We start from the raw sequence: 120,092 nt of genomic DNA on the forward strand, positions 1-120,092 counted from the left end.
GTGTAATAACCTGGATTCAAATCTACCTTCTGTATTGTACACCATGATGACTTCATCCCAGTTTATACTTCCTGCGAATGTGAATGCAGATCTTAACCTTCAAATTCGGAAGAGCTCTTGCAAAACATTCACAGGGAAAACAGAGTTGTGACGTCAAATTTGCTTTTTACAAAGCTTTTGCAGGGAGTATGAACCAGGGGCCAATTTCATAAAGCTGCTTAAGCAAATAATTTGCTTAAGCATGAAAATAGCTCGCTTATTTTTCATATGTTACTGGCAAAAATGTCATGCCATATACATTGCTTGTGACTGGTAATCAGCTGTTGTTTACCTTAGCATAACAATTGAGTGGAGTCTTGGCTGGTAATCTGATTTTACTAGGGAAGGATTTTTTTGCTTAAGTGAAACTTTGTGCTTAAACAGCTCTATGAAATTGGATCCAAGGTTTATCGCGATTCAGAAATGCAATGCATTGTGGGAACGGAATATGGCGCAATTTCTACGCAGTTTCTACGACTCGCACACGCAACGCCTATACCTTTGTGTGGGTTCAACAGTGCCCTCTCTTGATATTTTGCTATTCGCGATAAACCTCGTGAACTTGAGGCAGATAAACTAAACACCATCAAGCCATGACATTATGTTACATTAAGTTCACATGATTACTTAGTAAGGACAAATGACGTAAAAGCCTTTGTAAAGTTGTTCACTTATATATAAAAGTTGAAAACGGTCAAGTTAGATGTGAAAGTTAGAAGAAATAGTATCCAAATGGTTGAGAAAAGTTAAGAGAAAGATCTCAAAAAGATATACATGAAGTACAAATTCTTGAGGTATATATTTTTTGTTTAGTATTAAAATGATACTAATATGTGGTGATTGTGTTTTTCTATCAACGAATCAACAACATAACTTTTTACATTGACCATGTTGACATGCAGAGTTTCATGAAAAAAGAAGCTCCTAGTCTTTATCGTAATTCATGATTCTATGAGTTGTGAGAAGGAAGGAGATTAAAGACTACATCGGCTAAAAAACTGCTGCAGCAAAGTTTGACAACAGTTCCAGTCTAAAAGTGCGTTATTTGGAGCAATTATTTCTCCCAATCATAAAGCACACCAGTAATTCAATGTACAGCTTTGCCAACTAAAACCCCTAATTATATTCTTTATCCCTGATGCAAACAACCTTAACATTAAGTTAAAGGAACACGTTGGATCGGACGAGTTGGTCTTTGAAAAACGTTTGTAAACATTTGTTATAAAATGCATATGAAGAGAAAGATATTTTAAAAGTAGAATATAATGATCCACACAATTATCACTCAAAATTGCAAGGTTTTCCTTTTACCTCGTCGACTAAACACTCGGTCGACCATTTATGGGAGTAAGATTTTTGACTCCCATAAATGGCCGACCGTGTAAGTTTGCAAAGTAAAAGGAAAACCGCGCAATTTCTAAGCAAATTTGTGTGGATCATTGTATTCTACTTATAAAACATCTTTCTAACCATATGCATTTTATAACAAACGGTTACTAACGCTTTCACAGACCAACTCGACCGATCCAAGGCAACGTGTTCCTTTAAATTATTGCAGTGCCCACTGCTTAGGATTCCAACTGCCACCGGACTAGCTCAGTGGCCTAGTGGTAAGACATCTGCTTAAACAATGCAAAGGTCGTGGGTCCAATCCCACCCGAGTGATTTGCCTGTGGATTGTTTTTCAAATACCTCGGGAAAGTACTGTGTATACAGTGCTTAATACACACTGGTGTGAGGGTAAAAAGAAATAATTATAACCCATGCGCATGTACTCTTGATTCGGTCACGACACGCCACTTAAAGGGAAGGTACACTCTTGGTAATTGTCAAAGACCAGTCTTCTCACTTGGTGTATCTCAACATATGCATAAAATAACAAACCTGTGAAAATTTGAGCTCAATTGGTCATCGGAGTTGGGAGAAAATGATGAAAGAAAAAACACCCTTGTTGGGCGAGTCTGTGTGCTTTCAGATAAGAATAAAAGACTTCTAGCTAGAACGAAGTCTTTTATTATTTCAGTGAGAAATTACCTCTATTTCAAAATCTATGCTACTCTAGAGGGAGCCGTTTCTCACACTGTTTGATGCTATCAACAGCTCTCCAATGTTCGTTACCAAGTCAGTTTTTAAGTTAATATTTGTTTTGAGTAATTACCAAACATGTACCTTCCCTTTAATCTTGATTCACAGGGTAGTAAAATTAATTCTTTTTTATGCGGCTGGAAACATTATCTCTCGAGCATAAAGGCTAGGGAAGATTTATGTAGGGAAATTTAAAAAAAAAAATTCTGACAAATCAGGAGAGTTTAAGATTTTGGCCTTTTGATAAAGACCTTAATTGCGCCGTTGAAATCCCCACACACAAGTACTTCTCCCTGGTCCAAGAACCTCTTGAGTGAGCTCTTCTTCTCCGCTTTGGTTTCCGTCTTGCCGTGGATCATCTCGCGCTTTGCCTTTGTGATTGGACTGTGCTTGCTCTCCGTGCTGGACGGGGCTGTGTCTAACGGGGTAGGAGGAGTGGGGTCGGTCTGCTTAATCACCAGGGAGGGTTGAGGAGAGAACACGGCTGTGGTGACGACGGCGTCATTAGCTGAAACAATGGAAATTAAGATTTTGTTATTTGTGTCAAATAAAAAATGGCTTTGTTTTTGTCAACGCTCATACACTTGGGTGACTAGAAACCTGTATAACAAGTCAGCCTATATTTGTATAGACGAAATGACCTATGACATCGCATGTTTAGAGCCACTTCAAACCTGGACCGAGCCTGCAGGCACAATTTGTACACAGCTCAATGGAAGAAAACATGATATCTTATATTTTTTGGAGAAGCGGGGTGTATCAAAGCGCTCAGTAAGTTTTCCTTCAATGTGGAACTTCGTTTATGAGACCGGTATGAGACCTATTCCTTTATAGCACCATGTGATGGTTTACAAGGTGCTGTAGCGCAATATGCTGCAGATCAAAACAGCAACACCAGGGGTGCGTTCCACTCGCGCAAACGTTGCCAACAGTTGCGCACGTTCGCCAACAATTTCAAGTGGAACGAGTTGTTCGCCGCCACCGTTGGCGAACGTTGGCAACTTTAGGCGAACATACTTCTGAGGTGTTGACGAGTGATTTTTTAAATGGCGGACAAGCATACGGTATTATTTCTTTGTCACAAACATAATTACACTGTATTTTCGGTGGATGATAGTGCAGATTTGGAATAACAAAGTCAATTAGTTGATGTAATGATGTCAAAAAGAGGACTATTGCAGCAAAATAAAGTTTTAAAAAAACTACGTATGGTGCGCGCCATCTTCATTTCAGGGCGCCTCCATATTGACATCGCGTATGCGCACCAATCGTTCAAAAAATAAAAAACGTTTGCGCGAACAGTTGCGAGTCGTTTGCGCGAGTGGAACGCACCCCTGGGCCAATAACATACCTTTAATGGACTCCCAGAAGTCGTTACGATCTTTCCGCACTGAAGTGAACTTGGCAAAATCATAACAAGTCTTCCATATGTAGATACAATGATCTTCAGAACCGCATACAATATACCTGAAGTTATGACTGTGGAAGAGAATACAATAATGGTTGATAAATATTTTTTTTAAATCAATTGATTTGATGAAAGAAACCGTTGATGACAAAATTACTTCACAAATCGAGTATGAACCACATTTTCTTTCGGCCTACAGTAAGAATGAATTCCATGTAGGGTCTTGTCAAAAATTACTCCAGGACAGGTAGTCGTATAACAAGTCTCATATGTCAAAATTTTGTTGGATTTCCGTCAGACTGTATTTCTATGAGAGACATACATGTACATGTATTGTAGTTTTACTCACTGAAAGACGCACAGTTCTCCAATGCTCTTAAGGTATGCCCTGCGCCAATGCATCCGCTGAGCGCACTGCTGTTTGACTGGTTGAGTAAATGAAGTGTACAAACTTGTGGTTTTAAAGCTGATCTGGAATTTTTTTTTCAATTATTGATGTGCATGGTGGTTTTCTATAGTGAGACTTTTCTTTTCTGGAAAGAGACCCCCAACTTGTTTCCCAGCAGGTAAAAACCTAAGTCTCTGCAGTTTTCTTTACCCCAGGCACTAATGTTTTTTGCACAACACCCAATTTCAAACAAGGTGAAATATTTCGGCGGGTATAAAAAAATCCCACAATACAATTTCTTACTTATGTAAGGATTTATTGATTAGCGCTCCGATCTTTGGGGCACTATATAAGTGCCTTTTATATTGTATATATTGAAATAAACTTTACCTGAAAGATGCTCTTATTTGACTGCTAACGTTGGTGCAACCTTTGTACTTGCAGGTCAATGAAAGGTCACGAAGGTCATACAGCCTCAGTCGAGAATCATTAGATGTCACAAGAATCTACATAGGGACATGGAACAAAATGTTTTTTAGCTTTTTTTTAGCATATCAACCAAACTTTAATATCTTCATAATAATTATTTCCAAAATATGTCCTCTACTACCCATAGCTTTAAACAAATGTGGTTGATAACCAAGTCACGATTAATAATATAATTTAAAAAAAAGACATTTGTAAAGCTCCTAAAATGCAGAAGCCTATAAGTGCATAAAGAAAACAGTAAAACGGGAGGCCGGGCAGCATGTGCAATTTCTAGGCATCGATCGTTGTGTAGAGTTCGCGAAAGATCGCTATAGCAGGCGGTCACAGTCACAAAGGGTCAAATTCTTGGCACATTGATCGGCCGGTGTCCGGCAGGCATTCATCCAATGTCCTACCTATGTCATGTATGTGTGATAAACAATGTGTAAACTTGTAAACGCCCGATGTGTGCGGTGCCCTGCCAAATTCTTTGCGTTCAATTAAGGATGCGAGACACCGCACAAGGATATAAGTTAAAAGTAACCCGATGCTCGCCCAGTCTCAAAAATGACCCGGCAGCCACAAGGAGTCCTGTGGTGCCCTGGCCGAAAATGCCTAGAAATCCATCGCAAGCTACTCATAAACCCATCGCAAGCTATTGTGACTCGGGTATAAAGAAAAATAATGAAGTCAGGAGATCAGACTATTCCCACTTACCTTATCCTGTCCAGGAAGAGGTTCAATGGCTGTGACCTTCCGTCCAACAGCGTTACGCCCTCGGGTGGATCGTACATGAATCTGACTGTAGTACTTCAAGTGCTGGGAAAGATAAAAATCTTCACAATAACTGCACCAATTTAAAGGGGAAAATTAAAAGTCCGGCCTTTAGTGGCACAAACAAAGGCATTTAAAGCCCTTTTCACACTACTCTAAAACCTGGGGGCAACCCCAGGAAGACACGGCAAGCCCTTTCACACCTGGAGCGCTTTACCCCTGATCTACCCCAGCAAATGGGCATACCCCGGGACATAGCTACCCCTGCTCTGGAGTAGGGGTTAGTGGTAAAAACCCTTTGGTATTCTTGAAAAGTGCAACCGAAAACCTTGTGAAATAGGGACCTAGGTGGGGACAGTGTTAGAGTTCATCGGGGTAACAATGGGTAAAACAAAACCTGTCTCCCCGGGGCTTCCCCATGGCTGAATTCCACGGGAAAAGAGATACAGTGTGACAAGGGCAATTCAGACCGAACAAAGAAATAACAAAATTTCACCTCTGTGTCGTAAAAAATGCATCTGCCATCGTACGTCCCCACCACAGCAAAGCGGCCATTTTGTATAAAGTTGGCTGCCGTGATGAGCTTGGTAGGTCCATCCACCTCATTCCACAGAGCCACTTTCTTGTCCGGGATGTTCCACAGTCGGAGTTTACCATCCAGTGAACCACTCAGAAAATATCTGTCGTCCTGTAAGAAAAATTTATCTTAGAATCTAATAAAGTTCTAAAACAAAGCCGTGTATTACTGTTCCTATTTAATTTCACCTGAGTATAACGCAGCAAAAAACAACAAGATTAGCAACTTCTGGAGGTATGGTGATGGTTAAACAGTAACCAATGGTCTTTAAAGAAAGTATTGTTTGAAGCTTTGCAAGGTGTGGCGAAATAGGGAGAAACTATAAATTAATAGTAAACTTGCGGGTATAACCATTTGTAAATCTCTTAGGGTGAGTGTTGGCTCTGAAAAGAGCCGGTTCGGTCTCGACGTCTGAACAGTATACTCTGCTCATTGTCAGGAGGGTTCAAGGGTTAAAGAGAGAACGGGAAGGGAACCTGATGCGAAAATGTGAATCAACAGAGGACAGACGACTCATCTAAAGGTTAATCACATAATTTTCGTGAAGTAGTCTCATGAAAGATGCTGAAAAAATAACTCACCCTCGGATGGAAAGCAATGGCTGTCACAAAGTCAATGTGTTGAAAGCAGCACAGGCATTCATTCCTTGAGATATGCCATAATCGGACTGTCTTATCCATTGACGACGAAAGAATGAAGTAGTTCTGAAAAAAGCACAATCATGAACTATGAAGATCATTCTTGACTTATTGGTAAAAGAAGCTTGTGTTACAATATAAAGTAACTATGTTATTTAGTTTTACCCTGAAACCGATGTGAATTAAGCACTGTACACTCACTATAAACACTATATACCCAGAGAGCTAGCATCATTAGTCAGACATTTTTTGAGGAAAAAAAGTGAAAATCTCAGTGAAAATTTTCAGGAGAGTCGTATTAATCCGTTAGACATGCTTTAACAAATTTCATCTCACCAAGACAGAAACTTATACTTGTGAAATTATTTCACTAATTTCTCCAAAGCTACAGCACCTCAGCAAGTAATATTTTAAAGAGAAGCTTTCTACCATCATTATCTTAAAAAAAAAACAATTAAGTTTAATGTAAACCTGTGGACGCTTGCTTTTTGTCTTAGAAAATTACCCAAACCCTTTAAAGTGACTACCCGTCTAGTATGTGAGTTCTCAAACCGAGTCCCAGTCATTCAACATCGATGAGTACCCTTGGTACATTTGTTTAATTACCTTGGACCATGACACATCAAGAACGTCCGCCGTGTGCCCGGAGTACTCAAAGAACGGTGTACGCGCAAACACTGCCATCTCATCGTCCAGGGCGCTTTCCCGGAGTGGTGTATCGGCAAGCTCTGGCTGCGCTTCTTCTTCTGGTTGTACTGCCGTCTCCTTCTTCTCAGCCTCTTGATCGTCTTCGTCTTCCGGTCTCTCTTCGATCACTTCCTGGGATCCGCGCCGCTCCCTCTCAAGACTGGAGGCACGGTCCTGTACGAATGCAAAAATAACTGGTTAAAATCCTGGGAAAGTCTGTCTGAACACGAATACCTTCCAGTAAGTGTGGGGACTTCCTCCTTTCCGATTCAGAGGGGAACAGCCACATTTGATGTAAACCAAACAAAAAGAAATCCCAGAACATTTGGGAGATTATTTGTCTTACTTTCTTAAGTCATGGTTTCATTCCTATTCATTCCTAAAATTATTCCTGCATGTGAACAGACTTTTTGTTCTTGAGAACTCCTGGCGGTAAGGATGATAATGGGTGCGTTCGTTTAGCTTCCCAGGGTTTATCCCTTGACAAGAGCTAAACGAACGACCACTCACCGCTCTCGGAGGGACATCGTTTACCTGGGGCCAGCCCCCAAGTGACCCACTCCACAAGCAGGGCACTGGGGGCTGACCTGGGTGAGCTCCTGGAATGACGTCAAAAGCTATTCCAACGCACCGGGGCAGACCGGGATGACCCAGGGAAGCTAAACGAATGCAACCAATACCTAGTTTTCATTTTAGCGCATTTCACAATAACATATCAATCTGCTTTCCATTAGTAATAATAATCATAAAAATAATAATAACTGTATTTACATGTATAACGCTCCGTTTCCAAAGAATACAAAGTGCCATGGTCATTGGGCTAGTAACATTCCAGTAATATTTCTAACAGCTCCTGGGCTGCCGCGGTGCTCCGAAGGCTTTTTCATACACATTATCAACCTTTACCCTAACATACCCAATTATTCCCATGGGTGAGGAGAAGCAACTATAGTGAAGTGTCTTGCTCAAGGTCACAAGTGTCACGACCAGGATTCCAACCTACACCTAGACTTGACTCTAGTCCCAATCCCACGAGAGCCCTTTTATTTTCAGTCCCATCGCCAAACATCAGAAAACTTTTGCGCTGCTGGCATCCCCCAATGTTGGACCCCAATAGCTTCATCTTGATGCCCCAATAAAAGCTTAGGAACCACGAAGGCTCTCACACGAACAGGACTTGAGCCAGGTGTAAACTAAAGCCAATGACCCAACCACTAGGACTTGAGTCTGGTAGACCCCTCTGCCATGACATGCTACACTAGCAATTTATGGTGAAGTTTCCTACTCAATATGTACATACCTGTTCTCTTGACTCGTTACTGTATCGTTGCCGCATGTCATCAAAGTACTTGTAATGATCTTTCAAAACCCAGACACGCAGCATTCTGTCCTGACCGGCTGTGGCCTGCAAAGTAACAAAGTTGAAATATTGTATTAAACATGCCGTACACTGCCATCACCATGAAGTGTACTCGAGCCGAACAAATATTCAATCTGCCAAAAGTCCACCAGTCTAACCATTGGAATTAGCCAACAATACTTATTCTAGTCAATGTGACTTCAGCAGTTAGCTTGGTAGTATTCGATTTCAAGTCCTACAGTCTAAAAAATGGGAACTAGACGACAATACTTATTGTAGTCATTGTGAAATCAGCAGTTAGCTTGGCAGGATTCGAACCAACAACCTTGTTATTGCAAGTTCTCCAGTGTAACCACTGGAACACTTACCAGTAGTCGTCCACATGGTGAGAACTTCATGGTCCAGACAGCTCCAGCATGTTCTCGCCCTAGGTCCTGAGCTAGCCTCAACTGATCAAAGTCATATGGGCCTTTGTTACTGTTGGCTGCCTTGATCTGTTAAAAAAAAAAATTGAAACGTTTTTTGTTTAAATAACTAGCTTGTAGGAGAATTTAGGCCTGTAATTTTTTGTTTTTCTTGTAGTGCTTTTCAGTTTGCTGTAAGCGCTTTGAGGAATGCCAATTCATATTGCGCTATATAAATACTGTTTTATATTATTATTATTAGCTGGCAAAGAGTTTATTATTATTATTATTAGCTGGCAAAGAGGACAGGGCCCAAGTTCATGGCTCTGCCTACCGTAAGCAAAGAATCGGCACTTATGAAAAAAGGAAACTCAGCGCTTGCTTCAGGGTTTCGTACCTTCATTGTTCTTGAATCTGGCAGAGATTCTTCATCGCTCGACTCTTGCTCCTCGTGTCTGAACGCCTCGTCCGCTGCATTCTTGATCTTAGACAAGATCTTCTTGAACTTTAATCTAATGGCAGAATCGGATCAAAATCATTACTTTTCCTCCAGTCATACAATGTAGCGTATTGGGCACCTTCTCAAAAACTATTCCAGGATAAGTTGCGGGAAAAGTGTACACTCAAAGTGTAAATTACTGAAGATACATGTAAGTTTAAGGACTGATTTGGTTCAGGTTTAGACACTTTCCCTGTAGATAGCTAACTTCTGCAAGTGTGTTAACAGCCTACAGAGCAGTATGTGTTTTTGGCCAACTGCGTGATCAGATCTCAAAGCTCTAAACCTGGCAAATGTTTGCATGTAATTTTAACAAAAGGCGTTAATTTTATCACCTCCGGCATTTCTTGAGACAAATCTTGTGAGTCTGAAAAGACCTTGACAAACATTTTTGTGGGAACTAAAGGAGACAATTGTGCATTAGCAAGAGTGTATTTCATCAAGTCGAATTGAAAGCTACGTAAATGAATTTGCGTTGTTGCATGACCTCATATGTCTGCTCACAAGAACTGTCAGCCTGTGGTCCAGTGTTAATGATTTTAAAGCCAGTGGACACTATTGGTTAATGTCAAAGACCAGTCTTCTCACTTGCTGTATCTCAACATATAACAAAACTGTGAAAACTTGTGCTTGATTGGTTGTCGGAGTTGCGAGATAACTATGAAAGAAAAGAACACCCTTGTCACACGAAGTTGTGTGCTTTCAGATGCTTGATTTCGAGACCTCAAAGTCTAATCTTGAGATCTCGAATTTGTGGAAAATTACTTCTTTCTCGAAAACTACTCCACTTCAGAGGGAGCTGTTTCTCACAATGTTTTATACTACCAACCTCTCTCATTACTCGTTACCAAGTAAGGTTTTATGCTAATAATTATTTTCAGTAATTACATGTACCAATAGTGTCCAATGCCTTTAATCCTGACACTGTCCAAACATCTGCTCACAGTCTTTGGGAAAATGGGCCCAGGATACAAAATCTACCTACTTTTTAGATTTAGACTTTTTGGCTCCGGCAGCAGTCGACTTTGTTTTCTCTCCGTCACTTGCTCCTTCTTTGTCAAGGCTGGAATTACTGCAAAGGAAAGACAAAAAAAAAACATAAACTCGAAAACATCAGAAAGAGAAAACAGAAAAAGGGAGAAATTTACACAAATATATATTTTTTTTCAATTTAAATAAAGGCTTAAAATATCTTATTTTAAACCCCTTTTGTCTGAGTTTTATTCTCTCAAATCTCTTGTGTTTCTACTTTCACAACTTTTGAACCAACGGCGGTACCAACATGGGATTTAAACAGGATTCAAGCTCTTTTCAAATGTATCAATTTTTATTTTTTTTTAACTCGTCCGACAAACGACTCATTTTGCTTGATTGCACCCCCATTCTGAAACAATTACATCTTCAAGCTGATGCTCATTGTCCACAAAGCACTAAAATGGCAAGGCTCCCCACTATATTTCTGAACTTCTTCAAGTTTACACTCCATTAAGAAATCTTCGATCAAGTTCCATGCTTCTTCTCATTGAACCCAAAACTCGACACTCATGGGGTGACAGGTCTTTTTCTTCAGCTGCGTCACGCATCTGGAACTCTCGTGTCTTTGTACCACAACATTCAAATATCTTCTCAAAACGTATCTTATGTCACAGGTTTTCAAGGATTAATTTTGTTGTGTCTGTTTTTCTTTGTTTTGTTTTGTTTGTTTTGTTTGTTTTGGGGTTTTTACTGCGCCTTGAACACCAAGCAGGGTGGATACGTGCGCATTACAAGTCTTATTATTATTATCATTATTTTTATCATTATGTAAAGGGGAACAGTCTTGAATTGACTGATAAACTCTACCTTGGATATTCTGAGGTGATTCTCATGATGTGTAGAGCTAGTGGATTAATGCATTGTGGTAACTGTTCCTCGGCTAGAAGCAGCGGTATTGCCTCCCCCGTGTCTAAATTCCTAACAATAACTTGTGACAGTACTTCCTGCAGTTGGAGAAAAAAATCATGAATCCATTCTTAACCTGCCTAAAGAGATTGTAATTTTTTTTTTTATTTAATTTTTAATGAGATGTTGCCTAACATCACAAGTCCACGGACGGCCACCTTAAAGGCAGTGGACACTATTGGTAATTACTCAAAATAATTATTAGCGTAAAACCTTTCTTGGTGATGAGTAATAGGGAGAGGTTGATGGTATAAAACATTGTGCGAAACGGCTCCCTCTGAAGCGCCTTAGTTTTTGAGAAAGAAGTAATATTCCACGAATTTGATATCGAGACCTCAGATTTAGATTTTGAGGCCTCGAAATCGAAATCAACCATCTAAACGCACACAACTCCGTGTGACAAGGGTGTTTTTTGTTTTTTTCATTATAACTTGCAACTTCGATGACCGATTGAGCTCACATTTGTACAGGTTAGTTATTTTATGCATATATGTTGAGATACACCATCTGTGAAGGCTAGTCTTTGACATTTACCAATAGTGTCCAATGCCTTTAAGGTGAGGGCTACACTTAACCGATTTCACCCAAGTGAACTGTTATCCGGGACACATTGCCATCTACTCCTGGGGCTGAAACAGGGTTAGCCCCTTCACAGTCCGTAAGGATCTAGGCATGTATATTCGACTGGTACAGGGGTCAATTTCACAAAGAGTTAGGACTCGTCTTATCTCAAGGGACGAGTAACTCGTCTTAACTTAGGATTAATCATAAGGTCCGCATGCTACAGTGCAGGGTTTGGACTCATCCCAAGTCCTAAGATTAGTCTTAAGTTAGGAAGAGTTTTGTGAAATCGACGGCTGGTCTTACAAATCAAAATATTGCTTAACCATTTTCTTCTAAGAAAAATGAGCAGGATACCAGTATAAACAGATGGTACATGTGGAATGGTATTTTGGCTGGTAACTTTTTTTCTGATCAGCATAAACTTGTTGTGCTCATCAGCTAATTAATTAGGCTTAAAGGCACTGGACACGTACTCTCACTTGGTGTATCCCAACAAATCTGTGAAAATTTGGGCTCATTTGGTCATCGAAGTTGCACAAAAATAATGAAAGAAAAGCACCCTTGTTGCACAATGCAATCAGCAGCCTGAGAAGAGCTTTGGGTATTCCTTGGATTGAAACATTTGTGAGAAATGACCTCTTTCTCAAAAACTACTTCAAAGGGAGTCGTTTCTCAGTTTTGTTATACTATCAGCAGCTCTCCGTTGCTCATTAATACGTTTTTTTTGCCAAATATGTATTTTAAGTAACTACCAGAACATGTCCAGTGCCTTAAAGCAACTCCCTTAATTAAACCCCCTGCTCTGGGGTGGGTCCACTAAGCTGACTACCTGTGTGCCTTTGATGGCCCCTTTTCAACCCCCTTTTTTTCCCCTTTTTTTTTCTTTTTCTTTTTTTATGTCAAACCCATTGTTACTCTGTCTGTAACTGTAATGTTAAACTGTAAATTTTGTAAATTCAAGTGTAAGTAATATCGCCAATGCCAACCAAATTGAAAGTTTTTAATAAACCATGATCAATAATTATAATTCTGACTTACTTCATCTGTTAACATCTCTCCCTTAGTGGACTGCCCTTTCATCAGAGCATAATACTGAGCAAGCGTGTCCGTGTCTGGTGTATTTCCTTTACTCTTACTACCCCCGTTACCGCTCTTGGCGTCACTGGAACCGCTTTGACCTCTTGGGGGCTTCGGAGGGGGCGGGTTCTTCAAAGCTTCCAGGACTTCCGCTCGAGATTCACCTTTGATGCTTTGTGTTTCCTGCAGGATTGTCGAAGATATTTCTTGTGATTAGGGACTTGAACCGAAGACCTCAGGATTACGTTGCCAGCACTCTTCCAACTGAGCTATCAAGCCCTATACTGGCGGTCTCTCCATAAACTCTGTCAAAATAGCTCTTGCTAACCTGTCAATCCCGAGGTCAAAGGTCCAAATCCCGCTCAAAATTTAACAGTCAATTGCCCTTGTGGTTTATGATTAGATATTATGTTGTCAAATCTTAGCAGTCACAAAAGTAAAAGTTGCAAAAATGAATTAATGGCCTGATGATTTGATCCTAGCAGAGTCTTTCTCGAAGGCTAAAGTAAATGGCAACACAACATACAGGAAAAGGTATCTTGAAGGTAACATAAGCAGTAAGTGGAACTACATGAATAGTCGCAGCAAAAAGCAAAGGGTATAATAATAGTAATAATATTTATTTTTTATATAGCGCTTTTTACACCATGTTTCAAAGCACTTCCAACATTATTACCCTGATCACTGGGCCATTTCATTCCTTAAGCCATCTCAGCTCCCTTTGGAGTATACAGCCTGTGCCGCCAAATATGTAGCGCACTAAGCTAACCAACCACATTGACAAGAACCATCTCTGCCCTCACAGGTACCCATTCATCCCTGGGTGGAGAGAAGCAATTATAGTAAAGTTTCTTGCTCAGGGACACAAGTGTCACAACCGGGATTCGAACCCACACTCTGCTGAACAGAAACACCAGAGCTTGAGTTGGGTGCTCTTATCCGATCGGGCACGACACCCACAGATACTGGGTAGGCTATACAACAATAGGGAGAAAAGGAGGGAATAGTATACAAATATTGACTGCTTCGAGTGCTATGTTTAAAACTATGACTCCCAATGCCCTAGGTGATCCCCGAAGCGTTATATTTTCCCGAGGCGCAGCCGATGGAAAATGGAACGGTCCAGAGATCACCGAGGGAGTCAGAGTTTTAATCATAGCACGAGTCAAAGCAGTCAATATTTGTTTTATAACACCCCAACAGACTACAATGTATTTATCATCCTTGACACGTAAAGTTCATACGCTCATTTCAGATACACATATACACAACTGATTGGGTTCGAGGTGGTTAAAAAATACGTCTAGGAACTGCCTGCCGTGTAATAGTTGTTGGACTATCACACAGCAAACAATGCACTATCACATGGCCGCCGTTTCTAGTAAAACTAAGACATATCATGTGACGCGCTCTAAACCAATGAAAAGGCAGAATTTTTGTAAGGGGTGTTATAATGACAGTTAGTTACTTACCATATGTAGGACTATGTTATCACTGGTAGCACTGGCAAGATCCAGGGAGTGTTCAAGCTCTTTGGTAATGGACTCAATGGTCGTAGTGGGGGTGAGCAGGCCGCTTAACGGCCTCCCAGTGTCTCCAGACTCTGGTGGAAGACCAACAGTCGTCTTCTCATCACCTACCGGTGTGTCAGACTGAAAACAAAATTTAAAAAAAAACAAAAAGGTAAGGCCCAGGGGGAGTAAAAATCTGTTTAAATCCTGGTTCATATGTTCTGTGAACGCGAATCAGAGCAAATTTTTGGCTACGCAGAGATGTTTAGCAAGTACATTTCAACTGTTGCATTGTCAAAAATCATATCGCATTCACATTCGCAGGAAGTATGAATCAGGCTTTATTCTTTCATTTAATTGTTTGTTGCATTAAAGAAAAACTACAAAGTTTTTTTAAGATAAAATTTAAGAAAACCCAGGAAGTGTATTAACAAGGTGTTATTCAACATCAAGTCGTTATTCAACGTCAAGTGACTTCAGATCACGCATTACATGTATCTTTGGCCTTGTGTGTAAAATTACCAGTTCTTTAATCATGGCTTTAATCCCTGGTGTTTGCGTCTCAAAAGACTTTGGTTTTTTCCATTTTGCGGGGCGGGGCAGGAAGTGGATTAACAAGTGCTTCACATGTACAAATTACACATTATCTAAATGTATGGCCTTGTGTGTACTTACCAATTCTTTAATCACGGCTTTTATCTCTGGCGTTGGCGTCTCAAAAGACTTGGGTTTCTTCTTTTTGCGGGGCGGGGCTACGGGAGGAGGAATATCGTCCTGTTTGTCCATCCCAAGGACTAATGCTGAGGGTCTTTCCTTAATACTGGCGATAACATCTGGTTGGACATTTCTATTGGCCAATCCCGGCTCCCGAATGGCGACGTCGTTAGGAGCGCCCTCTTGCTGTCCCCCGCTATTCCCAGCTGGATCCCGCGAAGGTTGTTGGGAATCTGCACTTGGCTCTGAGTCTTCGGAAGATGGAGTTTTGGTTTTGGCGGCTCCGTCTTCGTGGAGTCGCATCTGCTCTAAGCGTTTGCGTCGCTTTTCTGCCTCGATCCTCCGCTGTTCGGCCTCCTGAGTGTGGGATAATGACAAATTTAAGCCATTTTATGAAAACCTATTTCGGTACTTAGTTCATCGAATCCATGCAGTGGTGTAACTGAGTCTTTTTTGCTAAAGTCAAGTCAAGTCACTTGTACGTCACATTTTTGCAACTCAAGTCAAGTCACACAATGACCAGATTTAAGCCAACTCCCACAAATGCAATAAAAAAAAACTGTTCAAAGTTTAGTTAGTAAATTCAATCCATTGCTCATGCACCCACATGTCTGTGTATCTGTGCAGATTGTGTATCTGTGCAGATTTAATGTTCTCCCTTATTACAAGAGCACTCAAAAACAATGCAATAGTAGCAGCAAAATCATTGCCGAAGACTTGATTATGCCACATTTACTTCGAACAATAATTGCATTGTCGAAACATCAAATGTTTTCAAGTCAATTCTCAAGTAAATTTTCCCTCAAATAAAGTCACAAGTAATTTTCTCCTGAGTCAAGTCAAGTCACAAGTCAATTGATTGGCAACTTGAGTCAGGTTCAAGTCCAAGTCAATGACTTGAGTCAACAATACTGAACAAAAGTACAACCAGCTTAATTAGGGGACAGATTTCTTTAAGAAGTTGGTCTTGTCAGAATCAAAAGTGACATGAACTCTGACCTGCTGTTCCAGTTGCCGCTCTTCCTCCTCATGTTTTCGTCTTTCGTCTTCTTCTCGTTGCTTCTCTTTCTTCCGCTGTTCCTCCAAGATACGCTATGGAATCAAAAAGTTTGCACATTACAATACAAATGGTCACCTTGAAGAGGTTGTTTCTCAGGCCAAGTAGAACAAATAACAAGTTTCTACTCCCCGCCCACTCCGATTTTGGACACGACACCGATTTTCTTGTTGATACTCTTGCTGTTTCTCAAAATATATGCGTTGGAATGAGTCCAGAAAATGAAAATTTGTGTACATTACAAACAATAGCCATCTGTTCTAGATTTAACAAAGTCCATTGCAAATGAGCATGACTGGTGACTTTTACAAAGCATTTTTATATTGGCCAAGGTTCTGTTGCTTACATAAAAGTTGCAAATTGAGGCACACACATGTGCTTAAAAATATTAAAAGCTGTGCCGCAATATGGTGCATATCAAACCAGGAACACCTGGGCGAACACCTTCTCTTTTCGATAAGTGCACTATTACACAGCGCACAGAGATAACCCTCTTTGCACATTATGTCTAGTTTTCACCTGTCTTTCTTTTTCTTCTTCTTCTTCTTTCTTGGCTTCAATCTCCTCGATCTTTCTCTGGAGAGCTTCTTCTTCCTGCTTCCTCCTTTCCTCGGCATTGCGTCTCTCTGTTGCTAAGCGATGGAGCTCCTCCTCAAACTCAGATATTGCTACTGGCTTCTGAGTCTCCTTGACAGCTCTTCTGTGAAGGTTGAATGAGTAAGTCAAATCTTATAATCTATCACTAAAAAAACAAAAATTCAATTACTAATTTAAGCTAGAATTCCTTATTTTTTTATTTTGCCTGAAGGTTCCGTTGGTTAATAATGATAACAATGATTATTTAGACATTTGTAAACTAAACAGTAAAGGGCCTAATGCGAAATGGCCTATAAGCGCAATAAAAACATACAATGAGAGACAGAACAAAATTACAAATAAGCAGATTACAAAAAAGCTGCTTTAAACCAATGAGTTTTCAACAGGGACTTATAAATAAGTATGACTCAACAACTACATTGTAGCCTCTCACGCCCCAAAAAGTTGTCCTATCCCCTCTTTCCCTGTATTCTTTGATTTGGAGTGGATTGGACCATGGAAGCAGAACTAACTCTTTCTTCATGGTTGGACCAATTTATTTGCAGGGGCTAAAAAAATCAATCAATTCAAACAATTACAAAGTCAGATTGTTTCCAAATGTTAGTTTTAAATGAGTTAAGCATGAAAGATTGGCTGTAACTAATTAACGGCTACTGTACTATGATTAACAACAAGGTGGGCTAATACACTTATGATCACCCGTCCCAAGTGTAAAGGTCGAGCTGGCACATTGTACGAAACTCGGATTGAAAAAGCTTACCTGGGCGGACTCGCGCCGTATCCCCTTGCGGCTGCAAGCTCCTCATCCTCGGCGTCATAAAACTCATCTGAATCGCTTTCAGACGACATGGTCGCCTCTTTCCTTGTGTAAAACTACCAGCACATGAAATCAAATAATACTTTGTACTGCCAACTGTTCTTATACGTTAGATCCTAATAAAGAACGGAAAGTATGAACAAGAACCCGACACTGTGACAGATCGTAGAAGAAGGTTGCACTATTTTCATCATGTTTACTTTTTCACTATATACTTTACGTGTACGATGTATTGAACGTCTGGTTCCATTATAGTTTGCAAACGTATTACCAACAGCGTTCGGACGGGAACTAGACTGTCAATTCGCTCAAAATCATGCCGTTGGTGGCGCTATATAGGGAGACCGTTATTATTTTGGAGGGGTATCACCAAAACGGTACTACCCGATGGCCTACATGTCCGCGTGTGTTACCTACGGCCCGTGTCAGATGCAATTGTGTCCGCCATGCAATACTGTCCGTTCCGAACACTTTTGCATATGCAATCGTGTCCGGGGCTATGAAAAAACCGTCCGGTGGACCATGGAGGATGCATGGCTGCTGTGAGCGCGCCAGCGAGCGTGCATGCACTGATGAACCATCCTACGTATTATATTACGTATGGCGTTTAATTTACTGCAAGGACGGTTTTGCACGGTGGCGGACACAACTGCACATGCAAATGTGTCCGGGTGGACACAATTGCATTATGCAGCAGCGTCCGGGCGGACCCGATTGCATATGCAAAACCGTCCGGCGGACGTTATTGCATATGCAAAACCGTCCGGCGAACGTTATTGCATATGCAATAATGTCCTCCGAATAGCATAGGACACAACATAATTGCATGCGACACCCACCCCCCAGCCCGGCGAATAATCCGATTGAAATGGAGTGTGGTTCAAATAATGGCTTAAAGTCGGGTCTCGCAGCCTGTTTTCCGAATAATAGTATGCAAAAACTTCAAATGTCTTTGGTATAATTATTTCATAGAGAAAGGACATGTTTTATGCAGGCTAGGAGGAGTGAAGTCGTCCATGTACAGGATGTAGGGCCTGTTCCATAAAAGTCGGGAGAGGGAAGTTTACTGATGACGACATCGTGCGCGTGACACACCGAGAAGTTTCTGTGGATTTTTGTTAAAGCTAAGTTAACTGTCGGATGTACTCCCTCTGTTTTCTTCATTGCTGTTAAAAATGTGGTGATTGAAACCCGACGATTGCTGCATATACACCCTTATATGGTATGATTATAAACGTAAAATCATAAAGTTAATATCTACCGCCATGGTGAAATGATCAAATAAATATTTTTCGCAGTGGGATGAAAGAAGTCATAGAAGCATGCATGAAGAGAACCAAATCAATTAGACAGGTTGTGAAATACAAGATTCAGAGGGAGTAAGTTGTATCGAATACATTTCCTTGAATCACATGACGGCTGCTCGTTCCAGCTAGCTAGCTATAGCTGGTTACCAGACACCGTTTCAATGGAACGTTACGCATAATGTTGGCCAATGCTGGATACCATGCACGTGTGTAGTTGCAACATTTCTGACTGAAATTGTGTGAAATTATTGCTGAAAGAACTTCTAAAACCATCGTTTCAGGATTTTTGTGCACAAAGGAACTCCACACTTTTTGGCAACATGAAGATACTTATCCCAATATGCGTCGTCTTGCTTGTGACACTTGGTAAGTACTTAAGGGGGAAATACCTTTAGATTTTAGTTTGCTTTTGACACAATTCGGGTAAGTCATGAAGTCGACAAAAGGTTCCCACCCCCATTAAACATACACAACTCAGTTAGCTGAGTGCTGAGTATAGTGTATTTTTGGTGCAGGTTTGTTTCCTCCCTGCATTGCATGGCTGAATGAACACTGGCTGTGTGGCACATGACTGGCCTCGCTTCTCGACCCAATCCCAACCACCATGGGATCTAACTTCAACATGTTCAAAGTCAATTCAGACTCAGACTCAGAGACATCATGACGGCAGCACTGTGAAATTCATTCATTCATCATTATGATCAAGCCCATTCATGGCATTTGTCTGAGAACTGACAGTGACTGGAACTTGGATTTGGAAGTGGAACATAATTTACATTTTATTTAACAAACTCATTTGGTGCATGTCATTTTCATAAACAAAAAGCTTTACTTATTGATATTAAACTTAAAACAAATATACATGCAAGTTAAATTAAAACATAACAATAAAGTAATTCATTACTTTATGTCATTGGGATTGTCAGTTTCAAATTGGATGTAAGTTAAAACATGGTTAAGTTAAGTCAAGTTACGACTAAACTCCTAAAGAATTACCAGGGATGGAAATCCTTAGTTTTGAGTAGTACACTGTCTGTGCACAGGTCAGTCTTGGCAATACACAGTTTTTGTTACTTTCTACGGAAAGATTTCCGTATCCTGCCCTTTACAACTTTTTGCCAAAGAAAAAGAATATTTCACTGGGTAAGATTAAGAAAGATGCTAATTTATTTCATTCATATTGAAAATAAAGTGGTGGTGGGATATGGAAATGTTTTCACCTTTCCAATCTGGTTACATTTGTCAAAAATGAGTTTGTAACCTCGCACAGCGTGATCTTTGGACCTTGGTTTTTAAAATTTTAAAAAGAATTGTGGCCATTTTTGAAAAACTACAATACAAGTACAAACCCCCTCCTGCTTGAACAATGCAGTTTCAAGCATCTTTCTTTTGACACTTTGTTTCAAGTTTAAATACTAAACCGTAGTTAACCAAGGCTAGCTGTGCTGTCAAGTCAAGGTTCATTGTGCCATGATCCAGCCCTGATACTTCACGACGGCAACGACGGCAATTGCCGTCGTTGCCCCTACCGATTGCCGCAATGCCCTTCAAAAACCCAATTTTTCACGGCAATGATTGCCGTGCCCTTTTCTCATCACTGCCGCGGATTATGATTGCCGTGATGCCCTTCCAAATTTTTGAAAATTGCCTTGGTGCCCTAAATTTTTACAAAAAGTCAAGGCAAAACTGCCATGCCCCTTAAAAGCCGAAGTATCAGGGCTGATGATCACACACTTGCCGGGCCAGTATCAGTTCCACGCTGCTTTTGCTACATGTATTTTTTGTTGGGAAAATTACAAACACAAAACCGGGAACTACCCACTGTGGTCGGTTCCAGAAAACCTGCTTGACACTCGGGATTCCCCAACCACCACTGGAACTTGGAAGATCTTACTCTGTTTCCGACCACCACACATCTGCCAACATTTGTAAATTACACTTGCGATGTCCTTTTAAAGGTTTTAAAACAAAAACATTTCTGCTGGAACCAAGGCTTGCCTTAATGCATCATAAAGGAATCAAGTTTCAGGCTAGTGATTGCTTCAAACAGAGTTCTCCCCGCGAACAGCTACATTAGTGTGTTAGACTGATCACGCGCAAATTTCAATCGATACCACGACAATAATAGTAGTTACTAATTTTACAAAAAACATAAAGATAAAAACCATTTATAATGCTTGAGAATGCACATTAGGGCATTTAAAACCACAATTTTGAACACCAAGAACCACAACTCAGAAGACCTTAAATTGAGTGCCCATTGGCAAAAAATTAAACATTTGAGACCAGAATGAAATCCTGGAAAACTTATGACAATACCTACATGCCCCGGATGCAGTACCACTGTAAATTTGCCTGCAATCGGAACGTTAACTAATGACACAGGAAACAGATGAAGGAAGACATTTTACAAGCGTAGGAAGGCATTTCCTTCTTTACCCAATCACTGATCATTCATGATTAAAATTGAAGGGCAGTCATAAGAATGAAGTTAATTTGACTGAGAAAAAAACAGCATTCTCCACTACATAGTAAATAAATCTACAATGTACATTGTATACATGTATACGTACACAAAATGTACAAAGAAATCAATTACAATTTTGCAAATACAACATTTATAAATGCTTTACACCTACAATACATGTAGACAAAAAGTATAGGCGTCACAATGGCTTTTTTGCGTTCAGGCTGGCCGCATTCTTCCGCAAAAAAAGGGCCTTCTCTTTCATTAAAAGTTGGGGGGGGGGATTACAAAAAAGTGTGCATTCAGATTGAGTTGGTGTTCTGTAGCACTACATTCACGGCGTACAACAGAAAGATTTGTTTTTGTTCTGTTTTAAGTTTTATCTGGCCTATATGTCTGCTGTTTTCATTTGACCCTGTTTTGTTTTACTGTGCATTGCTGACCATACATGTGTAGGGCAGGCCTTGAATTTCTCTCTCGGAGGGGCACAGCAATTTCCTTCATACGCAAGAGATATGAGCACAACTGGACCGCTGCAAAATATTCTTGCGAATTTGTGACGAAGTATGAATCAGGCTTTACTCTTTGGTTTTTATGACCCTAGACTACCAATAGAAGTGCCTTTTGAAAAAATGAAAATGGCCTTCTATTTTCAAAGATCAATTTTCAGTGAAAGTAGCAACATGAATTTCTCCCTGTGCAAATATTTCAGGTCTAATGAGAGTTTTTGAGCAACGAGACCAGTGGCTGTGTGCATGCCTTTTTGAAATTTGAGACAAGTATTTATACAGTTGTGCGCGATAGTTTTTAACAAGTGCTGTAAGTTGTTACGTTTTGACTACTTTGAAGAAAAATACTTTACTACTTGGAGAAAAATTAGCCTGCATACGGTCTTCAGGCCATTGCTTCGTTTTTGAAAGGGCAAGCACACTTAACATACATTATTTATTATACAGTAACATACATTATTTGACAATACACTATATTTTTTTTCCCTTAGCCAATGGTGAACCAACACCCATGTCAGCAACTACAATACCAACCACACCCCCAACAACAACTGCTGCTAAAACAACTGCTGCTAAAACAACAACTGTCCCTACAACGGCTGCCCATACAACAACAGCCCATACAACAACGGCTGCCACTACAACAGCAGCAACTACAACAGCAGCAACTACAACAGCAGCAACTACAACAGCAGCAACTACAACAGCAGCAACTACAACAGCAGCAACTACAACGGCTACCCCTGTAGTCCCACTGGCTAAATGGATCGTGAAAGATAGCAAGGGCAAGCCGTGCATCTTGGCTGACTTCAACACTGTCTTTAGTGGCTTCTATACGACAGTCAACAAAACAGAAGTACGCACAAATTCTTTCTCCATTGTACTACATACATCAATCCTTTTTTAATGTTGCTGTCATTTTTTTTAATCTTGTTAAAGTGAAACAAACCTCTTTCCTCTCTTTTTTTTTTTTATTTAATCAAACTTTACAATAATGTTCAGAGTACTTATTTTTTGTAAATTCTGAAAAGATATAGTGAGACTTTTATTGTTTTACATTGGCCTGTAGGCGGCAGCCGTCAATTTCACCAAACTCTTCTTAACTTCGGATTAATCTTAGGACTTAGGACGAGTTCAGTTCCTTATCCAAAGACGTACATGTAGGACGCATTCAACCCTTCCTCAGTTTAAGACGGGTTTTTACTCGTCCTATCTCGAGATAGGATTAATCCTAGGGTTTCGTGAAATCTGCTGCATGGATCTTGCATTTTTTTCCCATCTATGGTGCTATCAGAATTAGGTCTAATAATCCAATCTCATAATCCAAACATAGTCCCACATCTCGCAGGAAATACTGTATGTTACAGCGCCAGGAGCATCACTGGGTGACGGACACGTGCGCTATATAAGAAGCCACGATTATTGTTATTATTAGCTTAGCCTTTTCTCAAGACCTTCGTGGCTTGGACTTTGGTGAGCCGTGGTTCCAAGCGACTGGAACGGGAGACCACACAGGCCAGTGGCAAAGCCACCAGGGCCCAATTTCATAGCGCTGCTTAACGGTAAGCAAGTTTGCTTGCTTACTATAGCAGAACAATTTGCTTTTAAGCCTTAACGTATTTCACAGGTTAGCAGCAAAATTGGGCAGCCGTATTGCTTGTTTACCGTTGATTTCCATTGTGATGTCATTTATTTTCGTTCAGTAAGCACTGGAAGGTTAGCATGCCTTTTTGTGTACTTACGGTTAGCAGCACTATGAAATAGAAAATGCACAGTAAGCACAAAATCGGCCCCTAAGCAGCGCTATAAAATTGGGCCCAGGGCCTTTTCCAACTTGTTTGCTGTTTCTTATGTGTTTCTTTAAATCTCGTTTTTTGCTACCCAAAAGGGTAGCAAAAGTTTAAACCAACCAGAAAATAGTGTGCTAAAGTATAGGAACATGGGGTCACCCTCTGCTCCCATTATATCAAGAATCTACTAAAACAAAGCTTCCAACTGAACTTTATCGTGACCATTCAGTGTTTCTAACTACCAATAGGCACCATTCAGTTTTGTGCTGCCTCCTAGTTCAACTGTCGATGCCGCCCGCAGCAAGTGCGGAACTCCAGGGTCTAAATACGCTGTCTTGGTGTTGACCTTCGATGATGGGGATTCCTTCACTCAGGAATTCAAAGCTGACACCTCGTCCAAGACATTTGTCCTGTACTCTGCCTCCGCCAACCTGACGCACGATAAGGCTCATTTTAATGGCAGTAGCGATGAAGGTGAGCGAAAAACCCAAGGGTTTATTTTTGTATTAGTTTTGCTTTTACCCTTATCAATGTTAAATTTACATTGGGATTTATAAGGAATTTTGATTTGGGTTTACCCTTAAGGCCGGGTTTATAGTCAATCGTGTGATGGTCGCACATTGGAAATCTTGTGCGCAATCCTAAGACTGCGGCCTAAAAACTGCTAAAAAGCATGCTCTATGTTCCTCTGACCCGTTTATCCAGCTATGGGGACAGGGCAATCAGTAACGTTTCACCCCACCTCTGGAACTCTCTGACTCAACATCTCAAGCACACACATGACATCTCTCGATTCCAACATTCTCTCAAAACCCATCTCTTCAGATTAGCCTATGCAGATACTGAGTGAAATTTTCTTCTTGTTCTTTGACCAGCGCCTTTGGATGTTCTACAGATTCAGTGCGCTTTAAAAATGCTGCATGACACCATTATTATTATTATTATTATTATTATTATTATTATTATTATTATTATTATTATTATTATTATTATTATTATTATTATTATTATTATTATTATTATTATTATTATTATTATTATTATTATTATTATTATTATTATTATTATTATTATTATTATTATTATTATTATTATTATTATTATTATTATTATTATTATTATTATTATTATTATTATTATTATTGTTATTATTGTTATAATTAAAAACTGTGTCTTTTTATGATCGCGCGTCAGGATTTCCATCACTGAACTCGAGAAAGTTTTGTTCTTAATTTTATCTCACAAAGAAATGACCTGCAATGATCAGACCCAAAATACATTGTCCTCTTCCTTGTTTATTTGTTTTCAGGTAAGGTCATTACATATGGTGGACTCTTGCCAACTGCAGCATTCGAGACCAGCCTGGGAAGTTACTACAGATGCGCTGCCAAGGAGAAAGTGGAGTTCACCAAGCAGAAGTTTGCAATCTCCTACACCAATCTGACAATCCAGCCATTTGATGTCAAAGACAAATTTGGAAAAGGTACGTTTAGGTCTTTTTTTTGGGGGGTGATATCTGGAAGGAAAGGTAGTTATTAAAGGGTACTTCTACATGTATAACACGTGTAACGTCTCGGAATAATTCTTCAATTCGGAGGTGGTTTCGTTTGTTTTGGGTTTTTTACAAATTTTATTCAGCCTTCAAATTTGCTTGGAAGAAATAACGTGGTCGTCAGTGGGAGAGAGAAATAGTTCACATCATGTCCAAACCTGTTTTGTATTATTGGTGATGCACAGAGTCTGTAAGCCTCCTGAAATGTAATGACTTTGAGATTGCCAGTACTAGAAGAAATAGGGAACCAACCCATATAAGCAAATCTCAACCTTATAAATTTCAACGTTTCCGTCACAAAAGGCACCAGGGCAAGTTAGGGCGAGTAATTACCAATACTGTCCACTGCTTTTAAGCAAGACACTTAACCATGATTGCTTTATCTTTTGGATAATATATTAATAAAGCTGTTGGTCCTGTGTGTTTTGTAATGCACATAAAAAAGAACCAAGGGGTTTGCCCCAGTGTTCCTGACTTTGATTGGTTGCATGTTCTGCCACAGCACTTTGTAAACCATTATATGCTGTTATGTGAAAAGAGGTCTCACATTGTGGCCCCAAATACCGAAATACTGAATGTATTGTTGAAGCACCTTGAGCGTCACTGAGTGACGTGTATGAGCACTATATAAGAAGCCAAAACTTATTATTATAAAAAAAAAAAATTGTAATGGTTTCATGTTCAGCTGGGTACCAATCCTTTTGTCTAATTGATGTAATTGTTTTGGTTCGCTTTAGTGAGTGCGTGCCCAGCCGACACCCCAACCGTCAAGCCGGACACCCCACCAGTCGGTAGCTGGAACGTTACCCAGGATAAGAAGCTCTGTATGAGGATGTCCTTTGCTGCTGATCTCTTCATTAACTACACCATGAAGAATGGAACGGTAAGGAGTTTAGAAAACGTCTCTTAATAAAAAATAATAATAAGCAGTGCTCATGATAAAAATATGGATTCATAATGCGCACTTCTCCAGAAAACTGATCGAGGTTTCTACACAAGTGAAAATGAATGAAGAAATAGTGCTATTCGAAAAGAACCATGATCATAGCACTTTACAAAATGAAATCCTCACCCAAAAACATACACACAAATTTTGGAAACAAATAAAAGCAAAGGAATCATCTAAACATCATTAGCTATAAAGTTGTGTCTTCAACTGGCATTTGAAAGTTGTGATGTTTTGGCAAGACCGTATGACTGGTGAAGGGATGGGGCTGGTTTGAGCACAAGAAGATGGAGACACAAATGACTATATCAAGGGGTTTGAAGAAAAATGGAATTGATTAGTGATTGAGGCAGGCTAAAAAGGGGGACATCTTTGGGGAAAAAGGAGAAGGCAAAACAAGAGGTTGATTAGTCATTTCCTTCTTGTTCATATTTTACGCAGATGAGCACAGCTGGTATTTACCTCCCCGTGAAGACCCTCTATACGAACGATTCTACCTGCATCAACGATACGGCTCTTTTCGTGATGAAGTTTGCGGCTAAGCCGCAGTTTCTCAAGTTTGATGACTGGAAGATCACCATGACCTTCAAGATGAACAAGACTGATAAGAACTATGCCATGTCCAACTTCGCTGTTGAGTATAATACCATGGACAAAACTATCTTCCCTGACGTGAACGTAACGGCAACAGGTACGGGTACTTAAACAGTTAATAATCATCCCCCCCCCCCCACCCTGCCCCCATTTGAATATTCTGTGAGAATTTTGTATTGATTGTGCTTGGTACATTCTACTGTAGTGCTGAAACCATCAAAAGGCCTTATTGGCCCTTTTTTTCTTGGTTTCAGGTGTGTTTTTTTAACGATTTTTAATCATATTTTTCATTTTCTTACCGTTTTAACTATATTGCTAATTACTGGTTGTAAATCACATCCAATTTGGCCTGTGGGCCATGAATATAATTAGTTTACAAAAATTAAGTGAGAAGAAATGAAAACAGTTCCTTTGTTAAACTAAATAATATCTATCATATTATTAAATTTCGTTTTTACCCATACACCGTTGTGTGTTAGCACTGTATACTTTATCCCCAATGGAAATTTAACATCTCTTATATCTATCATATTGTTCTCCATTCCTCAGTGAACTCGGTAAACAAGACAAAGCGCTTCCAAACAGGGCAGGGAAACTACTATCTGTGTGACGCAGACACCTCAGTGACAGCAAGCCTGTTCAGGGCTGAGTTTTCTCATCTGAAGCTACAGCCGTTTGCCGAAGACATTAAGGATGGTAGTTACGGAACTGGTAAGTTGTCTCTTGTTCTGGAACCTTATTGAAAGGATTCTGTTACTTTTTTTTTAATGTCCACTGATTCACATTAAACTTACACAGGGTTTGAAGATAAGAACAGTAGAAAGCTTCCCTATAAATATTATTTGCTAAGGTGCTGTAGATTTTGAGAACTGAGCACAACAACTCACAAAATGATGTTCGTCTCAGTGAGCAGAAAATTGTTTTAGCATGTAAAAGTTGTATTAACTTGATAATATACTATAACATACCATAACTGGTTTGAAACGTTTTTACATGGTAAAACTTAGGCAAAAATTATTTTTGTGACATTGTTTTGCTCATTTCTCAAAAACTACAGTAAGTAATATTTTAAGGGGAAGCTTTCTACTATCATTATCTTCGAACTGTGTAAGTTTAATGTAAATCCGTGGACCTTGAGTTTTGTGTTGGGAAAAAAGTAATAGACCCTTTAACTGATCATCAATACAAATTGCTATAATTTGGTTTTCATATCATCAGTTTGGTTTTTGTATCAAGTAAATTAAATGAACGCCATGCAAATTCGTACTTCCAAGGGCAAATTTCATGAAAAAAAGGTGGAAAAAGTTGCTAAGCAAAGAAACATTTTGCCTTGCCAAGCAGAAATTGGGTAACCAGCCAAAATACCTTTAAACGAACACTATTCAGGACTGGGTCCCTACTATTTATTGCTTACCAAATAAAGTTTGCTCAGAATGTTAAACAGCCTTTTATTTATTTTTTTGCTGCTAGAGCATTTCTGCTCAATCAAAATTTTCACAAACAAGTATGCTTGTCAGAATAAGCCAGAATAAACCTTGTCGAATAATCTCTTTGTTGTTATGCAAGTTACCATATTGTTGGGCAGACGGTATGCGCATCTAAACACGTACATCATTGAAGCATGCAGGGTTCCTGGTTTGATTTCGATGGCAAACGCACACACACACACGCACATGCTCACAGACGCCATGTTGTAGGGCAGATATTTGAATTATAATAATAATAATGAATGTATTTATAACGCGCCTTTTTCCAAAAGAAACAAAGCGCCAATTATTTATTTTTTACTGCAAGGTGAGTGGGACGAAGATTTTGAAATTGAGATCTAATCCTTAGCACACCATGTAATGATTTCACAAGGTGCTATGGCGCATACAGCAGCCACAGCCAAGAACACTGGGGCGAACCCCTTCTCTTTTCGATAAGTGCATGCAATGGGTCCTTTTACATGCGTTGCACAACACATGGGACCAACGGCTTTATGCCCATCTGAAGGACGAAGCAAGTGTCTTGCTTAAGGACTGGGGATTCAAACCCACACTCTACTGATCAGAAACACCAAAGTTTGAATGGTGACAATTCAATACGGTCCATACTGCTGTTGAGAACACCTTCTTGTTTGTGAACAAAATGATTTGCAAGCAGACTTTACCACTTTGTTTCTTTCCTTTTTCGTTTTCCCTTCAACAGCGTCAGATTGTGCTGCAGACAACACTATCAGCAACATCGTGCCAATTGCCGTTGGTTGCGCCCTCGCTGGCCTCGTCATCATTGTACTTATTGCGTACCTCATCGGCAGGAGTCGCACCAACAGGTCAGGGTACCAGTCAGTCTGAGATCAGTCTGCATCTTAAAAGGTGTACATTCTTACTCTTGTGTCTTTTCCCTGTGCTTTTTTCCTTTTTTCCCCTCATTTTTTTTTCTCTCGATGCGATTAAATTTGACAAAATGATTGAGCTAAGAATCCTAGATTGATTTACCCTTGCATTGAATGTTCATTCAATAATAATAAAAATAATAATCGTGTCTACTAACTATATATAGTGCGCACAACCGTCACTCAGTGGCGCTCCTGGCGCTGTAACATGCTGCCAATCAGACCAGGAACCCCTTCTTTTGATATCATTCTAAGATGTTTTTCTTCTGGCCAAATTTCTCCACCAGTTGATGGATGGTGTCAACAATTTAGATGTTTGTGGGTTATGAAAATTGGTTTTAAAAGTGTTCGCGTTTCGTCACTGACAATCAATTCTTGCTCAATCATTTTGAAGAGTGCTTTTATCAAAATCTTTGTTAAAAAAACGTTGTTTAATTGTGATAAAGAATGACTTTTTTTTTTCCCCTGGAATATGAATCCAATTGGAATAAACATCTTTAAATGTTATAGGAGTCATTTTGAGGATTGAACATGTTCAGCTAATTAAGTGGGAGTCTGCACACCATTTAAATCCAGGAATATTTTATTGGTATGCAGCAGACGTGTTTATAAATATTTTGATTTACTCCAGATGTTTGGGTCAGATTTGACGCATCGTTAGCTCATAGTACCGTTCTCTATAGTGTTCTGCTATTACATGTATCTGCTTTTATAAACCAGGGTAAATCTGCGCACACAGAATACCAGAGGATCTAAGCTAATAATTTCAGTAGTTAATAGTGTAAGTGGTGAAGTTCTACAGTGATCTTTAATTTTGGATTTTTGTGGACTTTTTATTGTAAGTGTTTTTTGGTTTTTTTTTTTCTTTTTCGGGAGGGGAGAGGGGGTGCGGGCGTTCGATCTAGATGTACATGTAGTGTCAAATATATCAAAAAGATGTTCGGATAGTTTGACATGGAGTTGGAATCCAGATTTGAGTCAAGTTTTTGGATGAACGCTTTATAAATATGCAAGCTGGCTTGAACATAATTATGTTCGTACCTATTACTTGTTGTGTATGAATTTGGATACAGCCCAAGGCTATCATTATAATGCAGGTTAGGGTGCCCTCTTTAGAATGGCACCCTGTCTGTGTTGTTTGTATTTGGATGACTCGAGGGTAGGGGCACCATACTAGGATGACTGCCTAGCATGATCTGATTTGTATATGAACATAATCTTATATTAAAGCAAAAACTTTACCTATATATATATAAAAAAAAAAAAAAAATTCTTGGAGTAATTTTTGTTCTTTTGTCAATTTTAAGTGTTTCTTTTCTGTAAACCAGTCTAGTACATGTATACTTATTTCTTCACAAGGGCAGCACGGAATGTGATTTTAGGTTTTAATATTAGTTTTGATGCAAATATTAGAAATAATGTTGGGGTCGGTGGGTTATATATCAAAATAATTGTGATAAATTATGCAATGGGTACTAAGGCAATTGTATTATGCAGGGATGTGCCGAAAAACAATGTCGTCTCACGGAGGAATTTAGGATCACATATAAAAATTCTGTATTTATAAGGAGATTTGGTAAAAATTTAAGAAGAAAAAAAATTTGATTGATTGTAGTGTAACACATGACCATCGACATGTATAAATCGAGTTTAATGCCTAAAAATATTACTTAATGTTTAAAATAATGCCACATTTGTTATTGTTATTACTGATACTTTTCAACATGTTCTAAAATAAAGTATAATCATTTACTTTTGAAAAAAGTAAGTTTATTATAAATAATCAGTATACTTTTTTAATGTTGCAAGTTTAATTATCTGTTTTGTTTTTTGTTTTTTTGTTTTTTTCGGTTAATTTTTATGTTATTTCAGCTTCAGTAGTTGTCACGTCAGAGAAGTGTGGATTTTTTGCGGTGTCAGTAATAGCCTTTTTTCCTACCACATTACTAGACAATACCACCTACATGGTTTTGAATTAATAACTTCTAATGTGGTATCACATCGATAAAGGCATGCATCTAAAGTACACAGTACACACACAGACACACACACAGAGCTGTGTTTATGGTGCAGACCGAGGACTTCTCTTTGTTCTCCCATTGTTTGGACATAGTTTATATTTCAGCTCTCTTTTATAAGGAAAAACATAAATTTGTATTGGATTTTTGCAATGGGAGCCACAGCAAAACCACATGCGCCACGGTATTGCTGTGAGTCAATTTAAGACCTGGTGCAATGACACTAGTGAGATGGACATCTTCATCAACTGCAAAATCCCCTACTGCTCTGATGTGACGTAGTGTTCCGTAGGCGTTTAGGAACTTCAACATTTTTACAACTTCTAAACTGAAGAGAGCATGTATATAACTGAATGCAAATAACTGTTTATCACTAGTAAACAGTTTTCATTGTGATTGTATGGTACAGCATTTGCAACCTATTAAAAATAGGTCAAATCATAAAGTGAAACTAAGAAATGTTGTAGATGTCTCTGAATTTGATTGAAATATCGTTTCAAATTATAGGAAAGAGAATTTTTGGAATCACTTGTTTGGGGCGTGGGAAATAAAAAATACAGTTTTGTTAATTCGTAAGTTGGATAGAAAAAGTGCATGTAACTTGAATTCTAAGAATCAAGGTTGTCATGTCAAACTACAAATAATTATCACACGTACAAATGCTATACCTTTAAGAATTAAGTAATAATGCGGTTATCAAAGTTTGTTTTATATGGAAAAAAGAATAAGAGGAATAAATATAGTTGGTTGTGGGAAATTTTTGAAATTTGTTGTCAACATTTTAAGCACAAGTAGAAGTTATTTATAAGGTAAAAAAATAAATTGAACTCTGCCCAAACAAATTCACCCAAATTATTGTATGGCCCACTTTCATGGCGCTGCATCATCACAAAAAACTAGCTAAGCACGATACAATTCTGCTAACCAGAATAAGGTTACCAACCAAAGTACCATCCTCATTCACTGTTTTTTTGCTGGTCTGATTGTGTTTGTGATTGATATTTTGCTTAGCAGAATATTGTGAAACATTGTCCTCTGCTTATTAAAGAAACATGTTGCCTTGGATCGGTCGAGTTGGTCTTTTAAAAGCGTTCTGTAACCGTTTGTTATAAAATGCATATGGGTAGAAAGATGTTGTAAAAGTAGAATACAATGATCTACACAAATATGCCTCGAAATTTACTTGGTCGACTAACACGGTCGGCCATTTATGGGAGTCAAATTTTTGATAAAAAAATAGAATTGAAATATACAAAAAATTGAGTGATTCCAAAAAACACAAGGAGCCAAGTAAGATTTATTTAATTTTTTTGTTTTGAATGAAGTTAAGGGTTGGTACCGGTACATCATTTTAATCTCAATACACAGATGTTTGAATAAGAAAATTTGAATAATGGTAGATAATAATAATAATAATAATAATAAGACTTGTAATGCGCACATATCCACCCTGCTGGGTGTTCAAGGCGCAGTAAAACCAAAACAAAAACAAAACACAACGAAAAACAGACACAACAAAATTAGTCATTGAAAACCTGTGACATAAGATAAGTTTTGAGAAGAGACTTGAATTTTGCGGTACAAACACAAGATCGAAGATTAAGTGGTAGAGAGTTCCAGATGCGTGGCGCGGCTGAAGAAAAAGACCTGTCACCCCATGAGTGTCGAGACTTGGGTTCAATGAGGAGAAGCATGGAACTTGATCGAAGATTCCTTGATGGAGTGTAAACTTGAAGCAGTTCAGAAATATAGTGGGGAGCCTTGCCATTTAGAGCTTTGTGGACAATGAGCATCAGCTTGAAGATGATTCGTTGAGAGATAGGGAGCCAGTGTAGTTGTTTCAGAATGGGGGTGATAGAACAGGATTTTCTAGACAGTGTCACAATGCGGGCAGCAGTATTTTGGAGCCGTTGAAGTCGGGAAATCTGGTTGTTAGGTAGACTGTATAGAAGAGCATTGCCGTTGTCAAGACGAGAAGTAACAAATGCGTGAATGACCTTTTCAGTGGCACTTTTATCCAAGTACTTGCGAATCTTACCTATATTCCTGATGTGATATGATGATAAACGAACAATATTGTTGATGTGTGGCTGAAGTGTCATCGATGAATCAAAAATAACCCCCAAGTTCCGAGCTTTTAGCGAGGGAGCTATCCGAGCATCACCGATGGAGATGTATGGCACTGAAACCTTAGTTAACTGTTGACGTGACCCAAATAAAAGGAACTCTGTCTTATCATCATTTAACTTCAGGAAGTTTTGTTGTGTCCAACGTCGAATCTCTTGGATGCATTTCTCAAGTCTTGCAATAGATGCATTGGCGTTTTCTTGAAAAGATTTAAACGTGATGTATAGCTGAGTGTCGTCTGCGTACACATGGTAATTCAGATTAAATTTGAGGATGATGTCACGAATCGGTAAAGTGTACAGCGTAAACCACTGCGGGCCGAGTACCGACCCCTGTGGCACAGAGTAGTTCAAAACAACAGGGTCGGATATCGCAGTGCCAATACATACATGCTGAGTTCTATTGTGGAGATACGATTTGCACCATGCTAGGGCTGTGTCCTCTATGCCAAGGTGATTCTGCAGCCGAGAGAGAAGGATGTTATGATCAACAGTGTCAAAAGCAGCACTCAGGTCTAGCAGGACTAGTGCTGTAAGGTTACCATTGTCCATAGAAGAGAGAATATCGTTGCTCACACGGACTAGTGCAGCCTCGGTCCCATGGAAAGGCTTGTATGCTGACTGGAACACGTCGGACAGGTTGAAAGTATGAATGTGATCAGAAATACGTGATGACACTACTCGTTCGATGACTTTTCCAAGATATTTTAAGTTTGCAACCGGTCTGTAGTTTTTAAATATCTCCTTGTCCAGGTTTGGTTTCTTGATGAGCGGCCTGATGTAGGAAACTTTGAGGCTATCGGGGAAACAACCGGAACTGAGAGATTCGTTTACAAGCTTAGTGATGTAGGGTACAAATATATCAATGTTTTGCTTTATCATGGATGTTGATACTGGATCCAGCTCACAGGATTTTGAAGGAGATTTCATAATAACCCTTTGAATCTCAGCAACAGTGGCAGGCTCAAACACAGATAGTCTACACTCTGGTTGAAGATGTGGCAATGTCTGCGGCACGTTGTAAGGGACTGATGAAAATGATGAGCGGATGTCTGAAATCTTGGTGACAAAGAATTTCTGGAACTCGTTTGCTAAGTCCTGGTTATTGTAGGTGGATGGAAGGACAGGGGTTTTGGGTTTGAGCAACAACTTACCAATTATCTTAAAGAGCTTCTTTTGATCTCCTGAGGATTCTTGTACTTGAGATGAATAATGGATGATCTTTGCCTGGTTGATCAAATTCCTAACTACTTTACATTGGTTGCGATATTCTTGTCGTTGTGTTGCCAATTTGCCATTTTTCCGCCACTTCCGCTCCAGTTGACGACAGATCTTTCTCGCTGTACGAATATCATCATTGAACCAGGAGACTTCAGTTCGGACCTTGACTGATCTCGTTTTCCAAGGTGCGTATTTATCCAAGATGTCACTGACTGTACTCTCATATTGGCTGACATAGGAATCCAAGCAGTCATGATCAACTTCTAGATTTGCTAAATGAGTGCCTATGTCGTGGAACACTTCGGGAGAATTCACATGTTTCCATTGTCGGCTCTTTATAGTGACGATTGGGACTTTGGGCTTGCACAGACTCAAGTTACACATGACTGCATAATGGTCAGATAATCCAGGTAGAATAATAAAGTTTGAGGCAATTGGTGGGGAGATTTCACGAGTTATGACAAGATCCAAGCAATGACCGAGACGATGAGTTGGCTCCTTGATATGCTGGGTAAGACCAAAAGCTTGAAGTAGATGCTTAAACTGGTTTGCATTGGTGTTGTGGACGTCATCAACATGAATGTTAAAGTCGCCGGTGATAATGATTTCCGATGGATGAAGCAGATATTCCAAAATCAAATTCTCAAACTCCCTTAGAAAACTTGAGAAAGTCACATGTTGGCCGTATGAATCCCTTTCAGGTCTGTATACAATGACAAGTCGAACAGATTTAGAGTTTCCGGAAACTTCAGCATGAAGAGATTCAAAAGTTGTGTACTGGACGTCATTACTTTTCACAGAGACAGATAAAGTAGATCTGTACAGTATTGCAACTCCTCCACCAGTCTTGTGAGGTCTTGGGATGTGATGAAAGTAGTAGCCAGCAGGCGTACATTGACGACATGTTAAGTTGTCGTCTGGTCTCAGCCATGTTTCTGAAACGGCAACAAGGTCCAGATCTTTTTGCAGAACAAAATCAGCAAAATCGTCATACTTGTTACAGATGGACTGTGTGTTTAGAACACAAAGGCTGAGTTGAGATTTGGCTGTAGTCACTGGTACTGGAACAGAAGGGAGTGTAACTTCGGGTACGGGGGGTTTATGAACAGTTCTACGGCGACCAGCTTTTTTACCACGATGTGTAGGTCGGTAAACAGTGCTGGGATTTACAAAAAGGCCAAGGTTCTGTAATGAAAATATACAGGAAGGCAGCAGAGTTGTAGCACGTGTGGATGGGGCATAGCGGAGACTTAGAAGCTTGTTCCGCGAGTAGGAATTTGCAGAGTTTGGACTAGCTTCTGCTGAGTTTGAGTTATTTACACCTTCAGGGCCGGGATTTACAGCAATGTCACCAAAAATCACAATTTCCAAATGAAAAGTGGCTGGGGAGTTGTCATAGTAAGAAACAGGGCATTTCAGATATCTTCGATGGTGGATGAGGCCTAGATGTGTCTTTGGCAGGATGCAAGCACCAGACACAATTGAGGCTGATGGAACAAAGCTGACCACAGATGAGTCAGTACAGTACAATGGTCTAGCAAGCAGAGAAAGAATGAAAAGGATACTTACCTCCATTGTCCCCAGATGGGCGAACAATGTCCATGGACTAGGTGGATGACTGCACAGGATGCAGCCACCTAAGTGTGTGTAAGCTTTATACACCAGAATTCTCAGCTGAGACAGTGAAAATTTCCAACAGAAAAACACTATTTTCACAATTCAGATGACTCCAGGATACACAGAAAAAGTCCTGTAGATTCCAGGTGTAGTAACAAATCCAGTTGTATAAGAATAAAAACACAAATTGAGCAATATACTAAGAAATTAGCAAACAAACACAGAGCTGATTTGAGTGGCTGCTGTCAGGCGCTCAGTCAAACACTGCAGATAGACATGTACATGTACTTAAACTATAAGAATCAAAAGATAAGTTGTGAATGTTTGCCAAACTGCTAAGTGTGATGCTTAGTTGTGTAACAACTACATGTATCACTTAAAGAGGCTGTGTCGGTCTTGTGTATCAGCAGGCCTGTGCATGTGTCTAGAAATATGAACTCGCACCCAGTTACTGCAAGCACACATCTTCCATCTATATCGTAGTTATGTGGAAGTGTCGTGGCCGAGCAGTTGTTTCCAATCAGAAGAATGTGGGTTAGAGCCCCAGTACTGACACTTGTGTCCTTACGCAAGACACTAACCATTGCTCCGACCTTCGGATGGGACGTAAAACCACTGTGTGTTGTGCACGTAAAAAAACAAAACAATGCTCTTATCGAAAAGAGAAGGGCTTCGCCCAAGTGTTCCTGGCTGCGGCTGCTCTTTAAACTGCTTGAAAACCATTACATTACATGGTGCTAATAAGGATTAGGTCTCATAATTCACAAACTTTGTCCAACTCACTTTGCAGAAAAAATACTTGGTGCTTCGTATCCTTTGAAAAAGCCGCGTTATACAGTTATTATTATTATCTATAGAGATCGCGCTCGCAAGACTGGGTACTGTTTGAGTTCATAATTTCATGTACATGTATGGCCTACTCATGATGACACAGCACCTTTAACCAAAGTCTGTGACTGTTTAAAAAAAAACTTGAAATGTATCATCAACAAAACATAAATCTCTAGGTGCCATAAGAAACCTTGACTCAATTTTATTAAGCTGTTCAAGCAGAACAAGTTGCGTTTTCTTTGCAAGATTTTTCTTTGCTAAGCGATTTGTTGTGCTCACAAGCTTCATGAAATTTGGCCCTCCGCACTGAACAACTCGGCGAAAACAACCTCAATGGCTGTACTGCGGATGGTTGACCCTGGAGGTCTTACCTTCACAGTTTGATCTTGACCTTATTTTGAAAGGTCAGAGTGAAGGTTATGATTTGCAATTCCAACTACCATTAATCTCATGTTGTTTACAAAAAAAAAGCTTTTTGTTTACACAAACAGAAGAAGTAGAAAAAAGTCCCTCGATAGTTTCTCTGCTAGTTTTACGATCAGCAAATCGACCAATATCTTAGATGGTCGGGAAACTAAACAAAATATAGTTGGAAAGTTGCAATGTCGCTGGGCCCAATTACATGGCTCTTTCCATTGAATTCTGCCCTTTCGATCACCACTTACTTATAGTAAACAAGCGGCGAAGCAGAAATGATCCATGTACATGCAACTTGTTAAATAAGCTGGACATTAGTGCAGAATGCCTTGCTCACAAAATTTTCCCCTGGGGCTGTCTTTCACCGGGGTACTATCCCTTTTTGTATTTTAATGTACATAATGATATGGAATATCATTTAGGGTGTAAAGAATAATTATATAGAATTTAGCTTTATTTGCAATAATAACATTTTATAAGTTGTTTAGCTTAAAATTGAAATCTTGTAATTGTATACCCAATCGTATACCCAAGCTTAAAGTCAGTACGCATTTGTTTATCCATATACAGACTTTTTTCATTCTTAATCTTTCGAACAAGCAGGACCAAATTTCATAGAGCTGCTTAGCACAAAAATTTGCTGAGCATGAAATTTCTTCCTTGATAAAAACAGGATTGGGCCTACCAACCAAATTTTCATGAGATTTTCAGGATAAGCAAACAACAGCTGAATACAAGCAACAAGCAATTATAGGCAACAAATGGAAGTTTGGTTGGTAATCCTGTTTTTATCAAGACATTTCATGCTAAGCAAATGTTTGTGCTTAGCAGCTCTTTGAAACTGGGCCCTGATTAAAATCCTTCACTTTTTAAACTTTAAAATAAAATAGACATCATCATAAGACTGCATGGCTTTGTAAACTTGCAGGTACAACCATGTGTAAAATCCCGGCTTTTTTGTAGGAGTAAGCTCTAAAAAAAGCGGGTGTTGTCTCGACATTTCAAACAATGTACAATGCTTTGCTCGTTTTCGGGAGATATTGTTTGAAACGTCAAGATCACACCGTCTTTTCCAGGTCCACCGTCTTTTCTTATCTTGTTCATCTATCTCGATTGAAGACATAATTAAACTCAAACGAGACTTCATCAGGTTACAGTGTTTTTGTATTTGCTACCTTATGGAAACTGGAGACAACAGGAACAAAAGGTCTCCACTGGGGAATTCCAAAGAGAGGTACACATGTATGTTCCTCAAGAAATGTTGTACAAAGTCTATGGGCAATGGGAGGTTTTTAACTACAGTGTGACTAAGGAAAGAACAAAAGAAGGCTCCACAGGGATGCAATATTGTTTTATTTGATAAAATACTTTATTCATATACACCTAAAACAAAACGACATGAAACAGGAAGATAAAAATGGTAATACAGGCACAGCTCAACGACCTTCCATTGTCACAATATAGGCATAGTTCCTTTTTAATAATAACAACTAGCATTTCTTTCATTCTTTAAACGCTCAAAGCAATCAAAATCAACAATAGCTTATGACATCCTCATTCAAGATTAAGTTTCATGATTGCAAATATCTGCTGGTATTTCTTCTTTTTTTTTTTTGACTGGCGATCAAAATTCAATATACTACAACAGATTTTGATAAAAAATTAATATAAAACTCAAACCATTCATTAAGCACTTGCCTTGGGACAGAATAAATTTAAATACAATTGACTATGTATTTATGTAGGAATCTAATGTATTGCACAAACCCTTTGTGTCAGGGAAATTTATGTACATGGCATGACTAATCGTGGAAAGGGACTTAGTCTTTATGTATTAGACTAGTCAATGATTGGACACCTATTCCTTCTGAGAAATACTGCCATTTGTAGAAAACCAATAAGGCCTGTAGTACAAATTTCAACCTGTTTTTACTGATTCACAATTCAATTTTGGACCTGCAACTGTGAATCCGCATTAACAAATTGTTAACCTGTAATAACAAATTGAGAATCTGTAATGGCGGTTAGAATCAACAATAACAATGAAAAAATGTTGAATCTCTAAAAATGAATTATAACTTTGCAGTAAGTGGATAATAATCCATAGTGACAGATTTTGAATCTGTGACAGATCGAAAATTTACTTTTTGTTCAGGCACGAGTGGGCTTTCATAGAAAACTGTCCACAGACACTTGCATTCCCAAATTGACTTGGCAAGTTAAACACTTGCAGCACAAAATGATCGACACAAGTGTACAACATCTTTGTAAAGCATCAACTGTTACTCAGTGTTTACTGGAAAATATAACCCATACTGAATGAAAATTTCCGCAGGCCACAGGTGTATGGTGTTTTGTATTAAAAACAGGCGAATCCGCAGCAATAAAACAATGATGTGTATACTATGTCACTCTTTCAATGCCATATAAACACAGATGACTTGATGTATTTGCACAGCTCAAAGGTTAGTGTATACTGTGAGTTATCACCATTATATTTATTGCTATCAAAACCCTGGTGTCACGCTATCATAAATACCATCGGGGTTTGGTAACCCCCAGTATGTTCACCTTGTCTCTGCTGTTTACCTTTTGTTAACGCAATTCAGGCCAGTGATAACAGCATAAAGGTCATGACCCGGTCTGACCTATGTACTGTGAAGCACTAGCCTGCCATGTGTCACACTTTTGACCCTTCATTAGAAGCATCCATATTGTCACTCTCTTCACCAACGTCTTCTCACACTAGAAAGCCCCTGTGTTTGTTTTATGCAATTTTCCTTGGGGGGGGGGGATGGGGGGGGGGGGGGAATTATTACTTGGATGCTAACCACAGGGTTACAGTTCGCATAACTCTACTTCTAAGCAGGAATAGCCATTTCCCACAATTCCATGGAGTCTGCATCGGTGAGCATTTCAAGTGCACAAAATGGGAATCTGTAGAGTGAACAAGGACCAATTTCATAGCAAAAAAAATAATGCTTTTAACAATTTTCTGCAAAGCAGAAACAAGTAGGACATTACACACATTATGTTCCGACACCCTTCTGCTTTATAGATAAATAGATGTAGATGTATAGCCAACACTATTTTCTGACACCCATTATGTATTTTCCTAACCCAAACCCCACCCCTCCCTAGCGAGCAGTTTACCAGAGACTACAAGAACATAGGACAATGGAGCATAGAGTAGTCACCACATAGTGTAACGTGTAGGTTGGCTGGTGACCTTATTCTGGTTAGCATAATTTTGTTGTGCTCAGCTAATCTTTATGCTTAAGCAGCTCGACGAAATTGGGCCCTGGTAAAATGAGCCAAGTTGCCATATTGCCACCCTCTCAACACTGTATTTGAGCCACTGGCGGCCATGTTGCCACTCTTTTTCACAGATTTTTATTTCAAAAAAATATATATCAATTCCAATTCATTTGCTTCAACAAATCAGAATACTATACTGGTAGAAATGTTTTTTAAACAACTTTGCATGATAGGAGGAAAACTAACAGTTTCGAGACCAGTTTCATATTTTTCTACAGTACAATTAAAACCATATTTAAAGCTTACTTTACCTTAATTTACATGGCAACACTAACGAGTCGGCATATAACACTTTTCGTTTCAGACCAGAAAACAAAAAATGTCTCTGTTATTTTTCTGATACAAACCTTTACCCTTATAAATAAAGTGAGCAAAAAGGGGTATTTCCCAATGTTACTAGCAGTGGCCTTGGTGGCATAGGTTACCATCCAAAATTCCATACAATGTACCTTTCTTGAGTGACTGGTTCTCCGCTATATTTATCTCAGAAAATCAGTACATCAACCAATTTTTTTCTGTCCTATGAAATTTGCCCAAGATGGCAAACGAGATCGTAGACTTTCAGACTCTGGTGGCAGCAGCACAACATGCCTGGGCCCAATTTCATAGAGCTGCTAAGCACAGAAATTTGCTTAGCATGAAATTTCTTCCTTGATAAAAACAGGATTACCAACCAAATTTCAACGTGATTTTCAGGATAAGCAAACAGCTGAATACCAGTAACAAGGAATATGCAACAAATTGAAATTTGGTTGGTAATCCTCTTTTTACCAAGGAAGAAATTTCATGCTTAGCAAATATTTGTGCTTAGCAGCTCTATGAAATTGGGCCCTGGTGGTTTTGTCATTCTTTCAACCTAGCTCTAAAAACGCACATATTTGTGAGGACAGAGTCTATTGGTTAGACTGCATGACTTGCAATTACAAGGTTGTTGGTTCAAATCCTATATCAAGCTAACCGCTTAAAATCCCCTTGTGGGAGTTTGCAGAGTTTCCTTGATTGGGAAATCATCTAAACAAACAAACAAACAATTGTTTCACTCAGTAAAGCCCGGTTCATACCTCCTGCAAATGCGAATGCGAAGTGAATGTTGACGTCACAAAATTCGCAACGACTATTCGCAGCAGTTCAGCTCTGCTCAACTCACTTGCGAATATCGCTGCGAAAGGAGGTTGTGACGTCAAATTCATGTCAAATTCGCTTCGCATTCGCATTCGCAGGAAGTATGAACCGGGCTTAAGTCTGATTAAACCAGCTTGATGTCCCCCTTGCAGTATTTACAACAGTTGACGGTTAAATTCTCATACGTTGTATGTGGATGGAATCGTTGAGCTATGTTGGTTTTCGGTAGAGAATCTGCTGATAATGACATCGCTGAAGAGGGCAAGGCCTTAAGTTGTTCTAATTTCAGCGATGGCTGCCTGTTCAGTAGAATCTGAGAAGAACAGATGAGAGAAATTTGATGGTTAGTAATAGAATGCTGTGGTCGAAGGGGGTTGCCCTGTGTTTCTGGAAAAGTTGGCGGTAGATTGAGCCACACAAATGTAAATGGGTCTCATAATACAAGCATTCTTGTTCGTACATACTGTCACAAAAACAAAAGGGCATTTTTAGATGTACCACAAGATGTGATAAAGTTGCAGTTGTTACAACTACATGTAATTATTATCAACTTCTTGCATCGACCGCCATCTCATGTCAAATAGTGGAAACGTGGCAGGACTATCAGCCATTGATAGCTCTTCATTGTCCTCGATGTGGGGACTGTGCGAGGGCTTGTGACGTCATATACATGGGGTCTATTGTGAAAGGTCATAGACCATTCTATTGTGATATCACAGGCCCAAGTTCATGCAAACCGAGGTGTAGCGGCAGTGTAGAGCAGTGTAGAATAATGAATGACTCTACATCAAAAGCTCTGAATCCCTATAAATAGACATGTCACACACTCTTCAGTCTCCTGACGATGACTAGAGAACAGCCTAGTTGGAGGGTCGAGACCATTAGAGACTCACCTTGCAGCAGTGAAGTTAATAGCATGTTACAGTGTTTGAATAACCTTTCACAATTATAGTCAACAATTTTACTCAGTAGGCTATTAACTGTAAACTCAATACTTATTATTACACAACTATACTCACTTCCTTAGCGAGCATCTCCGCCGACGTCCACTCGACAAACTCAAACTGTGATGTGCTCTTCTGTTGCGAGTGTCCGACATCTCCCAGTAGGTGTTTGGATATCATGGAGGCCATTTGCTCATTGAGCAGCGCTAATGTTAGGACGTTACTCGAGGTTTTGGTGTCCTCTGAAAGACTGTGAGTTCTCTGTAGAGCATTGGAGAGGTAGTGGAGTAATCTGTAGACAAATGAACAAGTAGGATTTGAAATAAGAGATGTTAAATTTGCATCGGGGATAAAGAATATTATCATTATTATTTTTTTTTTTTACCCATACACCGATGTGTGTAAGCACTGTATACTCAGTACTTTCCCCGAGTCCTGTGAAAAAATATCACTGGCATGTTACTCGGGTGGGATTCGAACCCACGACCCTTGCAATTCTAGAGCAGTGTCTTACCAACTAGACTACCGAGGTTGCCCGATAGCTAGAGGCGTTTCGAATCCTATGTTTTGGCAGCGGGTACCGCATAGATATAAGAGAAGTTAAATTTACATCGTTGATAAAGAATATTAATTTTGTTATTTTTACCCATACACCGGTGTGTGTTAGCACTGTATACTCAGCACTTTCCCCGAGTCCTGTGAAAAAATATCACAGGCATGTTACTCGGGTGGGATTCGAACCCACGACCCATGCAATTCTAGAGCAGTGTCTTACTAACTGGACTACCGAGGTTGCCCGGTAGCTAGAGTCAGTTCAAATTCGGTTTTTTTTTATAAATAAAATTTAAAAAAATTCATAGGATTTGAAAGTTTGTATGGTGGGAGTATAATCAGGTGAGGTTTGCAGTAGAGAACCATTAGTTGACAACTCAATGTGTAGAACAGTATGCTCTGATTGAATACAGGAGGATGCTGGACTCTCCCAGTGGGTTTCAGTTTAGGTTTTAAGACCCAGCTTCTAAGCTGGGCTTTATACTGTTTATGTTCCTGCCTTCATAAACCTTATTCTGTGTGCTGAGCAACTTGTGGTTTTCTCTATGAAATTGACCATTCACCATTGTTCCAACATCAAGAAAAAACAGTCCTAAGATTGTTTTAGTTCACCGACCTTTGTGTTTGCATCATGTGTGTTCGTATTTCATCTCGTTCTTCTACAGTTTTCTTGAGGGCAAAGCAGGCTTCTTGAAGGGCCATATCAAGGCGAGTTCTGGATGTCACCGCTTCATCCACTTGCAATCTGTGCCAGATATAAATAATAATAAATAATATTAATAATTGTGGCCATTTAGAATGCACCAAGTCTGTATAGAAAACTCTCTCCTGGCGCAGAAGGGATGCAGAAGCTAGTGGGCCTACAATGAGTTACATACAAAGTTGAAGATTTCAGACCAAAAATAAGTTTTCAAATGGGTTTTGAAATTGGTTTAAAGACAGTGGACACTATTGGTAGTTGTTAAAGACCAGTCTTCTCACTTGGTGTATCTCAACATGTGCATAAAATAACAAACCTGTGAAAATTTGAGCTCAACTGGTCGTCGAAGTTGCGAGATAATAATGAAAGACAAAACACCCTTGTCACACGAAGTTGTGTGCGTTTAGATGGTTGATTTCGAGACCTCAAATTCTAAGCCTGAGGTCTCAAAATCAAATTCTTGGAAAATTACTTCTTTCTCGAAAACTATGTCACTTCAGAGGGAGCCATTTCTCACATTGATTTATACCATCAACCTCTCCCCATTGCTCGTCACCAAGTAAGGTTTAATTCTAATAATTATTTTGATTAATTACCAATAGTGTCCACTGCCTTTAAGAAGTTCCTTGTCAGAGATTTTTAATTTTTTTTTTTGTGGGGGGGGGATAGTTCATTCCATAGTGAACAATAAGAAATAATTTGGGAAGCTATTCATCCTTAATTGTAGCTGAGAAGCTGAATTGCGATTGATGGATGCAGCTACTTGTTCGGGCTGCCGGCATGCAAGGGTGCCTAGAGCAGCTGGCCACATCGAACCATATGGTTACGAAGCACTGCAAGAGATCAAAAGTGTTGGTTTTTTCTAGGAGGGATGGAAAGAAGTGCAACCAAGATACATTTGGGTCTTCCTTTTTAAACTTGAGAGGATTTCAACCTTTTATTCTTACCTACTGCCAAGGAATTTACTCCTCCACACGTCACACTGAATGTTGACTCGTTCCAACGTCTCTCGCTCCGTAGCCAGCGTCTTTATGGTATTCTCAAGATCTTGCGCCAACTGGGCACGCTCAGATGATAAATTCTCCAACTGGGCTTGAAGATCAGAACCCATCGAGGCTACAAGAAGCTTTTTCAGATCTCTGTTAACCTGCCAATGGGATAAATAAGTAAAGCTCTTTAAAGGCACAGTACAGGATTTTGCATACAGGGGTTGAAATTGCAACTAGCCCGCTAGCCCGGGACTACCAGACTTACAGCCGGGCTACTCATTTTTCCAATTTGATAGCTCAGCAGGCAAGTGGAAAGTAATGCACAAATCAACATCACAACAATAATGAAGTGTGCTGATGGTATTAATGAAACACTTTCGATGACCAGTGTGTGCCGTGACTCAAGAGGTAATGTGTTTATTTGGGCTACCAAAATCTCATCAGAGCTCCTACAAAATTATGGGTTACTCTAGCCCTGCCGGCTACCATGAAAATACACTTAATTTTTCCCTAAGGGTGTCATGGCCGAATGGTTTAGAGCTTCGGATTCAAATTCTGGTGGTTAAGTTATCGGAGTGTGGGATCAAATCTTGGTCATGACACATACATGTAGGTCCTTGAGGAAGATGCTTTACTATAATTGCTTCTCTTCACCTAGGGTTATAAATGGGTATCTGTCAGGGTAGAGATTGATATTGTGTTTGATCAAAAAGCCTTTGGAGAGCCATGGCATCCGAGGGCTGTATACATGTACTCCCCATGGACCTAAGAAAGATTAGAGGATTGTTATTGGCCCAATGACCAAGGCACTTAAGCGCACTAAGTCTTGTTAGAACAATTCTGTAATCATTTTGAGTAACAAGCTCTTAGTCTTGTGGATTTCCCAAAAAATTTGAGCCCTGGTAGACCCACCTGATTCTGGACAGCCATTTCAACACCCATCTCCATCTTCTCGTCTGTAACCGTCCTCAACTCTCTCGCCAACCCAGACAGTTTCTTTTCCAATTTATGCTTTTCTTTCCTAACCGCCTCCAGTTGAGAGTACACATCTTGCCCTCCATTGTCAAAAGTTACTTTGTGTTGAGAACTTGGTGCTGCCGTCACATCAAGCTGGTGCTTGCGCTCTTGCAGAGCCAAATCAGTCGAGTTTCTATTATTACTATCAAAGAACGCAGGCTGCTGAAAGCGGTGAGTTGCTGATCTCGTTCCAGGGGGTTCATTGGTGCTAGTCGTATTTTCTTTGCCGTCTCCGTCTGGCCTAGGAGTCACAGGGGATGTAGCATCTGCAGTTAGAGATATTATGAAGGAGGGAAAGGTTTCTGTTGATTATTGATTGTCACAAACTTTACTTCTGCTAGCACGACTAGCCTTTAAAATATTAGCTGTCCAAACATGCCAAAAGGGTTGACAGAGAGAACTCAGAGAGGCACAGGCAGTTTGTACAGTCTCTACAGTTGTACATATGTATATTCCGACACCCTAGACACAGTTCGACAGCGAAAGCCATTTTATGATTTTTCTGAAGAAAAAAAACATGTGAAACTTATTCAGAAAGGGAAGGGTTGGGGTTAGGGTTAACTTAAGATAAGGCTAGGAAAACACACAAACTGACAAGGTTGTCGGAATGTAGGAGTCAGAACTTTTTGTTCAAACTATTATTACTATCAGTAATACTAAAACTCTGATGCGATGCGGGTATCCGTTTTTATCCGAGTATAATATCCAGATAGTAAAAATTATTAGTATTCTATTAGAAAAGTGTCAAAATCATGAAAAATAACACTTTTTTATGGTGGTCTTGATCGGTTGACAAGGTTGCTTGCTACACTGTGTACACTGACTGTGCAGTGTGCATGCTACTTCAAATAATAATAATAATATTTTTTTATAATAGGCGGTCAGTAGGTGTAGTACTATTCTAGTAGTAAATGTAAATATAAATTTTTTATAAAATATTATTTATTATTACTTATTTATTATTATTGTATTTATTATTACAGTATCTATTAGGCCTAAAATATAATAATAAAAATAGCTAGAAGAATTCGGTAACCTGCCAAAATTTGTTCACTCATTTCTTTAACACAACAAACGTATTTTCTCATTTATCCTGGCCTACGGCCGTTTTGGTAATTAAGCCTATTCTATTCACATCGAATGAAAAAGTGGTGGCAGCAGTTGCAGGCACTGTGACTGTGGATCGATGGTGGACTTTTGAGAGGAGTCCGAGCGAGAGGATGGACAAATAAAATATAATATTTTTATAAAATTATTTCTTGCCTCTGTTTATGGATTGTCCGTGGGTAAAAACAATGTTCTCAAAATATCTTTGATCCATTCTGAGCGATGATCCTCACTGAGCAGATTTCCTTTTGTAACTTATTATACAATTCTTGAGAAACTACTTGAATTTTACATCCGCAAAAACGGAGTTGGTTCTTTTTTGATTACCACGGGCGCTGCCATCTTGGCCTGGACGACTACCGCCCTCTTGTGTTTCTTTGGCACGTCACGCTGGCTTGGCCCTATGGAACGCCGAAGAGGCAAAATTTCTATTCGGCACATCGATCGGTATTTGTAGCGAAAAATCAGTCATCCGTGTGCCCGGATATTAAACCCACCCACCATAATATACTCCCTCCCCCGGGGAATGCCTTGCATCATTGTCAAGTCGCTAGTCAGTACATCCCCAGGCCGCTATTTACCCCTCCCGCCCGCGCTGCACTAGCACAACAGTCTTTCTAGAAGGCTTATGACAACAAACCACACATGAACAGACAGGGTCCTGCCAATCTCATAGAGATAATGTCAGTATTTCCTGCATGGATGTCCTACATTCAAGACCTCAATGGCTGATCTTTTAAGACGACGAGCGTGTGCTCGTGAATTAAATGTTTATGAACAAAGAGGAAAACAGTGCAAGTACTAAAATTGAGAAAGCATAAGTTTATTTAAACAAAGTCCTAAATCCATGTGATATCGGACCCTCATTAACTTCCTTCAATAAAATTAAAACACACTGAAAACAGGTTAATTTAATAAACTTTTTATATTTTATTTAGAATAAGATTGACAAATCTTTCCAGCATTGACCATTTTAAATTAGATTTGTGCGACAAATTCCTTTAGAGGTTATAAAAACATTAGTACATGACATTTTGCAAGGTATGAACTAATTATTGCAGGTAAAAGAAATAACAAGTAATAAATTGCTGATGTCAATTGAGACAAGGGCCCAATTTCATAGCGCTGCTTAATGGCAAGCAAATTTGCGTGCTTACTGTAACAGAAACGTTTACGTAAGCCTTAGTGTATTTCACAGGTTAGCAGAAAAATTGTGTTTACCGTGGATTCGCATCGTGACGTCAGTTATTTTTGTGTGGTAAGCACTGGAAGGTTAGCATGCCTTTTCGTGTGCCTACAGTTTTAGCAGCGCTATGAAATAGATAGAAATTGCACTGTAAGCACAAAATCGGCCGCTAAGCAGAGCTATGAAATTGGGCTCCGACGTTAAACTATTGGTGCCATTCCTTTTACAGCAATCAATCAATCAATCAATCAATCATTGTGCATTTGTAGAGTGCAACCACTAGTCTCTTGCAGTAACACCAACAATCAATTATATTACTTTTCCAATTGTCGATATTGTGGATTCCTTTGAGTACTTCTGTTGGGTGCAAACTTGAAACCAGCTCAAGTTTAAAGCAGGTCCAATTTCATGGCTCTGCTTACCGCCGAATTCTGCGCTTACGATCGTGATTCCCCGCTTAGGTGCAAGTGCCAAATTTCTGCGCTAGCCTTGTAAGCGTAGAAAGCCTAGTAATGCGAAGTACGCACGCGCAGAACCCAAAATTCGCCACTTACCCGTGAAATACGCTTGCCATAAGCACACAATTCCCTGCTTCCGTAAGCAGTGATTCTGTGCATTCGGTAAGCAGAGCCATGAAATTCGGCCCAGGTAACTTCACTGTGCTCAATCAACCCTATCAACTTTTCACTTTTAGTTTTACAAACTCATTGTTTCTTTGGTTGTTTCGCAGTAAAAAACCAACATGTCATACTTCGAGTCGCAACTAAATTTCCCTCTATTTTTGTACAAAGAAAAATATACTAAAGTTGGACATGAACCAAGGGCCTTCAGGTTAACGTGTCCGCGCTCTACCAACAGAGCTATCTAGGCCTAAGCAGCCAGGGATCACACCCAAATTAAGACACAGTACAGCCTGGGAAGCGGCAGCCAGGGGATCACCTTTGAAGGAGATTCAACTTTTTGTTTCAGATGTTTACATTATACACCACAAAGGAAACTGACTGGGTAAATTTTGTAAATGATTTGGGGTGAATAAATAAAAATTTACTAGAGTGGGACTCGAACCAACAACCTCCGGATTAACATGCCGGTGCTCTACCAACTGAGCTATCTAGCCCTGTTGACGATCCCCTGGCTGCCCCTTCCCAGGTATCGTAACTTCGGTGTGATCCCTGGCTACGACGGCAGTCAATGGTTGCACGGCTTCTGACCAGCAACACCCGAACAAAGATATTGACAAAAAAGAGAAACAGGCAAAATAGGGTTAGATAGCTCAGTTGGTTGAGCGCCGGCGCGTTAATCTGGAAGTCATTGGTTTGAGTCCCATCTTATCCCAGTAAATATTTCTTTGTTCGAACCCCAAATCATTTGAACAGTTTACCCAGTCAGTTTCCCTTGTGGAGTATAGGGTAAAACTCACAAAGAGTCACTCTTTATAGCATTCATTACATGTTTGAGTTTAGCCAAGGCCACCAGCCTTCTATCTTGCCATTGTCGTCTCTCCTGTAGTTGATCAAAGTGAAATCTTGCAGCACTTTCTGCAAAACTTGCATCACTTTTTTCTACCTTGAAGGCTGGAGATGGTCCAAAATGATAAAAAAGTGACTCTGTTGATAGTGGCACCGTGACGTTCCATGTAGTTGGCTGTACCTGAACGAGTTAAACATTATCAGTGTCAGATTGTTAACCAGAAAGCCTTGATTTTTATTAAAGACTTATTGCATATCTTGTTCGACTTTCAATGTAACTAATAATATTATTGGATATCTGCCTGACGAGTGAGCGCAGCGCAGTGACTAGACGGTGTTTGCTTACCTTCCTTGCGATCAATTCTAGTTTGGGATTCCCTCGTGAAGAGATGGTAGTTTTTACCCACAGAAATGGCGAAAGTTCTGCCAAAAAAGTGAAGAAATTATGAACAAATTCAAAGTTCCAGAAGTGAAGTTGAGCTGATCTGCTAGCTTAGTGGTTTTCGTGTTGACATGCATGACACGTGGACTGTGTTTTTAATTATTGCACCAACACAAAAAAATGAGGGCGCTATGCTGGTTTAACGGTGGTATAGAACTTTTCGCAAATTATATGATTGGTCTGTTAAAGGTAGTCGCACAACAGACCAATCATAAAGCAGCAGTTGTTCAGACAAAATTAACGGTTGTGTTAAATACCGCCCTCTTACGTGTGGACAACTGCTGCTTTTTGATTGGTCTGTTGTGCGTAAGTTAGTAACCAAGCTTTATGATTGGTCTGTTAAGCGTAAGCTTACGTGCAACAGACCAATCACAAAGTACCAGTTGTTCGCACGTAAGAGGGCGGTATTTAACACAACCGTTAATTTTTCACCTGCAAACCGTAGAGCTCTATGCCTGCCTGCAAACAAAATACCACCGTTAAACCAGCATAGCGCCCTCATTTTTTAAATTAAAAACACAGTCCACATGTCATGCATGTCAACACGAAGACCACTCAGCTCGCAGCTCAGCTCAACTTCAGTTCTGGAACTTTTATTTAATTGTTCATAATTTCTTCACTTTTTTGGCAGAACTTTCACCATTTCTGTGGGTACAAACTACCATTTATTTTCTTCATGAGGGAATCCCAAACTAGAACTATCGCAAGGAAGGAAAGCAAACACTGTCACTGCGCTGCGCTCACTCGTCGGCAGGCAGAGATCCAATTACCTTGAATGAAGGTCGAACGAAGGTTCATCTTTTATCGCGATTATCGCGATAATAATGTGGGGTACAGTGTATGTGTTTTTGGACCATCTTAAAGTAATTCATCTCAACGCCGAGGGTAAGAACTATCAACAACAAAAACACAAGACATACTTTTTGGCCCTCCTCGTGAACAAGATATGCAAAAGTCTTTAAAAAAATCAAGGCTTTCTGGTTAACAATCTGACACTGATAAAAATTAATGTTTAACTCGTTCAGGTACAACCAACTACATGGAAGTGGAACGTCACGGTGCCACTATCAACAGAGTCACTTCATCATTTGGACCATCTCCAACCTTCAAGGTAGAAAAAAGTGATGCAAGTTTTGCAGAAAGTGCTGCAAGATTTCACTTTGATCAACTACAGGAGAGACGACAAATTGAAAGATAGAAGGCTGGTGGCCTCAGGCCTTGGCTAAACTCAAACATGTAATGAATGATATAAAGAGTGACTTGTTGTGAGTTTTACCCTATACTCCACAAGGGAAACTGACTGGGTAAACTGTTTAAATGATTTGGGGTTCGAACAAAGAAATATTCTTCCAGATTAACGCGCCGGCGCTCAACCAACTGAGCTATCTAACCCTATTTTGGCTGTTTCTCTATTTTGTCAATATCTTTGCTCGGGGGTTGCTGGTCAGAAGCCATGCAACCATCTGCCGTCGTGCAGCCAGGGATCACACCGAAGTTACGATACCTGGGAAGGGGCAGCCAGGGGATTGTCAACATAGGGCTAGATAGCTCAGTTGGTAGAGCGCCGGCATGTTAATACGGAGGTCGTTGGTTCGAGTCCCACTCTAGTAAATTTTTATTTGTTTAACACCATGACCCGCTTTAAACTTGAGCTGGTTTCAAGTTTGCACCCAACAGAAGTACTTTAAGGAATCCACGGTATCGACAATTGGAAAAGTAATATTGATTGTTGGTGTTACTGCAAGAGACTAGTGGTTGCACTCTACAAATGCACAATGATTGATTGATTGATTGATTGATTGCTGTAACAGGAATGGCACCAATAGTTTAACGTCAGGGCCCAATTTCATAGCTCTGCTTAGCGGCCGATTTTGTGCTTACTGTGCAATTTCTATTTCATAGCGCTGCTAACCGTAGGCACATGAAAAGGCATGCTAACCTTCCGGTGCTTACCACACAAAAATAAATGACGTCACAATGCAAATCCACGGTAAACACGTAATATGGCCGCCCAATTTTTCTGCTAACCTGTGAAATACACTAAAAGGCTTAAGCAAATGTTTCTGCTACAGTAAGCACAGAAATTTGCTTACCGTTAAGCAGCGCTATGAAATTGGGCCCTTGTCTCAAATGACATCAGTAATTTATTACTTGTTATTTCTTTTACCTGCAATAATTAGTTCATACCTTGCAAAATGCCATGTAAATGCTTTTACAAACTCTAAAAGAATTGTTCGCACAAATCTAATTTAAAAATGGTCAATGCTGGAAAGATTTATCAATCTTATTCTAAATAAATAAAAGGTTTATTAAATTAACCTGTTTTCAGTGTTTTTTTATTTTTTTTTAAAGGAAGTTCATTATGCTTAATGCTTTTAATGAGGGTCCGATATCACATGGATTTAGGACTTTGTTTAGATAAACGTATGCTTTCTCAATTTTAGTACTTGCACTGTTTTCCTCTTTGTTCACAAACATTTAATTCACGGGCACACGCTCGTCTTAAAAGATCAGCCATTGAGGTCTTGGATGAAGGACATCCATGCAATGCACAAGCTATAGTTGGCAGGAAAAACTGACATTATTTCGAGACTGATTTTAGTGCAGATGAGATTGGCAGGGCCCTGTCTGTTCATGTGTGGTTTGTTGTCATAAGCCTTCAAGAAAGACTGTACTTGTTGTGCTAGTGCTGCCGGTACCAACTAGAAATGTCATAATGTCATTTCTGTACATCAATTGATTTTCATGCAAACTTTATAACTTGCGTTATATGGTACGGTGGGTGGGGGAGGAGGCTAGGCATCGCACGCAGACGGGTCGAAAGCGACAGTGACCAACACGTCACTTAGGAGCAGACCAATCATAAAGCAGAAGTTGAAAGCCTACGTTGCTCCAATTTATCCACTGGTTTCATTTAGGCCTCGTACCCGGGTTGACTTGTGGGTACGAGTTGGCCCGTTTCGGTTACAATAATGTTTCAGCAACTTTCATATTTTTGGGTTCAAATTGGATAAAAATGTCGTTATTGCAGAGTGTTTTCTTAGTTTGCGGGTAACTTTTTTTTTTTAAACCCCTTGTGTTTTTTCAAAATTTTTGGTCCGAATTGGATAAAAATGCTTGACCTAGGCCTATTCCTTTTGATTGTTTAAAATGTTGAACCCCATTGGATAAACCATGGAGGTAGGATAAACTATGCGACCCCCGCACCTCCCCCCCCCCCTCCCCCCTGCCGATATACACGGACCAATCCCTCTCTATCTGCGCATGCGTGGCTTATATGAGAGTGCAGCTGGTGGCCGGCCCATCGTGGGTGCCCGTCGTACTTTTGTCACGTGTGTTTTATGCTTTTCTTGTAGCTCTCTGTGCAAAAGACGTAAGCGCACGCCACTCTTTTCATCTAAAGAAAAAGGACGATTGATTTTAAACGGCGTGTGAAGAAAGTAAGTATAGTCGAAAAGTCTGTTTTTATTGTTGAGCAGAACATAATGATGGCGGAAATATAGACAGTTATTACTGATATAAGTTATACCATCATTGTTTTTAGTTTACTTCATTTCAAGTGGTTATTTAAGGGTTTTGGGGTATTCATTTATTCAGGTCGCAGGACGTCCGTCTTTTTTTACACAAAGAAAGAAGTGGTTCACATTGGAATGGGTTTATTCACACTGTGTTACTGTGTTACGTCTAATTCCGACACTTTGTTTCTTGTGTGCATCTCCGACCTCTGAGCTTTCAATTTAAATAAAATGATAATAACATTTTAATAATATAATAAAATAAATAATAAAATCTGTAGATAGAACCATGGAGCAATAATTGCTCCATGATAGAACTAGACTAGAGAGTCCGAGAGTTCTATTTCTAATGATTAGTTTAATTTATTTTAACTTTAACTTTGTGTTTATAAATATTATAATTAAGTAGAAAATAATGGTGGTTTGATAGTGAAAGTTTGATTGATGGATAGGTTTTCCTAGTTGCGTAGTTGCGATATAACGTAAACGATTTGATAAGTCCAAAAATTTGGTAGAGAGGAAGAAAAACAAGTTTCAAGTGCCTCCATTTCTAGTTGCAATAACTAGCTGTGATTTTTTTCACAGGACTCCAGCCCTGATACTTCGGCTTTTAAGGGGCACGGCAGTTTTGCCTTGACTTTTTGTAAAAATTTAGGGCACCAAGGCAATTTTCAAAAATTTGGAAGGGCATCACGGCAATCATAAAAAGTTGCGAAGGGCACGACGGCAGTTTGAAAAAAAACCTCAATGTTGCCTGTTAAAAATAGTTCTTCCAATTTTTCCATTTTCTAACTGTTACCCAATGAAAAAAAGAAAGCATTCATCTAATTCAACAAAATAAAGAACAACTACTTACAATACACAATAAATAATTTTTGTTCATACGTAATCCTACTATTGGTCATGCACGTTGTGTAGTTTTTCATAGAGCACTAAAATTCCCACGTAACTGCTCCATTTTGACACGATGTTGACAGAATAAATGCATGCGGTGCGCGACGCCTATGCTGTACATGATGGTACATCACATGTACTAAGCATGGGGGAAACCACTATCCCAGCATGCAAAGACACGTCGAGTCTTTTTCTCAAGGCGTTTAGTGTTGGTTCGCGTAATTTTACCACTAGAGGGCGTTTAATCTCACGCTATCGCTCTGTTCCGAAACGCCCTCTAGCGTTCGATGTTTCGAGTATTTTTTTTGTCGCACGCAAAGAACAATGACTAACGGGCCTGAAATCTGCTGTTGTGCCTTTTGTGCGTGAAATTGGGGTATATTTCGTTGCGTGAAATTTACACAGACATCGGGACTTTTTGGCTTATTTTCGAACTTTGACAACGTTGAATATAATTTGTTTTCGGGACGAAGGGCACGGCGGCAATGATGAGAAAAGGGCACGGCAATCATTGCCGTGAAAAATTGTTTTTTTGAAGGGCATTGCGGCAATCGTGAAGTATCAGGGCTGGGACTCGGGGAAAGTACTGAGTATACAGTGCTACACACATCGGTGTATATGGGTAAAAACCAAAAATTAATATTCTTTAACCCGAAGCAAAATTTAACATCTATTTAAATAACTAGCTAGTTGCGATAACGTAACCCTACTCCCGACGGCCGCCAGGCCGGATGGTTACGAGATTCTTTTGATCGGCAAATGACAATCTGGTCCAACATGTATAATTTCGACAGCTAAGTCACCAGATTTGCCCCATTTTTAATTTACTTTCAAAACTCATGACACAAATTCTAAGGGCACGAACTTAATCCTCAATGTCTAATGAACACTCAAAACACCATTGAGAAAATATTTTTGAAGAAAAAGGACAAAAACTTGCCAGATCCCGGAGCGAATTCCCAGGTTTATATTTTGGCATTGCACGCCGTTCACTCATAAAAGCGCGCACGCACTGCAGCACTGCACCATTGTAACATTGTAACCCTCCTCACTGCGGCAAAGGTTAGTTTCAAATTGTTTCCTCAGTTCCAACAACCGTACCCAATTCATTCGCGTATGACATGGGTACGAGGTGACTTGTTGGGTACTAAGTGGCTTGGCTAAGAAGCGACTTGAGTACGAAGTGACTTGGGTACAAAGTGACTTGGGTACGAAGTGATCGACATTTGTCTCAATACCACTTAGTTAGTTGCGATAACGTAAACATTTGTGACCAGCCTCCAAATGTCCTCCGACTGGTGGCTGACTTGAATTCACAACGAATTGGGTGAATATAGGATTTGAGGGTGAAATTGAATTGGGTGAAATACTCAAACATGTACAATTTCAACAGCTAGTCAATTCAATAGATTTGCTCAAATTTTACCACTCTCGAAAATCATGACACAAATTTTAATTAATAAGAACACGAACTTGATCCTCAAATTCTCAGTGTCTATTAAAATGAATCCTGTCATAACACTCAAAACACCATTGAGGAAATATTAGGAAGGAAAAGAAAAACTTTTCAGATCCTACTCCTAGACTCTCCAGAGCGAAACAGTCACAAATTTCCCAAGTTGACATTTTGAACCTAAGTGGGTGGAGCTTCTGCTCTGTATCCCAAAGATCATAACGGCGCATTGTACAGCCTGGCAACTAGCATTGATCAGGGTGCTCCAACTAGCCAACCAGCAGTCACCAATCCAGTAAGCCCCGTCCACTGTAAATGTGCATAGTTGACTAGCTGTAGGTATTATACGTGTTTGACCATTTTGCTCTGTTCGTGTCGCGGCCATAACAATACTACATGTTTCCAATGCCAGAGGGCAGGTAGGTATACAAGTACATCTCCTTCTCCCAGCTGTGAATTGGGTACTTTGATCAGGCCAATCAGTCAGTTAATGTTTAGCACAGTCAGTTATGCATATGTTACTGTTCTCTTACAATTATACAGAAAACACTATCAAAATGCCTGCTGCCGAACCAGATATCCCGACTAAGATCTTTGTCGGCAACCTCTCACAGGACACTGATGAGAAAAAGCTGGGAACTTATTTTAGCAAGATGGGGAAGATAAGTGAAGGTAAGTCTCAAAGTATTGCAACACTGTTGTTGAAAACCTCAACAAACTGATCCCCACTCAACTAGGCCTGTGCAGCTTGTTTCATAGTTATCTGGTTGTGACTGTTGATTTCTTAGTCGAGTTGTGACCGCCGCTTTTCAACTACTCGATTAATCGTTCTGCCATGACTACTTCAGCAATAGTCGCGATTACCTGTTTGGTGAACCAATTGTGTCGCTCACAGCAGTTAACGACACTATGATTTACTTACAAAACACAATCAGACATCAGTGACACAATCCTTCAATTTTTTCCAGCTATAATGTTACTGTATTTAGCCCGCAGGAACATTGCCACAAATTGTGAGAATTAAAAATTAGTCATGACTAGTGTCGTAACCGCGACTACTTGAGGTGCAACCAGTGGAGTAGTAAATTTCACAAGTCATCCATATTTGGGTGATTAAAATTTACATACTTATACTAAATTTGATTTATTTAGCTTACTGTAGGTGGTTGTTAAATGTTTGTTGCGTGTTACAAGTACGTGCAAATATCCTTGGTCTGGAGATAAAGGGTTCTTGACTCGCACTCGAATCAAGGTACATGTAACCAAATCGAGGCTAGAAGGGCAAATAGTCTGGACAGTTCATTTGTGTACAATGAGAATTGTACTGTTACTGGATACAGGGAACAAGACCAAGATAGTGGCTTTGTAGACCCCTTGCACACTGCTTAACGCACCTCCATGCCCATACTTTCCTATTTTGGGAGTCAATTCAGGAGTCGGTATGTGCACAACAGAATTGACTTGGTGGGAAATGGCAGATGCACATTGTTCAGAATTTCGTTTAGTTTTGTGCAAGGTCTTGATGATACAGAACTTTGGGTGTAGGGATTATAAAAACTTTTGCTAACACTACATCATTTCTTTTTTGTTTCAGTATTGTTAATGAGAGACAAGGAGACTAATGTGTCACGTGGCTTTGGATTCATCACATACGAGAACCCTTCTGACGCAAAAGATGCAGTGGGTCGCTTTAGTGACACTGTGAGTTATTATTTTTAAAGAGATTTGCAGGGCTGTATGCTTCGTTTTTGAAAGGGCAAGGGCACCAAGGCAATTTCTCTTTGTCAAAGGGCACCCTATGAGGAAATTGTAAAATTCTACTGGAGCATTTCAAGGGCACCAAGGCAATGACAAGGGGCAGCGGAGGCAATCGCCTCCGTTGCCTCTGTGAAGTATCAGGCCTGGATTTGTTATTTTGTTATGTAGCTCAGCGGTGTATACAAAAGGAAATATAAACTTCTGCTTTTGGACTAAAAATTGAAATGGCAAATACTTAAATAGTTACAAAAATTTAAAACATAATCTGAGGGGAAATAGATATACAGCAGAATCACAGATTCTCATTTTGGTTGTCTTGTTTTCAGGATCTCGATGGGAAGCTACTCCGAGTTAGCATGGCGCTGAAGGGGATTAAACAGCAGATCAGTGCCTCACGAGGTGGGGGACCCGGCCGTGGTGGTATGATGATGGACAGAGGGCGTGGTGGTTTCAGGTAACGGAGATTAAACCTAACTATCCCAAACCTTTTCAAAATCTTAGGGTTCAGATATCTTTGATTATTATCTGATAAGATATCATTCAAGTGACTTTGTTTGAAGAGTATGCCATTTGTACAAATTTAACAGTTGAGGCTCAGAATTGACCAAAACAATTTAATAGATGTTGGTTGGGGTAACTGCTGCTAACACATAGGATTCGAACTGCATCTAATTGTGAGACATCTGCTCTAGCGATGCAAAGGCCTCGAGTTTGAATCTCACCAGAGTGATTTTGCATCTCACCAGACATGCCAGAGTGATTTTGCATCTCACCAGACATGCCAGAGTGATTTTGCATCTCACCAGACATGCCAGAATGATTTTGCATCTCACCAGACATGCCAGAGTGATTTTGCTTGTGGATTATTTTCACAAAAGTTGGGGAGAATACTGATTACACAGTGCTTAGGCCGTGTCCGAAACGGCGACTTCGGCTACAGCTACGGCTAGATCGCCGGCGTCTGCCTATTCTTCAACACTGGTAGACGCGCTGATCTAGACGTAGCTGTAGCCGAAGTCGAAGTTTCGGACACGGCCTTTATATGCATTGATGTAAGGGTAAAAACAAATTAAATTCATCTTCTTGTTCATTTATTTATTTTCGTTTGTTCTACATATTATAGAGGTAGAAGTGCACCCATGGGTGGTCGAGGCGGTGGCCATTACTCCTACTCCATGGAAAGACCCCTTCTATCAGGACCCCCTGGGCGTGGGGGACCTGGAGGGCTCGGTGGGCCCCCAGGACGGGGTGGACCCCTCGGTAGGGGTGGTCCCCCCGGTCGTGGTGGCCCGTTACGAGGTGGTCCTTCTAGAGGCAGTCCGTACCCACCCAGGGGCGGAGGACCCCCACGGGGAGGGCCTCCAGAAAGAGGGATGATGCACCATGGTGAGGATGACTACCTGAGAGTGGGATCTACCGCTCCAAGGAGTGCCCCACCCAGGAGTGGAAAAGGTTTGTCATGCATTGGAAACCCTTAGGACAAAGTTTACCTTTGGTCTTTGAAACCCTTCAACTGTTTTAATCCTGTAGATGTGTATAATCAAGCTAACATTTTTGAAGTATTTTCTTATAAATTTATGAATTTTTTATCCATCTGTTTTTGGCTCTTGCGCTGTGGATGTTGTATAAAAAATAAACATAAAAAATAAATAAATAAAACATGTTAATTTTCAAAAGAGGGTCGCATTTTTGAGGCATTGCTGAAAATCCGGCTGCAAATATTATGTCTATGCAGGAAGAGCAACAAAAAAAGTTATAATGCCATGAGTTGTCATGTACCCTCAGTTCACATGAAGATAGTCTCTCCGGATTTTCTGCTCTCATCGCTTGAGATTCGGAGAATAGCACAACACTGGAGAGAATGGGAAAAGCTTGTGTGCCTGCTGTACACTGCAGCCAACTGATGATGATGTGTTGTACGAGTGATTACCAAATGTATACCTTTCCTTTAAAGCCATTGGACACTTTCGGTACAGAAAAAAAAAAAAGGTTCACAGATTTACAAATAGTTTACAGGGTTTACAGAAGGTAATGGTGAAAGACTTCTCTTGAAATATTAGTCCATGAAATGCATACTTTTTGAGAAAACGGTAAAACAGTATAAATTCTCGTTAGCGAGAATTACGGATTTGTTATAAACACATGTCATGACACGGCGAAACGCGCGAAAACGGGAGTGGGTTTTCCCGTTATTTTCTCCCGACTCCGATGTCCAATTGAGCGTAAATTTCCACAGGATTGTTATTTTATATATTAGTTGTGATACACGAAGTGTGTGACTTGGACAATACTGTTTACCGAAAGTGTATAATGGCTTTAAAGGCTGTATGTACTTTTTGTAGGATAAAAAACACAATGTCCACAGATTTACACTAAACTTACACAGTTTGAAGATAATGATAGTAGAAAGCTTCCCTGAAAATATTATGTGCTGAGGTGCTATAGTTTTGGGGAATGAGTAAAATAATTTCATGAAAATATATTGTGTCTCATGAGACGAAAATTATTTTGAGCATTTACAAACTTATTTTCATGACATTGGTTTACTCATTTCTCTAAAACTCAGCACCTCAGTAAGTAATATTTGAAGGGGAGCTTTCCACTATCATTATCTTCAAACCCTGTAAGTTTCATGTAAATCTATGGACATTTTGAAAAAGTACCCTAATCCTTTAAATGTAGGGTCATACTTTGTTAATGACCCTGAAAAAACATTTTGTAATTTGTAGCTGAAAGATAAAAAAATTGTTACAATGATAATGCTGGTTAGAATCCTGTGAAATCATTTCATCTAAATGACTAAAATAAAATATAAGTCATTAAATGTTGACTCTGCATGTATTTTTTTGTCTACAGAACCACTGCTGTCTGCTCCACCAGCCAGTGCTATGGGCGACTTTAGGCCACGTGGTTATGAAAGAGGTGCCTACGAGCGTGAAGCAGATGGCCGACGAGGTAAAATCACAGATTTATCTTACTTTCAACCAGGTTTCATGCCTGCGGTATTGTTTTTAAATTGGCACTAAAATGATGGGAATGTTTCTACTTCAAGTGTGTGAAAGAAGTGTTTTCAAAACTTACCTGTTGCATGTAAATATAACAATTAAAAAACTAAAATACCTTTGCTGTAAAACCTCAATGCATGAATCACATGTTGAAGATATTGTTATGTAACTTGTTCAAGAGTACGCAATCTGTTTGTGCATGATTTATCAGACATTATGGTATTTCGGTCGTACTTAGTGAAAACTTTGTTTCTGTTCACGTGTTTGCATGTTCAATTTCAGATAGACTATCCACATTAAATACACAACGCAATTTATCTTGTTTAATCAAACCAAGGCATATCGTTTGAGGCTCATGTAGGCAGTGGCCTCCATATAATTACAGGTCTTGAATGAAAAAGCATGGACCCATCAAAACAGGATTTCAACATGTACAATGGATTTTTGCGACACTCCTGAAAACATTGCTCTGTGATTTTTTCTTTTGTTTTCTCAAAACTTTATGACCAATGAATCTGAAACTTCTACAGGTAAATTAAATATGTACATCTTCATTCACAGTGAGTAGGAATTTATTATGGCCCAAAACGTGATCTACAAAAGGTACCACAAACCCTTTAACCAAAGAGTTTCCATAATACACAGGGGAAAACTAACTGACATAGTGGCACAAGGAAGACTATAAGCCTTTTTGAGATATAGCGGACACAATGCTACAACACTATAAAGGTTTGGGTAAATTTGTCTGTATACATCCAAACCAAACACTCCTATTATGACAGCCATACCTCAAAATGGCTTATTGCCGTGAATGACATCAGGTTTCCTGCATGAACTAGGCTACATTTGAGTATGTTGAATGGGTGGATTATTTTTCATGGCAACCTTGTTTTGACTTGCAGATCATCCTCCACGTTCAGGGTACGATGCTGAGGAGCCTCATGTTGAACCAAGACGCAGAGGTTACCCAGAGGAGGACTTTGGTGCAGGTGAGATTTCCTACCCTGGACACTTGATGCTTAGGAGTTTGAATTTGAAGAAAGTCCTCGTGACACCATTTATAGCTCAATATTGTCCCTTGACCAGAACTACTAATACAAGAATATAGTTTGGTTTTTACCCTCACACCCATGTGTATTGAGAACTGTATACTCAGTACTCCCACGTTTGTGAACAAAATCCACATGCAAATCACTCGGATGGGGTTCAAACCCATGTTCTTTGCATTGCTAGACCAGTCTTACCACTAGACCACTGAGCTAGCTCGATGAACTTAGGCAGTTTGAATCCTTAGCACCAGGGGTCGATTTCACAAAGAGTTAGGACTCGTCTTATCTCGACTTAGGACGAGTAACTCCCTAACTTAAGATTAATCTTAAGGTCTGCATGCTACAGTGCATGGTTGGGACTCGTCCTAAGTCCTAAGATTAGTCTTAAGTTAGGAAGATGTTTATTTTGTGCATCAAAGATAAAGAGTATAATTTGGTTTTACTGTTACTGAAACATGTACAGTGTTTTGTCTACTCGCAGTTGTAGAAACCTTGAATTTTATTTCTGTATAAATATTTAGGTAGGTCTGCGGCCAACTAAATCTTACTATCATCAGGCTACTACAAAGTATGTTAAGCTAGGGATTACCTTGGGACTGCCTGGAAACATACTTAAAGGCAGTGGACACTATTGGTAATTGTCAAGAACTAGCCTTCAAATTTGGTCTATCTCAACATATGCATAAAATAACAAACCTGTGAAAATTTGAGCTCAATCGGTCAATCGAACTTGCAATAAAATAATAAAAGAAGAAAAAAACACCCCTGTCACACGAAGTTGTGTGCGTTTAAATGGTTGATTTCGAGACCTCAAGTTCTAAATCTGAGGTCTCGAAATCAAATTCAGGTAAAATTACTTCTTTCTCGAAAACTATGGCACTTCAGAGGGAGCCGTTTCTCAAAATGTTTTATACCATCAACCTCTACCCATTACTCGTCACTGTTTTATGCTCATAATTATTTTGAGTTGTTACGAATAGTGTCCACTGCCTTTAAATTGCATATAACTAAAAGTGCCTAGTCAAAACATTGAAACCAAAATCTACTACGCGGTAGTAGAATGTAAAGTAAGACAACTTCTCAAAAGAATAAATCTACCTGGCAAGTAGATGCTAGTGCCACTGCCCGCAAATTGATGCCTCATTATGCAATGACTCATATCCCATAAAAGTGCCTCCCAATGAGGCAAAAGTTGTCTGTCATATTCTTTTAGGGAAACCTCTGCTCCCTGGGTCAATTTGATGCGCAACTATTTCAAAGTTTCTTTGTTGTTTGTCTACTCCATTTACAGCACCAGCAGCTGCCAGGCCAGCTCGCAGTGGGTATGACGAAGCTGCCCCAGACCCTTACTCTCGTGAGCGCTTCCCACCAGCCAGGGAAGAGCCAAGAAGAGCCTATCCTGAACGAGAGGGGTAAAGTTCAAATTTACTGTCATTGAGATATAATTAAGAAATCTAAGGTTGTAAGGTTTGTTGGGTGCAAGTTCATGGCTCTGCTTACTGCCAAATTCTGCACTTGCGATTTTCAGACTGACATAAAAGGGAAATGTGCCAAATTTCTACGTTAGCTGTGTAATCAAAGAAAACGTGGACAACCCACCGATTCTTTGCTTACGGTAACTAGAGCCATGAAATTTTGCCCTTTTCTGTACTGTTGGACAGTTCCGGAAACCACCCTGCCTGTTACTCCTCTAACAGCTGGAAATTGCCCTCTAAGACTGGCAAGTTGTATCTTGAGTTGTACACATGCATTTTATAAAAAATTTAACTTTGTTTGTGATACTTTTTGTTCAGTTATGCCAATCGTGAGGCGCGTGACCCGTACGCCCCCCCTGCTAGGGACTCCTACTCCACAGCTGCTGCGTCACGTCCGACTTACGACTACAGCCTGCCACCAGGCCGTGAGGTACCCGGCCCTCCCCAACCCGCCCCTCCCCGCGAGTTCCTGCCCGCCACGGCCCGTACTGGCAGTCGGTTTGATGATGGGCGTGGTGCTCCCCCTGCTAGAGATTATGAGAGGGTTCCAGTTAGGGAGTATGGTGCAGAGAGAGCCGAGGCTGGCTATGGCAGAGATTATGAACGTAAGTTGATACTTGTTGATGTGCTAGGTGCTAGTGATAACATTAACTTCATAAAAAAAATATTGGTTTTGAATGAAATGAAGTTTTAAGCCTGTAGAGACCTGAGCGGCTGTAACTGTAAGCAGCTTGCAGGCTTCTCCCTATGCATAAGCCAGGGTGTTGGTACGATATGCGCGAATTGCATGCCAATACATGCACTTTTTCGTCCTGTAATTAAAAAAAAAAAAAAATGAACATCAAACAATTTATGCTCCAGAAGGCACTTAAAACCAAAATTAACACCTAGTAAAAAACATTCCAAAGACCTCGTTTTTATTCCGCATTCTTGTGGTAAACATTGGGGTCCAGAATGCCCCCACAGTTTTCATCAACCCTTGGGAGAACCCTGGCTACTTCGACATTGTAGGATGGAAAGAAAAGGCACGGGGTAAGGAGTTTCAAAGAGATGCAGAATGTGGAACAAAGTTTTTGGAATATTACCGATTGGTCGTTTTGCACTGAGGTTGCTGTAGCTTGATTGAAAGAAGTCCACTGTGATTGACATGAGATGAATTGATTTGATTTGATTTTATATTGATTTGATATGATTTGAAATGATTTGATTTTGATTTTGATCAGGTGAACCAGCTTCCAGGAATCAATACGGCGGTGAGCAGTACCCGAGAACACCTGCCCGGGCAGCGGAACGAGAATACGGGGGTAATGTATAGCCTTTATCTATAGCCTTTATAAACACTTGGGTTTCTCTGAACTGTATACAGGTTGCTCCATAGGTTGGTTGTTGTCAACGGAATGCTGGATTACAGGCAAATTTGAAAATAAATAAAAATTAATTAGAAGTCACATGAGGAATTTTCAGACAAAATACAGTGCCTTCTTGTTGAGAAACAGCACAACGACAATGTAATCGCGAATCCATTACTAACATTGTCGACTTGGCTAGTGCCTACTTCATCATACAAAGATTTTTTTAAACTAAAAACAGTCTTCGATAACTGAGAATCTGACATGCTACGCAAAATTTGTCAACCGTAAAGTGACAAATAGAAATTTAAAATTTACTCTGTGGCTTGAATATAGAGGAAAACAACCACACCCTCTGGAAAAAAAATCACATATCTTTTCTTAAAAAAAGTCTATGCAAAAATACCATTTATGTTCAATAAGGTAAGTGTAGACTCACTGTATTCAACGAAAATTAATTCATATTTAATCAGTAAATTTACATGAAATATTGAAATGCTGTAATTTGTTTGAAAAAAAAAAAAAATCTAAAAAAGAAGGAAAAAACAAATTCAACCTACCTCATCGCTTTTGTATAAAATGAAATCAAAAGGAAAGGAAAAACCTGATGCAAAATCTGGATGTAAGGACTTGTCAAACGATTAACTTGCTCACTACATCTTCAGGATTAGATTTGTTGTCCAGAATTTCCCTTAGTGACCTGAGAAATTGTTAATACACACGTTTAAACAATTACTTGTTTTGCTTTGAGACCTTTCTATTCGGACAAATCTTGTGCACACTCTTTCACAAATAAAATTAGTCTTTGACAAAAACTATAATATGTAAATATTTACCTGATATTTAGGTGTATTACTTCCTATATTGTTTTTCATTGGGACACAGTTGGGCTTAAAGAAGTCAGTAAAAATATTAACTGCAATTGGACCCCATTCAAAGATTACATCGAATAAAAAAGTGTAAAAAATGTTACGTGTATAAAAATCAGATTCTAGTTTTGGGATGAGAAAAATGTCTCGCTTGGCATGGTCAAACAAATTGCTGGTGTTTTGAATAAAAGGACCAAATAGAATATTTTAAATACTGGAGGCAAGTTTTCCACAGTTCATCAAGTATATATTTAAACTGCCTTAACAACATTAAACAGTAAATGAAAAAGTCGTTGGAAAAAAAAATTGAAAGAGCAACATACTCTGCAAAGAATGCAAAGACCCATTGTCATCCATGCATCAAAAAAAAAACTTTGATTTTCTACCCTCCTTAAATTTGGAAATTTAATTGAAAATTTCAAAATATGCTGCCAGATGTTCAAGCAGGGGATTGGAAAATGCATTGTGCTCTTCATAGTCAACAACACCAATCAGGGAACGTTCATCCAACTCCAGTGGAATTATTTGAAAATTGTGCCTAATTATTATTATGCAATTAATTTTTTTGTCCCAAACCACAGGGTCCTCAAGTGCAGCCCCACGTTATGATTCCTATGCCTCCCGCGAGCCCTATGGTGATAGCCGCTCTGCCCGCCCCGCCGACAAAGCCCCTTATGGGGCACGTGACTCCTATGGGTCACCCTCAGCTGCCGGGGGGCGTGGGGCTTACCCCTCTGCCGAACGTGCGTCCCGCCCCCTTGATCGCAATGGTGGCGGGGTGCCCCCTCCCGCTAGGGCCCCACCCTCAAGCAGGGGTTATGAGCGTTACTAAAGTTCTGATGTTACAAAGGGGAAGTCCAAAAAATAGAGACGCACAGAAAAAAAAAACACCAGAGCAAGAAAGACGTCAAAGTTCAAGTTTTAAGAAAGAAGAGGAAAAAAACGCTGTTTTAAAAACATGTAATAAACAACTGTTGTTGCAGTTAAATATTTTAAGCAAATTTTGTTTTAGTGTGGGCTGATGATTGTATTGGGGGAAATTGTCAACAAGGAAAAGAAAAAACTTCAAAAAATAAAACGTTTTAAGTAACACAATTGTCAAATGGAAACCGCGCACCAAAAGTCTTCTAAAGTCCTGTTCATACTTCCTGCGAATGCGAATGCAATGTGTATTTGACATGAATTTGACATCACACCCTCCTTTTGCAGCGATTATTCGCAAGGGAGCAGAGCAGAGTTCAACTGCTGCGAATTGTTCTTTGCGAATTTGTGACGTCAAGATTCGCTTCGCATTCGCAGGAAGTATGAAGCGGGCTTAATAGTTTTTAAATAATCAAAGTAAAATTGTAAAGATGTGGATTGTTGCCAAAACCATTACATTTCTAGAAAGGAAAAACTATTTTGCCGTTGTTTATAAAATATCCTTGAATAAGAAACCAAACTATGAAGGGAAAATAAACATGTATAATCAAGCGAAATAACAAAAATATGGTTCCGTTATGTTGTGTAACTGAACACCAAATTACAATGGGGAGTTGGATGTTGAAAAGAACTGCCAATTAAAAGTTCACTATCTGAATCACAAATTAAATTCCTTGTTTATTCCTATTAGTTACAAAGACTGGATCTGAAGCAGTAAAGGTAGAACTAGTACTTTTGTTCAATCGGCAAGGCAGATTGTATTGTAATTTGGCGATTAGCTTTGAGGCTCTGTCACACAGGCCCTGATAACGAAACAAGAACGATAAAAATGCACACCCATGATTGGTTGAATTGCTCCACGCTTTTATTCAACCAATCGAGGTCGAGCATTTTTATTGTTTGCGTTTTCAGTCTCCTTATTGGGGCCTGTGTGACCGGGCCTGTAAAAGGCAAAACCTAAATCTCTTCCAAAAGGCAGATTTCTTAAATTCAAACCATTTCCAGAATTTTTTCTAAAATTTGCTTTGTCCTTGGCGTAAAATCATTTCTCCATATAGCTATACAAAAGTGCGAAGGAATACATGTTGAAAATCAGGTGAAATTAATTTGTCAGCAATGTAGATTTTAAATTAGCAACCGATTTTAAATTCTAAGTGCAAATCAAAGGACTTAATAAATGTTCCCACACTCGAAGGAAATAGCCATCAAATTACATTTTTAATTAAAAGGTTTTATGAATGGAAATATCCATGTTGTATGTTAACACTGTAGGATTAGTTAAACAAAGTCTAGAAAGACAAACAAAACAAGTTGATAGCGAAACAGGAAGTGTATCTAAATGTATTAATTATTACTGCTTCTTTTTTATTACTCTTTTTATTGGTTCAGTGGACAGTTTAGTGTGTTCTGTTTATCTATTTAAAAATCCTGTACCGCAATTTACCTAAACAAAAAAACAAAAGAAACATGATTAACAATTGGGAAATCATTCAAATATTACAAATTGTTTTACAAACTTTGCTTTTTTTATCCAGCTTTTTGTTAAAAAAAAACACCTTTTTATTTGTACATTTATAGTCAAAATGTCCTTAAATCGTCAAATGTTTTATACATGTAGTAGTTAAAAGTACGTATTTGAACATTCAACGATCTTAAGAAATGTCAGTGGTATTTATTTTGTATTTGTGAGCCTGCGAAATAAAAATTATTTGGATGTTAATCGCAATCCCTTTCAGTGATTGTACACTATACATACATGTAGTCGTTTAGATGTAACTTTTGATGTAATTGGTGAACCAGCTATCATACCTGCTGTACAGTACACAACAATGTACCAGAGCATGCCCTGAAACAAGAACACAATACAAAATGCATTTTCTAAATTGTGAAGTTAACTTCTGTGCCTCAGTGGTTAAAAATTGCCTCAGAGAAAAAAAATTAAGGTTTAAGGGATTTCCCTATTAAAATGATTCTGAATGATGTGCCAGTTGCTAGTCAAACATCATCACTTTCTGTTAAAATTTAGCTTTTAGTCTGCAAAAAATTGTAAATAAATAGTTTGATAAAAAAAAATTCTGTATGACAAAAGAGACTATTCCAAAATTTACAACAAAAAGTACAAAACAGAAATAAACTGGAAGAAAATTAAGACGAGCAGTTCATTTTGAGAGGCAATGTCAATGTGAGATAAGTGAATTGTATCCCAAAGTATTAAAAATGATGGACCAAACATGTTCAAAATTAAGTTTTTTATTTTCTGCCATGCTCAGGTTTTGCATAACTACATATTACAGATAGCATTTGGGGGTAATGGATTACAAAAGGTAAAACTTCAAGCAAACTTGGTTCTTCTCAGAACCAATGGTTCTCACAAGATATCCATAATCTGCTAAATATGTTCGAAAATGTACTTGGTTCTTAATTTCCTACACTGCAAGTTTCAAATCTTACTTAAAAAATGTTGTTTAAAGCGTATTGAAGAAACAATTTTTAATGTTGAATGAGAGAAATAAAGTCAGTGTTTTTGTTTGAAAAAAGAAGAAGAATTTGTTTAGTTGTTAGGATGCCAGCACTTTGTGTGACATATTGGTGACTACATTTCATGCCTTGGCGAAGATTCACTCCTGCAATATTAAAACACAGCGTCATTCACTCCTCACTGCCCGACGGAAATTCAGACAAATGCCGGTTGCCCTACAAATTCTTGGATAACGGATAACTAATTAGCTTTTGAATGATTTTGATACAAAAATGTACATGTAGTTGTTTTGTTTGCATTCCAATTGAAGCTTTGAGGTTAAACACAAAAGAGATATTTTTAAAAAACAAGTGTGAGCAATGAACTTTCTTCTTTTGGAGAACAATAAAGTTTTCATTTGTCTTATGTCTATCAACACGAAACAAAGTTTGTGTATGAAGTTATATTTGAAAGACGGAAAGTTGTGTGGACAATTGTTCTTAATTAAGTAATTTAGCTACAAACTGATTGAAAATAATCACAACATACCTTTTGAAATAATGCGTCTTTGTTGAGACCAATTAAGATCTCACTCGGAGGTAATCGGCTTAATAATGAAAAGTCCCCTCGATCCACTATAGTAAAAGTATGTAGTAGTCAGGGCCCATTTGTATACCTTCCCCCCAGGTATTTTGTACGTAGTTAAAAAACAAGACATGTCTTTTCAGAACTTAGAGGTCTCCTGAATCGGAAAATCTACTCCGCGGTAATAGATATAAAGCAATTTACCTAGGATTACACACGGTGTTGCTGAAAACCAGATTTACATGTATATTGTTTCAAGTAAAGAAACATTTTTAAATTCCTAATTATTAATGATGAGGACTATCCATCCCAACAAAGAGGTCTACCGACGTTGATTTTCAGGGTAAGTAATAGGAAGTGGAAACGCTGCCAAATTTCAAAATCCTTATAAATTTATTTTTTAACTTTGAAAGGAAATACTCTCCAAAAATTTAATTTACCGTCATCCTCGGAAATAAATTTAAATGATAAATTGCTGAAACCAAATGCAAATCTTAGAAATGTTAAATAAATTTTATGTAGAAAAAAACTAAAAATATTCTGAGGTAATTTTAAAGAAAAACTACAGAGATCATAGCATTGGATCTTGCACTCATTTTAATGTTAGATGATTGACATCTTATGTTTAAATACGTGCAATATGCCATAGCACATTTTATTGAATGAGAAACTAATGTAGCTCTTCACTTCAAATAAAATTGGAAAAAAAAACATGTAACAAAACCAAAACTGATTACTAATGTGGGTTTTTTTTCATCTGAATCTAATTTCCTCTTTACCAAAGCGTTGTGGAACAGGCGAAAATGTAATTAAAACATGATATGAAACTCAAGTTGATATAACAAAAAAGGTATTACTTTTGGAAATCCACTTTTATAAATTTTACAAGTACAAACAAAGCAAAATTGTATCAACTACATTATTCAAGATAAACACACAATTACAAACTTGGTATCCACTCATTTTGTACGAAATTATAAAAATATATTGCATAAAATGCTTCAGACGCAAAGAATACTAAAATGTGTATTTAACTATCAAAGGTTTTCATTAGGCAGATTTATACTCCTGGATTCTGCAAATGTTTATTTTTCATCGTTGCCAGAACATAGAAAATTTGTTTCATAAAACAATTAGTTTGGGAAACAAATATTTAAAAAATTGTATAGACTTTAAACCAAATTGATGCAATAATGAGGTAAATTTTAATGACTCTGCTTACTGTTTGCAAAAATAAAAAGTGATTGGTGAAGCATGAGATCAAAGGTACATCTAGCATTATCCTGCCAGACTCTCAAGGCCGCTATCTGGCATTATAGAATCCTTTCAAATGCCATCAAAAGCCTAAAACAGTCTCCCCTCTGATGACAATGACGAGCTATCATTAGCTGAGAGATGTTGTAGCGCAAACCCACGTGCATGATTCCCTTCGACATAAAGATCGACGGCCAAAGCAAAGGGTCTATTAACAAGAGTTTAAACCAACGATTCTTTTCAGAACCACTCAACTCATTTAGAGATAGTCATGTAACACATAGTGTTACCACAAACCTTTCCATATCGCAATTCCACCAACCATGCAAAGTTTCAAATCCTTCTTAAGCTTTGAAAGGTGTCGTCAGATGTTAAGCAAAAGGTTGCTAACTTTCCCATCCTGCTCACTGCGCATTTATAAGCCAGTAAAACTTCAACCAGTTGTACAAACTTAGACATGTGAAAACTGAAACGAGATGCAAATTTTGTCTTTACTCTTCAGCTTTGCGTTTGGTTAAAAAGTTCAGCGACTACACACCTGTTTGGACGCCACAAACTGACAACTCGATGGGGAAACAACATCACAGGCAAGCAGTTTGCTGATTCCATCTGTACATGTAAGACGGTATTCATTGTAGACTTGTTGAGAAGTTGTTGAATGTTTTTTTACTACAGCGTGAGTAAAAACGAAGTTGACCGAGATTTGTGATTTAAAAACACGAACAGCAACTGACAATCAAAACCCAAGTGAAGCACATGTATTAAAAAAAGCAGTCAGTCCTGCTTATAAATCTGGAAAAAAAAAAGAACGAAACAAATTGATAATTTCTAAGGGAAGATATGCCTGTTTTACTGAAAGCACTCGTGTTTGTAGCTGTTAATTGAATGGTAATGCTTGACTAAATCTAATGTATGGTGGCAAAGGAAATAAAAACAGGTAAAATGCTTTCTGTACATATGTTTTGTCAAGGATTCCGTGGACAGCTTGCAACACGAGTACCTTTACTAACAGACATAACACTACTTATAGGAATGATCAATTTCCTTCGTTCGTTTTTTTTCTAACATGCAGGAGAAATTGCTTGTTAAACACATGCTTTACTGAACATTTGAGTGTCATTTTGTTTGTTTTGAAAAACATCACCAATCCTGGTCAACTTCTCTTTGACTCGCCCTGTATACAATGTATACTGCTTTTGCGAGACTGCTAGCTCTGCGCATGAGAGACATTTACGCTATCATCACCACAAATATTTAATGGCTTGTCGAAAAGTCTATATTCGTTGGTACTTTTTATACGATTACTAGATGGTACCTTTATATAAACCTGGATGAATTCAAAATATCGTCTATCAAGAAAAAATGTTGCGTGTTTGAGATGGGGGGGGTGGCTAATTTAGCAAAACTAATTTCAAACCTTTCTTTCCAATGCTGTCAACATGCCAAACAGAAGTGCAGCTAAGAGGTTCACCGCCAACTCTTTAGAGGGTAAGTTTTTGCAGCTGAATTGGGTATTATTTTGTACAGATAATTGTCATTAGAAATGAATATTTACCTTAAGAATATGCAAATGGAAATTATATTTTTAAATGTACTTTTATAATAAATTTGGAAGGAAACTATTTATTTTTATCACTTTGTGAGCTGAGGTTATTTGTGCAATAAACAATATTTCTGGAAGAAGATTACGATTGTCAGAGTATTTGAGTGTAATTTTCATTAATTTCACCACTGGTTTTCCATTATGAAGGCACTATTTTTTAAAGGGACATGTTGCCTTCGGATGTGGTGCTTTGGGGGCTACTAGAATACGATTGAACAAACATGCCTTGTCATTATGTTGTTTTCCATTTACTTCATGAACTAATGGGGTCTGCCATTTTGTGGAGTAGAGTAACAGATTTAGTTCATCGGAAATGTAAATCGTGTAACTTCACAAAGTAAAAGGGAAAACCACACAATTCCGATGTATCTTTGTGTTCTATTATGTTTTTAAAACATCTTTCGAATCACATTAATTTCATAGCTAACACTTTTTATAGCTCTCAACAAAGCCAATCGGAAAGCAACTTGTCCCTTTGAAATCCAATGGGCTGCACCCCAAGCAGATCTTCGGCTGAGTTAATATTTTGAAGGCCCTCTAAATGTTCTATAGTAGACATCTGAGAGCCCAAGAACAGGAGTACAGTGTAGGCCTACAGATTTTGCCCAATCGTGACTTGGGGGTTGTTGATTTTCAACTTGTGGTATTTTGGTAAAATAAATGGTCGGATTTGCGGAGAGGTGTAGGGACTTTTCAAAGATTGATGCTTGAACATTTTGGAAAAGTATACCTGTGTAAAAGCCGAGTCGCACTGCATCAACAACGAAGATGATAGCGATCACGGCGCAAAGAGAGCGCAATCTATTGGGTGAGTTGCTCCACGCGAAATACGCACACTGTCTTTCAACCAATAGAATATGATGCGTCGTGATCGTTATCGTTCTCACTACAGTGTGACTCTGCCTTAAGGGGTGTTATTATTTAGAGGGAGAATAGCTCTTGGATTTGGGAAGACTCCCCATATCAAACTGTGCATAAAAGTCAAAGAGCAAATGGATAATTTCCCCTTTACTGTACAAGCGCTTCCTGTCCCAGCCCTCTCCTATTCTTCCAAGAGTTTGAAGTTTTTTCTACACTCCTTTTTTTGAAAAAAAAACAAACAAAAAACAACACATTTTGGAGAAAGCTTTCACTCTATCCCCTCAATTGCATGTACCTTTCATAAATAGATCTTTATAGAATGTTCAGCCCGTGAATTTCATTGGAAAAGTTAACACCACATGCTTTTTCCCAACATACTGATTAATCTTCGGCCATTTCCCCCGGTTGATGTCGGAGAAGCTTAAATATGTCTCCATAAGCTGATATCTTTGCAAAGAAACAACAGATTGTAGACTGCTGGTGATGTCCAACAAACTGCTCTACTCGCTGACATTACCTGACCTAACAGCAGGACAACACAGTCAAGGCATGGTAGCACTGATGACAGCCATCCCTCAGTTCTCCTCAACCCAACCCCACCCCCACCCCTCCCCCAATCAGCTTGTTAACCAAAGTTGGTACTTACCATGTACATGCATATACATCGTAACAATTTGATCGCATAAACCAAATACATGTATAGCACTGCATGACGCTTTGAGTTCATGTTGTATAGGCTATAAAAACAGGCCTATTATGAAAAATAGCAATTCGCAATAAATAATACCAAATGCGAAGGGAATCACTTATTTGGTGGTTGCTCAAAGAATTTCCCCTTGTTATTTTTCAAAGGTAAAATGGTGTTTTATTAAAGATTTTAGATGGCAGGGATCTTAAGGCATAATTTATTTCTTCTGGAAAACACTGATAAATACCTTCAACACGAGGAACAGCCTTCTCAGGAAAAAGGAGATGAGCTTGGGTCTAATCCTAAATGAGTTACGGTGTATGTTATTGTTGGTGAACTTGTGATGAGACTCAAAGGCACTGGACACTATGGTAATTACTCAAAATAATTGGTAGTGAGTCATGGAGGCGTATAGAACATTGTGAGAAACGGCTCGCTGAAGTAGTTTTTTAGAAAGAGGTGTAATTTCTTGCTCAAATAGTAAAAGGCTTCAGGCTTGAAGTCTTTTAATATTTTTTAGGCATCTGAAAGCACACAAAATAAATGGGTGCAACAAGGGTGTTTTTTTCTTTCATTATTCTTTTGCAACTTCGATGACCAAAGTCCAAATTGTTATTGTTATTTTATGCATTTGTTGGGATACACTGCCAAGTGAGGTTACTCGTCTTTGACAATTACCAAAGGTGTCCAGTGCCTTTAAAGGCAGGGTATATTTTTGGTAGTTGTCAAAGACCAGTATCCTCACTTGGCTTCTCCCAACATACACATAGAATAACAAATAATTATGTAAAAATTTTGTCATCAAAGTTGCAAGAAAACAATAGAAGAAAAGCAACCTGGGAGAAATGTGTGCTTTCCCAGGTCAAAATTACAGTTGAACCCAGGCAACTGGGGTCAACTGGTTCAACTGGATAGTGCCAAACTCATCCATTTTCCATATGAACCAACTGGTTTGCCTTATAAGCAAGTTATGCCTTATAAGCAAGTTTAGCTTAACTGAGACTGCCCGCGAAAGGTTTGCCTGCATTTGGTCAGTGCCCCTAAACAAATTATTGTGCGCCCAATTTTCCCCTTATCCACTTAAAAGCATTTTTGCAGTTACAAAACAAGCATTACAAACTTTTGGCCAATGAGATTGCTCTACCCATAAAACATCCCGAGCAAAATGCTCCAAACAAATATTTTATGACCGATGAGGGCGCTGCGGTTGCACTCTCTCGGGTTACGAGGTAATAAATGACTTGCGCTCGACCCCACTATTATATCTTCATGCACTAGTGTTGTAAATGGTAAACGACCTGGGGACGAGGAAAATATTTATAATAAACAGTGGCGCTGATGTTTTGTCTCGACTTCAAAGACATTTTTATACACTGAATTACTGTGTGTGGTGCGTATTTCTCATTGTTCATTATAATAAGCTCAGAAGAAACCCATTTATTATGTTGCTGCTAATAACATTTGGTAGTCTGTACAATCCAAGATTAGCATTATGGCCAGTTCGTTTGACGGTGGTGGTAGTGACAATCACTAAACCGTAAGAACATAGGCATAATCCGTCTATTGTCGACACCTTCTAAAATGTCTGAACTAGGTGTGTTTCTTTGTTTCAAAGGTTTGTCAGCCTTAAATAACGCCATGTTTTGTTTTGCCAGAGCATGTTTTTTTTTATATAGAAAAGACATTAGAATTTTATTAGTTAGTTCATGTATTGTATTGTAGTATCCTGGTGAAATATGTTTTCAGTAGGATAACAATTAACAGGAAAATTGTTCACAATCAAAAACTAAATTTTTTTCTCTTCAAATCATCTATCCATTTTTTTAACAATAACACTTTCACTTCATGGTGTGTTGAAATTTTTAAAGTTTTGGTTTTACGTTGCGAGAGACAGTCCGCCATTAACAGTGCTTATGCGTGCACGACATTGGAGCAACGTCATATGTTTTCACACCTTTCATTGGTTGGTATTTTATTGAATATTCAGGAGCTAGTATGGCGTGCAAAATAAATCAAAAATATTATTCAATTACTACTTATAGTTATACCTGTATACCTGTATACCTGTATACCTGTATACCTGTATACCTGTATACCTGTAGATTCGGGCTCTGCATAATGAAGGCTAAATGAAGCCTTATAAAACGCCCATCCATATTCACACAAAACTTACTGCAAAAGTACTGAATGCAATGGAAGTAGCGAAGTCAAATGTGAGAGCAGAAGAGAATGAACTTATGTTTCCATATATCCTGTGGCGAACATCCTGCAAAACTGTACATGTCAATGTTTTTGGTGAGGTACTCATCAATGCCATTTTTGAAGATGTTAGTTGAATGAGAATGAACAACTGCAGCTGGTAGTTTGTTCCAAACATTACAGACTCTCTGTGTGAAGTTGTTCTGACGAATTCTGGTAATACTACGTTCCTTGTTTATCTTCAGATCATGGCCCCTTAGACCCTTTACATTTCTTGACATGTCAAATAGCTTATCTGGATGGACATCCTGGAACCCATGCATCACTTTGAAAACTTGAATGAGGTCACCCCGCAATCTTCTGTAGGCAAGTGTTGGGAGATCGAGGAGTAGCAGCCTTGTTTCATATGGCAATTCCCTTAAAGATGGAACAATTTTGGTTGCCCTCCGTTGCACCTTTTCTAACTTGTTAATGTCTCTCTTCAAGTAGGGGCACCAAACGCTGTTGGCGTACTCCAGATGTGGGCGAACCATGGTCTTGTACAATGCCTTGAAAGTCTCCTCATCCATGTAGTCAAAGGTCCGTTTTATTACACCTAGAATTCGAGTCGCCTTGTTTGCTATTGCTCCAATGTGCTTACTGAAAGTTAGTGACTTGTCAAACAGGACACCAAGATCCTTTTCGTCGTCCATTTCTTTCAAATTTCTGGAGTGGTTTCCTTCTGTCATGGTGTAAGTGACTCTGTCGACCCCTTTCCCGTAGTGCAGTACTCCACACTTAGCAACATTGAATTTGAGCTGCCATTTTGAGGACCAGTCACCCAACCGGTTGAGGTCTTCCTGTAATTTCTGACAGTCGTCTTCTTCCTTGACTGGAGTGAAGATCTTGGTGTCGTCCGCAAACATCATTACAAGACTGGAAACTACATTTGGTAGGTCATTGATGTATATTATGAAAAGTATTGGCCCAAGAACACTGCCCTGCGGGATGCCACTCCTCACACTGGCCCAGTCTGATTTCTCACCATTTAAAGACACTCGTTGCTTTCTTCCAATCAAGAAACTTTTGATCCATCGAATCAGCTTGCCACCAATTCCATTTGCTTCGGCCTTCTTCAGGAGGCGCAGGTGTGGGACAGAGTCAAATGCTTTCCGGAAATCTAGGTAGACTACATCAATATCCGCACCTTCCTCCAGCAGTTTTGTCCACATTTCCATTAGAACGAGTAGTTGCGTTACACACGAGCGACCCTGTCTGAATCCATGTTGTTCCTCCTGAATGATGTTATGGTTGTTCATAAATGCCATAGTGTGGTTTCTGATGATAGACTCCATAATCTTGCATACTATCGAAGTGAGGCTGACTGGCCTGTAGTTCCCAGCATCTGCAGCACTACCTTTTTTGAAGATGGCAGTAACTTCAGCAACTTTCCAACCTTTTGGAACTTCACCTTCATCCATTGACTTTCTAAAGATGATGGCAAGTGGATGTGCTATCTCATTACATACTTCCTTCAGTACCATTGGGTGCAGTCCATCCGGTCCAGGGGATTTTGTTGGGTTGAGTTTCTGCAACTGTTTCGCCACTTCTTCCACGGTAAAGACTACATCCGTAAGTTTATCGCCATCAAACATACATACTTAACAAATTTAATTACATTTTTGTCCTATGGCTACTATTAGAATCCAGAAATATCATAAGGCATGAAAGTAAAACACCCCCCCCCCCCTTGAAACACACACACTTCATAACAATCCGTTTCCCCCCATTTCAGACCAGTAATGTTTGGTTTCAGGAGATAAGAAACCAATCTATGATATTTTCTCTTTAATGTAGACTTAATTTTTATTATGCTTATCGGAATTTATTACAGTATGCAGTAAATAAAATTTTAAAAATTGTTGTCATTTTCACTTAAAATATTTTAATATTTTCCCCACATTTGCACACCATAGAATCCCAAATAGTAACCTCCTCACGTGATCCATCTTGTGACTAAGCAGAATGAAACTCAATCTAGCAGATAGTAATTTTTTATTGAACTTTCGAGGTCGGATGATGTTTCTTTGACTCATTTGAATGTTGGCATAATAGTGCACTAGTGATTAGTACCAAAAATCAATCATTTTATAAGTGTTTGAGCATAACCAACGACAGGAAACTTCATTCTCAGCATGATTAAGCCTGATGTAAATACAGACTGTGAGTAAACTGCATAGCTTCTGTCACCGGTGCAGCTTGCACAATTTCGCGGTAAACGGGAATCCAAGTTGGGGACCGAAAACATGAGGGTCGATAACGTATAACGCTACGATAGTAGTAGGCCTAATAATATAATATTCAATAATTTCTACTTTTGTCTTTTGATTTGATTTTGAATGATGATGATGATGAAACATAATGAAGGTAGTGAACCACTTCCCTCCCAATCCCATACTAAATTATACTAGCTGTCGTCTCATTTTATTATTTTATGAGGGATTATAGTTTATACTTCTTGGTTGGTCATCTTTACTTTGTTTTATTTTACGCAGGGATTTGTTTGTGACAATACAGTGAGTGACACTGATTCAGTAACTCTAAATTATAACAACAGATTATATTTTGAAACTTATGAGAATCGCTAATTTTCTAAGCTTAACGAATTCGTACAAAGTAAAGGTACGTGTGTAGGTTATACTTTTGGAATGAGCAACCCCCCCCCCCCCCACCTCAAAAAAAAAGAGATTTAATTTTGACCCAAACCTCAACAAAACCTCGCTTACCATGTACATCAAATCATACATTTGTTTCAAATCAAAGATGGTATCGATTATGGTATCCCTATTATCGGATTATATGCTCTTGTTGAAAATACTCTGACTTTTATTGTTTATTTCTTTATACACTGTAGTTTTGCCAATCGGCATTAAATTGATAAAAACTAAATGATGACCTAACCTTTAATTCCTTTTGCATTTAGGGTGAGGTTTGAAATCTAAAATGCTGTCAAGTACTAATGAAGCAAGTATGATTTTTACTGACTGATGGAGATGTTGAATGCAGTTGCTTCAAATTGAAGAACCGATCACTCGAGGGGTATTGCTGTACTTTGAGCTTCGAGATGGCAGGCAACTTCTGGCAGAGTTCACATTGGTAAGGGTTTCCAATTGATTTTGAAGCAGTTAATGCAATTCACATTTATAAAACCTGCCATATTTTAGTTACGCGTCAGCATGGCATCCATTTAAGCAGTCTGATTTATTTGACTGAACTTGATTTTCCAAGACGCATTGTGGTACGGCTATATTTTTTAGATGCTCTTCATGCATTCAGGCTATATTGGCTGCTATGGCTCTGTCTGTTGCCAAGGACGTTGCTGTGTTACAATGGGTGCGTTCGATTAACTTCCCCGGGTCGACCCCGATCTACCCACGGTACGTATGAATAGCTTTGACGTCATTCCAAGGGCTCACACCGGTCAGCCCTAAATGTACACATTGTGGAATGGGGTCACTTGGGGCGGGCCCTAGGTGCATGACGTCACCACGAGAGGGCGAGTAATTGTTCGATTAGCTCTCGTCAGGGGCTCACCCCAATGAGCTCCGCAGGGTCGACACAGGGAAGCTAATCGAACGCACCCATAGTTCCCTTCAATGCGTAGCTCATGATGACCAAGCCACAGCTGCAGACGCATCTGGTAATTCGGTAAAAGAAATTGTATGTATCATGTAGTCACGTCTCATGTTCTTCCCCATATGACAGTACGCAGTGGATACTAGACCCCCAGATCTTAATGAGAGACAGACAGAAAGACTTGGAGGTCCTCACTGAAGAGACTTACCAGCGCGTCATGATCTTCTACTGCAACAGTAAGTTATATAAATGACACACTGTAAAACGTTAAAGGCAGTGGACACTATTGGTAATTACTCTGAGTTACTCAAAATAAGTATCGGCATAAAACCTCACATGGTAACAAGTAATTGGGGAGAGGTTGATAGTTAAAAACATTGAGACAAACGGCTCCCTCTGAAGTGACGTACTTTTTGAGAAAGAAATAGTTTTCCACGAATTTGATTTCGAGACCTCAAGTTTCTCAAAATCAACCACAAAATAAACGCACACAACTTCGTGTGACAAGGGTGTTTTTTTCTTTCACTCTTATCTCGCAAGTTCGATGACCGATTGAGATAAAAATTTTCACAGGTTTGTTATTTTATGCATATGTTGAGATACACCAACTGTGAAGGCTAGTCTTTGACAATTACCATTAGTGTCCACTGCCTTTAACAGTCTACATTTTCATGTGTTGATTCCCCAAAATTTAATAAGCCTGTACACAGGTTTTTAACATTTGCAGGCTCGTAGAAAAATGTACCTGAATTTTTTTACCAAGCTAGAATTTACATAACAAGATTGTTAAGTCAATTCTGGTCTGGTTAAAAAAATTTTTTGAGAAAATCTACCTCATTCATTTCATGTGTGAGTGTACTAACAGAATTGATAGATATTTATCAGACGGGTTTCTTGAATTTGGAGGAATGGTCACAAGACTGCAGAGATTGTGGCTCAAATACATTGCTAGACTAGATTAAAATGAGTTGGGCAAGCACTAAGATCCATTTATGAAGCACCAATAAATGGTTTTCAATGTAATGCAGCGCATTCTTCAGCCAAGAGCCAACCATGCCAGAAAACACTGGGCAAACCCCTTCCCTTAACAATATATTGCACTGGGTTCTTTTTCTCTACACAAACCACTGAGCCTCTAGCTTAATACCCTGTCTAATGGTTAAACCAATGACAAAGTATCTTGCTCAAAATGTAGTTGTCAAGATTTGTGACAGCTGGAGAAGTATCCACATGCCAGGGGGGACAGGAAGTCCTGGAGAAACCTCAGCCGAAATATCATTGACCGAGGACACCACTCGAAATAGAAGAAGTCATGACTGGGACTCAAAGCCCACACTCTGACATAAAAGAAACTAATCCACAGTGCACTAGACCCCATGGATGACCATGGAACATCTCAATGAACACTTCAGGCTATTACAAACTGCTATTTGAACCACAATATGTTTTGAATTTCAGTTATGCAGGCAATTGGAGAGCAGCTGAAAGTCAGACAGCAGGTTATTGCTACAGGAATGGTGTATTTCAAACGCTTCTATGCCAAGTAAGTTGAATAACATCACACCAAAGAATGCCAACTGCCAACTGCATTATGTGATGCAGCTTGTTTGTGATGTTTGAGTTCACACATCAACGCTCAACCATTCTTACTGAGTATATCATTTGTCTTTTACCCTACACGGACTTGTTTATATACTCATGTGTGATAAATATAAATAATACCTGCTCATCAGGACTATAAGGTCACTAGTGCAAGTTGAGTTGCATGATATCATAGCACTGTCTAACGCAGTCTTCGAGAAAGAAGTAATTTTCGACAAATTTGATTTTGAGACCTCAGAATTAGATTTTGAGGTCCCAAAATCAAGCATCTGAAAGCACACAACTGTGTGTGACAAGGGTTATTCTCTCGCAACTTCAAGGACCAATTAAGCTTAAATTTTCACAGGTGTGTTATGTTATGCATGTTGACACACCAAGGGAGAAGACTGGTCTTTGACAATTACCAATTGTGTCTAGTGTCTTTAACAACAGGTTCTTTTCAGAACCAACACTACTAGAACGAAACTATTCTCATGGTGTTATCACAAAGATGTATTCTTTTGAGAATATGAAAATACTATTAATGACCTTATTGCATTGAGACAACGTTCTTTATCCCGATGCAAACTTACACACATTTTAAATTACTGATCAGCGTTGTAGCTACGGTGGGCGGCGGTGGGCGGGCCCGCCCAGCACTGACAATTTCCGCCCGGCACTTCAGCTGAAAAATAGACTGCTGCCCACCACAAAATGTCCCCCAAAATTAATAAAAAATGAAAAGTTCTGCCGATATTGATCACATTGCAAGACTAAAATGTTGCGCAAAATAAGTGATTGGAATGTTAATATTTAGCCCTAAAACAGTCCTTATTACAGAGTGCGCACTGCTCACAATCTCTGACCAAATTTAAATTCAGCTACCCACCACTAAATATGTCCTAGCTACAACACTGTTACTGATTATACAAATATGAACAATTAAAATCTTTGAAGGAAATAAGGGTCTTATTTTGTCTGCCCTTCATTCCATACCAGACATCCTCTGAATAGCATTGACCCTTTACTGGTCGGACCAACAAGTATATTTCTGGCATCAAAAGTTGAGGTAAGTTGAATAAACCCAGTTTAAAATTGATTTCACTGGCATAACAAGCTTTCTTGTAACTTATTTTGTAAAGAAAGTAGAACCTTATTGGGGTTTCCATTGTTTTACTAAATTTAGTCTAATACTGAAACTACCACGCATGAGGTACTGAACCTTTGCTGAAAATGATAATGATTTAATTGTGCCAAAAATATTTGCAAAAATGTGAGATTTTTGTCAGATAGGTCAGTTCATGGTGCAAGCAATGATATAGACAGCATTTTGCGTAGGATTTGAAACTTTGCATGGTGGAATTACGATATGGAAAGGTTTGCGGTGACACCATGTAATGACTATCTCTAATGAGTTGGGGGTGGTTCTGAAAAGAACCAATGGTTTCAACATGATGTTTTGATCAGTATCAGGCGATAGTGTCAGGCGATACAGCTTTTTGACATAAGGGACTGAAAGCTGCTTTTTTTGTTGGTCATATAATGTAACACTCATTTTCGACAGGTGCTCCAGAGTCGGGCCAAACCAAATTCTGAATTAAGTAGGGCCTATATGAAAGATTTCTGAAACATAGGAGCGACTGAATGCGCTAGAAGTCGAAAGATCGACTATTGCAGTCGTTCGGAACGACTCTGAAGTGCCTTGGTTTCAGAAGTTTATCTTGTCATGGGCCCAACCTAAATTTGCCTCTCTTAAACCATGGAGGAAGGAAGAGAAGGAGCTCGAACGAAGGGACTTCAAAAGTCAAACCCCTGGTACCGCGGTCGTTTAACGACACCTCGTAATCACCCACATACCTTATACAGACAATGGGCGACCTGGCGAGTTTGCGCGTGCGCACTTGGGTTTTTCACTCAACTATGGTGTCGTATGTCGTATAGATATAATACAGAATTTTTTGTTAAACCTGATAAAAATTGTGTACACTTGTGCCCACCAAGTCGAAAAAACACAATTGAATACCAACCACCCTCGTGTGCTAATACCCAAATTTTGAACCACCGCTAGTGACTAGAAAGTCACAAAAAATGTAAAAATATGCCAAGATGTTTCCGTGAAACACCACAAACTGTAAATGAAAACGTGTACATTCACAATTCTTGTCTCCAATGATTCAACTTTACACGCAGGCAAGAGCGCAGACTGGCGGTACCACACGTTCTGTACAAAGAGCTCTAATCCTGCTCGTTAATCGGCCGTCCAGCTGGAGGTCTCCTATCTTTTTCCACTGGTCAGACAGGGGCATTGTCAGGGTATTCTTTTGTTACTCTGCAGTCGTTCGAGCTCCTTCTCTTCCTTCCTCTATGCTTAAATCAAAATGTATTTGGGTCGACGTAGAGTCGCTCCTTCGGCCTGACTGAAACGGGTGTAACATTCTCGGATTCCTAATTCCTTGTTGTTTTTCGTTTTGTCGTTCTCTACAGGAGTTTGGTGTTATAACAAGCAGTAGGCTAATCAATGCATGCCAGTCAGTAGGTAAGGACTACCAAGTAGGACAACCAACATGTCTTCAAGAATCAAAATTGTTGTTTTTTTTTCAAACAAGGTGTACAAAAATGCGAACTGGAAGGAGGCCAGCCTTATTAATATTAAAAAGGAGGAGCCTACATTAAAGTGCTACAAAAGCAAAATCCACACAATGATGCTAAAATACAAAATGATTGCGGGCGTACTTGCGTTCACTACATTCTTTAAAAAGCAAGCTCTTCGAAACTGTTTTCCTTACAAACTAAATTGTTTGTCTTTCAGTGAAGAATAAGTTTGGCTATGCTTTCCAGAACCAGGAGTTCCCATTCAGAATGGCGCAGGTGAGTTCTAAAGAAATATTCACTTCACAGGTTTTTTTTGTAAGGCAGACCTGAAGAATTATTGTTTTTTTTTGTTATACATGTAATAATAATAACATCAAGTAATTAACCACAATTGTAGATTTACAAAATTGTTTAGGTTTGAACAAAGAAAAATGTACTGGAGCTGAACCAAATATCTCCGGATTACTGAACTGGCACTCCACCAGCTAAGCTATCCAGCGCAATGTTGGCAGTCGCCAAGTTAGCATGGTTAGTCGATATCTATGTTGGGGATGCCAGACTTCTGACTGGCACCCCCGCTCAAATGATGTCTTTGATTCTGAAAAATACCATTTAGTTCTACTGAGTATTGAAGTATACTTAACCACAGAGACATTGAGATAAATCATCTCTTTCATGGCTTTAGTGCAATTACTTACATGTTATCAGGAATCAGGAAAAGTTTGTTATAATTTTTATTCTGGTCTTGTGTCATAAATTCTGATCCAGTATTAATTTTGAGCTACCAGCCTTGCGGTCTTGTGGAATGTTTCTCCCAAATACGAACCCTGTATTGTACGGGGCAGGATCATACAATGAAGTATCATCAACAACACCTTTGTTGGGTGTCGTGGACGAGCGGTTAAGAGCACCGAACTCAAGCTCTGGTGTTTCTGTTCAGCAGAGTGTGGGTTCGAATCCCGGTCGTGACAATTGTGTCCTTGAGCAAGACACTTAACCATTTGCTTCTCTCCACCCTGGGGTAAAATGGGTACCTGTGAGGGCAGAGATGGTTTATGTGACTGATAAGCTTGGAGCGCGCTAACTCGCAGAACCGGCTGTATACTCCCTAGGGAGCTCAGATTGTTTAAGGAATGAACTAAGGCCCTTGTGACCAGCGGTAATAATGTTGAAGCGTCACTGCATGACGGACCTGACCGCTATATAAGAAGCAACGATTATTATTTATTATGTCCTGCATGGCATCCAGGAATGTATCAATTAATTTGATGTTATCTGTCGTCTTACACAGGTGCTGGAGTGTGAATTTTTCTTACTTGAAATAATGGTAAGTTTTTGTGTTGTAGGTTTTTTTGCTTTTGTCAGATTTGAACTAACTGCTCAACCTTTTTTTTGTTTCTCTCTCAAAAAAAATTGTGTGAACTCCAATTAAATTTACCATCTCTGCGGATTTGGGGTGAAGTAACAAAGCTAGGACACCGTCCGACTCCATTCTAAAGCTGTTTCATAGCGCAGCACAGCGAAGCAGCTCTTGTTTTTGTTAAAATTGTATTCATTTATTAATTTTTGGTTGTGTATGTTTCAGACAAAGGGGCCTTTTGCATAGTTCCTAAATAACTCCCTAAGTAATAATGCAATCATGTTAAAACTTGGTAGCTTGTCAGATATTGGCAAGTTCTTGTAAATTGTGAAATGACGTCATGATGGCGTTGTCACATTATTATTTTATTATTTTTTCATTTTTGCCACTTTAAGTCATAAATTGCTAACTGCACTTGGTGTAATCTTAATTATTTTTTGAAATAGGCTGGATAGGTCATAACTGCTTTGAATACAAAAAGAGTTTCACATTCAGTTGAGTAATTAAAAAATGTTATTAACGAAACAGCTATATGCATTTGTGCATACGTGCAATCGTGTCTAGTTAGTAAATTCTTGTAAGGAAAATAGAGTTGGCAAAAAATCTTTGGATTCTTTGTAATAAGCCAGAAGTGGTAGCATTGTTTTGAAATCAGCTGTGAATCGGCTCTGCTCTGTCACTAGATGAATGGCCATAGCATAGTTGACATGTATTTTGCCTTGTTTTTTCCCTACATTCATACCGTTCGCTTTTAATGTGCTTTATTTTGCTTGGTACCTCTTTTATTAACCGTGTCGTTGTATTACTAGTTTAATGTTGCGTATGTCCTTCTGATGTCTACTTCAGTTTATGTACACTCGGTTTGTTTGTCTGTTTACCGAAAGTGTATAATGGCTTTAAGTTCATTGTTTGTTTATGTTTAAGGCACCCGTTTATAAGCTTCGGCTTCCTGTGTAATGCCTCCACGTATTAGTTTTATTGTATCAATTGTTTTTTCTTTTCTAAAGTGATTATCATTGGTGGAAATAAATGTTGATGAATTCAATTGATGAATTGAATGTATGTTATGTCATGCATGTACTCTTTGAAATCAGCAATTAACTGGGTGAATTAGGAACTGCTCTAGCACCTAGGTTAGAGTATGTGATATTAATTGCCGAATGCTCCTTACATCTCTTTTGTTTACTTGTTCAGGACTGTTGTCTGATTGTGTTCCATCCATACCGGCCACTCATGCAGTATGTAGCTGACCTAGGCCAGGAAGAAATATTGCTGCCTCTTGCCTGGTAAGTAAAATGGGGTGTATCTCAGACACCCCAAAACAGAGATATAGGGCTATAATCCCGGCCATATCTCGTTGGGCTCTCCCATCAGGGCCCCCGTGCCCCATTTCAATGTTGGCTCTCATTGCTCGGTCTTCTGCGTTCCCATCAATTGAGCGGGGGGACATGGGAGAGATTGTTTATTGTCACGGGGAAGTGGACCTAGGGAATGTTTACTGTAACGTTGTGAATGGGTGGCTCCATGGGTGGCCCAAGTATTTTGGCAGGGATTGTAGTTAAGCTCAGTTGGTTGCAGGTTCAAAACCGGCTTTGTCAATTTTCTGTCTCGCTTCCCTGTGGTTTATTACTTCTTTGACAATTACTATATTAAAGATTATTTCTGTTATTCCGCCCCCCCCACACTTCAGGCGTATCGTCAACGACAGTCTGAGAACAGACGTGTGCCTCCTGTATCCACCATACCTTATTGCTCTAGGTAAGTATATACAAGGCATCATCACATGCTATTCAATAAAGCTGTTTACGGGCTTCCAATTGTTTGGTCCTATTGAGTCATTACACGTAAAATCAACTAAGCTTCAAAATGGCACAAAACCTAGGTGCTATACTTCTTGATGTATTGCTTATGAGCGAATAATTGGTTAGCTTAAAGGAACACATTGCCTAGGATCGGTTGAGTTGGTCTTTGAAAAGCGTTTGGAACCGTTTGCAATAAAATGCAAATGATTAGAAAGATTTTTTAAAAGTAGAATATAATGATCCACACAAGTATCAAGTTGCGTGGTTTTCCTTTTTACCTCATCGACTAACACGGACTCGCATAAATGGCCGACCGTGTTAGTTCGCAATATAAATGGAAAACCAAAAATTTTGAGGCAAATTTGTGTGGCTCATTGTATTCTACTTCTAAATCATCTTTCTAACCGTATGCATTTTATAGGTTACAAACGCTTTTCAAAGACCAACGCGACCGATCCAACGCAACGTGTTCCTTTAAATCTTAGAGGCAAAACATTTGGGGTTTGGTGGTTTCTCATGAGTCACAATCGCAACCTAACGTTGTTTGTCCTTTTTTCTTTTTTTTTGCAAAAGCTTGTTTGCACATGGCCTGTGTGATCTCTCAGAAGGACACCAAACATTGGTTTGCTGAGTTGAACGTGGATCTGGACAAGGTAAGGCTTGAAATCCTTATTAGGAGGCATGGATAAACGTTTGCAAACAATCTCGATTCAATATCAATGGCCGGAGACCACCGACATTCTTTTCATGATAAAACAATCAATATTACAGATATTATAATAACTCATCACAGGTAAGGCCTATTTTTTTACTTCAAAATTCAGTAGAAAGTTCAAAGTCGACAGTTTCTAATGTAGCACTGTTCGCATGCAACGTGGCTAACATTGTATACTGCGCACGCGTTGAACTTGGTTGTTGCTACTCTACCACTACAATAGTTATGAATGGAAACCGATGGATGTGATACCAGCGATGCAGCGAAAGGCGGTAACACACGTGGGGTATTTGTTTATTTTTTATTTCCAAATATCACAATAAGTTATCATAAAACATACAAGAAAAAAAGAACAAAGGGTGATAAGAGGAGGGCACCAGGAAAAAGCCTGGGCTTATACAGAGCCTGGACCCTTTATAATATAAATTAATTGGTTTTACTTTATAACAATAACAATGTTGATTGATGAAATAAAAGTACAGTGAAAGGTGTAATGCATACAGCAAAAATAGCACAAAACAATGTTTGTTTGTAATTAAACTGTTTCTATCAATTTGTTTGCTATGCAGCCTTAAATACATATTGAGAGTTGATAACAAAAAGGAAAGTTAACAGAACATAATTACTTAGGAAATTACAAAACTAGATAATTTGATAATTTTGATACAAAGAGCTCACTGCAGTTGGAATGTGTACAGCCTTTTACAGGCGCTGCGGTTCACCTCCATAGTGTTGCCACTGGAGGTGGGTGCAGCGCTAATCGGATTGATTGCAGCTTCGGTGATTAAGACCGGAGTTGCAACTCCTTCTATTCCTTGCTCTATGGTTTGAGTGAGTGCATCACTGCACATGTAAGTTGCTGATCAGTGGTTGACTAATTGTGCGCCCTCCAATTTGCTCTTAGTGGCAAATGCTACGAAGAAAACATGACTAATCATGTGACAATCCTTGCGTTGAACACTTATTGAAACCACTGGTTGACCTTCTGACCTTCCCACACACTTTTGTTTGTTAAATATTGCTTTAAAGGTTCTGGAGATAACTCAACAAATCCTGAAGTTGTACGAACTCTGGAAGAGCTACGACGAGAAGAAAGAAATGCCAGCTCTACTAAGCACTGTACCCAAAGCTGTGCTCCAGCCCCCTCCCTCACAAAGGTATCATAGTCCGCCCATCCCACCAGCCCCTCCCCCCCACCCTGTCCAGCCTACCCCCACCCCCCCCCCCCCACCCTGCCCAGCCTACCCCCACCCTCCAACTAGTCCCTGGTATAAAACATGTCCAATATTTGTTTCACTCTGTTTGCTGTCTTTACCGTAGTGGTACAGTTTTGTGTTTGACGCCGAGTCGGGTTTGCTGTGAGCAATGCGGTTTTTGCATAATATTTCTTTTTAAAGAGTCCGTATATGTTTGATGTTGACTCTAAAAACTAATGGCAATAAAAACTTACTTTTTAGAAGTAAAGCAGTTTTTTTAATAGTATTATGCATTCAGATGCATTTTTTCCCCCAAATATTGAATACCGGAAGCATTATGTTTCTCTAGATTCTGTATTCCTATTGGGTTATTCTTCCTGTGTGGCTGTACTCGCTCCATTTTGTTTTTCGCAATATCTCAAAAAAGCGACCACGTTTTAGAATGAACAACAGGTCTAAAAACTAAAAACCAAAGGTGAACTTTGCCTTTAAGCAACACCTATTTTTATGTTCAAAACTATGTTCTCTAAAAGCATTCTAAACAAGTTCATGTGTTCTATAAGCAATCCAAGCTTAAAATGAAAGTGCAAATCAGTAATCATGATTTAGTGCAGTCATTCTAGCTGGTTTGTTCATTTCTGAGTCAATATTTCAAAGGCGTTGTTTCATAATTCCTCGACTTCAAGCGAAGGCCAAAAATAGGCACAAAGTAAACCACAAAATAAGGAGACTCCAACATATAAAGGAGAGAAAACTTGGTTGGTGGAGCGCCGAAAACGTTAATCCGGAGGTCGCTGGGTCAGATCCCGCTGTAGTAAAGTTTTCGACCTAAAATTTGAATAATTGTAGCGAGGACGGCCCAACAAAAACTTGATCCTTAATTTATTACCAGGACCACTGGGTGCCTATGCACATGCTGAGATGGATAACCAAGACCAGCAGAAGCTGTCTTGCGACTGACTGGTCTTGAAAAATCAGTGATAACTGTGTTTTAAACTCAAATATTTTGAGCCATTATCTGTTAAACTTTGATGAGCGCAATTAATTTAATGTCTTCAAGTTTTTGTTTTTTTTTGGCACGTTTTGCATTTGATTATGTTGTCGTCTCATACCATTTGTCTCTTATTTCGTCGCAGGTTTCACGATTTGACTCGACCGACCCCACAGAGGTAAAACTTGATTTAGAAATTTGAAGTTGTTGATCTTTGAATATCGTTCCTGGACGAATTAATGTTAGTGTATGAAAGTCGATACCAATGTTTTAGCCATTTACTTGCTTTTAAAAAATAAATTCATACTTTATGAGTAATTGTAAAAAACAAAACAAAGAAAGGACACTTAGTGAAAAACTAACAAACACACAGCGCGCATTGTGCAACATGCCCGAATCAAAACTGTCACTTCGTGAAAACTAAAAGTGCCGGAGGGTTCCTTGCCTAGTGTGCGCGTAAGTACTCACGCACATGTGCTGGATTGCCTGTATGCAAAGTGTCACCATGTGAAAAAGAAAAAAAAACTTCAGTTTACTTAGATTTTATTAAAAGTTGTTTACTTTGTTTGCAAAACTAAACATATTTGAGGATTAAGATTTGGTATAATGAAAGATAAATGTGTTTTGCAGTCCAAACAGTGACTAAACAAAATGTCTTGCAATTCTGACTTTTGAGTAAAACGCCACTTTGTGAAACCTGCGACGATTTTTCTGTCCTCTCGCGTTTCTACCATCATTATGTCAACCGTGCATATCAACATTTTTCAACAAGTTTCCTAACAGGGGAAAAAAAAGAAGAAAAAAAAAAAAAACCCAAACAATGCAAGTTCCTCTTTGCCGATGTAAATATTTCTGAATGCATTTTATCTTTCTCATTAACAGCGCAACGCAATGAGCAGCAAAAATTTCACAGGTTGGTTGTTTTATATCTATTCTCCTTTCACGTTGTGTTTCTAGACGCACCGAAACGGGAAGCTTACCGGTAGTATTCGTTTCCGTTTTGCGTGTGTGTGCGTCACAAAGTGCGCCGCCACGTTGGTTGTACCACGCACAGTAAATGACAGCGGATAGTGTACTGTAGATTTTGTTTAATACCCTTGTTTAATAACCGCATTGCTTGAAGGGTTCTGCACAGTGATATAGGGGCCAGGTCCAAGACCCACCTACCGTAAAAAGATAAACCTGATTATAAAAAAAAAGCTTTGGGGGTCTGTGCTCGATTTCACAAAGAGCCACGATTCATCTTAAAGGAACATTACATAATTATTTTTTGCTAACAGAACATTACAAAATTGTTTTGTTTTGCTAACATAACAGACAACCGTTCCTAGCAGCTGAAGCACTTTATAAACCCACCATTTACATAAACTGACAAACCTGTAGTAGTTTGAGATAGATCGGCCATCTGGGTCACAAGAAAATAGTGAAAAGAACCATTACACATGTTGCATGACATCGGATTAAAAAGAGAAAAAATGAACAAAATGCTCACTGAGCGATAAACTCTAATCAGGATATAAGTTTTATTTATTTCTCATCAAATGTTAAATAAATAATTTCAGACGGGAAAATTTCAAGGGATGCTTTCCAGCGTCCTTATGTAGCTCTATGCTTTCTACTTTCATCTTCTTATCAATTCTGTAATGTTCCTTTAAAGACGTGTATCAATCTTAATTGCTAAGCACAGTGTATTTATAATCTTACTGGACCAACATTTATTTTATAAGACTAGATTCGAAATAAGCTGTATCTCATTTGTCATGCAACATTTTCTTAAACAGAAACTAGGCCATGTGGTATTACTGTTAATATTGGTGAATTGAAAAACACAACACCTCCAGGCTTGTCCAGTTGTGATTGTGATTTCACTGGCCCAATGCTAAAAGTACTGGCACCTACCTGCGGTCCAGTGGTAATTTTGAGCCTTGGCTAATCATCCTTTCTCACAGCTGAGAAGCTGAAGTGCGGAGGTTAGGGCTACAAAGTGTTTGAGCCGTAGGCATGCAAGGATGCCTACGGCAGCCAGCCACTTCAACACATGACCTTGGAGCACAGCCAGAGATTGAAAGTGTTTGTCATTTCCGAAGGGAGGAAAACGGCAGGGCCCGCAGAAAAAAAACCTAACTTTGCATTATCGAAAAAAGAGTCCGTATAGCCTTGTGTTCATTCCTGAAACATGTCATCATATTTCACAAGTGGGTCTTTACATTCCAACATGTCCAAGAAGAAATTTGTCATCAGTCAAAAAGTTCAAATCGAGGCTGTTGTTTTTGATTGAGAGTCGGAAACGAACCGTAACATCCCTGTTAAAAAATGTAGACCCATTTGTCTCGGCATGATGTCATCGAATATTTTGAATGCTGACAAATTTTGCACTAGAAGAGTACAAAAAGCAATGACAATGTACAACACTTTAACGTGAGGTCAGAGACTTGTAAGTTCTTCCATACTCTCGTGAGGGTTCTATATAATAGACCGATCCAGTAGGCTCCGCCCACGACGCAGGTGTGAGCAAGAACACGTGGGGCTCTCCAATGCCTTTCTGCACAACTCTGCCGCGCGCGCCAAGATACTCGCACGCATGTCGGACCTTATTTGTTGGACCTTCGTTGCACTGTGATTGGTCAATACGCAATGGGGCAGAGCTTAGTGGATCGGTGTAATTGGCAAATAAGTATATTATACATGTACTACACTGTATTACACACAGGGACATTGACTCCTCGAAATGGAGCATCCAAGATTATCGTGATGATGATGTAGGTGAATTTGGGTCAATTTAGTGCGGTCTTATGTTAGATTTCAGTGCAGTACTCAGATTTAAGAATTTTGGGCAGACTCTGCAAATTTGTATTTGGATATAAAACGAATTAAGTGACGCGTTGAGTAGTTTCAACCATTTCATTTCATGTCCACAACTGAAAGAATATTTACACCGACTCTTCTAATTGAAATTCTGCTTTGACCAACAATGATTCCAAAGGGATTACAGATAACTGACTAATTCCGCACCCCGGAACAATTGACTAATAGGGACACCGGCAAAAAAATAGCTCAGTTATTAGAGCACCAGTATGCAATCAGGAGGTCATTGGTTGAAGTCCCGCTCCAGTCAATTTTTCTATGATTCAAACCCCCAAAACACTAATAACTTTACAGGCAAATCACACTTAACCACTTATTCATTTTACTGCAAGCCTGTTGGTAGTGCATTACAATTGTCAGTTATTCTATCTCACGAGATGTGTTTTAGACGCAGGGTCGTAGATTGGTAAAATACTCAAAAAGTTAATGGCCATAAAAACTTTGGAGACATCCAGTGTTGACAGTAAAAACTAGTTTTAAAGGCAGTGGACAAAATAATTAACAGCATAAAACCTTACTTCGGTAACGAGTAATGGGGAGCTGTTGATATCATAAAACATTGTGAGAAACGGCTCCCTCTGAAGTAACGTAGTTTTCGAGAAAGAAGTAAGTTTCCACAAATTCGATTTCGAGACCTCGGAGTTAGATTTTGAGGTCTCGAAATCAAGCATCTGAATGCACACAACTTTGTGTGACAAGGCTGTTTTTTCTTTCATTATTATTTGGCAATTTTGACGACCAATTTAGCTCAAATTTTCACATGTTTGTTATTTTATGCATTGGTTGAGATACACAAAGTGACAATTGCCGAAGGTGTCCATTATCTTTTAAGGAAGAATTCCATTCAAAGTAATAATAATGGTTTGGATAATTTGTTTGCATCTGAGAAGTGATTCATGCATCAATTGTTTCTCGGCTTTCTGAGGGTTGAACAAAGATTCAAATTTTCATGTTGTCCGTTTGTGGATACTGCGGCCAGAGATGCAGTTTGTACCCGTTGGCGCCTCGACAAGCATAGATGGATTTAACAATCTTGATGACAATACTGTGACAGTGTCTTGCTGTTTTCTTAACATTATCAAGTAGAAGTTGGGTGCGTTCGCTTAGCTTCCCTGGGCCGACCCCGCAGTGCTCACTCGGGTGAGCCCCCTGACAAGAGCTAATCAAACGATCACTCACTCTCTAGTGGTGACGTCATGCACCTCGGGCCAGCCCCAAGTGACCAACTCCAAAAGCAGGGTACTTGGGGCTGACGTTGAAGCTATTCGAATGTACGGGGGGCAGACCGGGTTGACCCAGGGAAGCTAATCAAACGCACCCAATGTGAACTTTGATTTATTTTTTTCTGGATAAAACTGTTGAAGACTAAACTTTTTATTCTTTATTTTATTTTGTTCAGCTCCTTGATCTAGTTTCTAGGATATGTGCACTTTATAAGAACTTTGTATAATTATTATTATTGTTGTAATTTTGCCTGTATGTTAGCTGGAAAACTTTTTGTGGAAAACCACACTTGGATGTTGCTTTTGTTTGCTAGTGTTGGAGCTAGACTTTTTCTTCTTGGTAATGCACCGAGTTTGCAAACCAGGGGCTGATTTCACGAAACTTTACGCAACTGCGTAAGTCCACTTGCACAACGTTTATGGCGTAAGTTGCGCCATAAACGTTGTGCCATAAACGTTGTGCAAGTGGACTTATGCAGTTGCATAAAGTTTTGTGAAATCGGCTGCTGAATTGTATCATCTGGAGGTTCCTGGTCTAGAATAAAGCCTGGTTCACACTTCATGCGAATGCGATACGATTGTTGACGTTACAAATTTGCAACGAATAATTCGCAGCAGTTGAGTTGTGCTTAACTCTCTTGCGAATATCGCAGCGAAAATAGAGTTTTGACGTAAAATTAACGTCAAATTCGCATAGGCTTATGAACCGGGCTTAAGAAAGGGGAAACAGACCCGCTAGCTATTTCTTCAGGTTTTTTTTGCATCAGTCCAGTCACACCCCTGATATTATACACATAATGAATGTTTATGAGTGCAATGGTGCAAATATGTTCATGAGTTGAAAGATGGAATGTTCTATTCAACGAGGCGGAGCCGAGTTGAATGGAACATTCCAGCTTTCAACGAATGAACATATTCGCACCATTGCACGAATGAAAAACATTCATTATTTGTTTTATATAACATCCAAGTAGATCTTTGTCATTTTGATTGAAAGATACAACTTTCAAAACAAACAAAGCGTAGGCCTCCAATTTTTAATTGTAGAAGACGAATGCTAGTAATTTTACTAATATGCCTTGCTGCGTGACCGAAGACAACGCGCACGCAGTGATGTTTTTACTCAGCTTTTTCGTTCCATCCGAAAAGTACCATTGCACACTGGCAGCGTGCAATGGTACTTTTCGGATGGAACGAAAAAGCACGGTGAGTGACTCAGCGTGCAATGGTACTTTTATTTGCTATCACGTGACGGACAATCCTCCAATCAAATGGCAAGGATCTGCTTGGGTGTTATATAATACTAAATATTGTAATCATAAATGTAAATTTCTTTTTTTTCGGCAGTGAGTCATCACAAGGCGGTGATGGGAATGTTTGAGAGCAGAGAATGGCAGGTTTTCCGTTCGAGGAGAGAAAACTGAAAATGGTCTCGACTGCATCTTCACCTATTATGAAATGGATCTTGCATTGATGGTGTGCTAGACAGTGTACATGGTGTTCTGATTACACCAAAGGAAGAGGGAGGGCACAAATTGTTTGATGATAAAGTAAACTTGGATTGCTGTTTGCGTTGACGTCTTTGTAACCGCGAAAAACATTGAGAACAAGCTCTTGAACAACATGGTTCGATTCGGCATGCACTCGGGGACACAACCGGTAAGAGAATGTTGAACACATGGACTTGTTATGCGTACTTTGCATGGAGTTTCCAGTTTATCGCAGGATCTTGTTTTTGAAAATCGTCAGTTCTAAACAACCTAGAGCAAGTTCGAGTATGCACAACTAAAAGGTTGACCATTTTCACTCGAACCCAGGCTGGTCGACCATTGGTTGACTACTGTGGTCGACCATTTGGAACCAGCCTCGAGCCCATGGTTATTTCACTGGCCCCAACAGCATGATCTATTCTAACATGTGTAAAGCGCAGAAGGGAACCAGTGACACTATAGCGAAAAGGCGGAAGGTTGACTAGACTTCCAAATAAATCGTTCGAGTGAGTGCGTCACTGCGCATGTACATTGCTGGTCAGTAGTCAGCAGTCGAATAAATGTGCCCACTCGAACTTGCTCCTAGTTGTTGAGAACTTGCATTGTGGACTATGTGCGCACAGGGAATGATTTCATTCAGCAAGGTTACAAAGCAAACTATTGTAAACTAAACTTGCATTGTGCTCACTGAATGCTAATAGTTGAGTACTAAAATTGTGAATTTTGAGCAGGAACTGAAACATTTTGTATAGCAAGGTGCTCTGCTATACAAGGGAAATCGTTCACTGACATGACTTATGCGCTTTGGATACAGTTTTGGTATACTTTGTACCAATAGAAGAAAATATTAGGAGGAATTGTTGGACCCTGTTTAGTGTTGAGAATGTGCAGAAAGTGACGAGACTTCTTTTTTTGATGCAACTTTTAACACCGATTCACTCCATTCAATTTTGTTTGGAAATGGGTGCTTAACTGCATTATCATTCAATAGCCAAATGGAGTAATTCAATTTCAACAGTTGAGCATTCGCTGGTCAAATGCAATAATTCAATTTTGTAACGGCCTACAGCAAGAAGCTGTCAACCAAAATGATATCCAAAACTAGCTACAAATACCTATGCACTTTGATAAGCTTTAGTTTGATTTCATCATTAGTAGAAATTCAACTAAAGAAGGGTATTCTTGGGAGCCTTTTTATTGGACAGAATGAGATAAACGAAATTGCATGCAATAGTAGCTACAGTATGTAAAAGGAAACCCTAGTTTGATCGGATTATGGAAATTTGATTGCCATTTTGAATGCCTGTTAAAGGCAGTGGACACTATTGGTAATTACTGAAAATAATTATCAGCATAAAATCTTACTTGGTAATGCGTAATGGGGAGAGGTTGATAGTATAAAACATTGTGAGCAAGAGCTACCTCTGAAGTGCTAAGTTTTCGAGAATGAAGTAATTTTCCACGAATTTGATTTCGAGACCTCACGTTTAGAATTTGAGGTCTTGAAATCAAGCATCTGAAAGCACACAACTCGTGTGACAAGGGTGATTTTATCTTTCATAGTTATCTCGCAACTCCGACGACCAATCAAGGTCAGGTTTGTTACATATTTTATGCATATAATGTTGAGATACACCAAGTGAGAAGACTGGTCTTTGACAATTACCAATAGTGTCCACTGTCTTTAAGTTGTTCATTACATTTTGCTGAAATTGACTTGGTCTGCCTGGGCAGCCCAGAGTAATACAATATTGGACATAGCTGGGTTAGCAGAAAATAACAATTAACCTTTTTTTTATTCAAACCATAAAGCCCTTGTATTTATAATAATATTATAAACATAGTTCAAATTATTTAAAAAGCACCTAACCCAGAGAGCCTAAAGGCCGAGTCACACTGCAGCGATAACGAAAATGATAACGATCACGACGCAAAGAGAACGCATTGTATTGGTTGAAGTGCTCCACGCAGAATACGCACACGCTCATTCAACCAATATAGTGCGTTCTCTTTGCGTCGTCATCGTTATCGTTATCGTTCTCGCTGCAGTGGGACCGGGCCTTAAGAACACAAAACAAGAAAGCAAAACAACAAAGACGTGTATAAAAAAGACCAGAAAAAAGAAGGACTTGTCTTAGAGAAAAACAAACAGAGAAAAGAATATATCAGGACTGGAAGAACACAGAGCCAATGACCCCTGGGTTTGGCCTTGATGCCCCTTCAAAGTTTCCCAAAGACTCGGATTTTCCAATGGAGGTACCCTTTGCAATTCCAAGCCAGATTTATTATTTGTTTTATGTCGCACAATTGATTTGTCGGGAATACATGGATATTAAATAACATAGCAACATTGACTTAAATGCTATTTTGATCCACCTTTTTTTAAAGTGAAGCCCGCCTTCTTGGTTGGCAAAGCTTATGGTTGTGAAATTGTTTATTTGAAGGTTGAACTTGGCAGAATACAATGATTGCGACTACGGTTTATGGTTTAAAAAAAATATATTACAGCTTGTTGGTTTAGTTACTGTTACTTCGACATGTGTGAATACATGAGGAATTTAATAAACAAGGCACTATGTAGAATTAATTTTATATTACATTATGCCCTTAACCATGAGTGTGCAAAAGCACAATTAAAATAAAACAAGAATTGCAGGTTGACAAGCACAAATGCCTTGCTGAGATTAAAACTTAATTCTTTTAAAATCATCTACTTTTTTCACAAGGACCAAATATCATGCCTGACATAGGCTTGTGTAAATGACTAAACTGCAGCATGGTGTTGTTGGTTTGTTTTAAGGGGAAGTGTTGGATCTTTTGATGAAGCATCATTATGATAGGAGGAAGCTTTTTACTTTTTACAGCCTAATGATTTAATTGTGACTGATTGTATTTCCTGACGACTTCTGAAACTTTTTGAATCATAGCTGGTGTTGTGTGGCAACATCCTCCGATGTAGCCAGCGCCAAGACTTATCCAGGTTGGAACAAGGCTGTCCAAGGTTGGCATGATGAACTCTCCCCCTTTCCTGTCGACAGTAACATAATTCATTGTTTGAGGATAAAGTTTTAAGATCAACGGCCAATCTTTAAGATGTTTCAGGTTATGGAGAGAATGCTACAGATTATTTTTAATATCACACACTTTTGCAAGGAATTATGATTAATTTCGCTATTAATTTACTCTGCCATGCCTTATAATTGATGCGTTATATTATTGCTTGGTTTTTGAATTTTTCATTCTGGGGATAATCTTCCACAAACCTTTTCAAAGTTGGAAATCACAACGATAACAAAAAGTTGTTGATTTATATATCCATTCCCAGATTATTATTGTTATTATATATTTCTTGTAATGAATCCAAGGACACCATGTAGTGAATTTAATCACTGTACATGTAGCTCACAAGCCCAAGGAAACCGGTAAACAAGGGTGCTTGCAATGAACCAGAAACACAGGGGTTAACCCCTACTCTTCAATGATAACATTCTGGGTTCTTTTACATGTACTACCAATCTAAAGGCCCGGTCCCACTGCAGCGATAACGACAACGATCTTGACGCAAAGAGAACGCGTTCTATTGGTTGATTTGCTCCACGCAGAATACGCACACGCTCGTTCAACCAATAGAATGCATTCTCTTGGCGTCGTTATCGTTATCGTTCTCGTTATCGCTGCAGTTGGACCGAACCTTTAGTCATGTTAATAGTACATGGAACCTGTGACTGAATGTCCCAAAGCAATTATAATGAAGTTTCTTGCTCAACGACACAAGTTCCAGAACCGGCACTCAAACCCTTACTTTGCTGCTCAGAAACACTGGAGCTCGAGTCTGGTGCTTCTTAACCGCTCGGCCAGGAAACACCTCTTAATGAGTTGCGGTCTGAACAGAGTCAAAACAAAATGTGTTTTCAGCAGCATTTTGTCCGGGTGTATCATAGAGTTATATATAAGAACTAGAGGGCGCACTGGCCTATATACGCGCCCCGGCATGCGCAAAGGCGGCCATTTTCTAAGTTGACAAACTGGCATCTCACAGCGTGTGTTTGTGCAGCCATTTTGTAAGTTGAACAAACGGCATCGCGTGAGCGTTCAATAAAAAAAACTCAAACGTGTATTTCATATTCAACGCGCGTGCAGAATGACGCGCTTGACATCTTGCGGTCCCGTGGCGTTTGTGCACGAAGCATCACTCGTGCGCCCTCTAGTTCTTATATATAACTCTATGGGGTTTATCTATCTCCCAGGAACTATGATCCCCAACAGTTTTTACCTTCCATCAAAGCAGAAATCATCCCTCTGATCTGGGTACACGACAAACGGCTTGGTGCCAATGGCCGTCTTGGCGCTACGCAGGAGGGGTGCAACACTAACTGGATTACAACAGTTACATCCTACTGCTATGATCTGATCTGAATCAATCACTGCCCTGACGCCATCAGCAAAGGTCTCACCGTGGAAGATATGCTCTTCGTCCTTAAGTACAGAGAGAAAAATGTAACCCTGAGTGATAATTGGTCGTATACAACGAGGGTTGACTTTGAACTGTCTAAATTTTTCACCAAACATGAAACTCAAAATTTTGCGGCTGGCTTAGTTTATCATTCATGTCATTCAAAATCACGTGGTCGGACAGTAGGAGGGTTGACTGCGCACTGTCTAGATGCATTCCTTACATTACATCATAATTTCAGCCTAGCTTTGCTTGTCTATCATTCAGATCATGAGTGGTATTACTATTTGGTCAGATAGTGGGAGGGTTGACTGTGCACTCTCTGTAGAGATGAATTACATCATATTGCAGCTTGGCATTGTTTGTTTATCATTCAGATCACTGGGAGTGGTATTAATTGGTCACAGAGTGGGAGGGTTGACTTTGTTGTTTGCATTTGCATCATCATCAGGCTGGCATAGTTTACCTGTATCATTCAAAGCCACAGTGGGTTATATTGAATGGTCAAACAGTAGGAGGGTTGACTGTGTACTTTGTAGTATGCATACACCATGGTATTATACAGGCTGGTATAGTTTATATATATCATCTTAAACCACTGTGGATGAGGTTCAATGGTCGAACAGTTTAGGGAAGAAAGGTTGAAAAACAGTGCCTCACCTGACACACCTGAGCGCTTTATAACATCTGTTCCACTTGAATACCCGTTTTGAAATTATCAAACATGAAAACTCAAAATCTGACTCACCTTCACCGAGTAGCAAATCCAAGCCTTCGTTTTGGGGAAGTCTTTGAGTAATTCCACCAGAGCCTCGGCCTCGACTACGCACGGGATGGTTTCCATGGCAATGAGTTCTAAACCGGAGTTCACCATCGCTTCCACGTGTGGCCTGTGCCACTCAATGAGTGCCTAAAATAAAGGTGCGAGTCAATGATTAATGATAACAGTGTAAACTTACATGATGCACTTATCAGAAACCCAATCAAGGCGGAAACAAAAGAATAAGCCACACTTATGTTAAAAGGGGAAGTCTCCCGAATTCCCCCCCCCCCCCACAAAAGTAGTAGAATATAAAGCAAGACAAGTTCTCAAAAGAAAGGAGATTGTATACCGCAAATCAATCGATACCTCACCATGCAATGCCTCAAATCCAAAAACCATTTTTACCCTTACCTCTTTTGTCATTTTATCAGCATACACACCACTGTATTCTGAGTAATCATGCTGGCTAGCACCATAGGGACCCAGCGACCCAGCAATCTGGGGTTTCTCTTGACCTGAAAGTCAACACAAAAAACATGGCCATGATTTATAGCAATCCACACGTAGTTACAATAGACCATGCAAGTCTCCAGCACACCGAACATTGCTCATACATACAATTTTTTTACATAGCTTTGATTTCTAAAGAAAACATTATATTTGTCTCTACCCAATGTTTGAAAACAGTATAAAAGGGTATCCACTATTTCCTTGTGTCTCTGATGACCATAAAGCTTAAAATTTCACAGGTTTTAGGGTCACAAATGGGAATAATGGTCTTTTACAATTATCCATGTGTTATACATGTGTTTTAACCAGCTGCGAACCCCCCACCCCTACCCAATACATAACAGGGCTCAAATTGTTGGAAAATCACCAAGATCGCATGATCTTTACACGACCAGGATTTTATTTAAAAGACCCCAGAATCAAAATGAAAAGAGAGTCACAGTGAGAACACTGTTTTATCATCTGGGCCCAATTTCATAGAGCTGCTAAGCAAACAAATTTGCTTAGCATGAAATGTCTTCCTTGATAAAAACAGGATTACCAACCAAATTTGCATTTGTTGCATATTGCGTGTTACTGGTATTCAGCTGTTGTTTGCTTATCCTGAAAATCACGTGGAAATTTGGTTGGTAATCCTCTGTTTTCATCAAGGAAAAAATTTCATGCTAAGCAAATTTTTGTGCTTAGCATCGCTATGAAATTGGGCCCTGAACTGTTTTATTTGAATGAACAATCACCAACCAAGAGGAGATTAATTGCTTCTTCCGTTTTACGGGCGATTACTCAGCAAGATTGAAAGATGTTTGTGAGACTCAAACTCAAACATTTAAACGTCATTAGTTTATGAGACAAAGATGTTAAAAAAAAAACAAGACCACCGGACTTGTCCTGTCTTGAGTTTACTGGCCCAGACACTCAAAATCACTCGGCTCGGGTCGATGGTCCAGTGTCAAATTCAAGCTCCAACATACCTGGATCTTTATCTTTATTTTCTGCCCAGAACTCTTCCACAGCTTCCACGGCGACTTTGGTCGCTTTTTCAAATAACCGTAGTGCATCTTCCTTGGACAAACCGCCAAATTCACCAAAGCCTTGGATACTTGCCTCAAAACAAACAAGGATTAAAAAGGATCTGAAATAAATCTTAAGGCTCAGGACATTAGGAAACAAAGAACAATAACTTTACATCTACATCTATTGGATCTACACATGTATGATAATACTTGTCAAAGCCTTTTTCAGCATCTAGGCAAGGTGAGAAGACAATGAAGAAGTTTTCAGACTTGGAGGTGGGAGGAAAACCCCAGAGAATTGTTCCAAGGAAAACCCACACAGTCATATAGGGAATAAAAAAACTAATCCACACAGTGCCCCCGGTAGGATTCGAACCGGGGTCCCCAGAGGTGGAAGGCGAGGCAAGACACCACTGCGCCAACCTGACTTTATATAATGTTTGAAAGGAAATCCAATAAGATGCAAACTTACCTGATACGTAGCTGTCTCAATGATGTCTGCCCCATTTTCTAGGAAACTGTAAGAAAAGAAACAACACTTTCATTCTATCTTTATTACAGTACAAAGAAAGATGGTTAAAGGAACGTTACAGAATTGGTAAGAAACAAAAATGGTGAAGATCACAGATTTGCATAAAACTTACACGTTCTAATGATGATGATAGATGAAAACATCTGAAATGTCTGTCTGAAATGTCATATTTGATGAGAAATAAATAATCTAACTTCGCGTTTGAAGTTTATCGCTCAGTGAGCGTTTTATTCATTTTTTGTTTTGACATCAATGTAATGCAAAAATTTTTATCGGTTTTTCACTATTCTATTGTGACCCAGATGACCGATCGATCTCAAACTTCTACAGGTTTGTCAGTTTATGTATATGGTGGATTACATAAGCTGCTTACACTGCCAGCAACTGTTTTGTTAGCAAAAACCAATTCTGTAATGTTCCTTTAACAGGCTTCTGCACAAACACACAAACAATGATAACTTTTTTATGGAGATCTCTAAAGGTCCTTATTAAAAAGGCAAACCCTTTGTAGTGCATGACTATTTCATTTGTGTTTGTTCGACCAAAATTGATTTAAACTTACGATGCTACTTCCCAGGGGACGTTTTCAAAAAGATGGTACTTGGGACTAAACCCTAGCACTTATTAGGAGTTTTTTAATACCTACGGTTAGTCCTAAATTAGAATGAGTGATTCATCCTATACCTCAAGATAAGACCAAGTGTTTAAAGGGAAGGTACACGTTTGGTAATTGTCAAATATCAGTCTTCTCACTTGGTGTATCCCAACATATAAGCTTAAAATAACAAGCCTGTGAAAATTTGAGCTAATTATTGGTCATAGAAACAGATAGGAATAAAAGACTTCTAGCTAGAAGTATTTTATTATGTTAGTGAGAAAATACCTCTTACTCAAAGTCTATGCTACTTCAGAGGGAGCCGCTTCTCACAATGTTTTATACTTTCAACTGCTTACCAAGTCAATTTTTAAGTTAATATTTGTTTTGAGTAATTACCAAACACGAACCTTCTCTTTAACTCTTTGTGAAATGCAGTGTTGCACCCCAGATTAAACTGTGGGCATGATCACTGGCTAATGTGACATGGGGTTACAATGCCAGAAGCGCTTTGATACGCCCTTCAAGCTGTGATATCAAAGCGCGATATAAAAATTTATAATTATACTATTTTAAAAAGAAAATTGTGTGACTTCTGACTGCAGCTCAACTCCAAAAGTATATTGAGAAAATAGGGAGATCGTCAACACAGGGCTAGTAGCTCAGTCGGTGGAGCGCACATACAGTACATGTAAATTTTCAGGTCCCGGGTTCAATTCCCAATGTACATTGTACATTGCTTCAGGTCTCACATTCTTCCTTCTATTGTTATCAATTTCAATCTATCCAACATGGGTTAGTTTTTTACCTCTTGTGCGTGGCTTTCAAAGCATCAGGATTTGTTATTAGCAGCCTGGCACTCCAAAGGGGATCTTCCTACACCAAAATAAATAAACAATCAATGCTAATAAACAACATTATTGATTCAGTCATTTATCCAGGCTGGTGTTAACTCCTGCTTGTAAAAAAGAAACATGAAACCTAATGAAAATGACTTTATTTTTCCAGATGTGTAGTACATTTTTGTGTTGCAATACAAGAGGTTTAAACCAAAACTCTCCACTAAAATACAAAACAGCTACGTCCGAGCACTCATACAGAAACATGAATAATAAAAATAATAATAATAACAAATTCTTATATAGCGCATTTCACAATCACCGTATCAATGCTCTTTACATTAGTGCTCTGGTCATGGGGCCAATAACATCCATTCCCTGTAATGTTTCTCAGCTCCCGTGGGAGTATACAGCCCTGAGCTGCCTGTAAGGCTCTTGTGGCTTTTTCATACACAATATCAACCTCTACCCTCACAGGTACCCATTTATACCCCTGGGTAAAGAGAAGCAATTATAGCAAAGTATCTTGCTCAAGGACACAACCCACAAGTGTCACGACCGGGATTCGAATCCACACTCCTGTGAATCAGCACCAGAACTTTAATTCGATGCTCTTAACCACTCGGCCAATGTTTCTGAGAGACAGGTTCTTGAATTCAAGGACCTGTCTCTCAGCTTATCACCTGGTAACAAATTATGAAAGGAGAAACAGGGGACGACAGAAGCTCAGCTATACAGATGTAGTTGCTAGGGACATCAGGGTGCCTCCTAGCCCAGGTTGGACTCCTCCGTTGTAGGTGCCTCCAAGTTCCAGCTAAACATCCCAACTATTATAAATTACAGACAAGGGTGGGCAAATCTCAACATGATTCCGACCACGGTTGACCAATAATTCAGAGAAAGCTAGAGAGAGAGAGAAAGGGGGAGTTCCAAAAAGTGCATCACCTTAGTTGCACCTTAGTTGCGATATTGTAAGTTATTTGTAACCCTCCTCCCGACGGCAGGAGGGTTACCTGAGCCTCTTCTGAGTGAGTACGTTTATTCGATCTTTCCAACAACCCTTTTTATTCTGCCGTTCTCTCATATCTGAACATACTTCTAGAAACTATAAGGCTCCCCCGTGCAATAGTCGTATTTAAGGCACTCAAAATAATTGTTAGCATAAAAACTTACTTGGTAATGAGCAAATAACTTATAAATTAAAAGCCAATAGACTAGTATAAATAATAGAGAGAGAGAGAGCTGTTGAAAACATTGAAAATTAGTTAAACAAGAAAACGTGGGGTGCTTACTATAAGTTTAGCGTGTGAAATCTTCTCCAGCTCTGTACCAAGTCCACCGTCTAATACTTTGACGCTCATTGTTCTATTAATCACAGGCTATCCCTTGATTTAAACACTTTTTTACTCAACAAAACATGACAAACTAACCAAGCGACGGTGAACCATTTGATTTTTGATTTGAGAATAGACTTTCCTAAGTTGCCATGCTATTGTGTTATTGTATGACTTTCATGGATAGGAAGTCCAGATACTATACTAATTAAATAGCCATAAAAATAACTTACCATGTTCCTCGTATCTATTTTTCGTTTTTAAGGGTGGGGCAATATGTTTACTATATCACATCCTTTTCCATATTATTGATTTTTGTAAATATTTCCACAGAGAGCAACTGAAAGAAAGTAATAGAAGTTAATCAATTTAAAAAAATATATATGATCCCCCATAACGGCGGAGGAAGTAAAACAAAAAAACAACCATACCTACAAAAAACAAACAATAGATGAGTGCGTAACAACACTATATTATGTTTTAGCCAGGTATCAGGTGATCAGTCATGTGATCAGTCATGTGACTTTAACAAAACAAATGTCAAAACAATCTGACAATGGACGCAGCCGCAACGAGGTGGATTTTCTTGGCATTATTTTCATGTTTTTGCTTCTGCACGGGAGCTGGACCGATGTACAAATTGGATCCGTCGTGGCCAGGCCTTTCATCTGTGTTTACTGGTCCGGTTTACAGCGCGGCTGTTGATGACAAAAACGGGGAAATATATGTTTCGCAAGTGAGTTGAACTTTGCAGGTGATGGGGGTCTTACTTACTTACTTACTTACTTACTTACGATTGATGGGAGAAATTGTTTAGGCTTATGCCTTTGTGACCCCATATCCTATCATTGATTCCTTCCAATAGGCTTCGAGCTCTTTCTTGAATGTTGACACTGTTTTGGCATTTACTACTTTGTGTGGGAGACTGTTCCAATCATTAATTATTCGCTGTGAAAAGAAGTTCCTTCTGCACCCAATGTTTTTGTTGAGAGTCGGCTTGTACAATTTAAGTCGCACAGACATAAACTTCTACTTTTACTTGTATACTCCGTAGGGTCCATAAGACAGAATGTAAAACCGAGCTGTTGATGGTATAAAACATTGCGAGAAACGGCTCCCTCTGAGGTAGCATAGTTTTCGAGCAAGAAGTAATTTTCCACGAATTTGATTTCAAGACCTCAGTCAGACAGATTTAGAATTTTAGGTCTCGAAATCAAGCATCTCAAAGGCCCAAAGCACACAACTTCGTGTGACAAGGTGGGGTTTTTTTCTTTCGTTTTTTTTATCTCGCAACTTCGACGACCATTATAGCTCAAATTTTAACAGGTTTGTTGTTTTATGCATTATTGAGATATACACCAAGTGAGAAGACTGATCTTTGACAATTACCAATAGTGTCCACTGCCTTTAAGTATACACAATGTTTCAATTATTCAAAGGGACTTAGATTCCTTTTGCGAAACTTTTACATTTTCGGTCATCTACACCTCTTTCAAACTCATCACGTTAACATTTTCTATAACTGTCACACGAAAAATGCACCGAAATGACGAAAATACCAAACGAATTACCTTAAAAACTCCCTTATGGCCTCCCCATATGTTTAAAATGCAACACCGTGCATGAAATTGTAATTTTTCGGCTATAAAATGATGATTTTTGTTTACATTCCGCTGGACCAGCCATCAGATGACCGATATTGTCAAAATTAGGAAAAAAGGGAATCTAGCGCCCCAGTCACTGGGTCTACCCGAGTACTTGTATTTTGTCTGTGATTTCTGAGTATACACAGTGCTAACACAAATCAGTAGGAGGGTAAAACCAAACTAAATATTTGTTGTTATAGATCCCCATTGCAGTTTTAACATCTAATGTGTCACTTTTTCGGTCACTGTTTCTCCAATTACAGCGTGGCTATCGGAATTCTCCAGTCCTGGTCTTCAATACGTCTGGTGCTTTTCTGAGATCCTTCATTTATGATCCAGAGGTGATCAATATGGTTCACGGAATGAGGATGCATCACAATGCAACCTCAGGGAAGAGACGACTTTGGCTTACTGATGTTGGAGATGGTGAGCAGGGACAAAATTGAATTTTTAAGTTGACAACCATAATGCTTTGCTTGCAAGAGTAGGCCCTGTAGGTCTATGCATAGGATCTTTCATTATGCATCGTCGAAGTTGCGAGATAATAATGAAAGAAAAAACCCCTTGTCAGTTGTCACACAAAGTTGTGTGCTTTCAGATGCTTGATTTTGAGACCTCAAAATCTAATTCTAAGGTCTTGAAATCAAATTCGTGGAAAATTACTTCTTTCTAAAAAGCTACATTACTTCAGAGGGTGTCGTTCTCACAATGTTGTATAATATCAACAGCTCCCCCCCCCCCCAAACTCGTTACCAAGTATGTTTTTTATGCTAATAATTATTTTCAGTAAATACCAATAGTGTCCACTGTATGTCTTGTCATAATCCCGAAATCATGTTGTTTGCTGTGCAGGACAGTTGGGATATACAATAAAGAGGTTTTCACCTGATGGTGAAACCATGGAGTTTGTGCTTGGTACGCCTGGAAAGAAAGGCAATGGAACATCCCCACTTCAATTTGATCAGGTTGCAGATGTAGCCATCAGCGATCAAGGGGAGATGTACATAGTCGATGGAGATGGAGGAATGAACAACCGACTTTTAAAACTTCAAAAAGGTGAGTGGTCATAACCCCTAGGGCCTAGCGGCCTGACGTCCTGGATATCAGGGTCCATTTTGGGGGCGAAAATTTGTCTAAGATTCATAACTCACATTTTACCTGCAAGAAGCCAATAATTTCAACCAAATCACATTCCATGGCAGCATCTATTTTTCTGCAATGGGCTGCGGTTGTCATATACTCCTCACAATATCGTCATTTTCGTGAAATAATGCAGCTCACGTTAAGAAATTGTGAGGACTTAGATTTCTGGTTTGTGGATTGGTCATGGGATCCCCCAGAAGCCTATTGTTTTTGGACCCACTCAGATAAGAATTAAGCTCATTATGGCTAAAACAAAAGAAATGTTGTCCGAGCAATAACTTGAAAAGGACTTGGCATATCAACTCCAGACTTGGTTTGTATATTAATCATTGGATCCCCCAGAAGCCAGATTACTTTTGGACCACTCAGTAAAATATTAAATCTCTTTATGGCTAAAACAAAAGAAATGTTGTCCGACCAAAAACTTAAAAAGGACTTGGTGCATCAACTCCAAACTTGGTTAGTGGATTAATCATGGGATCCCTCAGAAGCCAATGGGTTTTGCACCCACTCAGATGTAAAATTAAGCTCATTATGGCTAAAACAATAATTCAAAAAGGACTTGGTGTAGCAACTCCAATCTCAGCGGGGCATTTATGTTGTCAACACTTCTTGTTTTTTTGTGGTTTTTTTTACAAAATTTCAAAACTGTCAGAATGTTTGCAGGACCTCAATGTTTTGAATGGTACTCTTGAATGTTTGTGTTTGCTTCAGATTTTAAAGTGCAATGGCTGGTAGGAGGTGTCAATGGATCCAAGCCAGGACAGTTTTATATTCCGCACAGTGTTGAATTGGATGGTGTCGGACGAGTCTGGGTTGCAGACCGAATGAATGGCAGACTACAGGCATTCGACACAGGCAATGGAAGATACTTGGGGGAGTGGTCATCATGCTTCACCGACGGGGAACCCTACTCTGTTAGGTAGGCATATTATTATGTTTCAATGTTATGGTAGCCTTTACCCAGACGTTGTAGTTTTACATTTTCATTTTGTTTTTGTTTGGTTTGTTTTCCCGTTGCACTATTGCACTATCCGCTCGAGCTATGTGTGATATAGAACTGATAACAGAACTGTTTTAGAACTATTATAAGAACTCTTATAAGAACTGTTATTTGAACTGTTATCAGAACTATAAGAACTCTTGTCAGAACTCTTATCAGAACTCTTTTCGGAACTTTTATTAGAACTGCTATTAGACTTGTTGTCATAACTGTTCTAAGAAGTTAAGAACAGTTATCAGAGCTGTTTCAGAACTTTATCAGAACTGTTATCAGAACTGTTGTTAGAACTGTCAGAACTGTTATCAAAACTGTTGTTTAAACTCTCAGAACTGTTATCAGAACTGTTGTTAGAACTGTTATCAGAACTGATAGTGGAACTGTTGTTATCAGAATTATTTAGAACTGTTAACAGAACTGCTTTAGAACTGTTATCAGAACTGTTAACAGAACTGTATTAGATTGTCATCAAAACGGTTATAAGAACTGTTATAAGAACTGTTTTCAGTTTATCAGAACTGTTAACCGCACTGTTTTAGAACTGTCATCAGAACTGTTATTAGATTTGTTGTCAGGTGTATAAGAACAGTTCTCAGTACTGTTATCAGAACTGTTGTCAGAACTGCAATCAGAACTGTTTTGAATGACCACTGTAATTTTCCTTTGTCTTTTATCAGAACTGTTTAAGAACTGTTAACAGAACTGTATTAAAAATGTTAACAGAACTGTTATAAGAACAGTTCTCAGAACTGTTATCAGATCTGTTGTTCGAACTTTTATCAGCACTGTTATTAGAACTTTTATCAGAACTGTTGTTAGAACTGTTTTTAGAACTGTTGTGAGAACTGTTATCACAACTGTTAGAACTGATTATCAGAAGTGTTACTAGAACTGTTGTCAGAACTGTTATCATAACTGTTTCAGAACTGTTATCATAACTGTTATCATAACTGTTTCAGAACTGGTATCATAATTGTTTTCATAACTGTTTTCATAACTGTTGTCAGAACTGTCATCAGAACTGTTGTCACAACTGTTATCATAACTGTTTCAGAACTGTTATCAGAACTGTTTCAGAACTGTTATCAGAACTGTCATCAGAACTGTCATCAGAACTGTTGTCACAACTGTTATCATAACTGTTTCAGAACTGTTATCAGAACTGTTTCAGAACTGTTATCAGAACTGTCATCAGAACTGTCATCAGAACTGTTATCAGAACTGTTATCATAAGTGTCTCAGAACTGTTATCAGAACTGTTATCATAAGTGTTTCAGAACTGTTATCAGAACTGTTATCAGAACTGTTATTAGAACTGTTATCATAACTGTTTCTAATAACCATGTATTTTCAGACTCAGCGCTGATCAAACTCACTTCATCGTGACCCAACTCCAGTCTGATAGGATTCTCTTTGTTGCATCACCACTGAAACCAGGCACCATTGGCAACTGCACGATAATGGATAGCATCCAATTAGCATCAGGCTCTCATCCACACCTTGTGGCTGTCAGCCAATCAGAGGGGGCGTTTTATGTTGGGGAGCTTGGGTCTAAGACCTGTCAGAAATATATGCGGGTTACATAACAAACATATCTTATGTTTGTTAATACTGCAATAAATACTCTAAAAAATATCTGCTTTTATAATATCAGGGCTGAAAGGTTCAGTTTTACAAATTAGATAGTATGCATTATTGCCCATAGACATGTTGTTTGCAGGTCTAAACAAAAACAAAAGAGTTTTAGTGAACCATTGAGAAAAGAACACTTTCCAAAGTCAAAGAAATACATTGTGTGAATTTCCCTTGTGAACGAGCTTAAAAACCATTTATACCCACTGTAGATCAGAACAGTAACCGTCACTTTAAGCTGAACTTGCTACCAGATTCGTTATCAGCACTGTTACAAAAACTGTTGTCACAACTGTTATTAGAACTGTTTTCAGAACTGTTATCAGAACTGTTATCAGAACTGTCATCAGAACTGTTATCAGAACTGTTATCAGAACTGTTATCAGAACTGTCATCAGAACTGTTATCAGAACTTTCTTCAGAACTGTTATTAGAACTTTCTTCAGAACTGTTATTAGAAGCGTCATCAGAACTGTCTTCAGAACTGTTATCAGAACTGTTATTAGAACTGTTATCAAAACTGTTACCGTAACTGTCAGCAGAACTGTTTTTAGAACTGTTATCAGAACTGTTATTAGAATTGTTATCAAAACTGTTACCGTAACTTTTATCAGAACTGTTATCAGATCTGTTGTTCGAACTTTTATCAGCACTGTTATTAGAACTTTTATCAATGGTGCTCTTTCGAACCCTCTTTCGAACCCTCAAGTGCCATTCTGCGGTGTTCCTCAAGGATCTGTTTTGGGACCGTTATGTTTCACTCTCGTCACATCCCCCCTCGAAGACATCATCAATAGAATGTTGTACTCCCTTGTAAAAGTCACCTTTATAGTAAATTCGGGCGTGCAGCCATCCGGAACGGTTGCATAATGGCGACCTCTCGTCAGTCAGCGGCCTTTGTTAACCAAACTGCATCACACACTATACCACTTGCAAGGCACCAGTCATGCCCGACTTCCAGTAGCAAGCTTAGGTCCGGCCCTGAGTCAAGTTGAGCCGGCACACATACAGTGGGTTTCACGCTCTTCTTGGTGAGTATTTTAGGCTACAGTCTCAAATCTGTCGCAACAAATAATCACTGATCTAATGACCAAACCAATGGAATTATTTTGGTTTCCCAGGACTTTGTTAATTGTGCTTTACCTGTCTGTTGTTTTTTGTATGGGCACTCCTTTTTAACTGTATACCTTGTAAAGTAATTATTATTGTCATTACAAGCTATACCTGATGATGGCTTTATATTGGGGGCCCTTGTCTCCACGCGTATTCCCGCTAGTTTAATCGTTTATAATTATATGCATTTCATTTCAATGTACTTCTGTAACTTTTGGAAATGTGTATGGTTGAACTGAATGGAATAAAAGTGTCATCCGTAATGGAAGGATCTGATGTGTGCACGTAACGCTCTGTTGTATGAGTGGGGGGCTTTCAAAGTGGACCAACCTATGGTTGACCTTGACCCCCAATTAAAGTCTGTGCCCCCGCCATGCATGACAGCGGCCCGGGCAGTACATGTAGTACATAGTATAGCCGGCGCACAGACTATGAAAATACCGACCGGCACAAAGTGCAACACGTCTTTAAATTAAACTGAAAACCTCTGCCGTTCCTACACCGTGCCTACACCGTGCCTACTGTTGCCCCTCATGGTTTTTTGGCTGGTAACCATCATTTTGGTAAGCATAATTTTATTACGCTTATACCTACTTCTTGTACTCAGCTCGAAATTGGCCCAGCTGTTAATGCATGGCTTCGTCTTGCTTATAAGCACTGCGGATTGCTGTATGTTGTGTTCTACCTCCATGGTTGTTTCTAATCAGGCCTTAATGAACACACTTCATGTACGTAACATGGGTTTTCAAAATGTCTTAAAACAAATATTTAGGCCACATTTTGACGTATACAGTTAACATTGAAATGGTCAGTGTTTACACAACATAGTTTGAATTATGACTTCTTCTTTTTAGATTGCAGAATAAGTTCAATAGAGTTTACCTCTTTGCTGAACATTGCTGGCACCCACATCCCAGAAACAGTCAACAATGGCAACATTCGGTCAAGACTTGAAGAAGCAACATTTCTGTATTGATGAAAATATCGCTCAGTGTAATAATGGGTCCTTTGGAGCGGTGCCACGCCCAGTGCTTGAGAAACAACAGAGGTTGGTTGACCCTGCACTGTCTGACATCAACTGTCAGCAATATGGTGTCCTCAATTTATTGTATCTATTCTATCGTATCTACGCACTTTTGTCGTCTTCAGTTAGTCCGGCATTTTATTGATGGTATTTTTATTTTTGTCGTCGGCATTTTGTAATGTCATTGTTTGTTTTGTTTGGCTTGTCCTTGTGCCGTCTTCGCTGGTTGTTTGTTTGTTTGTTTGTTTGTTTGTTTGTTTGTTTGTTTGTTTGTTTGTTTGTTTGTTTGTTTGTTTGTTTGTTTGTTTGTTTGTTTGTTTGTTTGTTTGTTTGTTTGTTTGTTTGTTTGTTTGTTTGTTTGTTTGTTTGTTTTATTGTATGTTTGTTTGTCTGTTTGTTTGTTTGTTTGTTTGTTTGTTTGTTTGTTTGTTTGTCTGTATAAAGATTTCTACAAGCCTCGGCTCACTAACAGCATCATGCTCGTGCTCCTCTCGTGTTCATATTTCATTCATAGTTATTTATTGATTATTTGCTTTAAAATTATGGTAATTTAATATACTTATAACAAAAATACACGTTTTTTATTTTGTTACCGTTCTATGTAGGCATACTGATACTGAGTGTTGAGACTGGGCAGTGCCAGTTAAGCTGGCAATGTTATTGATGAGTTTTAACTTTCTGTCTGCGAGTAGCAATCACCTAATTGTCTTCAGATGATCATATCTTCCTTCATTTTAGGTTGATTGAGAAGCGTGAGAGAAATCCTGAACTGTGGTACAGAAATCAATACGATCCAGGTAACTTTCCAAATGAGGACGCGCATAACATCAATATGTATGCTGATGGAGTTCATGCAGTGGCTGCCTTTGTAGGTTCCAAACCACAAGACTTGGTTCTGGTTGAAAATGCAACAACAGGTAAGGGTCCATATTCTATTTTCTTTCTATTAAAGACAGTGGACACTGTTGGTAATTGTCAAAGACCAGTCTTCTCACCTGTGTATCTCAACATATGCATAAAATAACAAACCTGTGAAAATTTGAGCTCAATCGGTCATCCAAGTTGCAGATAACACTGAAAGAAAAAGAAGTACCGTATTTTATTCCTAAAAGAGTCGTCCGCCACTCTTTGCAAGAGTGGCATGGCCGACAAAACGAGTAGTTTTTCAGTGTTGTCACTATTTTTAGCTCTAGTCGTCGTCAGGAGACTGAACCAAGCTTGTGATAGGGGGAATTTAATAATGATAAATGATGTGAAACATTAGCTAATTAAATAGAATGCATTTGCTTTGAAATATTCATACAAACATAGCAATGTTAAATACAATACAAAACCCGTTATGTATCTGTTTCTTTGTAGGTACCAATGCTGTATTGAAGAGCCTGTCTTTTCAACGAGGGGACAAGATATTGATTACAAGTCACACATACAGAGCTGTAACTAAAACTGTACAGTTTGTTTCCCAACAATTAGGTAAAATCAAAGCTTGTTAATCCCAGGGAGCAGTGAAATATTAATGAAATGTTATTGGCACAATGGTCAGGGCACTAAATGTAAAGCTCACTGATGCGTTTTTGTTAAAAATGAGCTATATAAGAACTGAATCAAAACATTAATCTCTTGCATCGATACATTTATTACATCTATTAAAGTATGCAATATTGTTTAAAATGTAATCTGTTAAAAGTTATATATTAATTGGTTTGCGGTAACACCATGTGTGCATCATTTACTTGCCAGAGATAGAGTGTGTTTTTAAAGCCATTTGACACTTTAGGTAAACAGTAATGTCCAAGGCCCACACTTCGTGTATCACAACTTGTATTATAAAATAACAAACCTGTAAAAATTTAGGCTCAATCGGTCATCGGAGTCGGGAGAAAATAACGGGAAAACCAACCCTTGTTTCCGCACGTTCGCCGTGTCATGACATGTGTTTAAAATAAATCCGTAATTCTCGATATCGAGAATTTATATTGTTTTAATGTTTTCTCAAAAAGTAAAGCATTTTATGGAATAATATTTCAAAAGAAGTCTTTCACCATTACCTTCTGTAAACCATGTAAAAAGTTATTGGTAAATCTGTGAACTTTAATTTTTGTTTCTGTAAGTGTCAAATGGCTTTAAGAGACCTTTCTTACTATATATTCTACTACCGCGGAGTAGATTTATCGTTTTTTTCGGGAGACTTCTCAGTTCTGAAAATAACTGTCATACAACCTGTGCGGAAGGTCTAGAAAATCGTATGGTACTACTACTTTAGCTTGGGATCGCTATTAACTGCACTGCCGCGTAGTGAGTTCTTAGAATTGGTCTCAAAGTTTCGACTAGCTTGCTCTAGTCATCGTCAGGAAACATACAAGTTATTGTCAGATCCAAATTTGTTTGTAAATAAAGTTGTCATATATTTGGTATATTTATCATATTTTTTTAGCTTTAGAAACCGTCGTAATAGAGATTCCGATCCCTATTAACAGTGAGGATGACATCATCAAGTTGTACTCTGAGGTCTTAAATGACGATAAAGATATCAAACTTGCAATCGTCGACCACATCACCAGTGCTAGTGCAATCTTAATGCCAGTTAAGCGTATTGCAGAACTGTGTCATATGAATGGAGTTATGGTGCTTGTAGATGGTGCACATGCACCGGGACAAATACCTCTTAATATCGAAGATTTAGGCGTGGACTTCTATTGTGGTAGGTTATTATGCCGTAATGTGCATTTCCCTGATAGGACAACATCCGATAAAGATGTATAGAACACTTGATACGTGCAACAAAAACAGACACTTGATCCTGAAAACGGTGCAGACAAATAGATGAGTGCAGGTCGAGACTCCACTGTCTTGTGTAAAATGTGTTACATCAGCAAGGTTTTAAATTATTCAAAAGTTGTATTTTACATCAGTCTTCAAAGCTGTCCTCTCAGGGAAACTGTGTTTTGTTGAAAAAGACACTTAATATTATTGACATAAACATGTAAAACAAAATACGGTTTAACATGTCTCTGGTACAGCCAGCAAGCATCCAATCAAACCGCAGCTAGCTGCACTTGCACACTTAATATGTCTAATTCACCAGAATACCTAATTAATGCGCGTTTCAAAAGCAGAACATTTACAAATTTCAGAATTAGTAATTGTTGAATTTTTAACACCTTCTTTGCAAATATGTTTTAAAGTTGCAGGTACTACAATGAGCTGCCCTTTACTTTTGTAAAGTGAGTTTCTGTCTGTTATTTTCTGGGGGTTTTCTTCTGGGTTTTTTTTTCAGGAAATCTACACAAGTGGTTATTTACTCCTCGAGGGTGTGCCTTCTTATGGGTCCAGCCAGATTACAAGAATGTTATTAGCCCAGTCACAACATCACATTATCAGAATGAACCAACCTTAATGAAACGATTCTGCTTCGTAGGCACACGGGATTGTTTGCCTTACTATTTGGCAGAAACATCAATCAAGTTCTACAATGACCTTGGTGGAATGGTAAGCATTGATGTCCAAACTCTTTCTTCAACAAACTCTTTCTAACTTTAATCTTGGACTTATCCGAAGACGTTACTAGGCCGCATTGAACCCATCCAAAGTTACGACGGGTTACTCGTCCTAGCTCAAAATAAGATTAATCCTGGCGTGAAATTGGCTTATGTACGGCTCCCTCTAAAGTGACGTAGTTTTCGAGAAAGAAGTAATTTTTCAAGAATTTTATTTCGAGACCTCAGATTTAGAATTTGAGGTCTCGAAATCAAGCATCTAAAAGCACGCAACTTCGTGCGACCATGGTGGGACAAGGGTGTATTTTTCTTTCCCGCAACTATGACGACCGATTGAGCTCAAATCAGGTTTGTTACTTTATGCATATGTTGAGATACACCAACTGTGAAGACTATGGGTGCGTTCGTTTAGCTCCCCTGGGTCGACCCTGGTTCGTGGCGTTTTTCTTTTACCAGGACGAACGTGGGTAATTATCTGCACACACTCGTCCTGGGAAAAAAAATACGCCACACACCGGGGTCGACCCAGGGAAGCTTAACGAACGCACCCAAAAGTCTTTGACAATTACCAATAGTGTCCAGTGTTAAATAGTGTTTCTGACTGGTTGTTTCTTTGAATGGTCAGGAGGAAATAGTTGCATACAACTCAACACTAGCGAGCTGGGCAGCAGACATGATTTCCAAAGCTTTGAATACTGAAAAGCTTCAAATACCCGTTGGAATGAGAGCTCCATGCATGGCGTTGGTTGCCATTCCAGAGACGAGTCTCTATACTGCATCTGCTGAGACTTGCTCCAGGTTAATGAGTGATTTATACAAGCAAAGCCAGGTGTTTGTAGCATTCTCTTATTTCAAACAAAGGCTTTGGTGCAGAATTTCAAGTCAAGTGTACAACTGTAAAGAAGATTACATTAGACTGAGGGATGCTCTACTGGAAGTTTTACAACTTTAAGTTGGTATGATGACATTGCTCTACACTCCAAACATTAAAGACTTGAATCCAACAGTTGCGAGAGATCGGTGAGTGACAACACTTTGAAAGTGTTGAACCCAGCATTTTATATGTTAAATCCAGCATTTTAAAGTATCCAGTCAACAATTTAAGTGCCAGTTTAGCGTTTAAAAAGGTGATTCAACAATTCCAAGTTTTTTTGTGAGAAATGTTGAATCAACACTTAGCTTGTTGATTTAACCCGTTTGCGTTGGATCAAATAAAATAAAAAACGCTGGATCCAACACTTTCAAAGTGTAGTCAATCACCGAGATATTCGAAGTGCTGGATTCAGCTCTTTAGTTTTAAAAGGACATGTATCATCGCAAAGGTCGTGGGTTCGAATCCCACTCGAGTAATATGCCTTTGATTCCGTTCACAGAACTCGGTAAAGTACTGAGTATACAGTTCTAACACACATTGGTGTATATGGATAACACATTATTTTTATGTAAGTTAATGTTAAAAACAAATTGCAAGAAAAACCACAAAAGACAATACAATAAGCTATAAATAAAAAAAAAGTCCAAACCATACACATTAATAGTAAAATAATGACATCAGTTCCACTATGGGCACTGTAGAAAACGCAAAGGAGGCTAGTGGTGTTGCAGTTGCTTTAATGCTACAATAATGATAGCATGAAAATTCGCCGAATTCGCCTGAATATTGTTGAACAGCCACTGCATGTTGTGTGGGTTGATTTGACGATTTTGATCTTTATGAGAAATGTACATAATTTACCGCGTGTATGGTTTTGTTCGAACAGAGGAGAGATCCAAATGATTTCAAACGAGCAATTGGAAGGAGTTTGAGTCCTTATGTTTCGAAAAAAATAATCGTTATTAGCAATCATTATTTAAGTGGGAAAAAAAAGAATTAGTAAATTCTTAGACCCTTCTCTCCTGCAATTGGTTGACATAGTAAAATCGGCCCACAGTTCCATTAATCAAAGAGTGAAACCATGTCACGAAAAATACGTTTTAAAAGCTAAACTAATTTTCGTATACTGAGACGAACAATTATTTTCGTGACTTTTTTACAAAACTAATTTCTCAAAAACCTACAGCATTTCAGTAAGTGTGTTTTGTGGTCCTGTTAAAAAGTATCCATACCATGTAAAGCACAGGCATTAGTAATAAAGCACAGTTTACAATTTTCAACATCCAATGACAGTACGTCGTTGACTTCACCGCTGATATAGGCAAAGGTGAATAATTTAAAACAATAGTCACACATGTTTTTTAATTTTTTATAATTGGCTGAATATTTCTAAGCCAAAGGGTATGAGTTTTACATCCTCTTATAAATTAGCGATTCGGACTGATAGGGTTTACAAAGTTGTTATAACAAACTTTAAAAACTTCTATTTATTTCGTCTTCTATGCTGGAATGTCACTTGTTTTGTTATGTATTATGTACGTACATGATTTTTTCTTGTACGTACGATAAATATCTTGTACGTACATGATAACGTTGACTTTTCTTGTACGTACCCGATAAGTCGGGAGTTATCGTGGATGCACCATATACCTTAACGCATTAATACTCGGTACGCACGCGTTATGCGTTGAATGACGTGCATATGCTGGTCTTGCTAGAGATAAATGTTGATCCATAGCTAGACCAGTATGCATCTCATAACAGTTAGCGCTAGCGCAATGGGTATTTGCGAAAAGGTCCATAGAACTTTCTCTTGTTGATAAACAAACCGCCTTGGATGGCATGGTAAAACACTCAATCGTATTAACATAATGTTTTTACAAATTTCAACATTTTCTCCCCTTAGTTTTTGTTTTTGACAAAATCAAAACAATGCTTGAATATTTCAAACATTGTAATAAATAGCGATCTGTTTTTGATTTGCGTTTACGGCTTTCCATAGTTTTCCAACCTGGGTTGGCAAAAACTCGGGCTTTGACGTTGCAAAAGAAAGGTCCGATCTCCAACAAAGTGCGCCACCAAGCGTCAACCCGTCAAAGATCCCTTCCTTTCCGTAATACGATTATTTTTTCAAATAATGTCCAGTTTCGCTTTGTACTTTTGGGTATCAACTAAAAGAGTCTAAGAAATGTATTTCTCAGTACGAATGAACAAATAATGTAAAGGTTACTAAGTTTATGAATTAATGACACTTAAAGGCACTCAAACTATTGGTAATTACTCAAAATAATTATTAATCATAAACCTTGCTTGGTAACGAGTAATATTGAGAGGTGTTGATACAGAGCACACAATTTCGTGTGACAAGGGTGTTTTTTTTATTTCATCATTATCTCGCAACTTCGACGACCAATTGTGCTCAAATTTTCACAGGTTTGTTATTTTTCTGCATATGTTGAGATACACCAAGTGAGATGACTGGTCTTTGGCAATTACCAATAGTATCCAGTGGCTTATAAAGGATCAGGAACGTTA

At 39.0% G+C, this 120,092-nt stretch overlaps 8 protein-coding genes across 16 annotated transcripts; 5 read left to right on the top strand and 3 right to left on the bottom strand.

Moving 5' to 3' along the window:
* Positions 1-2,179: 2,179 nt before the first annotated feature.
* LOC117298909 (WD repeat-containing protein 44-like) lies at positions 2,180-17,789 on the bottom strand. The gene is made up of 18 exons (XM_033782287.1): positions 17,549-17,789; positions 16,711-16,891; positions 16,134-16,226; positions 15,096-15,491; positions 14,382-14,561; positions 12,871-13,092; positions 11,170-11,306; positions 10,313-10,399; positions 9,226-9,340; positions 8,793-8,918; positions 8,365-8,469; positions 6,984-7,238; positions 6,321-6,443; positions 5,659-5,850; positions 5,106-5,207; positions 4,311-4,426; positions 3,476-3,603; positions 2,180-2,632 (listed from the first exon to the last, which is right to left on the bottom strand). The coding sequence occupies exons 1-18, from the start codon at positions 17,635-17,637 to the stop codon at positions 2,349-2,351; spliced, it is 2,931 nt and encodes a 976-aa protein (XP_033638178.1). The 5' UTR covers positions 17,638-17,789; the 3' UTR covers positions 2,180-2,348.
* Positions 17,790-19,086: 1,297 nt separating this feature from the next.
* LOC117298422 (lysosome-associated membrane glycoprotein 1-like) lies at positions 19,087-32,230 on the top strand. Its single transcript, XM_033781679.1, has 8 exons — positions 19,087-19,278; positions 22,380-22,744; positions 23,927-24,152; positions 24,988-25,161; positions 25,968-26,113; positions 26,618-26,867; positions 27,320-27,481; positions 28,961-32,230. Exons 1-8 carry the CDS (start codon positions 19,233-19,235, stop codon positions 29,104-29,106), a joined length of 1,515 nt encoding a protein of 504 aa, XP_033637570.1. The 5' UTR covers positions 19,087-19,232; the 3' UTR covers positions 29,107-32,230.
* Positions 32,231-41,875: 9,645 nt separating this feature from the next.
* LOC117298776 (golgin-45-like) lies at positions 41,876-47,467 on the bottom strand. Its single transcript, XM_033782105.1, has 6 exons — positions 47,283-47,467; positions 45,915-46,285; positions 44,961-45,160; positions 43,930-44,058; positions 42,837-43,053; positions 41,876-42,130 (listed from the first exon to the last, which is right to left on the bottom strand). Exons 1-6 carry the CDS (start codon positions 47,338-47,340, stop codon positions 41,942-41,944), a joined length of 1,164 nt encoding a protein of 387 aa, XP_033637996.1. The 5' UTR covers positions 47,341-47,467; the 3' UTR covers positions 41,876-41,941.
* Positions 47,468-53,586: 6,119 nt separating this feature from the next.
* On the top strand, positions 53,587-72,500 carry LOC117298361 (RNA-binding motif protein, X chromosome-like). Of its 4 annotated transcripts, none has more exons than XM_033781579.1 (12): positions 53,587-53,663; positions 56,629-56,757; positions 57,680-57,786; positions 58,170-58,297; positions 58,967-59,295; positions 60,700-60,798; positions 61,751-61,837; positions 63,189-63,309; positions 63,691-63,977; positions 64,596-64,676; positions 71,311-71,395; positions 72,259-72,500. In XM_033781579.1, exons 2-12 carry the CDS (start codon positions 56,643-56,645, stop codon positions 72,347-72,349), a joined length of 1,530 nt encoding a protein of 509 aa, XP_033637470.1. In that variant the 5' UTR covers positions 53,587-53,663; positions 56,629-56,642; the 3' UTR covers positions 72,350-72,500. The 4 variants fall into 4 exon arrangements, with proteins under 4 accessions (XP_033637470.1, XP_033637472.1, XP_033637471.1 ...); XM_033781581.1 differs by having other exon boundaries at positions 71,311-71,425; positions 72,259-72,336; XM_033781580.1 differs by having other exon boundaries at positions 71,311-72,349.
* A 2,766-nt stretch (positions 72,501-75,266) lies between these two features.
* Positions 75,267-96,081, top strand: LOC117298509 (cyclin-C-like). 4 transcript variants are annotated; one of them, XM_033781801.1, is made up of 15 exons: positions 75,267-75,350; positions 79,122-79,294; positions 79,904-80,010; positions 81,233-81,317; positions 82,355-82,424; positions 83,840-83,891; positions 84,165-84,223; positions 85,239-85,274; positions 86,502-86,593; positions 86,998-87,065; positions 87,683-87,762; positions 88,854-88,981; positions 90,157-90,189; positions 90,894-90,924; positions 95,447-96,081. In XM_033781801.1, exons 2-14 carry the CDS (start codon positions 79,263-79,265, stop codon positions 90,904-90,906), a joined length of 855 nt encoding a protein of 284 aa, XP_033637692.1. In that variant the 5' UTR covers positions 75,267-75,350; positions 79,122-79,262; the 3' UTR covers positions 90,907-90,924; positions 95,447-96,081. The 4 variants fall into 4 exon arrangements, with proteins under 4 accessions (XP_033637692.1, XP_033637691.1, XP_033637694.1 ...); XM_033781800.1 differs by lacking the exon at positions 90,894-90,924; XM_033781803.1 differs by lacking the exon at positions 90,157-90,189.
* A 1,527-nt stretch (positions 96,082-97,608) lies between these two features.
* LOC117298226 (homocysteine S-methyltransferase YbgG-like) lies at positions 97,609-105,765 on the bottom strand. Of its 3 annotated transcripts, none has more exons than XM_033781357.1 (8): positions 105,587-105,765; positions 104,264-104,331; positions 102,801-102,846; positions 102,287-102,419; positions 101,217-101,320; positions 100,791-100,952; positions 99,863-100,065; positions 97,609-98,617 (listed from the first exon to the last, which is right to left on the bottom strand). In XM_033781357.1, exons 1-8 carry the CDS (start codon positions 105,653-105,655, stop codon positions 98,455-98,457), a joined length of 948 nt encoding a protein of 315 aa, XP_033637248.1. In that variant the 5' UTR covers positions 105,656-105,765; the 3' UTR covers positions 97,609-98,454. The 3 variants fall into 3 exon arrangements, with proteins under 3 accessions (XP_033637248.1, XP_033637251.1, XP_033637249.1); XM_033781360.1 differs by having other exon boundaries at positions 102,287-102,414; positions 105,587-105,607; XM_033781358.1 differs by having other exon boundaries at positions 102,287-102,447; positions 105,587-105,607.
* A 413-nt stretch (positions 105,766-106,178) lies between these two features.
* On the top strand, positions 106,179-111,509 carry LOC117298406 (NHL repeat-containing protein 3-like). Its single transcript, XM_033781660.1, has 5 exons — positions 106,179-106,364; positions 107,538-107,700; positions 108,127-108,330; positions 109,132-109,339; positions 110,772-111,509. Exons 1-5 carry the CDS (start codon positions 106,185-106,187, stop codon positions 111,001-111,003), a joined length of 987 nt encoding a protein of 328 aa, XP_033637551.1. The 5' UTR covers positions 106,179-106,184; the 3' UTR covers positions 111,004-111,509.
* Positions 111,510-111,573: 64 nt separating this feature from the next.
* On the top strand, positions 111,574-118,067 carry LOC117298405 (L-cysteine desulfhydrase-like). The gene is made up of 7 exons (XM_033781659.1): positions 111,574-112,080; positions 113,017-113,210; positions 113,925-114,103; positions 114,546-114,659; positions 115,621-115,887; positions 116,464-116,675; positions 117,309-118,067. The coding sequence occupies exons 2-7, from the start codon at positions 113,092-113,094 to the stop codon at positions 117,633-117,635; spliced, it is 1,218 nt and encodes a 405-aa protein (XP_033637550.1). The 5' UTR covers positions 111,574-112,080; positions 113,017-113,091; the 3' UTR covers positions 117,636-118,067.
* The last annotated feature ends 2,025 nt before the right edge of the window (positions 118,068-120,092 follow it).

The sequence above is a fragment of the Asterias rubens genome, chromosome 13 (assembly GCF_902459465.1).
Source record: "Asterias rubens chromosome 13, eAstRub1.3, whole genome shotgun sequence".
Taxonomy (NCBI): Eukaryota; Metazoa; Echinodermata; class Asteroidea; order Forcipulatida; family Asteriidae; genus Asterias; species Asterias rubens.

What these genes read in the sequence shown, in the direction of transcription:
- LOC117298909 (XM_033782287.1), bottom strand. Translation starts at nt 17,637, where the DNA reads ATGTCGTCTGAAAGCGATTCAGATGAGTTTTATGACGCCGAGGATGAG. An exon ending in AGCGGCAACTGGAACAGCAG is followed by an intron (nt 15,492 to 16,133) that starts GTCAGAGTTCAT and finishes TCCCACACTCAG; the next exon opens with GAGGCCGAACAGCGGAGGAT. An exon ending in ATAACATAGTCCTACATATG is followed by an intron (nt 13,093 to 14,381) that starts GTAAGTAACTAA and finishes ACAATCCTGCAG; the next exon opens with GAAACACAAAGCATCAAAGG.
- LOC117298422 (XM_033781679.1), top strand. Translation starts at nt 19,233, where the DNA reads ATGAAGATACTTATCCCAATATGCGTCGTCTTGCTTGTGACACTTG. An exon ending in CGTCTTGCTTGTGACACTTG is followed by an intron (nt 19,279 to 22,379) that starts GTAAGTACTTAA and finishes TTTTTCCCTTAG; the next exon opens with CCAATGGTGAACCAACACCC. An exon ending in CGTGAACGTAACGGCAACAG is followed by an intron (nt 26,868 to 27,319) that starts GTACGGGTACTT and finishes TCCATTCCTCAG; the next exon opens with TGAACTCGGTAAACAAGACA.
- LOC117298776 (XM_033782105.1), bottom strand. Translation starts at nt 47,340, where the DNA reads ATGGATCAAAGATATTTTGAGAACATTGTTTTTACCCACGGACAATCC. An exon ending in CGGACAATCCATAAACAGAG is followed by an intron (nt 46,286 to 47,282) that starts GCAAGAAATAAT and finishes CTCTAACTGCAG; the next exon opens with ATGCTACATCCCCTGTGACT. An exon ending in CACATGATGCAAACACAAAG is followed by an intron (nt 43,054 to 43,929) that starts GTCGGTGAACTA and finishes ATTTGTCTACAG; the next exon opens with ATTACTCCACTACCTCTCCA.
- LOC117298361 (XM_033781578.1), top strand. Translation starts at nt 56,643, where the DNA reads ATGCCTGCTGCCGAACCAGATATCCCGACTAAGATCTTTGTCGGCAAC. An exon ending in CCCACCCAGGAGTGGAAAAG is followed by an intron (nt 59,296 to 60,699) that starts GTTTGTCATGCA and finishes TTTTGTCTACAG; the next exon opens with AACCACTGCTGTCTGCTCCA. An exon ending in AGCGGAACGAGAATACGGGG is followed by an intron (nt 64,677 to 66,171) that starts GTAATGTATAGC and finishes CCCAAACCACAG; the next exon opens with GGTCCTCAAGTGCAGCCCCA.
- LOC117298509 (XM_033781800.1), top strand. Translation starts at nt 79,263, where the DNA reads ATGGCAGGCAACTTCTGGCAGAGTTCACATTG. An exon ending in CAGCCCCCTCCCTCACAAAG is followed by an intron (nt 88,982 to 90,156) that starts GTATCATAGTCC and finishes ATTTCGTCGCAG; the next exon opens with GTTTCACGATTTGACTCGAC. An exon ending in ACTCGACCGACCCCACAGAG is followed by an intron (nt 90,190 to 95,446) that starts GTAAAACTTGAT and finishes TTTTTTCGGCAG; the next exon opens with TGAGTCATCACAAGGCGGTG.
- LOC117298226 (XM_033781357.1), bottom strand. Translation starts at nt 105,655, where the DNA reads ATGAGCGTCAAAGTATTAGACGGTGGACTTGGTACAGAGCTGGAGAAG. An exon ending in AAATAAAGATAAAGATCCAG is followed by an intron (nt 101,321 to 102,286) that starts GTATGTTGGAGC and finishes GTTGACTTTCAG; the next exon opens with GTCAAGAGAAACCCCAGATT. An exon ending in GGATTTGCTACTCGGTGAAG is followed by an intron (nt 100,066 to 100,790) that starts GTGAGTCAGATT and finishes TCTGTACTTAAG; the next exon opens with GACGAAGAGCATATCTTCCA.
- LOC117298406 (XM_033781660.1), top strand. Translation starts at nt 106,185, where the DNA reads ATGGACGCAGCCGCAACGAGGTGGATTTTCTTGGCATTATTTTCATGT. An exon ending in GGGAAATATATGTTTCGCAA is followed by an intron (nt 106,365 to 107,537) that starts GTGAGTTGAACT and finishes CTCCAATTACAG; the next exon opens with CGTGGCTATCGGAATTCTCC. An exon ending in ACTTTTAAAACTTCAAAAAG is followed by an intron (nt 108,331 to 109,131) that starts GTGAGTGGTCAT and finishes TGTTTGCTTCAG; the next exon opens with ATTTTAAAGTGCAATGGCTG.
- LOC117298405 (XM_033781659.1), top strand. Translation starts at nt 113,092, where the DNA reads ATGGCAACATTCGGTCAAGACTTGAAGAAGCAACATTTCTGTATTGAT. An exon ending in GTGCTTGAGAAACAACAGAG is followed by an intron (nt 113,211 to 113,924) that starts GTTGGTTGACCC and finishes CCTTCATTTTAG; the next exon opens with GTTGATTGAGAAGCGTGAGA. An exon ending in ACAATGACCTTGGTGGAATG is followed by an intron (nt 116,676 to 117,308) that starts GTAAGCATTGAT and finishes TTGAATGGTCAG; the next exon opens with GAGGAAATAGTTGCATACAA.